At 41.7% G+C, this 122,672-nt stretch overlaps 3 protein-coding genes across 7 annotated transcripts; 1 reads left to right on the top strand and 2 right to left on the bottom strand.

The window, feature by feature from the left end:
• The first annotated feature begins 39,522 nt into the window (after positions 1–39,522).
• runx2b (RUNX family transcription factor 2b) lies at positions 39,523–86,660 on the top strand. 4 transcript variants are annotated; one of them, XM_037751443.1, is made up of 8 exons: positions 39,523–40,150; positions 40,371–40,494; positions 58,886–59,148; positions 60,834–60,990; positions 62,958–63,062; positions 76,880–77,047; positions 80,037–80,198; positions 83,450–86,660. In XM_037751443.1, exons 2-8 carry the CDS (start codon positions 40,437–40,439, stop codon positions 83,926–83,928), a joined length of 1,392 nt encoding a protein of 463 aa, XP_037607371.1. In that variant the 5' UTR covers positions 39,523–40,150; positions 40,371–40,436; the 3' UTR covers positions 83,929–86,660. The 4 variants fall into 4 exon arrangements, with proteins under 4 accessions (XP_037607371.1, XP_037607373.1, XP_037607374.1 ...); XM_037751445.1 differs by lacking the exon at positions 80,037–80,198; XM_037751446.1 differs by lacking the exon at positions 76,880–77,047.
• A 7,099-nt stretch (positions 86,661–93,759) lies between these two features.
• Positions 93,760–109,576, bottom strand: clic5b (chloride intracellular channel 5b). Of its 2 annotated transcripts, none has more exons than XM_037750196.1 (6): positions 108,409–109,576; positions 98,274–98,383; positions 98,056–98,181; positions 97,316–97,422; positions 96,907–97,088; positions 93,760–95,337 (listed from the first exon to the last, which is right to left on the bottom strand). In XM_037750196.1, exons 1-6 carry the CDS (start codon positions 109,129–109,131, stop codon positions 95,173–95,175), a joined length of 1,413 nt encoding a protein of 470 aa, XP_037606124.1. In that variant the 5' UTR covers positions 109,132–109,576; the 3' UTR covers positions 93,760–95,172. The 2 variants fall into 2 exon arrangements, with proteins under 2 accessions (XP_037606124.1, XP_037606125.1); XM_037750197.1 differs by lacking the exon at positions 108,409–109,576 and adding an exon at positions 102,233–102,675.
• Positions 109,577–111,065: 1,489 nt separating this feature from the next.
• enpp5 (ectonucleotide pyrophosphatase/phosphodiesterase 5) lies at positions 111,066–119,900 on the bottom strand. The gene is made up of 4 exons (XM_037750195.1): positions 119,652–119,900; positions 116,506–117,411; positions 115,610–115,789; positions 111,066–113,716 (listed from the first exon to the last, which is right to left on the bottom strand). Exons 2-4 carry the CDS (start codon positions 117,386–117,388, stop codon positions 113,313–113,315), a joined length of 1,467 nt encoding a protein of 488 aa, XP_037606123.1. The 5' UTR covers positions 117,389–117,411; positions 119,652–119,900; the 3' UTR covers positions 111,066–113,312.
• Between the last annotated feature and the right edge of the window lie 2,772 nt (positions 119,901–122,672).

Raw genomic sequence — 122,672 nt, forward strand, 5'->3', positions numbered from 1 at the left:
ATCATTAGTGAGCGCGCCTCCTTTGATGGGTCAAATAAATTGAAATAGCTGCTACACAAACCATCTTTTCCCCTCAACATGGTGATTAAAGATCCTTGAGCAACGCAGCTCTGGAAAGACACACAGCGAACAGCAAGGGAGGCAAGAGGAGAAAAGCACAAATCTGTACCACCCTGGCTCATGAGGCCGCTTTTACGAGCTGGCTTCTTGTAATTAAAAAAAACGTACGGTGTAGCTGATATTTCACTTGACCTTCTGTGTGAGCAGTCGTCGGGCAGGGATCCGCCAGGGAGCTCCCCACATCTCCTGCAGTCTAATTTATAACGGCAACCCACCAAGCAGCAGCAACAGGAGAACAAACTAGACCCAGGGGTTTGATAAAGAAGCTTGGCGATGAAAAGGCCTCCGCTACCAGCAGCCACCCTCCTGCCTGCACAAGCCAGAGAGCAGAGCCAAGCTCTGCACCTGGCCTCTGCAGAGTCCGCCAAGTCTCTTTCCTGTTCCTGTTTCCTGTTATGACGTGTTTTTTTCAATTATTCTTTTTTTTTTTTCTCTCTGGCCGTGTAGTTTGGAGCAGGTAAAAGGGGCATTCAAGCATTGCAGCCACCTGGGATAGCAGGTTGAGCAAAGCACCAGGGAGTTATGCTCTGGAACATGTCTGCAGGCAAATTACTCTGCCTTTACTGATTAGTCCGGCCAGCCTCTCACCTGGCAAACACAATATCACCATGTGACAGTGGAACAGAGGTAACACTGTCAGTTAACATATGTGGAACATGGCCATGTTGTTCTTTGACATTTTTGGTATTATTATTATTAGTAGTAGTTGTAGTAGTACAAGTAATAGTAGTTTATAGCGATGGATGTTTGGGTTTTCAACATGTGTCAAATATAAAATCTATATCTGGAAAACAAATCTTAATTGTACCCTTCCATAAACTGTGTATTTTATTTCCTACATTAACAAACTCCATCATTAACAACAAGAATTAAAAAGCTATGACGCATTCTTACCAAAAGGCCTAATCTTTATTTTTAACAATATAAGTTACAATATTAGACTATTCACTAGGGCTGTCAATTGATTAAAATCTTCAATCGTGATTAATCGCATGATTTACTATAGTTTGTTGTGATTAACCGCAAATTAAACGCACATTTTATATCTATTCAAAATGTACATTAACGGGAGAAGTATTTAATACTCTTATCAACATGGGAGTGGGCAAATATGTTTGCTTTATGCAAATGTATGTATATATTTATTATTGGAAATCAATTAACAACACAAAACAATGATAAATATTGCCCAGAAACCCTCACAGGTACTGCATTTAGCATAAACAAATATATGCTAAATTCCTAACATGGCAAACTGCAGCCCAACAGGCAACAACAGCTGTCAGTGTGTCAGTGTGCTGACTTGACTTACCCCAAACTGCATGTGATTTCTGAATGACATGACTTATGAAGTGTGCATGTCTGTAAAGGGGAGTCTCGTGGGTACCCATAAAACCCATTTTCATTCACATATCTTGAGGTCAGAGGTCAAGGGACCCCTGAAAATAGCCATGCCAGTTTTTCCTCACCAAAATTTAGCATAAGTTTGGGGCATTATTTAACCTCCTGCTCGATAAGCTAATATGACATGGTTGGTGCCAATGGGTTCCTTCACTCTTTCTTCAAAACAGAGCCCTCTACAACCTCCGAAAGATCAGCGGCCCATTGTTTTTTAAGCTGTTAATTAAAAATTGTAATTTTGGTGGTAGGGTGGTTTTGGTACATTTCGATCATAAATGTTACCTCGTTGTACTCAGATGTTTAATATTATTTTATTGTCATAGTATTTGTTAATACTAATTCAAGGACCTCTGTTGCATATCATTCCCTTTTCTATTCCAGGGTCTTCTGAACCTTGAATAAATGCTACAAGCATTGATCATTTTACTATCATACAACTCATTTTCTATTATTACCAGTTGTAGAAAGTAAGTACATTTACTGAAGTACTGTGCTTTACCACAATTTTGCAGTACCTGTGTTTTATTTGAGTTTGTCCTGCTACTTTTTACTTCATACTTCACTACATATCAGAGGGATATGCTGTATTTTTACTCCACTGCAGTTAACAGATATAGTTATGAGTTGCTTTTTGAATTAAGACTCTACATACAAAGTATATGATCAGTTTATAAAATAAGCATAGATTCAACTACCGAGCAGCATATAAAAACAGTTCAGATTACACTCCTACCTCGACCAACGACATATTAAAATGCTGCTCTACATGTGATGCATCAATAATAATGATCCCAGTAATACAATAAATACATTACTTACAGGGACCATTCTCCATCATTAATATGTTTATTTTTACTGATAGTACTTGATGATGCGCAGGAGTTTTACTTGTACGGGAGAATATTTATAGTGGGGTATGGTGTTACTTTACTTAAAGTAAATGATCTGAATACTTCTTCCACCACTGATTAATACTATAATTCATATTTATCATTGCTTACTCATCTGTCCATCTTCTTTTTTCTGCTGTAATAAACCCCCGTGGTTGAACACTGGGTGGCAGTGTGCAGTCTCATGCTGAGATCTTGACAACAGCACACCACCAACAACACTTGAGGATGGAGAGAAAATGTAGCAGCCAATCTAACATGGTGGTCCACTCTATCACATCCTCCTGCATCAGCACAACGCCGGCCGAGAGCTGGGCAATATTTAGCCGTAAGAAAAATATGGAAACCCCGTTTCTATGACGGATAGGCTGAAATACACAAAAATCTGGAATGAAAACACTTTGGAAGAATACCCCCCCAGAAAAAACGGACTCACATTTCAGCAGCAGTGTACATAATAATTAGTCTGACCACTCTTTTCCTCGCCTTTTCTTCCTCTTGTCCCTCCTCCTCCTCCTCCTCTCCTGCCTCCTCCGTGAAATAGAAATAGATTCCCATGCAGGGTGGCTCTGTCTTTTATTCAGGATGTACATTTCACAGCTTTTTCTCCAAGTGTTACATTTATAATGCTAATCAAAAATTTATAGAAAAAATCCACATCATTTAAATGTGAGCTGTGCATCTTTTTTGTGTGTTTCGAGCAAGTAGGACATGGCGTATGTGACTACTGCCTGTGTGTGTGTAATAGTGTTGGGTATTAGAAAGGCTGCTTATTATTGAATGGACTCTGTGTGAGGTTTCCGAGGCAGGAGGACATCTATTAGGAGGTTAGCAAAACACTATCAGCTAATACGACCTGTAATTACACCAGCAGTGAGGAAACGCAGCAAGCTAACACCAGTATGGAAACAATCTGACAATGCAAACACTGCAACTAAGCCACCGCGCGTGTGTATGTACATTTGTAAGCCCGTGTATGGGTGAGTGAGTGCACGCATGTGTGTGTGTGCGGACGGAGGCCTCCTCGCGCAGATTGTGGGTGTGCGAACTGTCAAATTGGAGTGGGTGGGTGGGTGGGGAGTGGAGGGAGCACATCTGGAGGGAATTTATTGTATAATTCAGTCTATTTATTGCTGCGGTCTGCGCTAAGGAGCACGCACACAATTACCGTCCACTCTGCAAGGCTACAAGTGGCCTCTGGCCTAAACTAATAAACTGTGGAGGAGGGTGGAGAGAGGAGAATTCATTTGAGGTTATCATCATCACACTCCTCTCTGCTACCTCTCACACTGACACTTCCCAGAGTTTATAATAAATCAATGAGGAACACCTACCGATCGGGCCCAGATTATGGTCAAATTAGATTTGAATCTGGTTTTCAAGGTTTGAATTAGACACACATTGCTGGAACAGCACATGCCTTGGGAGATTTGTGGAACGCATGTCCAAGTGTGTTGTTTTGAAGTGCTGAAAGTGTACATTTGAATATTAGCTGAACATTTGTTATATGTTTTTCTGTTCGTCTTCAATGTAAACAATTCAAACATTTGTATGTAAAATAAGCAGTGGTGGAAGAAGTATTCAGATCCTTTACTGGGCAAAAATACTCCAGTACAAGTCCAGCATTCAAAATCCTGCCCATGTGAAAGTACAGAAGTATTATCAGCAAATTGTACTTAAAGTATTAAAAGTAAAAGTACTCACTTTGTGAAAAAAAGGCACTTCATGAGCGATCTATTATGATACAGTATATTTGATGATTAGATTGTTAATACTGATGAATCAATCCACAAGTCACGGGTCGTGGTGGAGCTCATAATGTTAGGTAGTTTGAACTACATTAATGCATTGTATTTTATAAGCTCATTATATGATTTTAATGTAAAATCTTAATCTGAAAAGTAACTTGTAACTTCATTCAATTCAATTTATTTTTATATAGCGTCAAATCATAACAAAAGTTATCTGGAGACGCTTTTTATATAGAGCAGGTCTAGACCGTACTTTATAGTAATAAAGAACTATAACTATATATATACATATATCTATAACTAATAAAGTATTTGTGTATTAGAAACAAAACGTACCATAAAATAGAAATGCTCAAGTAAAGTATCAGTACCTCAAAATTGTACTTATTTGAATGAATGGGCTTTCCAATACTGACAATATGATTATTTCAATGAATGTAATATAGTACTGTATATATTAGGGCTGCGATTAATGTGTATTTTCACTATTGATTAATCTGACGGTTGTTTACTTGGTTATTGCTTGTTTCAGTCCAAATCCCAAAGATATTCAAGTTTGTTATCATATCATATTCGTTAACATATCACAAAAAAGCACAAAATCCATTTCACACTTCAGAAGCTGCAACAAGAGAATGTTTGATTTCTTTTGCTTGAAATATGACAAACTATCATAGTTTTTCTCCATCGCTTTGCTTCATTTTTGGAAACATTCTCTAAACTGTAACTGCAATTGTCACAACTGTTTGATAGGACATCACAACTCTATTGCATGTCTGCAAAAGAGAGTAACTCACCCACAACGCTTCATTCAGACAGCAAATTGGCCAGTGACACTAAAATGAAAAGTTGTTTTGTCCTTGTGTGAGCCGTACTGATCTTCATATTAAGATGTTTTTTTTTTACCCTGGCAGTCCACCCTGGAAATGTTTCTTATATACTAATCTGTTTAGTTCTACTTTCTTGTTAACTTGCACTGACTGCTTACTGTACGATACCAGAATGTCAGTTTTGTCTAGCTGGATGCTGTTGTGTACCGCACTGAACTTTTTAGATTCCCATTTCCACAGGAGGTAAAATTACTGGGAAAAGTCGATACTGTACAATACTATAGTACACAGAAAAAAGGATATGCACATTTGTATGCATACAGTAAATGTATTTGTGTAACAATGTGTCACATATACTGTAAACAGATTCAAAATGAACCTTCAGTTTTTCATATAAAGTCATATATAGTGAAGTGAACAGAAAATTTGCCACAAAATGAAATCCATGCTAATACTGTAAAACAAATTAAAAACCCTGCAACAATGAAAAAAAATGTTCAGTAAAAAACAACAAATTGTACCTCCTCGTCATAGATAATTATGGAATATGCATGTATGTCTGACAGATTTTGATAATTGAATGGATCATTTTGACTCAAACAATGAAGGGATGTGTAGAAGTTGTGAAGAGTACGACAATTTCACTGAGAATCAACTCAAATCAATTTTGATCTGCAAGCTATGTGAGGATGGTTATTGCGCAAATTATAGACAATTGTACTTACTCTTTTGCACACGTGCCAAAATACATGCAGTTTGCTTGAATAAATGATCGATTAAAATGTGTTGTGAACAACAAACTAATTGTTCAGAGATTTGAACTTATTGCTTTGGAAAGAAATTATTCTCATTCATGAATTGAGCCAAAACGAATCAGAAAAAAATTAATCAATAATCAAATGGTAAAATAGCCTATAGCAATAGTATAGTATCAATAATATAGATGTTTTTGTTGTTGATCGTTTAATCAGTTTTTCTTCTAATAATTTCAGCTCTTTTAATATAATCACACAAACTGGCGTTCTGCCTTCACCATTACAGCTCATATAATTATCTGAATGCATTTTGCAGCTCTCATGTTTCATGTGGAGCACCCTGCATGGTGCATTAAGTAGGTGCATGAGCGAGGGAACTCTATTGGTTTATGAGGTGATGTCTTTTCATATACATTAGTCCGTATCATAAAATGGTCCCAAATAAAACCCACCTCGCCTTTTCCATTTCAGCTGCCTCTAGGAATAGACTGGTTGAGGCGTCTAGGATAAAGACTTTACCAGGGGAAAAATGTGCTCAGGCCAGGCAGTATCTGGCTCAGGCAGCCCCGAATGACCCGCAGTGTGTGTGCGTGTCCGTGTGCGTGTGTGTGATTTAGGAGCTCCTAACAGCGCTGGCAAGGAGCTCGTAACCCAGAACAATAAAGCGCTTCCCCTCCAAGCCTCCCGGCGGTGACCTCCGCTAAAAGTTGAAGGTTCAACTAGCTACACGTGTCAGGGTTGTGACCTTTCACCCCTTCAGCGTCTCGGTCCTCTCACTTTTTTTGGTGCCTCTTCTCTCCTGCGTTTTCACTCACTATCTCTTGCCTCCCCCCTGCTTTCTCTCCCACTATGAGCCCCTCCACATACACCCCACCTATTTCCTCCCCATACCACTTAATGATGCTCTCTCTTGCTGTCTACCAAAATTTGGACATTAACTTATTCATTCATTAACTTTACATCTAAAATGTTTTTGTTTTTTCTTTCAGAGTAATCTAAAATGTATTCAGCTCCTATTTTGGTCAGGCAGACGTCCAACGCTGCATTCTACAGGCTGACAAAATTGCTGCTTGTGTTGCTTCAGAAGACTTGCAAATACACAACGCTTAGACACTCACGTCATGGGTTATGCATGTTTTGTTTTTCTCAGTGCAAGTTCATAACAACTACCTGACCCACCCTGTTTCCTATTATTTTATCTGTCTACTGTCTGTTCTGCGAGTCATCAATGTCCTAGTCCATAATGGATTTTAGCAATAGTTTGACATCATGGGAAATACGCTTATAGGCCTATGCTTTCTTGCTGAGATTTAGAAGAGAAGATTGATACCACTTTCATGTCTGTACGTGAAATACGAAACTATGGCTAGCAGCTGGTTAGCTCAGCTTCGCATAAAGTCATGAAATACCGTTATATGCTTTTTTGCCGAGAGTTAGATGACAAAATAGATACCATTCTCATGTCTAGCTTAGCATAAGTCTGGAAACACGAGGAACAGCTAGCTGATTTTCTTTTACTGATACATTGTTTAAAGCATATTTGTATGCTGCATTGCAGTTTGTGTAAGTCAGTACATTAGATAGATAGATAGATAGATAGATAGATAATTGTGACGATATTTTGTTATTGGCTCCTGTTTCACAATGCAACTGCAGTATTATGTCTCGACCCTGAGATGTTATGTCTGCCGGGTGCAGCGCAGTCCCCAGCCTGTGGATACACTACAGTATTTACCAATATTGAAATAGCTTGGGATGAAGTGAGTATTGAATCAGGAATGTGCTTGTGGCAGATCTCCACCCTGATAATATAGGGTGTTTTTTTCCCCAAGTGGTTTTGCCCACTTGTTTTTCTCTCTGTGTTTTTTTCTCCCGTCGCAATGCTCTGTCACTCTTCCAGTAACTGTGTATGTGTGTGTGCGTGTGTGTACGTGTGTGTGTGTGTGTGAGTGCTTTAAGGAGGCTTGTTTTTATTCCGGTTTGCTGTCTGTGTTTGTCGTTATACTATCTTTACAAGCCTTGGGTAGCGTGTTGGAATGTAAAGTCACACATTTCCAAAGAACACAATAAGGTCTGATGGTGACACTTCCTATGCGCAACCACTGGGCTATGCATTATCCATTTATTCGGCTTATTCACATCTTATTCACGGTACTGTAAAATAATGGTTAGTTTCTGTGGCCTGTTGCGGTAAATGAGTGTGTTGCTTCTGCTGAATTCGGCCATTAGTGTGTTTTTTTGGCTTGTTTTACGATGAAGCCGATTTTATAAGATGAGAGTACATCATGTTTTGGGTGCTGTTTATTACGATGATAATAAAAGAGTAAATAAGATTTAAATATTGTTCTTTAACTGCTGAAAAAAGGTTGAGTGTGGAATGAATGATTTTGTAGGTTAAGAGAGGTAACTCTCAGAGATTAATATAAAGAGTAGCAAAGAAAAAAACGTTTTGATTGGCTGTCCTGACGTTAAAAGACACTCTCTAGAATATCAAAGCACTGGAGACACTTCAGAGGGAGATCAAACCTGCGAACTGAACAGGCAGCGTGTGTGTCCGGCTTACTACTTCATTCATTTAATACTGTACCACAGCGTACAGTAGTCAAAATGATACCCTACTCTTTTGTCTGTCCCAATGTGCAATTTACACAGCTTGGTGATTTGGTCAGAGGGAGACCACACGATGAAGGGTGATAGACCACAGACCAAGTGGCAAAAGGACAGGAAATATGCGATGAAATGTGCAATGAAGTGGATGAGGTCACCCACACGCAGCAAACCGAAAATCAAGAGACTCGCAGCCTCAGAATTAAAGATAATAATTTCGGTGACCTACAACATTTATGCCGCCACCACTAAAAAACTTATACAAGTCTAGTTTTTTTTCTCTCCTCAAAGAAAGCCTGAGTGTACATTCATTTAAGTTGAGTGTAGAGAGACCACATAAGAGGAGGACACAAACAGAAGCCAATTAGAGAACGATGGGAAAAAACGACAAGAAAATAAATGTCACGAAACAGCTGCGGTCACTACTTGTGCGATAGTTAACAGGCTTTCATAAAAGGGGGAAGAGAAGAAACGCTTTACATATCTTGACAAGTACAAGGGGATGTGGAGCGGGCCACCACCATGCATTCCCCTTTTAGTTGGCTCACTGTTTTTTATTTTCGCCTTTTTTGTCACTTAAAAGGATCAACGTGTCTTTGTTCTCTGGATAGCGTGGAAAAGCGTTGTTGGTTGTAATTTTTTCTTTTAGAGGATGGGGTGATTCAGAGAGCTGATGCAGAGGATCAGAGAGCACCTGTGCTCACTCAACTCCACTGGCCAGAGTATCGTAAAAAACACTTCTCGGGATCTGCCCCCCTCGTAAACATGAGAATGTGTGTGTGTTTTTATAGCAGCGTGTTTCAATGGATGGTAATATCAGTCAGTCTGTCATTTGGTTGGTTAGTCCAGAACTATCTCAATAACTATTGGACGGATTGCCATGAAATTTGGTGCAGATGTTCATGATCCCCAGAAGATGAATCCTAAAGACTTTGGTGATCCCTGACTTTTCCTCTAGCCCCAACAGCAAGTTGACAGTTTTTGTTTTTAGTGGCATGTCTTTGCAAATATTTGATAGATTGTTATTCCATTTTGTACATACTGTATATTCAAGGTCTTCAGAGGATGAATCCTAATGAATCCTGATTGGTTGCATTGATGTCCTCTAGTGCCACCCTGAATTTGATATGGTTTTGAGTGAAATGCCTCAACAACTATTGGATGGATTGCAGTTAAATTTGATACAGACATTCATGATCCCCAGAAGATGAATCCTAAAGACTTTGGTGATCCCTGACTTTTCCTCTAGCCCCAACAGCATGGTGACAGTTTTTGTTTTTAGTGGCATGTCTTTGCAAATATTGGATAGATTGCCATTCAATTGTGTACATATATTCAAGGTCTTCAGAGGATGAATCCTAATGAATCCTGATTGTTGATCCCCTGACTTCTCCTCTAGTGCCATCAGTGGGCAACCTCTGGTTCTGTAAAGTGAAGCCAATGCGGAAGTGCCTTAAACTTGCATTTCTTTTCTAATGGCCAACATGAGGAGACTCCTATGGTTGCAAAAAGAAGTCTGACTGTATAGAAGTCTATGAGCAAATGACCCTACTTCTCACTTGATTTATTACCTCACTAAACATTGTAAACATGAGTTTATGGTTAAAAACCAAGATGGAACTTGAGGCTTCCAAACGGCAGTCCACAAACCAACGGGGGACGTCACGGTGATCACGTCCACTTCGGCTGACTATGACGAGCTGATCTAACCGAGCTTCTGGTGATTGCACAACAGCCGTGTGCGATTTGAGACTACACTGCCCTGTGGAAATTCACGCACTATGCAAGTCAATACATAGTGTGCACAGTGTACTACATACATGGAGGTGTACTAACAGAAGAATCCAAATTGAGACACAGCTTAAGATGGGTTAGCATTCAGCTTCCACCACTACCGTGCCTAAGTACAGCCTCACAACGCCACAAGCATGGCTGACTCTTATATGCATGTCTATAGAATGTGTTTTCGTGTGTTGGTGTCCCATCTTGTCATTATCAAAGTCAGACAAGCGTGCATGCTCAGTGTTATCCTGTTCACTTACATTTCTAGACTTGTCGAGCAAACGGTCAGCAGAAAGATGGTTACAGTGTGTAAACCCCAGCTGCTGTCAAGTTTCAAAGGCTAATCTGTGTGTGGCAGACATACACTCCAAATTCAATCACTCAGAATCTTACTCTGTCACAACCCATAAACAGTGGCACCACAATTACCAACAATTACAGAGTAAACTTCCATCTACAGTTACCAAATGATTTTTTTTGTGTGTTTTAAGGGGCCTTATAAATGTAAGTAAATGTAAAGAGCTGTTTGTTTTTTCATTGGGTCCACAATCTTCTAATCCTGGAGTACTTCAAAGTATTTACAGGAACAAGCCATAACAGGATCAGCCTCCGAACAAGGCTGGAGATCAAAGCGAGGGGCTGCTGCCGACATAAATATGGAAATAATATGACTCAGTGGGAACATAGAGTGTAACAGAGCCTAGATTGGTGGACAAGAGAGAAAAAGATTGGTAGACACACAACAGCGGAAGAGACTTGGTTTCGAAGACAACGCTGATTTTGTACGTCTTTGCTTTTGTGAAACTCAATTACTCAAGTTCAGGAATTGTTTTTTCATTATTCCCCAGAGCAATTTGTCTTGCAGTTTGCTGATGATTTTTCCTTGACCCAAATTTAGCGTTGTGGGGGGTTCATGCCAGCAGGCTTTCTCTGTTGAGTGAGTTATGGCTTTTCATATAAAAATACTAAAAATAACAGACAACAAAGCCCTGTGCCAGGAACTTGGCTGATTTATTTGTATGCAGGTAGTCGGAAACTTGTTAACTAACCGTGACGCACTGGCAAACAGCACTCTATCTCTCCATCTCAAGAAAAACAGTAGCTCACAGCCTGCAGCATTCTGCTGACGAAACACTGCACATGACCCATGTTCATTTTCATAACCTTTGAAAAGCACAAAGGAAATGTTAACTTCTAAAACCAACACCATTCTGAGTACTTGTTGACATAAACAAGACACTGCTTATAACAGTTTTTTTAAACTTTTAGGTTGTCCAAATGAATTCAGAGTGCACATATACACATACTGTATGAAGATACTGCAAACATTTACTTATCAAAATGTATTTCATGCTTTTATTTTACAGTTTTCATGAATACGTATTTGGTACTGTATAAGCCAACTAGGCTTAGATTTATATTTTGAACCCAATCACCGAGAAATGGGATACAGCATTCAGCACGGTTATACCACTTTTATAAAGGTTGTCAACACCGATCTTGTCTTTGCCATTTTGGTTTGTGGTCTATTTTACTATTCTGTCCCTTTCTACCCTGTCCTTACTGTACTGTGGTTATCTTTTGATGAACACAGTGCAGCTGTTTTTCTTTTGAATATATATCTCTAATAATGGATGATCAATTATCTTGTGAGGGTGGGTAGGTGGTGTCGAGGGGGGGCTATATTAATGTACTCTTAAGGTCTGGTTGATTAGCTCATCAATGCTGAGGGGTGTAAGAGCCTCAGGACATTGGTATATTTTTAAAGAAAATGGTTCACCATTTTGGGCAGCACAGTGAGGGTCTGTAGTGCCTCACAGCAAGAAGGTTCTGGGTTAAAACCTGGAGCTTTTCTGTGTGGAGTTTGCCTGTAAAACAAATTGCCTGTAATGTAGTTGTGAATGTGAGCGTGAATGGTTGTCCGTCTCTATATGTCCCAATTAGGGATGGATCGGTTCAGATAAAAAATCCTAACCGTTCGGTTCGCTAGTCACGGTTCAGGGTGTGTATGTATTGTTCAGTTCATTTGAAATAAGTCATGAGGCCGATTGTGTATCTTTTCTATGTAGAGTTAGGCTCCCGTTTATTGTCACACTAGAAATCAAGCCCTATTGAAGGAGGCTGTGACACGGGTGGACATGGGTCTTTGAGGTATGGGGTTTGACACATGCGCAGTGTAACTGAAGCTGCGGTCGTGCGTTGCTATTGGCTCAATTTCGGCGAGTCCAGACCAGATTTTACTGTGCATGTGTTGTACCCGAAGATATGATGCATTGATGAAGCGTGACCCAGCCTCCTTCTCAGTTGGCCCGGATGAAGAGCAGAGTGCGGCAGTCAGTCAGTTTAGGAAATGGCAAGTGGACACGATAAAGTACAGGATCCACCAGCATCGTTTCTCTCTGCTGTATGGGAGCATTACGGATTTAGTGTTACCTGTGAAAATGACAGAAAAAAAGTGGTGGATAAAACAGCAACTGTGTAAGCACTGTGCAAGACGTGTGGTTTATGCCAGCGGCAATACTTCCAATATGATGAACCATTTATGAAGACATCACCCCGGTGTGGCCGTCGATAGCACAAGGAGGAGAGAGTAGGAAAAGGGTAGGAAGGAGCAACTCCTTTTCCCGGCAGCATTTAAACAGCCTCTACAAGCAGATTCAGACAGGGCAAAAAACATAACTAAAGCTTTTGGGAGGTTTATAGTGAAAGATATGCAGCCCTGCGCTGTCGTGGAGGATGTTGGATTTCAGCATATTATTAACGTTACTTGAGCCGCGCCATACACTTAAGCAACACAGTAATTCCCGAACAGACACGACTAGGAATTGTGAAAGAATTGTCCAACACAGATCATGTAGCTCTCATACAGACGGTTTGACATCCAGGCCTACTGAAAATTACTGAACTGTGACCGGCTGCCACATCCCTTCAGAGTGGGAGATAAAAAGTTATGTTTTTGCAGATGCGCTGCCTTTATGAGAGCAACACAGTGAGCATCTCTCTGAAGCACTGACACAAGCAGTGACAGATGGGAAACTGGAGAGCGGCAACAGCACAATCCCTGTAATGTGTTTTATATTTATTAATTATTTTTAAAAAAACACAGTGGCACAGAAATCCAACCATATTCCTTTCCAGATACTGCACTTTTTGAGTGGAAAAACTAATCTTTCAATTAAGAGCTGATAATCAGGGAATTGAGACATATGTTATACTGTTCTTTTTTTTCTTTAGTATAGTTCTGGTTGAGCTTATGCTTCAATTTATGTTGATGGCCTTAGTCAAAATAACAAAGTTGCATTTTTTGTTTGCACTAATTACTGTAGAACACCTATTCTTTCAATACAGTTTGACAATGAAGAAGTTTTTATGTTCCTTAAGTAAGCCATACTTTTGTTAAGGCAAACATTTGTTAACTTATTTTTGCCAAATAAATGAAAAGCACGTTGAAATCAGAACATGACCTCCTCGCTGTAACATAAATGTACCGAACCGAACGGAAAACCGTGACCCCAAAACCGTGATATGAACCGAACTGTGGATTTTGTGAACCGTTCCACCCATAGTCCCTATGGGTCTATATACACTATGCCCTGTGATTGACCTGTCCAGGGTGTACCCTGCTTAGCAACACTACGTAATGTTTGGTAAAAAGAGAATGTCTGCCTCTTGTCATGAATTTTTAATATGCATACGTTAATAATTATCTGCCGGTAGGGATTCAACTGGAACATGGGCTTGCTGTGCTCACGTAAACAAAAGTCAGCATTTAACCAATTTAACACATTATCACTAAGTCTGAGCTTAAACTGAAACGTTGCAACCGACTCTCGTCAAAACATGTCCTCAATCAACCCTGATATTTACCCTAAACTTGCTGGACTCAAATCAAAGTGACACATCAGATAGACGCCGGGTTGGGTGGCGTGTCTCTCGCTTTAAGGGTTTGTTCAGACAGGCAACACTGTGAGAAAAACACAGTTACCTCATTAATTTAATTTCAGTGCAGAAGGTTTGAGTCCTAAAACCCAGAAATGTGTTAACATCTCTCCACTTCCGGTTCCCTCGGCTGGAAGTCAATGGGTTTTTTTGAATGGGTTTTTGGTAAGAGGCCTGAAATAAGGTCTGTGGTTACACAAGCTGAAGAGATCTTAACGTCTTGTTCTTCGACAATTAATTAATTTATTCAGTTATCATTTATATTTTAATGTAATGTGTAACATGTCTTACTTACCACTAGGAGTAAACTTGAAAATGTGCTTTTTTGTGAGTTGGGTGAACTGAGCATAATTATCTCTTTATTGACTCAATTACTCAACTATTGTTTTCAGCACAAACGTTTTTATTGCAACATAATAAACATACAAATAATTATAGATGTATCCATGAATCAGAACCTTCATTAAAACTTAAAAGTTGTATTTGTGGACGTTACACCCTCTCAGTTCTAAGCCAGTGAGTTGTGTATTTACAGTTGGGGATGTTTGAAATAAGATTGTATATCTAACTCTACAAGCTAGTCACGGCCTTGTAAGAACTGTTTGCTTGTTTTAAATGACAGTTACAAACTTTTGTTCCTCTTCAAGCTTGACATAATAAATAGAATGTTTTTTTTTGTTGTTTTTTTTCACTTCCTTAATCACAGTACATGTTTATATGTGTGCTGAGCCCGATGCGTGTGCACAGATCTGTGCGTGTGTGTGTTTTCTGTTTGTGTGTGTGTGTGTGGGCGAGTATGAGTGTGGGCACAAGGCAAGAATTAAAGAGGCCCTGGGATGAATATGTAGAGCAGATGTAGCAGCCGAGCTCAAAGGCTTATGCCTGGAGCCCATTTGACACTGTAGGAAATGTCGTCTCCGACAGAAGGCAAAGCGTCTGTGGGGTCACCAGGTTGAACTAATAACCCAGATCTTCAAAATGATATAAACATACGTATACAGAAGTATAAATGCTTGACCCTTCCAGAGGAGCGTTTCTGTTTAACAGAATAATGGAGGCTGTTGCCATAAGTCTGGGAGTGCGCTTTTACGACTTCCCCATTTAATTTCTGTTCCTAACATAAAGGCATTTGTAATATAATAAATGCCAGCAACTTCTAGGGGGAAAAATCTATAATTCACTCCAGTTGGGTAATTTATTCCATTTGTTTAGTCACAAAGGGCTTTGGTCCGGATCAGGAAACTACAGAGACAACTGTCTTTCGAAAGCGAGCAGACTGGCCAGTGATCAGTCGGTTCCTCCAGAGCAAAAACGAGGAAAGCGTTTCTCTGTAGTCTCAACAACGCCTCCGAACTCACGGGCCGTTTCTGCACCATAAGGAAACTCCATGTCAGCGTTTCATCTGACTCCCACTCTCTCTCACACAGCTCTCCATCTCTGAATGTCTCTCCCTCCCTCTTGGATTCTTCTCTCTCAACTCCCAAAAACACACACATGCCCATAAACAAGAAAAGAAACATCCATTAAAACTCTGTGAAATGAAGCTTGAGCACCACAACATAATGCTAAGCAGCGAGAAAGAAGTGTTTGATTTAGCAGCTGGTCTGCATTGCAGACAGTGTAGTAGTAGATTGGTCATTTAGCCTAAGGTTAAAGAAGATGATTTGTGACCCAAAAGTTGTTGAAAGGCTGGAAAGGCTGTCAGGCTGCCTTGTACATGTTATTCAGCCTTCTTCCACTCCAGCAGAGCTGCTTTGTGGCCAGCACTTGATGACTTTGGATATTTTTGCAGCTACCAGGTGTGAATGTGTGTAACTTGTGTAAATGTGAAGCAGGGTGTTGCTGAAAAGACCATGTGTGCTCTGTCAACTGTTGTTGGAAAAATTAAGGTTTAAGGACGGTCTTAATTTCATCAACGAAAGCGATGACCAAAAACAAGGTTACTTTTGGACTGAAGACAATATTTGAGATTCAAAATATGAAAACTGCTGTATTTGGTTACTGCAGACCAATACCTGTTACCATGGTAACTTATTAATTAAAGATGGCAACACATGTTGGGAACACAAAATGAGAATGAAGTTTCACTGATGAAAACCAGACTAATATCTTTTTCTTTAGTTTGTGGTGACTAAAACCAGACTATTAATAAAATCAAAAGCCGGTGCCAAAATGAACACTTCTCAAGGAAAAAACAATAGTCCTGATGTTGGTTGACTCCAGACAAACTCTTCACACACACATATATATATATATAGTTGTTAATCCCTTGAAAGTGTATGCTTTATCGCTATAATATTCAAAATTTGTCTCCAACATGTTTAGATTTCCACTGTGGCGTTGCTGCCCAGCCGCTCTGTGCCAGACACTATTTCGAATTCTCGTCCCAGTCTTGAGTGATAGTGTTTATTTTTCTGACAACGGAGGCACCAAGTGTTAGTGCAAGACACTGAACAAAGACAGAATAAGTAGATTTGGGTTGGGACTTGGTATATTTGGACATCCACGCTTGTCTACAGTAGAAGCCCTGGAGCGCATTGTGGTGTGAGTTTGTTTGCACCTATCTGTCTCTGTAGATATAACCATGAAAGATGCAAGCTTCCATATGGGAGAGGGACTAAAATACGTTTCTTTTGAGTGTTTATCTAGGTAGTGAAAATATCACTTTACATTTAAAAAAAACATCTGAATAGTAGAATCTCACTGGAAATACAGCGTTACTATACTAAGATTAAAAGGAATAGTCCGTTGGAGAATGAACTTGTATGGCATCATTCTGTGTCTGTCTTATATCATGTACTTAACACTGACCGATTCCTGTACAGTCCGTTTTACATCCTTCTGCAGTTCCGTGGCATGCAACTTCAGCTATCTATTGAAACCATGTGTCTCGTATTAAACACTTCCCCTCCACTTCAAATAAATCAGCCATAGTTGACGTTCTAACTTTATTGCAGCTGTATTAGGCTGCGTCATCCCTCTCAAACTGCTGCAGATATTCTTTTATTTCTTTATTAGAGCTCCTGTTTGGCTCCCCAGGCGTGCTAAAGGTACAACAGCTAGGTCCTAGTAATGCCATTTTGTTGCAGAAGAAGTGGAAAATTCCATGTTTCCTCTTTTTCATACATTCACCGAACTTTAATCTGGCATCAAATTCAAGATTTGCTTTGCTTAAGTTGATTTGAAAAGAAAAAAGCCTTTGATCCTTTCATGACTGAACGCTCAAATAGTGGAAGGATCTATTTTTAGGAGCGCTGTTTAGAAAGGAGCCGCCACAACCCCAAGTCACCCCACCCCGCCCGAGTCCCATCCCCACAGTGCCTCAGTCTGCCCACTGCTCAACCCTCCCACACACACGATCCTCCTCTGCCGCGCTCCCAAAGCCCTCCTGATACTTCTCTGTGATGAACTAATCTCCGAGGTGAGGGTCAGGCTGCAGGAGAGGATGACACGCCTCTGACTCTCCTCATCCATCCAGGCCTTTCATTACTAACCCCCATGCAACTCCGTCTTCCGTGAAACCCCAACCTTATAGCCTCAGCCTCACTCTCAACCTCAGCCCAGGGCCCTGAGACAGCCAGGCAGCCAGACCCCTTAGAGAGGCACGGTGCCTTTGTGTGGCTGCGCTCCCCAGCTTGTCTGCCTCCCATTATTCCCCCATTCAAGCTCCAAATCAAAGCCAGCTCACATATGAAATGCTTTTGAGGTTTAAAGCTTAACTATACCACTAGTCCAACTACTGCAGCTACTATTACCGACGCTGCGTGATGGATCAATATTCATGCAAGCCTCCAACTGTACAGAATTATAGTCATCCTATGGCAACTAATAACTCCAATATCAACAATATTTTTTGCGTTTCTGAGCTAATTAGGCTCCAGTGATCTAAGTTAAAAATATGGACTAATATATCTTATTTTCAGAGTCTTGTGGCGAGTCATAATTACAGTGTAACTTTTTCATTCTCAGTTTGACAAGTGGTCAGTCAAATGGAGACTCCAGAGTACAGAGGGGGATTTTTTTTTGCAGCTTGCTCTTTATTTAATCTAGCGCGAGTGGAAATGAAATGACAGCTGTACCACGCTCGTACACTCCCCTAACAGCGATGATGGATGCTTTTTGATTCTTTCTTTTTTCTGATGTTCATTTTTTGCCACGGTGCCCTTCCAATAAATATTTTTAAATCTGTCAGTTAATTCTGAAATTCCATCGATGAACTTTGTCCAGAAAAATAAACGGGGCAGCCACAGCAGTTGGCCTGGATGGGGGGAGTTGTTATTTTGTTCGGGCCATTGGCAGGGACTCTCCGCAGAATTATTGCTTATTTTGCTTCGTTTCAGATTCAAGCTTCTGACAGTTTATGTGAAAAACTGCAAACTGTATTGCCTTTTAAACACAACTGCTCGGCTCTGTAATTACAAGCTCCATTCACACAGATGAATGAGACGGACAGCCACAGAACGAGGATTGTTCTTGAGGCATAGACATTTGTAAGATCTATAACAAATTGTGTTTAATTTGCAATCAGAAGGAGGAAAAAAAGATGATTTTCCTCATCATATTTGTATCAATCTCTACTTTGCTTTTTTAAGGATTGAACTAGAAACCTTGGAAATCCCAACAGGGTAATTTGTTGGATAGAATTTGGGAAAACACTGTGGTGAAATTCAATGTCCGCTCTGTCAGTCATATTTCTTTATAAAGGATGTTGCAGCGTAGAACTGTTGACACAATCACCTCAAAAATGTCCTGCGTCAAGAAGGCAGGTTCGTCGGGTGGTTTAGGCCCAATCATCGGGCTTTGTTGTAAAAGTCATGAGTGGGCCAGTGGCCGTAGTGGCCCACAACCCACTGAGTGGGCTCGCTCAGAAATAGAATGGTACATTCCAAACCAATATAACAGCGGCAGTGCACCATCACAAGACCGCAGTAAATGGCAAAATTATTGTGCATACTTTCTGAGGCACGCCTAAAAAAAAAAAAAAAACCCCGCTGTGTCCACATGCACTCCCGCTAACATCAGGTAGCACTTAAGTGTCCTTCGCCCTAATGTATGACTAAACATGCTGCCCCTTCACCGAGCTGCCCCTGATATGCAGAGAGGGACACTGCCATGTGCTGCTGCCTCAACCAGGCAATAAAGACACCCGGGCCTTCAATAACAGGATATGGTCTGCATTTCTCATTTTGAAAATGTGCACAAACAGCTCTTTAAAATAAAACGCAGCTTCTGTTTGATAAAAAAAGAAAAGACAAAGAGTCCCAAAGCAGCCGCCCATTTGCTGGGAAACTTGTCGCTGTAGCGTTCTCAAATGTTTTTCCTCTCTAACTGTGCCGTCTGCTGTTTTCCCACTCTTTATGTTGTAAAAATCAGGAATGTCCCCGCTATAATGAAGCGCCTCTCTGAAAAAGACAGGATGAGAGAAAATTGAATTAATGTTAATATGGCCATTAGGTTACCACCCAGCAGGAGAAATAAGGCGAACCTCAGCCATTCATGCTGTACCGCTGTTAATCACTTTGTTACACTCCAAACTTTCATCTGCATAGTTTTGGCCAGGAGCAGGGGGGGGAGAGAACGCAAACCCAGAGCTAAACCAGAGATCTGTCTGCAGCGTAGTCTGTCTTCCAACCACGCACTGAAAGCTCCTGGTGAACACACAAACTCCGCTGTGAGGTATCCTTGAGGAAAATATCCATTTACCTCACGGCAACACACAAAGGTGTGCCTCAAAGCGGGCTGAAATAGAAAAGCTGACACAACGCCGACACACTGGCTGCGTCAAATATCCCTCATGTTTCAACTTCTCAGGGGTGAGCGTATCTGCCAGTACTTGTTGGCCTTTCGGGAGGCCATTGGATGAAAAGGAGTAGTGACTTGGACCGAAGCTGTCAAAACCTTTAATTTAATCATGATGGAAAACTTCACCTCATACAAAAACTGAGCAATACAGAGCGTCTGTTGGGCTTTTATTTGTTGCAGAATTTATGGTCTAAATATTGACTTAAAATTGTGCCTTTAATTAGCTGTGCCAGTCTGAAATAAACAGTAACAGAGGCGATGAAATTGAGCATGCAGATGCAGTCACCGTATAGCACAGATGCAACCCTACGCTCATTCACAGTTCACAGATCTGAATCTGCCTGTAGCCTGTCAGAGTATTTGTATATATCCTGCGAATCATCTGTTGTATATCAAATAGATCCACAGTTTCATCTGACAATGGGAGTAACATCAACATCAATGTGTTCCAGATCTGGCAACGTGATAGCCTGCCTTTCTTCTCCCCGTGAACAGATCATCCATTCAAAGCCTCTACATTTTACTTAAGACCAGCCCAGGCTCAGTGTCCGCTGACTGGTTCCACGTGTGTGCAGGCGGCACTGAGACATGTGTGTATGTGGCTGTGTGTGTGTGCATGCACAGGCTCAACTAAGGGGGTCATGAGTCACTGGAACAGGGACGTGACTGATGCCCTCTCTAAGTCTTACTCTAATTACCGCTGAGGTGTCGGTGATTGCCCTGGTGACAATCCTGAGCTCTGCCGGTGTGCTGTTACAGTCCCGCCATGATGACACTGTCACAAAACCCAAGTCCGTAAGGTGTAATTGTGCATTTTCAAAAGTACTGCATTAGTCAATCACTACACACCTTGGTGTTTGGATGTGCGTAGGTCGTGGCGAGCGGCGACCCTGTCAACTGCTGTAGTAATTGCTGCTGAGTAATGTTCTTGCTTTGGCTCGGAAAGTGAAAAAACGCACCAATAAATCTGGAGGCCATTTTAGGACGTCGCCCAACAGGCTATGAGTTCGCATGGGAAAAAAACCCTCGACTATTATAAGCCAAAGAAATGGCAAAGTTGAAACCATACAACCTTAACAACATCAAATTAAAGCTCTCATCAAAAGTTGGCCGCCGTGGAAAGAGGGCGAGAAGGCACAAAGTTGGCCAACAAAGCAGCACAGTTAAAGGAAATACCCGCACCGCTGACTGCACAGAAGCACAGCCTCTAGTCATTTCCAATGCTTGCAAAGACAATGGGGATACGCTGAGGCTTAAGTAATAAGCCCAAAATGACTTCCAGAGCGGCAGGGCCTCCTCATTTCAGCGTGGCAGCGATGCGGGGAAATCAGAGCCACGCGAGCTGAGGGTTTCATGGAGGATCAAAGATCGTGATTAGCCTACACTGTCCATCCACCATTATGGGGAGATCTGCCGCCGATGGCAACCATATGCCGGCCGGATTAACCTCTCCATCACAATCACTATCCGAGGGAAGAGGAGACGAAGACGAGAGAAGAGAAGAGGAGAGAAAAAAAAGGGGAAGCACAAAGCAGGAGAGGAGAGCAGAACAGAGAGGTGAGAGGAGCCCGAAGAGGCGGGGGGAGGGATGAGAGGAGTGGAAGTGGAGAGGTAGAAAACATCAAATGTCAGTCAGCGATGTGTGGCATAACACGTGTGCCCAATATGCAGGAAGCCGTTTGGCAGGTTTCCCTGACCTATATAGTCCGGAAGTTGGAGAAACTGCAGGCTGAAACAAGTCTTTCAACTTTTAAATGAGCCACAGTAGATGCTCTGTTCTGCACATTTGGGATTTTAATAAAGTTGATACAAGCAGTGAAGTTGTGTAATTTCACAAACAGTGTTAAAGGGAGGGTCATCTAATTCAGTAAAAAGTGTGAAAATGTTTTTTGTCATGTTGTGCCTTAATTTGATAGCGATAGTAGACAGAGGAAGACAAGAAGAAATAAATTAAGGCTTTGCGTCCCCAACAGGACACAAACCAGGGACATAACTCTCTCCCGCCGGGGTGCCCCATACTGCAGCTATATTGCTTTTATCCCATTTGTCAAAAGAGGATAAAACGGTTTATGGACATATTTATGGAAACAGCATCTTAGCTACAAGTCTCTGGCATTTCATATGTCGGCAGCTGACTGACATATGAAAGCTGGTGTTCCAAGGAGACAACTTCTATATTGTGCTACTGACTGCAGCACATCATAGCCCTGTATAGCCTACGGACATTGATACATGGCTTTATCCCACTTTTCATAAAAGCCCACATAGCATTGGCTATAAACAACATTGACCCTTAACTCAGCAGCACCCATCCTGCTGTTGAATTTGTATTCCACTCACAAAGTGGAAGCTAGTTGGTTGATTTTCTCATAGACTTCTATACAACCTGACTTTTTTGCAACCAGAGGAGTCGCCCCCTGCTGGCTATTAGAAAGAATCCAAGTTTAAGGCACTTCCGCATTGGCTTTACTTTTCAGACCCGGAGGTTGCCGCCTGGTTTGCACTGACTCCCATTTTACGTAACTTTTTGTTCCTTTCATTTATTTATTCACCTGTATAGTGAAATTTTCAATGCAAACTCACGGGCAAATTCACAAAGATTGGATTGCGGCCGCTGATAGCACCATGAATTGTACATCGCTTGCTACCGCTATCTGCCCCGTCTCAAGGTATGATTCACAAAATATATTGTGCTAATGATATTGTAGCGCAAACATAGCCATAAAGTTTTGCAGCTGAGTGCAATTTGCAAAAACCCACATTAGCTTTCTCCATTAGTCCCCTTATCTAGCTTACAAACATGAACACGCGTCGCAAATGTCACTTCGGTCCAGTTAGATGCTGATGTGGTCCTTATTTTAAAAAAAACATATTGACATTATTTTTGACTACAAAATCGGAACTAAATGTGATTTCAGTTGGACTTTTAACACGAGTTAGAAGAAATTGAACAAACTACATAGTCAGGGACTGTGAATCTTTGAACTGAGCTGAAAGAATCTATTCCAATCAGCAAAGTGATTTGTAAATTCTACCTCTAAGTGACATCTAACAATGTTAGCTCCCCACTTTGTTAACTGCCTGTGCTGCCATTGGAATTGATATTGATAGGAGGCGCTATTACCGCAGTTACAATTTTTATTTCCTCTTTTTGGAAATTTTGGTAATCATGACCAAATATGTCAAATCAAACACCAAGAATAATTTCTTTTGGAAAATTTTAATTTCAGTTCAGCTTTAAAAGTTGAACCTAAACCCTATAAATGTCAGTTGTTTGTCTCTCTATCATTTCTCTGCTCCCCCAGCTCTGTGCCTGTTCCAGATTACTCAGATGAGCCGATGAGTCGTAAGGTTTAATGGGCCTCTGCTCTCTTTCATCAGCAGAGAGCCCAGTCATCACTGCTGAGTGGAAAGCCTATGAAGGCTTGGCTGCTCGGGGAATAGGAGCGGGATTAAGTGATATCATATTGTTTAGCAGGGGATCTCCCTCCCTTGGCAACGGCCCTGAGAGTCAGTCATGCCTTCAATAGGTGGGTAGTCATCGTCTCTTATGATTCGCCTCTGTGAGCGGCGATATCTGCATTGGTGATATTTTATCTCACAGCTGTCATGACAATAAATTGAAGTTAAAATGAAGGCATTTATAAGAAAAGGGATGAGTCACTTGTATATCACACAGGCACATTCATACAGTTATATTACACATACAGAGCATCTGCGACAGTCTGTCTTTCTGCTCTCTCCAGCTGAGAAAGTGAGTGGGTGGGACAACTCAGCCAATTCCCTTAAGGCCTGTTTGTGCATGGAGAGTGAGCTATCTGATGAATATGTGTTTTGTGAAGCTGTAATTATGGTTTATATATTTTCTGTGTAACCATTTAACCTTATATGGCAGAAGAACACTTGGCTCTGTGAAGTTTCTTAAAAGCATTTTGCAGTGAGATCATGTTGACACATTAAGGTTCTGGTAAAACTTCGATGAACTTACTGTAGCGCAAAGATGCTTAAGGGAAACCTGGCCCTGGTTATAAGAGAAGGTCAGGGCAGATAACTGCTGCTGCTGCTTAGAGACTTTGTAGAAGCAGTTCACACTGGGCCTCAGATGGCTCCCCCGTGGCTTTTTAGCTCTCAAAACAAAAGTTAATGTCAGTTTTTAGAGCCTTGATACTGTGAAACCTGAACTTCCCAAAGTCTTGCAGTATTTTTTGCAGAATTAAGGCGCCAGAGAGAAATTCATGTCCTGTTCAATTTGAATAATGCAACGTGTATAACGTCATTTATTTTGAGGTTTGCCGAAATTAATGAAATGAGGAAATACTGTACCTGAAACAACACAAAAGCATTGCGGTCGCTTTGGAGGAAAGGATATTTGTGAATCTGGTCTGGCGGTTTGTGCCTGTGAATAAGCAGAGCCTTCCATCCACCATTCCCCTCTAATTAGGTGCAACAGATTCAATATAAACGTCACGGCCTTTCATATAATCCTGCCCATTAAAATAAGAACCACCATTAGGGAACACTGATGTAATGACTGTTATGAATGCAAGCAGTTCTAAATGTCAAATGTCATTTATCACGGCCACCCAAGTTTGTCGGTGTTATGAAACCTTTAGGAACGTTCACAGAGGATTATCAAAATGCTACGTCAGTTCTTTTCTTGACCAAATGCACAAGCTCAGACATAGTAAAAGTGGAAGTATTAAAGGGAATAAAACAACACATTTCTGACAAATCTGGTAGTAACAGTGTCTCTTCTGAAGTAGACACTTAAACTAGGCTTAGTAGCGTTTCAAGTTTTGCCCTTCAGAACCAAGCAATCCAAGAATATCAACTGGTCTGAGCTGTCACTCCATTGGCAGGCCATTTCAGCAATACATGGATGATGTTATGATAAAGATGGTTTGTTAAGTAAATAAATGCCACCCTGTGGCTTTTTCTACACATAAAAGCAAGGATTGCGTCTATTTGCTGTTAGAAAAACATTGTTGTTACATAGCCTACATACAAACTCTCTCACACACTTTCCAGCCCCGTACTTTTTAGCTATAGACAGCAGTTACCTCTAGTCGTAATCATTCAGTAACTCATAACATATATCATCACATATATATTTTAATCACTTTAATCAGGATCTTCAGCATGAGAGTTGAGCAGCAGCTTGCCACTTTTGAATGTAATGACTATTAAAGAATAATGAATAAGTATCCCAGTACCATAGCTGTTGTCGCTAAATGTGTACCAAACGATTTGAGTAAATTGGTCTGGTTTTGTTGTTGACCTCATGTAAAATACCGGTACATATATTACACATTTGGTAAAACAAGAAGTGCATTGTATTGATCATCCTACAGTATTTTATTTTATATGATTTTATGATTTCATAAACATTTTGCCATATGCTGAGTATTGTGATACGATATATTGCGATATATATTGCAATTTATTATCCTTTTTCAGTTGCAAATGATGCAGTTTGTCAACATCTGTTTTATCTAATAAGATGCAGTTTTCACTCTGTTCATCTCAGAGTTTTCATTCAGATATCTTGAGGTCAGAGGTCAAGGGACCCCTTTGAAAATGGCCATGCCAGAAACTTTGGAGCATTATTTAGTCTTCTTCCTGACAAGCTAATATGACATGGTTGGTACCAATGGATTCCTTAGGTTTTGTAGTTTTCTAGCATGTTCACTCTAGCTTTAAGAATGAGCCTGCTACAACCTCTGAAAGACAGAATAGCGGCCGGGCAGGGGCCCGGTGGGCCGTCGGATAGTTAAGAGGTAAATATTTTAATATAATAAAAGATCAATATACTTGACATCCGTGTATCAGTACAATATTTCCAAGCAAAATATTGCGATACTATGCTGTATGTTTTTTTTCCACCACCCCTAATACATAACACCTATCTGACGATGTCAAACCTGATGTATTGGATTGCATTGAATTGTATAGTTGTACCTAATTAAGTGGCCACAAGGTGTACGTATTTATTGAATCTCAATTCTCATATGATTTTTAATATAATTTTGCAGCACGTAACTGGTGTATTGTTTTAACAGTATTGCTTATTGTCCCCCTTCATGGAGAAATGACCCTGTAGAAAATAATTTATGACCCATTTAACCTCCTCCCAGACAATCCTAGCTCCAACACTGCAGGGCTGTTCACAACTAATTATGTACACAACATTAATCTTCAAAATATATGCGCATAGCTCATTATACTGTACAGTATGTCCTCCTTGGAACAACACACTACTATATACTTGTTACCTTTCTAAAAAATACAGTACATCAGTGACAACTTATTTTAACAAGAACAAGTGTTCTGTTTACTCATCTGGTGTTGACAAGTAACATAAATGTGTGTTTTCTAAAAAAAGAAGGATCGTGTGTGCATGTGTTTAAATAGTTTTAAGGAGTGCAAACAGTTGTCTGAAAGTGAATTACCACAGATTAACTCTGCATTATTAGTTAATGAATAAGCTGTCATTCATGAAGGAATTTACAAGTACTTTCAATGCTTTTAAACCAGGAACTGTATAGTGATTAAGTGTTACTACATTCTGAAGTGAAAAAGCAGAACTCGGGTGTATTGATTGATTCCCCTCATGCTGTAACTTTAGTAGTGCCTTCTGGAAGTATCTATGCCTGCAGCTGGTTATCCAAAGGACAACACAAAAGACACTTCAGAACATTTCATCAAATTTCATGACACGGAGGAAAATACAACAAGACAAATGTTATTCTTACGTTTATGACAGTTGACATTAACGGTGATATATGAAGTGCGATGTGTAAGTTAGAAACTTCTTCAGTTCTCAAATACAGCGAGGAATTCTTCCAGAGGAAACAGCTTTAAGGATGAAATGTTCCTTCAATCTATTTTGAGTGAAAGTCGGTTCATTAAATATCCTGGAAAATCACATTTTCTATGCCGGTCCGCAGTATAAAAGTCAAAGACAGGATTTGGGATTCCAAATAAAGACCGAGACAGATTTTGTCTTTAATGTCTCGTTTCTGTTATTTCAGTGGGATCAAATGGTTACACTGTACTTTGCTCGAGTCAGTAAACAGTCCAGCAAATATGTAAGTTGGACAGGCTGGAATGCTTCTGCGTTTCAAATGTAAGTTTTGATTAACTTCATACACTCCTCCAGTGAAGACGAGCTTACAGTTTATTGTGCAGTGATGATGTCTGTGCAGACATAAAAAATGTTGCCTCCCCACCCCTGACTCTTTAGGGAAGACACCAAGGGAAAAAACTGTAAATCTCTCATATGCAAGACTCCCAACAATTTAGTCACCCTTTGAAATTTGCCTTGATGAGCAGTAATTGCCACCCGGACCCTTCCATCTTTTGCACACTTTCATGTCCCCTCAGTGGGTCTTGAATCATGGCATCTCGTGGTCTCCTAAACGACCCTTCAGGTGTCTGATCTCCGAGAGAAGACCACCGAAATTGCAAAAACTTTGGCACCCAAGAGGACCCTCTAGTGTGCCCATTAAATCATCTTACCCTATTCCCATCTCAATATAGCCTCGTATTTCTGAACAAGATAAATATTTGACTAATACATACTGTAGGTGCGAGACTGAGCCCGGGCCAAAAAACACCGCTATCAAAACACGAGTGAATGAGGAGCATTCAGCAGTCGCTGATTATTGCAGCGTTTGCACATCTCTGATAAGGCAGGGTCTTGATTTTGTCAGTTTTAAATTTACACATCCTAAATAAAACATTGACCTAAAGCCACAAAGTCAATCTTTGTATTTTGATTATTTAAGGATACAAATTAGGTCCTCTTTACAAATAACGTCTCAGCATCCAAAAACTATGCCGGTTTCGTGCCATCTTGAAATCCGCTGGCCGAAGGACCATTTGATAATGAAATAGAAAAATAATTGCAGGCAAAATGTCGTCGGTTCCAAAAGAAACGTAGTCTACATTCAGAGCAGTTCCTTCAATTACAAGCTGTTTCAGAAATATCAGATATAATGTGGAAAAAATAAACACTGATAATTTGTTGAGAGACAATTTTGAAATGTTTACGGTATCTCAGTTACATAATGCCTTTCGGGTTGTAGTCCAATTCGAGAGACACTGCTGGCTTTCATTAGCAGCAGGCATTTTTCTCCATCATATTGAGCGATGCTGCCAGAAGTCTGTGCTTCTGAAAACATTGCAGGGCCCTGCCAACAAGTCCCCCGCCTTCCCCAACCACCCCTCTCCTCTAAGCGCAGCCAGAGCGGGGCCAGATTGCTGAAAGGCAGCACAGGCAGTGTGGCCCGTCTCCAAGCCTGGCCACTTTGGAAATCGCCACACGCAAGTGCTGGCCTCCCTGTCGGTGGCGTGATGGGGTCACCTCTGGGGCCTGGGGTGGGTAAACACACATGACCCAAGACAAACTTTCACAATTCCGCCAGGTGTGCAAACAGGAGGCCGCAAAAATACCCGGAAAAGTCTGACCATGCAAAAACAATATAACTGCCTCTGATGAACTCCTACGAATGCAGAGGGGGAGGCAGAAAGGCCGCTAACCAGGGCATGTTAGCGTTGCGCATAGAAATTCGTCACGTCTTGGAGAACTGAGAGGGTTTCATTGGTTTGGACGGGGAAACTCACCTGCTCTGATTGGCCTCGAATGTGGATCTCATCCAGCCCAACTAGTCAGCTGAGAAAACTCTAAACTTCATGAAGGAATAAAATGAGAAACAGGAAAAGGAGACATTTTTTTAACAGTGTAGATTAAATCTGAGCATTTTGCTTCGTCTCTACAATTCTAGCTCAATAAAGCTCCCCACGTGGCCAACGGTCTATTTAATCTCTCTCCAGTGTTCGTTTCATGGCCCGCACCATGCGATCCAATCCACCCCGTCTTCATCCATTGTCTCCTGGGCCGGTGAGGCCTGAAGCTGACCTCTGTGGGGAGTCTTCCAGGCACCACATGTTGGTTTTGCATCCATATGAACTCTACTTGCTTGAGCAGTTGGGCCTATGGCACCAAGTCTGAAGGACACAGCAAAACAAGGATTTAACTACAACCAGATGCAGCACTGTCCTCCCAGATCATCCGTTATGCTTTGTGTTAGATGTTCCTCAGATAGTCATGCTGCCAGTGGAAGGGGATGCCTGTTTGTTTGTTCGCGAGGGGGAAAATCAAAGCGTTTGCGATGTACTCACAAATATGTTTTAATTCTGGGCTGCCAGCTAATGCCATGACACAGACTGAACATCTGGCTTTGCGCCTCCGCGTATGTTATTTCCATTTGTGATTTCAGAATTATTCATGGATGATAATTAGTGGATAATCCTACAACCGACGCTAACAACAAACAGATAATTCTTTCTAAACTGCAGTAAATCATAACAATCAGTCATAACAACATGCAATTTGAGACGCCCGATTTCTCGCTTTATAATGATATCATTGTTACAGCTTACCTCTGCTCACCCCTACTGCTAGACATTGAGTAAGCACGTAGCAGCCTGCTGGTTATACTATTAGCAATACAGATGAGAGATGTCTGCATGTCTGTAAAGTCAACCTGTAATTATCATGGCTGTATATCCCCGGGCGAGAGACTAAACTCAGATTTATAGATTTATTCTGTCTTCAAATTAGCATCATGCCTCAGATTCCAGCATTTCATCTCACAGGCTGCTGGAATGTTTTGAGAGTAAAAAAAAAAAAGGAGTCATTGTAATTCACATATACACATCCCAAAACCACCATCTGTAAAATGATGTTGGAGAGGCAACAATATGCCAGTGGACTGTTCAAAGGAGACACATTAAAAGCCTCATTTAAGTGCAGCTGTACTCCTTTCGTTTCTGGAACAGTTGTGTTTGACTGTTTGGATAAAAAGGGCACAAAAGTATCTTAATTCTGTTCATTATTATAAGACTGTGCTCCTACTACAGAGAGGCACAGTGCTGGAAGTCACCATGAACCACATGAAGTCTTTTTGCTTATTTAGGATTCATGAATGATTTTTCCTGCTGCATTAAATGCGCTGCAGCCACAAGGCACAGTTCAGTGTTGGGGTGGGAATCACCAGAGGCCCCAATATACCATATTATCACGATACTTAAGTCACGATACGATCTTATTGCGATTTCGAGAGGTCAAGCAACCCCTTTGAAAATGGCCATGCCAGTTTTTCCTCACCAAAATTTGTGTAAATTTGGAGCATTATTGAGAGTTCTTTCCGACAAGCTAACATGACATGGTCGTTACCAATCGATTCCTTAGATTTACTTTTAATTTCATATGATACCAGTATCTTCACTAGCTTTAAGACTAAGCCCGCTACAACTTTTGGAAGACAGAAAAGCGATATAATAAAAGTGGCTCCATCCTTCCATCTTAAAGATGTGTACCAAATATAATACTGCATGTGATAAATTTCTTAATTCTTATCTTTAGCTATTAGAAATATGCTTGTAAATGTTATATATTTTTAGGAGTTTTGAATTTAAGGACCTCGACAGCCAACAGTGCCACACTAATTCAGTCTGATGAATACTCATTTTATTTCACAATGTTCTGAGTGCAGTGTTTTTAAACCCCAGGACATACTGTAATACATGAAATATACATTGCATTGAATGTAAGTAGAGTACATTAAAAAATATATTCCATTCAGTGACTGATTGCCTTCACAAAGCTGCTGTTGGTTTCATTTAATCTGGAGATGCCTTTTATTTTGTAATGCATAGTTGCTACTGTTTTTTGTGGTGGTACAAGTATTTAAGATTTGGCTGGAAAATAGTAAAAAAAATAAAAATAATAATAACTAGAAGTGCACCCGGAGAGCGCAGACCTCCCAAGATTATAATATCAAATAATATACCACTCACACAGGCCACCTTTCTGCACAGTGAGTAGTTTTACTTTTGATACTTATAGTACATTTTGCTTATATTTCTTCTGTCTTTTAATTTAATTTCAGGGCTTTAAATAGTAATGGAGCATTTTCACATAATAACATTATTACTTGTATTTAAGAAGAAGAATATATAATATTTCCTATGGCAATGAAGAAATCACTCGTGTGAGAAACCACAAAATTTCATGAAATTTATTTCAGGTATGCATTTAAACTCATATTTTCTCCTGTGTCACATTCTATGAAAACACAGAACACCCACCTCTGTTTAACTGGGCCGTGTGTTTCTTGCTTTCTCTTTAAAACGACTCCCAGAAGCACAGTAAGCCTCTAATTTTTTACAAGCATATTTAATCTGCATGCGTGTTTTAACGGCACCTACTGGAATGCAGGTTCTTTTTAAGAAAGTGTTTACAAGTGCTCTTTACCCAGTCATATATATGCATTCCTACGTGTCAGTATGCTGTTAGATTAGTCAAATTCCAGCGCACCTTATAATGTGATTTGTGCTCTCTGTTTGAAGTTTTTTCGTGAGAAGTAAATACATTCCTTGGCTGGCCTGTCCCGGATTGATCTCTGCTGACTCAGAGAAAAGATTGCATACCTACCAAGCATCTAATAGACAATGCCTCGGGGTTTCTTCAGTGCACGTACAGTACATGTGCAGACGCCTTTGTGTGGAGAGCAATTTTTACAGTTCAACCGAATCCTTGGGGTAGCAACACAGACTCTCATTTACACTGTGCAGACTGTAGTATACTGCTGTCAGCAAGACATGAACGTTAATCTTTAAAGAGGTTCAGGTGATAAATAACAGCTTATAAATCCTTACTAAACAGCTTTATTATGCTCCTATTTAATGTTGAAAATAATAGTAAAAATGATATATAAATGTCAGATGTAATATAATTGTACAATGCTACACACTACTTCCTTTTTTATTCAGTATAAATCAACTCTGAGTATTCCCATCTGATTTGAATTTGATATCCAGACAGCAGTAAGATATAAAGCCGTAAACTATGGTACAGTTTTAAATGATTATCCTAAGACAATACAGCCAGTAAACTCTGGGAGCTGGCCTGCCCGCCTGTGCTGCAGGCTGTATTATGACTGGTTCAAGTCGGCGTCCTGCTCGTACATCTTTCTAAAATTATACACCACAATGAAGAAAAGCGGCCACTTCTAAACAATGTCAAAAATTCAGATTTAGATCCCCTCTTATTTTTTTTTATCTTGTTATTGTGTTACACAGGGACTGAAAGACGAGTCACAGCATTATGAAATCATGTGAGGAGGGCAATTATCCATCACAAAAACCCCACAGAAAAAAAAAAAGAAAAAAAGAAATAACCCACCGACCGGAGAAGACAACAGAGCCTTTTGTTTGCCCCATTGTCAGTGACACACTGCCGAACTCCTCCTCATAATGGCTTGTTTCTCCAGTGAGCCGTCTGCCTTCATCAGGCGTACTTTGTTCTCGACAGCAAGACTTTCTGAGACACATAATGGGCAGCTTATGTGTAAGCTCATTCAGGTTGCGATTGGCTGTCGTGACCCCCCAGATTTGAGTCACGGCCAGCGCAGAGTTAACTTATTCCTCCTCACACTTGCCGTGCGCGTGACACACAGTCATTTCTGTTATTGACATTTGCCCAGAGTGACGGCATCTTGCGTCCGGGGGGGCATCATGTGACCTTGTAGTGGAGTTGTATCATCGGCGCGATGTAATTATAACGCTGACTTAGCAGTTCAGACGCTTGAACTCTGTCGACCTCGGCCTAGCAGCTATTGTAAAATCTCTCAGCTGTTGACAACTGACCACACAATGACAGGGTTTCCAGTGGCCGCAACTCTACTGTACCAACCTCAGTAGTAGCAGGAGCATCACGAGGTCCTCAGTCATGGTCAGCTAGTCTTTCGGTCTGAAGAAGCCGCTGTTAAGTCTCAAATCAGGTCTCAGCGGCTGGACCTGTCCTCACCTTTAACACAGCATGGCATATGTAAACCAGACAGCAGGACGTGTGGAGGACCAGTGTTGCTTTTCATACTGAGGAGAACCATAAAGTTTCACAGAGGTGGAGAAATAGCTGGAGAGTGCCAAGTAAGAAAGATATATATAAGTCCACCTCCATCTACTTAGCACACAAATTAAACCGAGTTGTCAGTGAACATTTAGAAATCATCGCTTGGGTCTCAGCGGGCCTCGCTGTTTGAACTGCAGTGTAGGTAGGCACTGTTTACACTGGACCGGGGTCTTGATTAAAATGAGGAATGGAGGAAAAAAAAAAAAAAAAGAGTCTCTCAGTGGTCAGCCACATCGCAGTGATCTGACTTTACCCCTTTTTCTTTTGCAATTTTATGTGATCGCAACTCCAAGAGCTATTTTTAATGTGTGTTTAGGTTGTGCGCGCGCCATTCGATATTAAACATTTCCCCTTATTACTTAAAGGCCGACTTTGTTTTCCCTCATAGCTGCGACTCCAAAAACAGCTGTCCAGACACCACAAGAAAGGGCCTTAAGTCACTGGAAGATGTAGATACCACCGCTGGACTCCAAAAGAAAAATATCTACTTTTCATTAAGTATATACCGTACTGTACCTTACCAAACAATTCACACAGAACATCAACATCCTCTTGGCGACGCGGCGTCGTAGATTAAGTTTCTGCACTTCCATGAGTTTTGGACCGAGTTAAAGTGAACCCCCCTCTGTGACTCTCGCTGTACGTCTACGGGTCCAGGTCGCCGTCCCGCCTCAGCAAGCGCTGTAAGGAGATATTTACGTTCACACCAGCGGCGCAGCGGCCAACAGAAGCTGATTGCAAGTGGTGTTTGTTTCCAATGAAAGCACGTTAATTCGGGCCCGGCCACAGTGTAAACTACCTTGGCGTTTTACAGATGTCGCCTGTTAAAGTGAATCACTGTACCTGCCTGTTTGCCCGGTCGGGCCGTTCTGATGCCTCGCCAGGGAGAGTACACAACACGAGCCAACACGGCTATTAATAAGCCCTTCCTTTTCTAATACTGTAATACCTCCACGTGTGTAACGTCTGCTCCGGGCTAATTATGTCACGTCATTTTTAGCTTTCGCAGAGAGACGAACACAGACGGCCTCAGTCCGAGTTAATTTTAACTCATCTTAGGTATCATTATCCCCCAATATTTTTCCAGAAATACTCTGTTGCAAGACATAATTTTCTATGAAAACAAGTCCACTGCGAAGTTCTTCGGCTGTGACAAAGCGAGGGAAGCAGCAGCTCTTCAGTGCACACACACACTGTGTTAATAGCATGTGTAATTTTAAAGCATGTTCCAACACATGATACCTCTATTATGTTTCTGCGAGAGCTTGTGATAACAAAAGCGAGTCCATTTGAAGGTGTGTGGTCCTGAGTGGTAGGAGAGAGAAAGTGTCTGGCAGGGTGGGCCATCGACCACAGTCCTCAGGGCAGACCTTGGCCAGAGCTCAGAGTATGGCCAGGCTCTTCAGCTCCGCACACACACTCACACACACAAGTATAGCAAGTGTAGTATACGGCCACCAGTGGAGAGCCAGTAATGAATGAAATATTATATTCCACATCATATTCCAGCCTTAAACATTATTACCTTCACATAAAAGCATTTTTTTTTACAGCAAGGAGGACATATATTACAAAAATTGTCTGTACAGCAAAATGAAGGCCTTTCCAAACTGGCGGTACCTCCCTTAACTGAACTGTCTATATATTATATAGAACTTTCTCCACTGCTTCTACACGTACACAGTATAATTAGATATTTTAAATCTGTCAATTGATTAAAATAATTTTTTATTTAACATTTTTTGTCTGTCCAAAATGTACCTTAAAGGGAGATTTGTCAAGTATTTAATACTCTTATCAACCTGGGAGTGGGCAAATATGCTTGCTTTATGCAAATGTATGTATAAATGTATTACTGGAAATCAATTAACAACGCAAAACAATGACAAATATTGTCCAGAAACCCTCACAGGTACTGCATTTAGCATAAAAAATATGCTCAAATCATAACTCAAATTCCAACAAACAACAACAGCTGTCAGTGTGCTGACTTGTCTATGACTTGCCCCACACTGCATGTGATTATCATAAAGTGGGCATGTCTGTAACGGGGAGACTCATGGGTACCCATAGAACCCATTTTCATTCACATATCTTGAGATCAGAGGTCAAGGGGACCCCTTTGAGAATGGCTATGCCAGTTTTTCATCACCAAAATTTAGCACGAGTCCGGAGCATTATTTCGCCTCCTTCCCAACAAGCTAGTATGACATGGTTGGAACCAATAGATTCTTTAGGTTTTCTTTAGTTTCATATGATACCAATATCTTCACTCTAGCTGTAAAACTGAGCCCACTACAACCTAAAAATCACAAGTTAAAAAAATTAGTGGCATTAAAAAAAAATTGCGTTAACGTGTTATTAACATGTTAACTTTGACAGCTCTATTTAAAAATTAAAACACTCACACGAACTTCAGATCATTGGCTCCTCCAACGATGTAATTGCAAAAATCCCTCCAATCAGGCCAGAATAAATTCAAAAAATACCTTTTTTAACCAAACTGTTTATTTGCCAAATGTCCCCTAAAACATTATACTTTTGAAAACAAAATCAAAACCTTTAATTTGCATGTTTTCTGGATTAGATCAGGGGTGATCATCAGTTGAGTTAAATCTCCAGACTTGCTTATAGACACGAGTCGAGGTTGTGGTTCAAAGTTTTCAGCGATGGAAAACGGTTTGTTGTGGTTTTCTTAAGGTGGGTGAACCGCTGACCTGACCGAAAGTTGGGCAAGTAAAACAATGTTTGGCCGACTTTAGCTAAACTTTGTTACTGTATCGGGGTAAAACATCCTCCGTTCTTTGCAGTTTCAATCCCTGCAGTTCTTAAAGAAGTCATGCAGAGATATCCGAGACTTCAACATCATCACAGTTCAGATTTTCACCATCAAGGTTGTTTATCACATGCCATGCCACCCAAGAAGCTGTGCTTCCTGCCATGAGAGTTGAGGTTTTGACATTTATGCTTTATTTTTTCGCTCAGTATTTTAGATTCAATCACGATGTGCAAATTATATTCCCATCATACTGCGTGTAATTTACTGTGGCTCAGAACAGCGGTGCTGCACTCTGTCCTAAAGTTTAATGCTTCTGACAGCAAAGCATCCATTCACAATAACCTTAAAAATGTTTATACATGACCTGGAATATTATTCTTGAAGTATCAAGTGCCAACCTACAGCTTATGTACAGCCTGTCTTTGCCATTGCACTGGAGATCCAAACCATATAGTGCAACGATTATTAAGGAAGACTGTTGTTGAATGGTATATTTAGCATTAAGGTAAACTGCACGGTTGACATGATCGATTAAATCTGTGAGTACTGTGTGTGTATCTGTGTGTACGTTCTGGGATATTCAGAGTGTGTGCAACTCCTGAATAGGCCTTCCCTAAGGATTCTGTAACATGCGCCGCAACTCGAGAGGCATGTTCTTGTTTTAGACAGCAAATATTTACAAAGCACCGAGCCAAGGCAAATGTTTCACTGCACAAAAATAAGGTCGGTGGCAAAGACGTGTGGAAATGCTGTTGTGCCGTTGAATTTGTGGGGATTGTTTGTATTTCATGTTTGACATTTTTATTCGCGACTTTTTTTCTAAAACCTTATTGAGGTCGTTAAGATTTGAAACAAATAAGGGCTCCTTTGCTAAATGATGAAACTTGTTTATTTTCAGTATTTCAACAGATTATTTACCTAATTACTCAGACAGATGCTTTTATTATTCATATTTTTTAGCTCAAATATCTCCATATTTCCTGTGTGTGCAAACATGAGTTACTAATTTGTTTATTGACCTCACTTAGATTTAATGTTATAAACTGTAAATTGATTTTGTGTTATCTCAGGCTTATGATTTTGTTGCTTCTTAGAATTACTGTAACTTTACTGCCTTAACAGATTTGTTAAGACAAATGATCTTAGAGAGTTACTTTTAGAAATGCTTCATTTATGTCTAAAAATACATTATTCTGCCTGTTCTAACATATTTTATCACTTACCTCTTTTGGTATCTATCTAGTCTTGAAAGAATTTTGGTTTTGAGTTGGGCTGTCAGAGTTAATGCGATAATAGCGCGTTAACGCAAAGTGAGTTTTAATGGCACTAATTTTCTTTAACACATTACCGCAACTTGCCAGTTTTAGGTTGTAGCAGGCTCAGTTTTAAAGCTAGAGTGAAGATACTGACATCATATGAAACTTAAGGAATTCATTGGTACCAACCAATATCATACTAGCTTGTCATGAAGGAGGTTAAATATCGCTACAAACTTGTGCTCAATTTTGTCGATGAAAAACTGGCATGGCCTTGACCACTGACTTTAAGATATGTGAATGAAAATGGGTTCTATTGGTACCCACGAGTCTCCCCTTTACAGACATACCCACTTTATGATAATCACATGCAGTTTTTGGCAGGTCATAGTCAAATGCATGCTAAATGCAGTACCTGTGAAGGTTTCTGGACAACATTTGCTTTGTGTTGTTAATTGATTCGCAGTAATAAATACAGTATATACATACATTTGCTTAAAGCAAGCACATTTGCCCACTCCCATGTTGATAAGAGAATTAAATACTTGACAAATCTCCCTTTAAGGTACATTTTGAACAGATAAAAAATGTGTGATTAATCACAATAAACTATGGACAATCATGCAATTAATCGTGATAAAATATTTTAATCGTTTGGCAGCCCTAGTTTTGAGATATATCTTCTGCTGCCACAGCAATGCAAAAGAGGTAAAAGTAAAGTATTTGTTAAAAGAAATACATAAAAAGAAAAATTCAGCAGCAACATGTATAATCCATAAAACACCGTGAACAGTTTTCTTTGGGACTATTTCTTAGGTAGAAAGTAGTTCCAATGAAAACTTCTCACAGTGAGGACTGTCTACGTGCATAGTAGTTGGAACATTGTTTCTAGAAAGACGTTATTTTTTTCAATAATTTTAAAATTCTGTTCACCTCCGTTTAAAAATCAGAGAGTGATACCTCGAATCCCATGAACAACGTGACATATTTTTATTTTCTTTAAATCACAGGCTATAATTAAACAACAGTGACAGATTTATTCAAATGACTGATTGAGTTAGTTCCCACTGGCAATAACAAATCATAAGAAAAGAGCCCGAAGCACTGTTCTTCTCTTCACTGCTTAGTCACACTGTACTTTCCCACTGGCCATTGACACAATGTACTTTCGAACCTTTTTGAATTCTCATTCCACACGTTCCTCTGCTTCTGTACTAACACCCTGTCCTGTGTTTTGATGTGTTGAAACAAACACCTAAGGTCGTTGATCAAAGACGAGCCGCGACGGGTGAGGTTGTGTACTGCATGTGCGTTTGTGGGAATCTGTGCGTGTGTGTGTGTTGAGCGTGACGGTGATTCATCGTTGATTGTCATGAGCTGCCTGCGCTGCACTACATGTTGGCAGGCCATTCTTGCAGGGTATCTGTTTTATAGTGTGTGTGTGTGTGTCTCCCAGTGTTAGCGAGACTGTGAGAAGGCATCTCTTTCACAGAGGAGACAGGTGGTCACGATTTACGGGCTCTTACAGGAATCGCCCCCGTCTATCGCTTCTATGAGAGCCAATTAAAGGGTCAGTACGGGCGTGCATGCATTCATGCACACAAGGGCTGTCAAAGTTGCCACTTATTTATTTAACGCATTAACGAAAGTTGCGATTTATATCGGGCTCAGTTTTAATGCTAGAGTGAAGATACTGGTATCATATAAAACTATAAAATCTAAGCAATCCATTGGTACCAACCATGTCGTACTAACTTGTCGCCAGAGAGGCTAAAAAACCCTCCAAACTTATGCAACATTTTGGCGAGGAAAAACTTTCATGGCCATTTTCAAAGGGGCCCCTTGACCTCTGATCTCGAGATATGTGAATGATAAATGGGTTCTATGGGTACCCACGAGTCTCCCCTTTACAGACATGCCCACTTTATGATAATCCCATGCAGTTTGGGGCAAGTCATAGTCAAGTCAACACACTGACACACTGACAGCTGTTGTTGCCTGTTGGGGTTGAGTTTGTCATTTTATCATTTGAGCATATTTTTTATGCTAAATGCAGTACCTGTGAGGGTTTATGGACAATATTTGTCATGGTTTTGTGTTGTTAATTGATTTCCAATAATAAATATATACATACATTTACATAAAGCAATCAAATTTGCTCACTCCCATGTTGATAAGAGTATTAAATACTTGTCAAATCTCCCTTTAAGGTACATTTTGAACAAATAAAAAATGTGCGATTAATTACGATTAACCATGGACAATCGTGCGATTAATCTCGATTAGATATTTGAATCGATTGACAGCCCTAACGCACACACATTTCAGTAATGACACAATAACATGACTACTGTCTGTGACACGGCGGCATAAAGAGCGTGAAATGAGAGAGAAAAAAGCGTGGAGAAAGGCAAATTCAGGCTGCAGAAGTGACACTGAAGCAGCTTTCACACACTCGTCTGTAAATAAGCAGTTTCACGCCGCCTCCGCTTTCTCTTCGCACACACACTCACCCAGCCTCTCTGTCTCTCTCTTTCCCCATTCTCCCTGCTGCACATGCATACACAGACAAACACACACACCCAGTCTCACACCGCGAGCCAGCCAGTCAGCCAGCCATTCGCTCCTCACTCACACCCTCAAATCTTACCAAGCTCAGCTCTCCCTGCTCAGAGGCAGACAGGAGCAGCACGGCAGCCTGTTAAAGGAGTTGAGGGAAGGAGCAGCCGAGTCAGAGAAAGAGAGAGGGAGGGGGATGAAAGAGTGAAGGGAGCGCAAAGCAGAGAGAGCGCTGTTCCCCATATGCTGAGGAGGCATGGGCGGTTGAACAAGCTGCCCCCACTGAAGCCTCCTGACTCATGGGAGCGTCAGACCCCGATCCCCCAGAGAGCCTGGAAACGCTGCTGAACCACGCGTAAGAGAGAGAAGGAGGGGAGCCAAAGAGGAGAGAAAAAAGTCCAGGGAGAGAGGAGTGGAGAGGGAAGAAAGCCACAACGGTAGGCTGTCCCACTCCCAATTGCCGTGCCGTGATGACGTCAGAGGGCATGTGACCCAGGCTCTCCAGTGACGGCACATGGAGGGCAGGAAAGAGACGAGTTTTAAAGCTGGTGCCTTTTGGGTTGTGTGAGGGCTCTGCTCGCCTCCCAAACAACCACAGAACCACAGACGTGCGGCTCGGGGTTGGTGTTTGAGGGCGACCCGGAGTGTAAATGGTTAATCGTCGCGGGCCAGCACCAGTCACAAGGACGGCGCTAAGCGAGTAAGTACGTTCCAACCACACTCGCCAAGCAAGCAAGTCCGACACCATCTGATCTATCCGCAAAGGCGATATTTGCCTCTGCAATTTTTTTTTTGTGCTCTATAAAACCAGACCTGGTTGTTACTTGTGGTCATCCAAATAGTTGATACGTAAAAGCATGTCTTGTGGATGGCTTTTCCATTTTTTTTTCTTCATGACACGCTGCGTGCTCTTGGTTTAGGACGTGTCAAGGGTCACGGAAACCACAGAGGAACAAAAGTGGGGCTTGCTGCAACCAGAGGCAGCTATGGCATCTAACAGCCTCTTCAGCACAGTGACACCATGTCAACAAAACTTCTTCTGGGGTGAGTACTGCTTCGCCGGTTGCTGTTGTGTCTGGAGTTGGGTTGTAGGGGCTCGGGTCACGGGGAGGACTTGGGGTCAGGTGTTGAGGTTTTGGATAGAGGAATTAAGGGGTTTGGGTAAAGGGGGTAACGATCTTGGATCTGATTGAAGGATTTGGGTCCAGATAAATGGAGGGGGGATCAGCTGAGGTCATTGAGGACCTTGCTATCAAGGTCCAAGCTTTTGTGGTGGAAGAAAGACCCAACTATCATCAAGGCATTTTGTGGTGCGCAAATACAAAAAAAAAACCCTCTCTGCATTTAGAGATTCCAGTATTTACTCTACGTGATGTTTATAAATATTTCTCAAAGAGGAAGATGACATGTTTGTGCAACGTACCCTTAGATTTATAAAGCGATGCCATTGCGGAACCGAAAACAAAAGCACGGGTGATATTTTTGACAAACGTAAACAGACGCCGCACAAGAGAGTTTACAGTCGAGCATTGAAACAAGATGTGGGGATTACTGGATCGTGTGTGTTGGGTGTCTCCGTTTGTGCGTAGGGAAGAAGTATCGATTAGCATGCCAAGAAAGGTCTGTAATCGCTTCCTGAAATTGTTCAGCCGCGCTGCTGTCATTAATTAATCAGCATAGATTTCTGCAGCCTCTGGGGAGCGTTTAATCAACAGACATAAATCCGCTTTGAACAAGAAGTTGCTCCATGTCAACTTCCATGAAATTAATTTGTCATTTGTGCTGGAATAATTCATTCGAACTTCAATCCATCAATTCACTCTGACTTGTTGCTTCTCCGCAAATGACTAAAAAAGATAAAATATAAATTTGTTTGTATAACATAACTCCTGATTTGTATTTTCTCCCTTTAAAAAATATTTGTTTTCAAAGATTTGCTCCAGAAAAACCCTTTTCAATTCAATTTCCAACTATATTTTGTTTGTCCCATCATATATTTAAGATCCTTCTTGGATCCCAAAGTGGATCTAAAGAAAATAAGACCACACAATTTCAAGACCTGTGAACAGTAGCAGTGTCAACTTTATGATTTCCAATTACCTGTGAAGGCCAACCTTCACGCTGCAGTTTGCAGCCTCTGTTTTCGGTTTGCTGTATTCTATTGTGACAGCTTCTTTACACAATCTAATTTAATCAGCAGAATAAATGATGTCTTTAGGTTTACCAGATGAATTTTCAAAATTCAAACAAACATTTTCATTCCCGTGCGACACAAGGAATAGACAGTTTAATATACCCCCCCTTTCGCCTCCCCCCTTTCTCTGCTTCGGTCCATAGCCTCCTCTCCTCTGTCCAAATCAAATGTTTAAAAGATGTTTTTAAGAAGTCGCTCCGTGGTCAGGCACAGCTGTTCTGGGCTCCGGCTCCGCACAGAAGCAGAAGTGGCTCCTAATACGCTCTGAAAGCCGGGAGAGAGTGAGCGTCTTCTACCAATCACCACCACCTATTACCATGTTAACCTCTGACCCCTCGGTGTGTCTCTGGGGTCGGGGCGCGGGAGAGCGAGAGGAGCCGCGCTGCAGGAAATTGAAAGCATGCTGTGAGCAGAGGGAGAGAGAGGAGCAGCTGTGTGCAGATGTTCAGGTGGAGAGGGAGAAAAGATAATCACTAATCTCTTCCCTCGTATAAAGTATTGCTGATTGATATTGTGCTGCGGCTCATTGATGTTGCCCCTGTTTATGAACATCTGGGTAGTAAATCTGTCAGTGCAACCACAAAAAGCCCCCTTGACAGCGCAATGTGATTTTGCAAGACCACCAGCGCTTTCTGTTGTATTTATGATTTAAAAATAAATAAATGTAGTTTACGGTAGTGTCTCAGAACTGGCAAAAATTAGGATTGGCACCGTAAACATTTTGGTTTTGGTTTAGTCTAAAAAAGAGTTTGAATGAAGTTTGATTTTGGGTATTCAGTAAACTGAAATAGGATGAAATTGATATCAAAATTACTACATAAAGTTTAGATTTTAGAACATCTATTTATTTCTGTTAATCTTGATTTTGAGATATAAGTATTGATTGTCTCTTCCTCACAACTTGAATCCATTTGGTGGACAAAAACATGATATTTTAGATTTATTTGTCCCAAGAGGGATATTTGTTTCCACAGCCAGTACACAGAAACATACAGATATATGCATAGCAACACATGGCAACATACAGATATACATACATATAACTGAGCTCAAGTCTTGCCTTCTGTTGATTTTATATATTTTCTTAAGTACAAGTACAAGTTCTCCTTCTCCAATGTTTCTCCTGGATCATTTTGTCCGGCGTCAGCCAGTTTTATGAGAACACAAGTTACAAAATATGTTTTGTTAGTTAGAAAGCCACATTACTCCATCCCGTCCCTACATTTGTATTTAAGGACATTTTTAATTTAAGACTTGAGTGTATATTCCCAGCGATAAATTGAGCCGACTTGAGGGGAGCGGGGCAAATATACCAAATTGAGAAAAAAAGGGGGCTCATTAAAATTTGTCTTGGCATTTACATCAAGCTTTTTTTTTCTCATTTAATTGCCTCAAATACATTTTTTATAACTCCTCAGACTGGCAGATCAGATGAGGAGGGCAGAATAATCTTCAACATGTGTGGCACCCACTCAACCACCATGGCTCTCTGGGGAACATTTAAGTGCCTATTTTCTCTATTACAAACTTAATTACATATAGACAATTAAGTCATGGGAGCAATTATCGTTCAGTAAAGTTGTGCAGTCGCATTAGAGAGAAGAAAAAAAAAAAAAAAAGTGCTTACACAGACGGACCCAAATCAACACGATCAAAAGAAAAAAGCGGGTAAATATCTGAAGACTCCGGGCGGAAAACTTTCCCCCAGAAGAAAATCTCTGATAATTTGCAGGGAAACCGTATATGTATTTGAGAAAGGCAGCTTCTGTTGCATAAGTGTTGCCTTAGATCTAACCACAGGCCTGCTTCTTGGAGACATCTTAAAAGTGAACCAGACATCCTCCCCTCCTCCTCCTCCTCTCTCCCCCCACCCTAGCCAGGGAGAGACGTGAAGCCCACTCATCAATAGGTAATTTGAAAAAGCCAGGGGGAAAAATCCGAGCGCTTCACTGGCTGCTACTGTGCAGAGAAGACTCTTCCCTTAACTCCAGGCTCAAAGGAACTCTATTTAGCAATGCTTAATTGTACCTCTGAGGCAAACATGTTATTTAATCCCAGTAGGGTCATATTGATGGAGTAAAACGGTGCTGTGTGTGTATTTGCACCAGCTATTAGGACTTATTAGTGCTGGAGGTTCACATTAGTCTCCATGATTCCTGAGGGTAATCAGAGTGTTAATGTGATCAGTGTTTAATCAAAGATAGATTAATTAGTCTGTATTTTCACTCATAATGTAGCAACAGTGAATGGTGGGTTGATTATGGCCCTAAAGAGGCTGTAGGCACTTATTAAGGTCTAAATGAGAGTGTCAGGGGAGCTAGTGTTCCTGTAACCTGTGATTTGAACGGCCTGAAATACGTCCTCCCCCCACTGTTGATGTGAAAGTTCAGGAGAAAGTTTTTCTTTTAATTTGTAAAGTTGTTCGCAAAGGCCATAGAGTATATTTTAGCCATGAAAAGGTGATACAAATTCAACCAATAAATCAATTTTCTGTAGCGTCGACTGCCACGCTTTGTCGTCTCGTCCTCTGAACTGCAGAGATGTGCACAATATTTTGCTTCTCCTCCTTCCAAATGAAGCAGTGAGGAGTTATTGAAACATGGGAGTCTCACTGCAGAGTGAGATCACATTCACTCCTGTATTACGGAGACTGCAACAACAAACAGTGAGTTCAGTGTAAATACTCCCAAGGCACTGTGTATTATCCCTTCTTTTATGCCCATATTCAGTAGCTGGGGGGCTAATTACACTGTTATGATAAGGCAACCTGCCAATTGACTGCGCTTACTGTGTTGATAATAGACTCAAAAAAACAATTTCCCCCGATGGAGTGATAAAGCCTATTTGTTAAACGCCGTGAGTGCTAACATCTCTCTCTTTTTTTCTCAATAAATCAAATATCTTTGCTGTGTTTACTCTAGCCAAATTGGTGTGTGTGTTTTTTGGATAGCCCTGCATGCTACTGTACGCGAAAGCTATGATTTTTTTGAACGCACCATAATTACCAGGTAGTTTAATGCCATCGCGTTAGCCAGTGAGGCTTTTAATGCGGCGCTTGTGCTATTTTCACACTTAACAAGATCCTGCAGCCCTTCATCCATTTCAATTGCATCATGCTGGGCGAATTACCGTTATCCTATATAAGCCCTCAGAGAGGAAGTAACTACCTAACACTTTGAAAATTGGTCTATCTTGGAACCGGTTCACCCTAATGAAACGGAACACCAGTATTATAACCCAGATTCATATACCTCTTTCACTCCGCTCATGTCCTCTCTTTTCTCTCTTCTTTGAGTTATTTAAGGCAGAAGATAGCTGATACAGCAAACCACAGGAAACCTGAACAGCATTGTTTAGCGTCCCCCCTACCCCCCTCTTTGCTTCCCCGCGAAACGGCCGAGGCGGCTTCGCTTCCACGCTCCTGTGTTTCTATAAGGGGGAAATATGGAGTGTCGAGCCTCCTGGATGTTTGGGTTCAGCCCGTAACGACGTGAGTGAGAGCGCGGCCGCAGCACCTACACAAGGCCTTACCTGTTCTGCCCCACGCCGGAGAAAAAGGGCAGGTTTTTCCCCCCTTGTTAGTTTAATCTTAAAGGAATGCGGCATCCCCTCTGACTCAGGCCAAAACTCCCAAATATATAAACCTACTTACCAGCAGGTCATGAAAAGAGCAGCGCGTGTTGGACGTGTTAGGCATATTTTTTAAGCAATTCTGATTATTTACATCAGGTAACACGCACTGTGAATTGTGAGTGTAAACACAGGGTAGGATTCTGCTGGATTTTTTTTTTCCGAGGAGAAGGTGAAACAAGATGAGTAACGGAGCATCAAAGAGCTCTGGCGAACTCTGACTGTGATCAATAGCTTGGCAGCAGATCAGTAGGGCTGTCTGAGGGGATAAGTACACCTTGTTACAACGTGTCTTCAGACGTTGGTATCAACACTCACTTTCTCACAAGTCGTTTGTCACTCAGCGCACATTTAAAAAAGACTTCAGTGAGAAACTTAGTGTTTTTAAATGGGAGTTTAGTATGTGGCAATGTCGCGGAATAACGACAGTGGGGTTTGTAGTAACTACTGTGCAGGCATAGCACTGTAAAGAGTGCATACAGTGTTGCTGGAGGTGTCTGTGACAGGAAGATCTGTCTGCTTGATTAATGCTCTCACTCAAACTGGCACCTGGAACCAATCCCCTCCCTCCAGCCGCCCCCGTCCCATGTGCACCGTGTGTGTGTGTGTGTGTGTGTGTGTGTGTGTGTGTGTGTGCATTCCATACACCGGACTGTTGGGTGTCGAGCAGGAGGCACAGATGGGACCAGGGGGGACTCTGAGCGGAAGAAAAGAAAGGTGCGTGTAGAGGAGGGAACAATAGGTGGACGTGCAGTGGAGGGTGCTGGGTGTCGTTAATAACACACATGCCCCCATCTCCTAATTTGCTCAAATTACCTGCCCACACAGTGGGCCCCCCGCCAGTGCCGAGGTGTGAACACAGCAGATCAAATACACCTGAAAATCAGACTGCCCACCCACTCGGCAACGCCCACGCAAGCCTTTTAATGGTGGTCTGATAACTCTGAAGTCCTGCGAGTGTGTAGAAGAGAGGGTTTCGATGATATTCTTTCATGTGAGAGCGAGGGATAAAAAGTGAGAAAATTAGAGAGCGAGAGAGAAACATTAAAAGAGTAAGTGAGACAGAGATATGATACAAAGGGAAGGATCGGTTTGCACTCATAGAGTAAGAGCAACACAAGACAGGACTCTTTCAAACCACCTCCCATATGGCACCGCGGGGGTGGCCATTTACCATCATCTACCCTCCTCTTCTTCCCTTTCCTTCCTCCTTCTTCTCCTTCCCCTTATGTCCACCCTCCATCCTTCCCCTCCCACCCACGCTTTCAGGAAAGGGGCGATGACAAATGTGACGGGGCGGCGATGCTTCTGGTCACCGCAATAATCAGAGCAGAGTCACCAGCACCGTACCACCTGTGGCGCACACACACACACGCACACGCACATGGAGGCATAATCAAATGTGTGCACAGACACTGAAATTAAATATGCCCCAGAGACACAAAAGGGGCCGGGAGAGTGTGCGTAGGTGTGTGTAGTGGGATGCTAGGCTTTGAACTTTGAATAGTGTGTGTAGCTGATATTGACAAGTCTCAGGGGAGAAGTGGAAAGCTAGAAAAGGTAGCGCTCATCTGTAAAGTGGCCTCCAGAGAGAGAGAGAGAGAGAGAGAAAGAGAGAGAGAAATAAAGAAAAGGGGGGAAACAAGCATGCAAATAATTGAGATTAAAAGCTAAAACATTACAAGGTTACGTGATAACACTTTTAACCCCCCTACTTAGCCTTTCTAAGCAGCATATAAAATCTTAAATAGATAAATAGTTTAAAACACACTATAGTGTAGTCGTAAGCACATATTAGGACATTTGAAGTGTTTATTGAAGTATTTGTGAACATTTATAATCCATAAACTGCCCGTTCACTCGCCAGATATCTCCTGGGGCTTTCGCCCGCATCACATGGCCTTCGTCAGCAGAGTTTGCTCAGTTGTCATGGCGAGTAAACGAGGGGTATTTGTAAATAAATACATACGTCATTATTAAATATAATTAGAACGAGACTTGCATGCAAGTATCACAGGGTTCAAACACCCCGCGCAATTCAGAGCTGAACGCTCACTAAACCAGAGTGAATGGGTTAAATAATTACTTCATAAATATAGATAATAAACAAACACTTTAAAATAATTCATAAAAAATATGTATTTTAGATAGGGCTGTTAATCGATTAAAATATTTAATATTTTTATCGGTTCAAAATGTACCTTAAATGTAGATTTGTCAATTATTTAATACTCTTATCAACATGGAGTGGGCAAATATGCTTGCTTTATGCAAATGTATATATATATTTATTATTGGAAATCAATTAACAACACAAAAAAATGACAAATATTGTCCAGAAACCCTCACAGGTACTGTATTTAGCATAAAGAAATATGCTCAAATCATAACATAACACACCAACAACAGCTGTCAGTGTGTCAGTGTGCTGACTTGACTTTGACTTGCCCCAAACTGCATGTGATTATCATAAAGTGGGCATGTCTGTAAAGGGGAGACTCAAGGGTACCCAAAGAACCCATTTTCATTTACATATCTTGAGGTCAGAGGTAAAGGGACCCCTTTGAAAATGGCAATGACAGTTTTTCCTTGACAGAATTTAAGTTTGGAGCGTTATTTAGCTTCTTTCGCGACAAGCTTGTATGACATGGTTGGTACCAATGGATTCCTTAGGTTTTGTAGTTTCATGTGATGCCAGTATCTTCACTCTAGCTTAAATACTGAGCCCGCTACAACCAAAAAATCCCAAGTTGTGTTAATGCGTTAAATAAGTTAGTGGCGTTAGATTGCAAAACGTTATTGCGTTTACTTAATTTTAGATGATTTAGTGTTATATTGTATTGTCAAACTGAATGCTTCAAAGTTGGAGTAATAGCTGTTGACAAATACATTAAGAGACACTTAAAAATGTCCTTATATCTGTTTAAACTGCATTACAGTGTGTTATAAATTGTTCATTAAGTGTTAACGTACTGCTTATAAAGGCTAAAAAGAGGGTTAAAAGAAAGTGTTGCCGGTTTAGTTTTCCGGTTTACAACTTTGCTGCAAATTGTCAGAAGTCTGTATGACTTTTGCTGTGAAAAAAAAAAAAAAAGAAAAGTTTCGAACAATATCTGCTTGTACAGCAATGTTGCAAAACTGCAAAATCCCCTCCGTTACACACAAAGCTCTCTCCTGTGACTGAGGCTGACATCTTTTGAGGACTTGTAGCTGGTGTGTGTTTTATGTTGATCCCCGAGCTGTTCCAGTTTACACATATTCAATCCAATCATCACTGCGCCGACAAGCAGCTCCGTGTGATCAAAGCCTACATACGTACACGTTGTCTGATCCGCGCTGGAGCAGGCTCTCAGTCTGGAGCTGAATCCTGTCACTCACCCAGACAGCTGCCCTCTTACAGTCGTCTGTAGTTCATTTTTGTTGTCGCAGTTAAAAGTTTTCCGTCAACTGTTGCGCCGCTCATTCTATTTTCTGTCTTTCCCCAAAGGAAATAGGTCTCTCTCTCTTCTCCCTCTTTCTCCTTTTTGGACGGAGACCAATAACAGGCGTTTTCCACTTCTTCACTTCTCCTGATGCTGAATGAGCAAAGGAGGATCCCAGAGGAGCAGGAATATTTTATTAGAGGGATATTTTGAAAGTTCCTCTCCTCCTCTGTCTTTCTTCCTCTCTCGTGATGGAATTTTTAGGATGCTGCAACAATTCTGTGCGTGAAAAAGAAAACAGCTCACGCAGAGCAAAGACAATTCAAAGTTACAGCTAAATGACAGGCTGGGAGCTCCGGTCTTTTGAATTGCATTGTTTTCTTTTTATTCCTGCTTTGGGAGGAGGATGGGGTGGAAAAGAAAAAGCCCAATTGGGACAGAAAGCGCGCAGTTTAGTCTCGGGAGAATTACTCTCGGCACAAACAAAAATAGCAGCCATTTTTTGCTGACAAACACTTTTTAATGTGAGGGTGTTTTTGTGTGAAGTTGAGCTCTTTTTGTTTTCTTATTTATGACAAAGCTACCATTTCAGGAAAGAAAGGGCGGTGTATTGTAGCCTTGATTTACTGTAGCTTAAAGGTGGAGGAGGAAGAAGAAGTATGGGGGATGTCAGAGTTAATTGGAAGCGCTGGTTCCTTAAATAAAGAAGTCAATTAGAAAACGTCTTACTTCAAGGAAATGTGTAGTCCAAATGGTCTTTACAATGCCCACAGACAGATGTATCTTTACATATCCTACAAAATATCACTTTCACACGAATACTGCACACCTAGACACACACAGCCAGACAGATGCACACGCCCTTTTCCTGCAGGACCCTGCAGATGCAGCAGAAACAGTCTCTCTGGTAAACAAACAGTGAGAGGCTGCTGGGAGTCTTCACTGGGCCTCCAAATTATAGTCCGGTTAACCAAAGTCTCAGAGCCAGCCCCTTTACTGCTCCACACATACTGCGCACACACACACACACACAACACATGCATATGAGCACACAAGCACATTAAAGGCACCATAGAGGCACACTTTAAAAGCGCATATACAATCAGGTTCTAATGGGACCTTGTCTGCGCTGCAGTTGAGCCAGGAGTAAAAGATTTTATAGACATGAGAGAGACTGAGAGGGAAGCAGGCCCTAGGGGCCCATCATAAATATCACCCAATCATCAGGCTCACAGTGTGAGGCAATTACTAATGAAAAAGAATCCCTTGCAATGTAAACACGGGTTTAATGTTTACAGCTTTTAACCCTGTATACCTGTATTATAGTTTATTTTACTGGTAGAGGCTGCTTTGCTTGGACTGGAAGATGTTCAGAGAGCTATGTGATAACACTTTGAGGTTTGTAAAGTGTCAAATATTTGCCCCTTTTGCAGGAAAGTTGCTAAAACAGCACTAGTTTGGTGGGAGACTGTTTTCAACACTGAGATGATGTTGGCTTGTTTAGAGCTTCTTTAATTGTCTGTAAATGAGTTCTGCAACTACTGGGGACAGTTTTCAGTCTCCCGAGGACATATCAGAGTGATCTATGACGCCATAAAATCCACTTAAAACATTTAAGATGATCAGCTCTCGCGAAATTATTCGCCATAAATCCCGTGCTTCCAGAGCGACGCCGTGTTCCAAACGGACAATTTAATTGTCAGCCTTAGACCACATCCCAGCAACCCTGTTGCCAAAGAGGGATTTTTTTTTTTTTATGTGTGTGACGCTCAAATTCTCAGCTATAATGCAACACCACAGAATAGATTGTGTTTGAAGGACAGCATTTCGCAACGTAATTGATGTTCCCCGTGGGACCCGGCAGTCGATGAGACTCCCTGCTCACGACCTCGAATTTAGGCGCTATAAAGCTGGCGTCATCTCAGTGAGGGGCAGAGCAGACACGCCATGAAAAGGCTCTGTCCCGGAATAACCGTCAACTTGTGGAAAATACAGGGTCATAGGTCAAATAATCACACAATAGTCATGTATCTGCTCTGAAAATCATGTTTTCCCCCAAACGTTCATGACGTCTTCTTTCACTGAACCCGCTTTTCCAAAGATGACTGGATTGGATTTCATCTGAGGACATCTCAGGCTAGAAGCTATGAAAGTGAACTCCATCCACCCTTCCTCTTCTCCCCCTCTTCACCCCCACCTTGTTGTGAGTCATTTCTGACCAGTAGCTTAATAGGCTCAGCGTAATTACAGGCTAAGGTTTTCAGCAAAGGCCCATCTCTTGAGTGTGCTGCATCAGCGGTGACACTCTCAACTTAATTTGTTAACTCGTTCGGCTCACGGAGCATCAGATGCTACATGCGAGGCCTTTTCCCAACCCTAGCCTTCCCGGGGCCATTTTGACGTCTGAATGGTTTGGAATCCGATCCAGTATGTATGGCTCCGGGTCGCAGAGTTCATGCTCAGTGTTTTTGGAGCGGCTCCGAGCTGGACTGCGATCAGGAAGAGATCGGAGGGGGAGAAAAAAAAAGAAAAGGAGAGCGAGATCCAAACCCTCGGAAGTTGAGCGCTAGTTGCTCGATGCACGCCCAGTGCTGCGGCTGCATGTGGTGCCTGCCCAGTGCTGTTTTTTCATTTCCTGTTTATCTGATTGGCTGTTGTCTCCGTTTTGGACATACGGACTGACAGCTTTGACATTGATTACCCCCCAGAAATGAAGTAGCAAAGCAATGCCAGGATATGGGCTCAGTGACTGTCAGCAATATTCATGATACCCAGTCTGTGGTGATGGCCAAGCAAAACAGATAGTATATTTAACACATTTAAACGCTCCAAGACCAAAAAATGCATATGGTACATTTCAAGGCGTGGGTTTGCACCGTCTATGTTTATGTCTGCGTGCAATTGAGCATCCATGACAGACTTTTTTTTCTCTCCATCTGGCCCTCCTCTACAGCTCCTTATATCGATTTGGACCCAGTGCACCTGGACCTCCATTCATAAACATACATACATCCTTACCTCCTGTCTCCTTCCTCTCCCTCCCTCGTCTCCAGCCGCCGTCCCTCCTGTCTTTTGCCTCCCTCCAGTCTCGAAACAGGAGCAGTGGAAACGGCCGAGTGATAGCTGATAGCCCCCCTGCGAGTGCTAGTCTGGGCCGCGGCGTGTTTGCCTCTCGCCGTGTAGTCACTCTATCTATCTCGCCTGTGCCTCCTCGCCTCGCATAAATCATCCTCAATCGCACCAGCCGGACAGGGGAGAACAGAGAGTAAATCTCCCCCTATAAATCTGGTATTAGTTTTACCTCGCGTAATGAACACACGGCTAAACGGTCCTGGATACATGAGAACAGCATGTCTTGCAGATGTACTATAAATATTTTGATACTAGCCGGCTAGTTTGCAGAGGGGAAGTAGACCAGTGAAATACACAGAGGAAGGGAAAAGTGTAAAGTGGAATGTTGGCCTAGCCCGAGTGTCTGTATTGTCTTTAGCACCTACAGAGGGTCTCGGTCCAAGAAAAACGCTCTTTACGGGGTTCCTGTTCCTCAGCCGCGGTCCGGTACCACTCATGGATACGCTGCGTTTCCTTCGAGCCAATCCTTCAAACTGGTCTCCGAGGAGGCGGGGGGTGGGGGGGCTCATTGTTTGATTAATAGCACGATCAGACCTGATTGAGTGATAGATGCTTTGAAGGGGGAAACCAGCACGCCTTAGGGACACTCTGGGACTGAGTCTGGGAAAGGCCGCTCGAGGGAGGGTGTGATTGGTGGAACGGCTGAATTAAAGCGAAGGGCTAATAATAGCACGGCTAATGACACAATGGCTGCATAGAGTGGGGCCAAATATGCCTGATCACTCTACAGATATTTAGTTGCAGCTATGTAAAGAAACTGAAACACACACACTCATACAAAAGTGGAAAAACTGAACTCCCACTTTTTTGGCATATGTCTGGCCTCAGCCCCGGGCGCTGTCACTCTACCCCATCAAAGAGCCACCCACACACACACACACACACACACACACACACACACACACACACACACACTCTTACACATGCACAGTTGCAGCGCTGTGACAGCAGGTGGTGTGTGACACGTCAACATCTGAGGGTTCCCTGGCAGACCGAGAAAGAGCTCTCAGCTCCGTGTGCGCCCCAGTCGCTCAGATCTATCATTGGGACTCTTTAATGGCAGCCTTCGTCACGTATTACTGCTTTATTTTCTCCTCTCCATCTCCCAGCCCACAGAAGTTCCTTTTTTGTTCCTATTTTTAAGTACAAGTGATCTCAATTAGGGACCTCCATGAAGGCGGTAGGCGGCAGACAGTCAGAGCAATAAGAGCAGAGAGGAAATTGTCTTTATACCCCCCCCCCCTCCTTCCCTCCATCCCTCCCTCCTCTACCCTCCTGCCACAAGCAGTGAGCAGCCGCCCCCTCCATGTCTCCATCTCTTTCCATGCTGCTCTCTGCCATTTCCAGAACAGAGTGAAATATCAGACAAAACTTCTTTCTGTATTCTCACTGAGAAATAAATACATTAAACTCTGTCTCTCACTCCAGCCACCTCAAAGTCTGATACAAAACTTGGATTGCACTCCGCGAAAATGGTCGTTCGAGAACTTGCACACACACACCGCAGAACGTGCCGTCCTCGTCCTAACAGTTCACGGTGATGTCACGGGCTCGGTGACAAACAGTCATTAAGGGCTTAGCTGTGATCTAGGATCAGTGCGTGAATGCGAGTCGGTTGAGGTTGTGTCGATGAGCTCACGAGGAGTACAGTTTCTGCCCATCGTCATGCTCTTCTGATGGCTGGCCGGTTCGCTAATTGACTGCCTGGTTGGCCGGCTACCAGCCCCGAGTCTAACTAAGTGACCGGCAGTTTTGGTTTGGTTGATTGGCTAGTAGACTGGATCTTTTGGCCGCTCTGCTGCCTAGCCTGGTGGGCTCGCTGATTGGTTAGCTGGCAGGCCGGTCGGGCTGGTGGCCTGCCAAACATGGAAACATCCCGTTAGAGCTGAAAAAGCCTGGGCCTCGTCACAGCCCTCCTCTAGAAAGCTATAATTAAGTGTCTTGAAAAATGCACCACTGTGAAATGGAGCCTTTATCCTGAGTCTTAAGTGGCTGTACTTTTCCTCTTGGATGATGAGAGTATGTGCTTGTGAAAAGGAGAAGGATAGAGGAAGAGTGTTGTGTTTTTATTATATAGTCAAAGTTATTGTCAAATATAAAAGTGCGTGCATGTGCACGAACCCAAAGAGACGGATGTGTCCCGCTCTAGCTGTTGCCCCAGACTATTGATGCACTTTTGAGCATCAACACCGCGCTCTGTTTGTCCTGTCATCTTTCCCAATGAGGTGTTAATAGTGAGGATAGATGGACCTCTAAGTGTGTGTTTGTGTCTCTGTGTGTGTCAAACAGCAAGAGAGACGTAAAGACGTTGACAGACGCTGTAAAAAAAAAAACATGTAAGAGAGAGATTCTGCTTGGTTAGTTAACTGACAACATTAAAGACAGCATGCATGCGTGTTGTAGCGGTTCACACAGCCTTTGTCATTCCAAGTGGGAACGAGAACAGAAACTTTTTATTGCGCGCTTGATATCTCGACAGGAAAATTAGCCAGGGAGCGTCAGCTGAGTTTGATTTTTATTGGAAACAAATAATTGTAACTGAGCGGCAGAAATACAATATTACCATAAATCATAAAACGCACATCCTGCCCGATGTGGTATACTGTGGTTCTTCACTGTTAGTGACTTCTCCTACTGTGCAATGACTCCAAGCCAGTGTAACACAGTAGATGAATAATACCAGAGCTGAGAGAGACGATCCAGCTGTGCGCCAGGCGAGCAGCAGCCGCACTGAATGAACAGCTTTATGCTTGATTCATTACTACATGATATTAAGTTTGTTAATACTGAGAGAGATAGGTCAGATATACTCCAATACTTGCGTTCACATTTAATCAGGAGTTGATTTTCGGCTGGGTTAAATCCAGGACACAGAAGGCGGTTGATTTTTTTGATTGAACAGCGTATTCTGGCACATTAACGCCTCCTCTGGTGTCTCCCTCACATCTCCGGGACTTCAAACGACAGATTTCAAACTCAAGAGGTCGGCCTATACCTCTGAATGACAGCGAGTCAGACAGCAGGCCTTTACTGTATGAATGCAGGCCGTATCCTGTAGGGAGCTGGAAGACAGATGCTGGACGTACAGCGGAGAGGCAAAGCGGAGTCAGATGGGACAAACACTCTTTGATGAGCCGAGCTTGTCAGGGTTTAAGTCACGACTACACCGGGAAGGGGGTGTTGGGGGGGAAGGGGTTTGGGGGCCTGGGTTCAGGCTGGGAAAATCAAGAGTCTCTTCCTGCCGCTGCCTCTGATGGGACAATAACAGGGTGCAGAAAATCCAAAATTTAAGACTGATTAGTTGGCCTGAAAGTGAGTGTAAGTTGATGGCCTTGATAAAAGTGGGATGTGAAATCTTTAAGGAATAAACCATACAAAAAAAAGAGTTCCAAAATGAAATTCCAGCTCAAATTTCATTCAAAATAACGTAAAAACACAAATGCATTATAAATAATTAGACTGATTAAATTGATGGCATGAAATTGACTCAGATGACATTTCCTAAATTAAATTCCACTACAACATTAAGGATGTTTTCCACATTACCCCAAATGTATTCAGTGGTGAAAAAATGATATTATCGGAGCTGAAACTTAACTCTGTCGGAATGAACCGCCTCCACGGTTCCTGCAAGGCCATGTTTATCACTATTACAGATTTAATTACTACTATTCACATTTATCCATCCATGAATTGTTAGTTGATCTTTGAGAATGTTGGACAATGTGAACCATATTTCTGGTGTTTGGGGCACACGGAGGGGAAGTGTAACTCAATCACTCGTTTTTTTTTTCCTCCCTTTCCCCCCGTCCACATGACGAGGTGCCAGATGCATGTCAATGCTTTCAGACTTTATATATATCCCTCCCACATCCTCACACACACACATACACACACACACACACTAACAGACATGTATGCGTGTGCACACCCACGTACTTACGTACTTATGAAACACAAGAAGTCAAGTTATTTCAAGTTACTTACAGTCCTCAGGCTTTAGGCTCTTTTTTTTCTCAACACAGAAACCTTATTATAAAATGTATAAGACCGTATCCAACTTTAGAGCTTAAAAAACAAGCTGACAAGACCCAAATAACCTGACAGCTGTGCCTCCTATAGTCCCTTTTATTTTGAAAACAGGCCCGGAGTATCAAAGGCCTTTGTCTTAAAGACTCTCTGCAATAAAAGCCTGTGTGGTAGCAACGGAAAAGGAACACAGAGTGGCAAATACGCATGCCGCTGTGTGATGTGGCACTCAAAAAAGCCTCGCTGGGAGACTGATGGGTGATCAGGGCAGAGGGTGGGGTGGGTGATGAGAGCCGGCTGAGATATGGAGTCTCACAGAGGGTAGATGATGCCCTCTACAGTAGACACAGGAGGCCTTCGCAGTGACTGCATTCAGAGCAGCATCCACACTAAAATATAACACAATTCAGCACTAAAATAAAAGCATTAAATTATTTTTATTTGAACAATTTTTTGTTTATTTTTTTTGTTTAGTGGGAAGTTGTAATTATGTAAGGATGTAAATATGCTATTAATGCTGTTTTTATTTATTTTCTTGTTACATTATTGTATTTAAAAAATGGCATCAAAATGTGTGATTTAGGGTTGTATTTGTCTTGGTTTGAAAAATGTGTGATTTGCAAGTTGAATATTTTTGCATCGTTCATTTTGCTGTGGTGGAATAAGATCCTTTATTTAAGTATAAGTACCAATGCCACACTGTGAAAGTCCTAAGTTGTAAATATTACATGATAAAAAAAATATATAAGTAGCCTATTCATAAAGCAGAAAAATGGCTCCGGTGAGTGTTATACTATTATATATATTATGTTATTGGAGTATTATTACTCATGCATTGATGTGCAAGTATCATTTTACTGTTGAGGAACAGCTCATTTTAACTACATTATATACTGTTGGGTAGGTTAATCTAAAACAAAACATCATATTTTATGAGCTCATCATGTGTTTTGTACCTCAAATCTGCAAGTAACTAAAGCTGTCAAATAAATAGTGGTGTAAAAAAATATTTAAAAATATTTCCCTCTGAAATGTAGTGGAGTATAAATATAAAGTAGCATTAAAATGGAAATACTCAAGTAAAGTACCTCAAATGTGTACCTATAAGTGCAGTCCCTGAGTACTTAATTACTGTCCTTTTGAGATATACATATGAACAGTCAGAGTTTGTGCGTAATTACGCATTGTCCAAATGAGGCTCATCTTTTTGGCCCTGTTATGTTTAGTTTACGTGCAATTGTAAATTACACTATGATACAACTTTATTGTCAGTTTGCACTGAAATTCATTTTGCATCCATAGGTAGCTCAGTTTGAGAAAAAGTACACATACAATAGACATACTGTTACCATAGACAGACAGACAAGTAAGACCCATCAGACAAAAAACAAAAAAAACACATCACCGTTATTCATACATAACCCATTACAAAAGAATGACCATCTGTCCTCTGGATTTACATGTCTTTTTAAATTGTAGCTATATAATAATTTTACAAGTTTTATGAGGCACAACAAGAGTGTGATTTTACACAGCTGACTTTCTCACAAAGAGCCTTCGCTTTTACAAGAAGCGGCCACACTTGTGGATGAACATAAAGTAAAGCCCGTGTATATATACTATAGCAGAATACCTGTACGTACACCTGCACAACAGCTCTCCCGTGCGACCGAGTGAAACTCTACTCCCCTAGTCCTGCCGCCTCTACCTGACTCACTGCTCTCCGGTGACTCACTCACTCCTTCCTATCTTATGGAGTGTAACTCACTTCTCTCTCGGCTCTCTCTTGAACGCTCTTGTGAGCTGCACATTGTTTGGATCATAGTGGTAACACAACACTGGACTGATGGCGTGTTAATGACTTGGTTGATGACCATCCTCAGAGTTAGGAGCGCGCGGATGGTCCAGGGTGAGCGCTAACATGTCGGTATGTAGGCTGGTGTGTGTTAAACTCTTTATCTAGAGATGATGGGTGTGAAATGTGTTTGATGGAAGTATAAGATATTACTGAGACCTGTCCGGTCGTCTCTCTATAGATAGGCGTGATAGATTATGGCAGAGGGAATGGATCTGACTCCAGACACCACGTGTTGGAGTCGCATCAGCGCAATAATTGCTGGGCGCCCGAGCTATATAAACCACAAAAAAAGCCTGAGCAACGGGAAACCCCGGCCTCCAAACACTAAAAACCACATTTACGGCTACAAAATACGGGATTCTATTTTCCGCCTCCTTCATCTCACCGGCGATGTTTTTTTTTTTCGACTTCATCCACCTTTTTTAACCCTATATATCCAAAACTTGAGAGACTTCACGGGAAATACGCACACTTTGCTTTGGCGTCGCGGGGGTTATAAATAAGCTCTATTAAGTATTGTTAAAGCGTAATCCTTTGACTTTGAACACTTTTTTTTTTCTGTGTGTGTGTGTGTACATCGCCCGAGGGCTTTTTTAGAGAGCCTTTTCAGTTTGGCACAAAGACTTCAATGACGCACCTGGAGCAGCAGCGCTTTGACTTCTCACTAAAGGAAGACAGACAAAAACGTTCTAAACATCTGGCTCGACGACGAGTTCCATTCTAGAAACTGCTGCTGTTGTTGTTTTGTAATTGTATAGCCCCATTACGTGCTCGGACATTTATTTGATGTTATTTATATCCACACACGAGCAGCTACGCCTGCGTTATGGCGCATGGACGCTTCACAGGAGAAGTTTGACCAAAAAAAAAGAGCTCGCCATTTAAAACATCATCAAGTTTTTCAAGGGTTTGTTTTTCTTGCCGGGAGATTCTGTGTCGTTTTTTGAAGGCGACCACTAAAGTTTGTAGTGGAGAGAGTTTTTGTGCGCTCACGGAGTCCCATTTTCCATTGGCAGACGCGCTGAGGTTCAGCGAGCAGCGGTGGATAGTTTCTCCCTGAGCGCGTGTGAGAGAGAGAAAAGAAAAAAGAAAGAAAGAAAAGAGAGGAGCTTGGAGAGCCTCCGGTGCCTTTTTTGATAATCAACGCTGTTGTGATGCGAATTCCCGTAGATCCCAGCGCCAGTCGGAGGTTCAGTCCGCCGTCCAACAGCCTCCAGCCGGTCCCAGGGAAGATGAACGATGTGAACTCTCCAGTCGGACAGCCGGACGCGGCGGCGGCGGTGCCAAGACTGCGTCCACACGAGAACCGCAGCATGGCCGAGATCATCGCCGACCACCCGGCCGAGCTGGTCCGCACCGACAGCCCCAACTTTCTGTGCTCGGTCCTGCCCTCCCACTGGCGGTGCAACAAGACGCTGCCTGTCGCCTTCAAGGTAAGTCCTGTCTCTCTCTGTGATGTGCTGCGGAATTAAAAGCAGGCTAAACCACAATGTGACTTCACTGTAAGACAAACAAACACTAGATTAAGCATTAAAACATGTTTTTTTAGAAAAGAGTGAATGCATTATTTTTTATCAACTTAATTTAATAATGTTGGATGCCGAGTTTTTTGTTGAGTTGTTTATCCTCGTGCCTCATGTGTTATTTACTTGTTTATTTTAATAGTTTCTGAAAAATATATTCTTATATGCTCTTATTACAAATGCCAAAAAATGTAGTCTGTTAAGCATGAATGCTGCAATGTTATCTTATCTGGCTGATTTTGATGTCTTTGTGTTGTTTATCATCTTCCCTCATGTGTTATTTACTTGTTTATTTTACCAGTTTCTGAAAAATATATTCTTATATGTTCTTATTACAAATGGCAAAATTTGAGTCTGTTAAGCATGAATGCTGCAATGTTATCTGGCAGTTTTTGATGTCTTTTCACAAACAAAATATGTTCAGAAAATTAATTTACAAAATGAGAAAGCATTAAGGAAACGTGGTGTTTAAAGGGCCAGAAAAAAAATGTTAAAGGTTTGGTCAAATATATCTAGATATAAAAAGAAGGAAATTAACCACATGTTCATATTGTTTTCTTTTAATATTTTGTAAACAAACAAAAACTAAAATTTATTTGTTGCCAATAATCAGCTAAACAGCCAGTGTATAATCCCACAATCAATGCTTTGTTTCCATGGTGATTAATTACAGTTTTCTATCTATATTAGGAAATTATTTTGATATGTTAAAACAAAATATGATAATTATATTACAACATGTTACATGAATGTTACATTAACCACATTATGGCCTATTATAACCAGTATTTTAATGAATATATGAAATTATTGTAATTAGTCTTCCCATGTTGATTTTACTGAAATGTCAATGAGCAGAAAAGCAAAGACAGAAAAAGATATATTTCCACATGCAGCAAAGACTAATTGTTTATACATTCAAAGACCTCTTCAGGAGTTTTTGAAGCCTTTTGCTCCCATGATATTTCACAGGAAAGGCCCTATTAATTACTTGACAGATATTATTTAAAGGATGGATCAAAGACGAGCCAAAGTGGAAATTTGTAGCTGTAGCCCTGGCTCCAAATCAAATGTGACACATTTTAAAATATATGCCTGATTTAGCCGTTCTTATTACTACGCCTCTGTAATTATTGCTGCTCTGTGGGCCTTTACTCGTGCTCTTTTATCTGCATCCAGGAATCTAAATGATAACACGAGGCCTCGCCGCTTTTGTTTTTTAAGACTGCATTTGAGAAGTGAAATTAAATCCATTTATCAACGTGATTCAAAGGAAGATGGTATAGTGTAAAACAAGTCTGTCACATTAGCTAGATGAATTCTTTTACCAGTGAAACTGAGAACGAGGTTTGATTTCACTCTTGTTTTTGGCTTTTACACTGAAGCGAACCCTTTATTAAATTTTTTTCCTGGAATCATTTTCTAATTTTCTTTAACCATGAACAGAGGGAGAGAATATGTTGTAACGCACTGTGGATGGAGATTAACATTTAACCAATTTTGAGTAACAGCACGAAGGAGTAAAATGTGTGTATTCCCGTAAAAACTTTTCCCAAAGTAGTTCCTGAATTTCTGCCCTTTGACCTTCACGACAGGTGGTTGCCCTGGGAGACATCACTGATGGGACAGTTGTCACAGTAATGGCTGGCAACGATGAGAACTACTCCGCCGAGCTGCGGAACGCCTCAGGTGTGATGAAGAACCAAGTAGCACGCTTCAACGACCTCCGTTTCGTGGGCCGCAGTGGCAGAGGTGAGACCCTGAAACACTCTTATGCTCCATTCAATGTGCACTACTACAACTCAGTAGGAGCTATTAGGTTCAGTGGTGTGGATTAGTGGTCACATTCCCTTCGTGGCGACCACATAATGATCTCTAGCTCGGAGCTCAAATCCCACCGCCCGTCTTCCTAAAGTCTGAGGTGAATCGTGTTGCTTTATGAGGATGAGGATCCTTGATTTATTTTTTATCTTTTAACCCAGGTGAGACAAAAAAGCTTTATAAAACCCACTGCTTCCATCTCCTTTAGTTTAAGAAACAAAGCTTTGGATGTGTGTTTGTTCAACATCAGCTGCATAAGACAGTGTTAATCTGATAACAAGAGAAACAAGTCTTTCTTTTATAATCCTTTCCTTAATGTTCACCTGACATGACCCAGTTCAGTTCAGGCTTATAAATATGTTGGGTGGCGCCGCAGCCCCACAGCTGATCACTCTGCACATATCCTCAGGCTGTCAGACATCGGGGAGGAAGCACACTCCTCTTGGGTCAAATAGCATTCCCTGAATATTTGGCATCGCCAAGGCGACTCTTTGCATCATTTACCGTCTCACTTAATCGTTTAATTTACGATTTGAGATTTGGCACCGCCGATGTGCTCTCACCCTCGCCAAACTCACTGGAAATATTTTCTTAGAGACTTTTCTGCGAGTCTCACAGAAAGCGGTCGCCTACGATAAGTTGCTGGTGATAAGCGCTGTCAGCAGCTCCACCAGTGACTTTTCTTCTCAGTTTCCTTCTCTGTTGTAGCTGTCAAAAAAGGGAGGAGGCAGAAGGCAGTCAGGAGAGGTGAGGGGTGACAAAGTATAGCGAGCAGAGGAGGCATGGCGGCTGGACCCGTTGCCACGGAGACCTTTTGCGTGCGTCCCTTAGATGTGACACAGAATCTAGTCACAGGAAGTGACATGGGAGCCAGGGGAGATCAGACTACGAGGTGTCTGAAATGAATACCCAAGATAAGTGCAAGCAGAGCGAACTGATAGGATGTTAGATAGCTAAAAGTCATGCACACAGAGGCGGAGAGGGCCAACAGAGATGGACAAGGATTGATAGTCGCAAGGCTGAAATGGTGCCACAGTACGATGACAGCAAGGATAGATAGGGCAGGTGATTCAGAGAGTAATCAGACACTTTTGATAACATCATTAGAGTTAATAGTGTGGTGCAGGATTGCCTCGACAGTAAGCCCGAATTAGATCACAGGTAACCGCGATGTTGGCAGGGGAGCCCTAGGCGTCCCACTTTATCACAGATCACCCACATGCACCTCAGATCAGGTATGTGGAACACCTGTTGCATCTGTGCTCTGCTTATCTCCCCGGATCATCTCCTCACTTCTCTTTGAAAGGCATGTTTACAGTGAGTGTAGAGCAGGAGAGGGGAGGACACGCACGGGGTAGGTGGCGTCTGCGACTGAATGGACAGCTGCTTCAATAAGTCGCTGCAGCAACCTGCCCCCCACTTCCTGTTTCCTGCACGTAGCCATGGCTACGTGACGCGTCTGCATACCTCAGACGTTAGTGCTGCTGCTGACTTGGCTGTTGCGCTCTGATTCATAGCGTGCTTCGCGCATGCACAGAGGAGCATACACACACGCACTCAACCCCAAGGCAGCAACTGCTGGGGATTATCGAGAAAGGAAGTGACTATTAAAATGCCTCTCGCCCACTCACACTGCGTTAGACAGGGAGAGAGTCTGGATAACAAGATACTGGCTCCTCCAGTCATTTAGGCTCTGCCAAAAAAGCTAAATAGACCCTCTCAAACAGCCAGCGTTGTCTGTCGTTAAACCTCTTAAAGTCAATTTTTTTTTTCCCCAGTTTGCATTGGCTATTATGTGATCACAACCACACTTGTGACTTGGGGATGGTTTAGCGATGAATGCGGGTCATTGTCTCTGCGGATGGTATGTCATTTGATGTTGTTTGATGTCACCACAGGCAAGAGCTTCACGCTGACAATCACAGTATTCACCAACCCACCACAAGTGGCCACTTACCACCGAGCCATAAAGGTCACCGTGGACGGACCGCGTGAGCCCAGGAGTGAGTACAAAGGCACGCACACACAGTACAGTATGGGAATATGCTGACGCACACACACTCAGCCAACAGCGTACTGTACTACTTCCGTTAATTTGTCTTTAAACGGGTACACCAGCGATTTAGCATTGTGCTTAAAAAATATGGGGGATTCACAAGAAGCGCTGGATCCTACATTTCCCATAATGCAACTCAGTAGCATCTTTCAATTTCTTTAGTTTACAAAGCTCCCTCCAGAGCCACAGAAGACATTATACCAAAGAACGTATATTGCTAAGAAGTGAAAGTCAATTGTTCGTTCCATTGCAAAGTCAGCGCCCAGCAGCAGAGCTACGCTTCCGCGACTACCGGATACCGGTAAAATGACGGCTTACAAAGTGCCATACAAGAGTAAAACAAAATGAATTCTATTCTATTGTCATCATTTTAATGTCAGATGTGAAATGGCCTGTGTTGAACATTAAAAATATTATAAATATGCATACTATTATAACTATTTACTTACTTACTTATTTATTTATTTAACTTTTTTGCTTCCCAGAGGAGCATAAAGTGAGCAATGGACATAAATAGAAGTTAGAAAAATCCAGCACACAGATTTTGAGAGCAATCTCAAACTTTTTCGTGTCAAGGACCTCCAAAATCGATGTACAACAGACCACAGACTATAGATATATAAGAAGTTGTGCCCTGTTTTTTTGCCCAGCATGTTAGTAAATAGCCTACAACTACTTTAAATTCTGTTGATGTCATACTACTAGCACGACTAGCTATTAACCGATAGCCGGTTGTTTGGGAACAGAGACGTTAATACATTCACCAAAGTACAAGCTGACAGCATACAGCCCATGGGTGTATTATAAGATAATAAAAGTGATGAATTACAGCCAATACAGTATATCCATTATTACAGCCGCATACAGCTAGCAGGAAGCTGGCAGAACCAGATCATATGAGCGTGCAGGGCGGTGCAGTCCTGTGAGTCTGATGCACATTCATTATGCAAAATAAATAACTCTGGATTTTAGTGAATTTTACAACTTTTAGGACATTAGTTTACATGAGGGCTATTTAAGTGTTCGTACTGGGAAGTTGATTTACCTTGAAAAAAATGATCCTCTGATTTACAGACATCTCTTTCATGGCTATGGGACTCGATTGCGTTTTCAGTCCAAAATGGCGCCAGGGCTACTGCAGCGCCATATAGCGGCTATTGTCAAAAAAGCACCAGTTTCATCTCTTTGCTTCTGTACTCTTTGATTATACTATGAACTGTTTTCACAGGCTCAATAGTAAACCTCATGATGAGTAAACCAAACTTCAAAATCGGTGGAGTGCCCCTTTAACTCAGTTGTGGGCGTGGCTGACTGTGCTCTCAGCCAATGGCAGCAAATGCCCAGCTAAAATGGTGACGGGCTAATAAAACAAGTTAATTAACAAAAAAACAAGTTTTACGGGAAAAGGTTCTGATTGTGTTAATTAGCAATCAACAGACTTTTAATGAAGTTGACCTCTCAGAAAGCAGCTCAGCCTCCCGTGTGACGATCTGAGAGGAAGACGAGAAATAAAAAGCGAGGCAGAATATTCCTGAGAGGGTACACTGGGTAGCAGAACGCTAGCATCAGCTCATTTTAATGGGCCATATAAAAACAACTGAGGAGGGAAAAAAAAACTTTACTATAGCCATCAGTGCCAACTGGTCTGGCATGCAGCTGTTTCCCCAACCCTCCTCCCTATTCATAAAAAAAACATATTCTCATCTCATGGCGTCTCAATGAACAATATCACATCACAAACAAACCCACCCGCCCCGACTACCCCGTCACATATGGCACCAGAGCGCGCTGAGACACAGAGGAGCCGGGAGACAGAAGGATTAGTACCACCATCAGTCTCCGTTTGTAGGAAACCTGCCCGTGGTGCCAGAAAATGCCTCTACGTTCAGCGTTCATCAACACGCACCCCGAAACAAAGGCACATGCTTATCGTCAAACCCACATGTACTTGCAATCACACCCACTTTTTCCCCTCCATCTCTCCTTCGCTCTCGAGCCATCTTGTTTGATCAAAAGCATTTCCTGTGCATCTGCTGTCCCCCGTCAGATGGCTTTCAAACAAGTCCTGTTATTTGGTGGCGAGCAGATGGGAGTCGGAGCAGAATTTGTTTAGAAAAGCCTCAGTTTGGTCTCAACAAAGTTGCGGTCTTAGTGTCTAGAAGGCCTTCCTGTAAGCCTGGACATACATGTATGTGAAGTGAGTCACCAAACTAGACAAAGGCAGTAGTACCTGATATCAGGTGAGGGGATTCTGGCATTGTGAAGAGACTTTACACTTTCATCCATTGTTCTATTTGCTCAATTTGTGGTCTGAGACGAAGCTTTAAAGTCAAAGTCTGCATGTTCTGACTTCAGTCTCGGGACAGTAATTTAAGCAATAAAGAGTATGTCATCATACGTAACCCCTGACCTTCTTTACTTTGCTGTTAAGTGGTCCGAATTGCAGCGGCGGTGTAATTTACCCAGAAACTACAGCCAGAACACGTCTCCCTCTCAGGGGTCATTAAGCCGAGGTCGGAGGGTGGCAAAACACACATGTGCCCTCTCAACCGCACCTCCCCTCCTCCAGGGTTTCAGCACGGAGGGACTCGGAGCTGAGAGCACCGGCTGTCTCCAAAACTGTGATTCTATCTGTGAACGCTTCATTGGCACATGGGGGGGCTTTGTCGGCCATTACAGCTCTATTTTGTGTTAAACGAGTGGGTAATTAGGAGGCCTGTGGTACGTCGGGCCCCTGCAGGGAGGGGTCCGCACAGAGACACACAGAGAAAGAACAGTGGGCTGTCTTAAGGCTGACATACACTGGCACTCTGTGGTCCTTCTCTGTAAAAAACACTGTGTTGTTTCTGGAAAATAAGCTGACAATAACACTAGATTTCAACGTGGGTTGGTAACTGGTCTGAAAAGCTAAAATTAGCATCCATTCTCTGTGCTTTTTTTACACTTTTTCTGATGTTATTGGCAATTTTTGCTTCCTGTTAATGACTCGGTCGTGGGTGTCCCATACAGGAAGGACATTTTGTGTCGGCGTGTTTGATGAGCCTTATGGTAGCCATATGAGCCCTCCTGAGGGATGTCATTTCCCCAGCGGTTCCTCATCTAATATCAGTGTGGGTGGATAAAGCTGGACCACCCGCAAAATGAACGGGGCTCGTATCTCTGAACTGTGGCGCTGAGCTTTAGCTAATTAATTGCGTGGTCAGAGTGACGAATATCAGCGAGGCCCAGTTTAAAGATCTGCGGTATGATTTTCCTCAGAGGTTGCAGCGTATGTGTGCGTGTATGTGTGGTAAGTGGTTAGTCAGGTCCCTCTGGCCACTGTGTTATTAGCGGGAGGCTAACTCGGTTTCTGTGGCTCGCATTGTGCTTAATCGCTTGACAGCTCTTGGTTACCCTGTGGTTTGCCGCTGCACCAACAACTCAGCGAGTGTGTGTATATGTATGTGTCTGTGTGTGTTCAGGCGTACTGTATAGGCATGTATAGGCGTCTGTTTGCCCTTGTAGATATGACTCCAAATGCATGTATATCTGTCCCCTAGTGCCTGCATGTGTGGACACACATGACATGTTTTGCAGAGAGAGAGAGTGTTATTGGTGCCATTAGTCTAGTGTAGCCACAGTGCTGATTTGGAGCAGAGCTAATAGGCCTCATTAAATGTCATTTTGAGCTAATAGACAGGGAGTGGCTGTTTAAACCAATGTGCTTTTATAGGTGGTTCTGTCTCCTTTCAGCTGCTCCTGACGGTGGCTGCGGCCAGCTGAGACAAACTTCCTGAGTGATAATAGCCGAGCCGTAATAACAAAATATACTAGGTTTTCTGTCCAAACCCACTGTTCTCATTATAGTTAATTGATCACAGACAAACATAGGAGGTGACAAAAACCATTGTGGCGTCACACGTACTGTGTCTTGCTGTGGCATATTGCAGTGGTTACTGTGCATAACTGAGAGCAAGTGGTGTGTGTGTGTTGTCAACTTGTGTGTCAGCGGTGGAGGTTAGCGGTCAGGCCCGTCTCTGGTGTTTGAAGCAGCTGGGTCTGGGGGATTCTGGGCTTGGGGACAGGGTCGTGTTTTGGTTCGATTTTGGTCAGGGTGTTAACAAGTCTGGTGAAGAGGCCCTGGTTGCTTAAAGGCCTGCAGACAATATTAGCGGTTCAGGAGACCTGTCTGCCAAGCCAAACTCTTCCTGTGACACACACATGCTCATACTCACACACATATATACGCACAATACTTGCAGATATGCTTCTGTATACATTACATGTATAATAGCTTTAATAATAATGGCATTTGTATGGCATTTTTCAAAACAAGTTGGGCTTCACAGAGCAAAAATTAAGACAAGATAAAGCATAAATGTAACAAATATATAATATTAATAATATATAGACAAAAGGGAAAAATAAAGTAAAATGTAAATCACATTAGATGATACCGTGGCTAATAGCAGGCTGGAAATTGTGAGCATGAAAACACATGCAAAGGAAACCTAAATTTTCTCCGACAATAATTCCCAAGCCGAGGAGCCCTCCCAGCGAAGGCTCTGTCACCTCTAGTTACTAACCTGGGAACAGCCAGGAGACCCTTGCCAGAGGACCTCAGGCTGTGTTCCAGCTCGCAAGGGTTCAGGAGTTGACAGATGTATTTTGGAGCTAGACCTAATGATGTGATCACACCTCCTTGAATCTGTTAAGTAAAAGTAAGTAAGTAAGTAAAACTTTATATATATAGCACTTTTAAACACAGATTGCAAGCATTTTACAATAACACCAGTACAAAAAACACAATGCCAAGCGCAGAGCACATACAAGAAAAGATTTGTAGTCAAGAATACATAAAAACGCAATTCACGGAAACACACAGAAAGCATACAGCAACCAGTTACCACACATCAATCCTTGGACTTATAAAACGTTATTGAAAGCCATTTTAAAGAAATGGGTTTTTAGAAACAGTCAACTTTGTTCCAAACAGGGCTCTCAACTAACTTTTTCCACCATCCTCCCAGAACCGTTCTGAAATACAATTTAACGAATGTGGACCTTCCCAAATTTAAAATCGATGTTTTTTTTACATTATCGTTAGTTAAAATCATTCAAAGTAACCTTTAACATAAACAAAACATCAAAAGTGAGAGGCGTAGCATGTTGCCAAGGACAAAATGCGAAGGAGAGATCTCATGGCAGCCCTATTACCCATAGGAGGACAACGGGACGTCCTTAAACTTGAGCCCTGGTTCCAAAGTCTGGTTGCCAGGACAGAAAAAGAGCAGTTGCCTATGGTTTTACGTTCCTTGCTGCACTACTTTGGACCAACTCTCGTCAAACAATTGAATAAAGTGAGTTACAGTAGTCCAGATACGATAAAATAAAAACAATGGATACCTTTCTCGAGGTCAGCAGAAGATAGAAAAGATCTCATTCTGCATATGATTTTTAATTGAAGAAAGCAGGACTGTGCAACCTTCCTGACTTCCAAATCTCTAGACGGACTGCCAAGGTTATTAAGGATGAGCAGAATGAAGTTGAACTTAGATTTATTGCCATTTAATCTCAAGAAATTGTGAGACATCCAGCTTGTCAGGGGAGTTAATGAGTGACAAGATTGCTATTATGGCCAGGTGTTATTGATACATACGGGTGGATGTCATCCGCATAAAAAGGTACCTTAACCACTCGTACGAACAGATCTGTTCTTAAGTGGCTTGTACGAGTGTTTTAGGAGAACTTGCCTTTTCTCTTAGGTATGATCACAATTTACAATTGTGGTCCAAACCTGTCGTAGGAGTTTAAGTTTTTCACTAATGGATTGTATATTTCATTACTTGAAGCAATTTTGAGTTTGAAAATTCTATATGAATTACACATTAGATATTATCCTGTTTAACTCTGCAAATTCGAATTATAGCCTAATATAATTCTAAATGTATTCAAATAGTCTAACGATAATCGTTAATTTGAATTGGCTATTGATGCTATGGTATAACACTACGGTATCAATATGAACATCTCAAACTGGAAAACGACCTACGCACGCGTCGTCCTCTTGTTGTTCTGTTGCATTGTCTTTTGTCTTGCAATAAATAAAAACAAAAAACAAAACAACAACTGTAAAACGACATAAATTATGCAGTAATTAAAGGTTACTTTGTCTCTGTATATAATAAGGTCAACGGGTGTAACCAGGCACGTCATGGCCGACTTCCTTTTGGATGCCTTAGCGCATCAGGCCCTTGGAAGTGAGCGTGTCTTTAAGCAGCTGGTTGATATATTGGCGGAGACAGATGAATGGGGCAGGACACATAGCCTTATATGGCATGATTGGGGTGTTAATTATGCTTATTTACAATTCTCATGAACGTAGGCTCATTTACGCACACGTGGCATTCATCATGTTTACGCAGGTCTTTTACACAGTTATCTAAAGTAAAAAACGTTTGCTGAATCTGACATGGCACACTCGTACAGGCCCACGGCATGAAAAAAAGTAAGAGAAAGTTACGACAACACAAGAGGGTCATTGTCCCCTACAGGACGCATGCAAAACAGAAAACAGTAGTGGTCCGAAATCGGAGCTTTGTGGCACACCACAAGTGAGATGGGCAGTAGAGGATGATGAATGGTTCACCGTAATAAATGCCACGCTAACACCCATGCTCACTCAAATGCACTCAGGCAAACACCCACACACCTAAAAAAAAAAACTTATAGGAGTGGTTGCTAGGCTATGCCTCGTTAAAACTCTTAAAAAAAACTGCCACCTTCAGTGCTGCTATGCTGGAAAACAGTATGAGTAAGTGAGACGCCTTCATTAACATGTCTGTCATGATGACACCATAAGGCCTCCGAACAGTGTCATCACTCACACATGCCATTACATGCGCTCGTAGGATACTATTACCTGCTGTAAGGCCTGGGCTTTGTTTCCGACAACAGCCGTTTACGCTCAGTGCTAAATGCTAAGATACACACAGATGCTAATTACATAGTACCACAATATTTAGATTATGTCAGCCATTATGTACAGGAACAGAACAGTTTTGGATTATCATGCCTTGTCAGTGACTGCCTTAAGCAACGTGTCTTTTCTACTGCGTTCAGGTACTTTCAGGAGGATTTTAGAAGACATAATACTCTTTTCTCCCTCACAGACAGTTACACACCCACAGTATCTGCTGCTGCCTTACTCGAAACAGCTTTTAACAATGGGAGCCGGACAAATAAAACTCACCCAAAACATCAGGAGGAAAAAGGAATGAAAAGAGGGAGGGAGGAGGGGAAAAAAGAGAGAAAAAAAAGAAAGACTGCAGGCTTTTCCAGAGGCAGTCAGTCAGTTGAATGTCTTATGAAGTTCCTTGAAGAGGTGCCAAGGCCTTTACAACGCAAAACACAAAATCATTCAGTGGGAGGGACAGACAGAGAGGAAGAATGAAGAGTGAGAAAGGGAGACAGAAAGTGAATCATAAAAATAGATAAAGACTATGAAAGAGGGTCTGGAGTTGGTTGGCCCCGAGCTGCAGTAAAAAAAAAAAAATATCTCGGAGGGATTTGAATCAAATCGCTTTAATGTGAGCAGAGAGGTGCAGAGGGAGCACACGCCAGCCAAACTGTGTCTGTATGTGTGCGAGCGGTCTTTAAACTTCGTACAATATCATACGAGTGTGTATATAATGTGTTTTTGTGTTCAATAAATGTTTCGCCTTTGGGAATTGTTGTGTATGTCTGTGTGTGTACGTAAGTGTGTGTGAGTGTGTGTGTGTGCCCTTCCCTTGCCTGGCTTGCTTCCTCCAGGCTGGAACGCATGGACCACACAGACGGCTGGCAGCGCTCCACGACAGCCTGGCTCCCCCTTTCCCTCCGTCTCCTTCTCTCCTTCGCTCGCTGCCTCATCTCCCGCACCTCCTCTCTTTTTCACTTCTTCCACTTTTCTTCTCTTTTTTTTCCAATTCTGTTTTTATTGTCTACCCTCATCTCTTTCCCTCCTCCCTCTCTCTCCCTCCTCTCCCTTTATACCAGACCCCCATGGTAGACGGGCGTCTGGCTGTCACCCACACAGCGCTCTGCCAGTTTCAGATCGCCACCTGAAATAATTCATTGTTTCTGACCGCTCACAAAAACAACATGGCCACTGTGAGGGCTCCAAATAAAAAAGTGAAATATGGAACCAGTGTATTCATTCATCGAATTTACTGGCCGTTCCACTGCGAGATGACTGACACACACATACACACACACAAACACAGACAGGCTGATTCAACCCAGGCTCCATGAGCATGGGGGTTTTTCTGAATCAGCCCCAAAGATACATTCATCCGAGCTCACCCAGTGATCATAAACCAGCCTGAAGGGCTTACAGGGCATGACGCGACACCAAATTTATAAATTATCCCATTTATTCAGGATTTGCTGGCGCTCTGCTTTTTCCTCACATGTTACTTAGTCAGGCAGCAGGCAGGAGAATTTCCTAATGATGTGTCTGTAGTGATAGCTGAAACTTGATGTGGGGGAGGAGGTTCTTTAAAGGCATAAATCAACATTTTGGAAGCATTTTCTCACCGAGACCCGAGAATCATGTAACAAATGAATGTATCAAAATCTATCTACCAGCACTTCTAAAGCGGGAAGGGAAGGGGGGTAATATTCTGAGAAAACCCCAGAATTTCCGAGATTTAAATCGTAAATTTGCAAGAAAAAAATCACAAATTTGCAAGATTATAAAGTCATAAATTTAGGAGAACAAAATCTCGGAAAAATAATGGAGTGCAAAACCGTGATAACGCCAGCCACTGTCTGAATTTCATTGCTTCTAAATTATTATGGTAAGGATGGCCTCTGAGCTAGAGAAAGATGTCGGGAATTCCCTGCTTAACCGGCTACCCCGGATAAGCGGATGAGACAGCCCTTTCTCCTAAAAGGTACTTTCCCATACAACTTAATTGCATTCTCAATTACGTTTGGAAGGAAACGTATTTTGTTGTGGATTACGTTTGTCTTTTACGTATCACAAATACATTTGTAAGTCCGCAGATCACCGCAGCGAGTGACGTAGTACAATGAGCGACGCGCAGAGCAGGTGATGTGGTATATCAAGCAGCTATGTATGAAAGTTACGTTGAATAGTAACGTTATTGTATAATAACGGGTATAACAAGGGAGAAAGTCCACTACTGGTGGGCGGGAGCAGAGGTGGATGGGTCCAACAAACAATGGACTTCCCCCCAGGAAACTGCTGTTCGTGTCCCGTGTGAAACATAGTCATTTGTTAAGTTTTCATTTTGTTTTGTTTCAATGTTGTTGTGATTTTAAGCCAAGTCAAGTCAATTTTATTTGTATAGCCCAATCACAAATCCCCAAATTTGCCTCAAAACGTATTTGCATATTTGTATGGTAATACAGTTTAGTTGTATGGGAACGTCATTTTGTGGGAGACAGTGTTGGGATGACAATGGATGAATGGAGGAAGCGTCCGCTACTATATAATATATTTTGCATTCGGCGGCTCACGTTACCGCAGTGTTTAACAGTGGCATATGTGGTGTGATGAGGTTGATCCAACTTTGCAAAGTGAAGTGATGTGGTTACATAACCCAAAAAAAAACAATATTTTTCATCGACATGGTTTTGCTACACAATTAAAAAACAAAAATACAAACTTTTTCCCGTGAATGTACGACTTAATAATCTTGCAAAGTTGTGAATCTTTCTTCGTAAATTTGCCACTTTAATCTCAGAGAATATCCGTGTTTTTTCTTGTAAATTTACGACTTTATAGTTTTTTTTCAGAATATTACCCCCTACCCCGGTTCCTTAATTAAAAAAAAAAAGATTTACCTACAACGGCCCTAAAATGCCGTCGTACTTATTATCTTGTTTGTAACAAATTGTATTACCTTTAGACAGAGCCAGGCTAACTGTTTCCCCGTTTCCAGTCTTTATGCTAAGCTAAGCTAGCCTGCTGCTGGCTGTAGCTTCATACTTACCGCAACGACATGAAAGTATCAATCTTTTCATCTAACTCTCAGTGAGAAAGTGGATATTTCCCAAAAACTACCCCTTTAAACTTTTTATCCCTTGGAACTAAGTTCTGAAAAGCACATTGGTAGCCTTGTCATGAAAAATCCCAGTAAGCCAGCTAAAAAAAACGTTGGTATTTGAGGAATATTTTCAGCCAGGACATATGAGGGAACAGCTAACTATACGTCAAAGATCTCTGTGCTCAGCCTCAGATCCAATCTAATGCTGCCATTAATTACAGAGGACTTATATTCTGTTTGCCTACTTGCTCTTACTAACTGTTATCAGATCAGCAGGGGCGAGTTGAATCCAGACTCATGTCTCTGGGACGGCTGAAATAATACTATTCTAGGATCAGTGTGCAACTGTGTGATTAGAGATACTATCTATAGAGGTGTTATCTCATCATTATTAATCTTTCTTTGCGTGTGCATGTGTGAGCCCGTACTGTACGTGCATGTGCAGACGTGTGCTTGCATACGTCCATTCTTTGCATGTGTGTGTGTGTTTTCTACGTGTGTTTTTGTGTGCGAGTCGCTCACATCTGGTCTGAATCTGTCCATGTTTCCGGCCGCTGGCTGGGCAGGGAAGTGGCAGGCGCTATCGAAAATCTCCGCTGTTTTCACAGGGATGATGGGAATCTCAGGGACTTTCCCTACGGCAGTGAAATCATCCGCCTTTCCCGCTCCTTTAAATACCCCCGGCTCATTCCTCCGCCCTGCTAGGGTTCCGATAAAACAGCTGAGACGTCTTGTGTTTGGCAACAGTTGTCGTCTAAAAGGTGTAATTAACTCATGAAAAACTGTATTTACTGTCAAGGCAGGCTAAACTAATGGACTTGAGGTCTGGCTGTTTGGAGTGTAAATTGGACCTTAATGTGGTGGTTGACATGCTGCATTCCTATAGGAGGAAAAATACGTTGCTTTCCTTTAAACTGAGTTGCATCCATAGGCAATCTTGACAATATGGGGGTGGAAGCTGAGAGCTACTGAAATTGTGACAACAAGCTTAAGTTACCAGTGACAGAGAGCTTGCTTGTCACGTAGATCAGAATCTTTATCTCCGTAAATATACTTATAAATAATATCTGTTATCTGTATTTTGGGATCTTCCTCACAGATGTCGAAATCCTAAACCCTCTAACTATTTCACCATTCGCTGAGCTCTGTGCTCAGCACTCCTCACTCCTCACAGAGCCCGCGTCTCCTGACTGGTTCAGACCCATCCAGTGCTCTTAATTTACTGGTCATCAGGGTCTCTTCCTCTCCATGTGCCTCCTCCCCCCTCATGTCTGTCCCTCTCTGTCTCCCCTCATCTCCCTCGGTCTCTCCCATTGCTATTTATTCCCATCACTAGGAGACGGGGCTGTGCACAAAGCCCGCACTGTGTCCCGAGGCTTTTTTAGAATAGAAATTCGGTCTGTTGAAAATGGAAACGCTATGATTGACTGGGCACAGCTTGCACAGAGAGATGAGGAATGCCAGCGAGAGGCACAAATTATCCGCGGGAACGATGGAGGAATATTATTAATGAAATATGGCCATGAATTATGTTATGAAGCAAAAAAAAAACTTCAATAAGCTGAGGTTTTTCAAGTAGCCGATATTAGTCGCGTTCCAAAGCAACTATGTAGAGAAGCGGATGATGAGATTGTTTATTTTGAACTGGATGATGCCAGTCTGGTAACGTCACTGTAATAAAAAATCATGGTCTGACTGTCACTGGCTGCCTTTTCAGTCCCGCCATTCTCAAGTCCAGAATGAATTAATTTTTTGTGACGAGGCTTTATAAAGGCATTTCTGTGGTTGAAATTTTTTTTTTGAACTTGCAGTAGTAGAAACCTGATACACAGAGAGGATGAGGCTTTTTTTATATTATTTTCTTGTCATTTAGTGTTTAGTTTAGAGTTGTCAAAGTTAACACGATAACTCGTTAACGCAAATTTGTTTTAACGCCACAAATTTCTTTTACGCATTAATGCAACTTGCGATTTTTAAGTTGTATTGAGCTCAGTTTTAAATCCATTTGGTACCAACCATGTCATACTAGCTTGTCCCGAAGGAGGTCAAATAACACTTCAAAATTTTGGTGAGGGAAAATTGTCATGGCCATTTTCAAAAGGGTCCGTCCCTTGACCTGAAAATGGGTTCTATGGGTTCCCACAAGTCTCCCCTTTACAGACGTGCCCACTTTATGATAATCACATGCAGTTTTGGGGCAAGTCATAGTCAAGTCAGCACACTGACACACTGACAGCTGTTGTTGCCTGTTGGGCTGCAGTTTGCCATGTTATGATTTGGTCATATTTTTATGCTAAATGCAGTACCTGTGAGGGTTTCTGGACAATATTTGTCATTGTTTTGTGTTGTTGATCGATTTCCAATAATAAATATATACATACATTTGCATAAAGCAAGCATTTTTGTCCACTCCCATGTTGATAAGAGCATTAAATACTTGACAAATCTCCCTTTAAGGTACATTTTGAACAGATATAAAATGTGCGATTAACTATGGACAATCATGCAATTAATCGCGCTTAAATATTTTAATCGATTTGACAGCCCTAGTTTATTTGATGGTGAAAGTGACATACAATCCTCAGAGAGAGAGAAAGGTGGGGCTGACATGCGACAAAGCTCCTCAGCCCGGGGGTCATTACTACACATGTTAGATTATTAGTCCACAAGGACCCCCGGTGAGGCTAATTTTCTGTGGTCTTTGATCTTAATGGAGATTTTTCTGAAGATCTCGTCTCCCTCCACAACACCCACCCAGTCCTGTAGGTAGGTGTAGTGCCAGGCCTTTGTTCCCAGCCCAGGCAGCAGGCAGGTTGGGCAGGATTCTGAAGTAGCTCGTTGTTTCTGCCTGAGCCAACTGGAGCTCTGCCAAGCACAGCAGGAGTTTCTACTCTCCTCTGTTTGATATTTACTTTACCGCCTTTGCAGGAGAACTAGTGCGAGACCAGACAGACCCACTGACACAGACCTGTCAGTGATAAAAAAAGGTCTGTGTGTGTGCACAAGACTCTCTATCTACCCCACCTTTACTAAACTAAAGTGTACACCTGGGCACCTGGGCCCCTGGGCAGGTTCTGCTGTGGTTCCCACTACAAGGCCTGCTGGGATAGAGATGGGCTGGAGCGAGTGACACATTGTTTTGTGTTTGTGTTGCATGATTTATGTGTTTGCAATCTGCGCGTACTGTATTGGTATATTGGAGGGGTCTAGAGTTACCAGAGTGATGAGAATAGAATCAGGGATATAAAGGGTGTAAAAGTATTGGCAGAGGAATGCAGGAAAAGATATATATTTGGCATAAGTCGAGACTCCTGTGGGGATAATGGGGCGATGGCGTGAGAGCTAGTGTTTACCTGAGGAAGAAGCCTCAGGTTAAAACCAAACATACATGTGACTTCTCCCTCTCCCCGTCGCTCGTAACTCTCTCTTTTTCTCTCATGCAAGGCGATACGAGATAATTGCCTGAGTCTTCGTTAATTAGCAGGATGTAGCATCCCATTCCCGAGAGCCTCTCTTTACCACCTCTTTATTTAGGAGCGCAAACTGTGTTTACTAAGTTAGGCATGGCACACAGCAGAACTGAGTCATTAAAATGTACATTATGGAGAATAATTGACAAACTGCATGCCAGGAGAACAAACAAACACACTGACATGCAACATTACAGCAGTAATAAACACTATTATCAAATAAATTACCACTAAAACGCGTGTTTTTTGTGTGTCCACAGGACATCGCCAGAAACTTGAGGACCCTCCCAAGACCGGTCTCTTCTCAGACCGCCTTAGTGAGCTCGAGAGAATGAGGGTGAGGGTGGCCATTCCTACTCAAGGCCCCCGGCCACCTCTCAACGCAGGGCCCAACTCCTTCAACCCGCAGGGACAGACGCAAATAGCTGGTGAGCGCCTGATTCTCAACTTTTATCTCCGTGCCAGAAAATATCAGGTTTAATTAAGCACCATTACAGTAAGCGTCCGCCCTCTTGAAGTGTCGTAGAGCAGGATTTTACTGTGCTGTAGATGATCTCGACCTCTGACCCCCCCCTGTGAAAAGATCCTCTGGGATTCTCAGGGGTCGACAAGTCTTGTATTGTTAAAATAAGATTAAAATACAAAATGTTTTTTACTGCCCAGTCTTTGCCGTTTTAGCATCAGGAGTTTATTTCAAAGCGTGTGTCATCTATCAAAGGTGTCATACCATAAAATGATACCAACACCTTATTTCCCTGTACTGGGAACAATGAAACCTGTTTTAACGAGAATGAGAATAATTTTAGGCTTTACCTGTTGGGTTATCATGTTTCTTTTGATGTATGAAATTATGTTTTAATGGCCTGGTTCCAATGAAACAAGACATTTAATTAAGGCTGGGCGATGATTCAACATATCCACTTTCGGCATTTTTGTGTTATGATACGATCAAAAATCAGTTGGCGAAAAAAAAACAAGAAAATTATAATTCAAAAGCAACAACATGAGTCATTACAATTTTAGTTTTACATATGTTAAGAGTTTTATCTGATGTAATACACAACTGTGGAACACACTTTATTGCTTTGAAGAACAATTTGATTTGTTTTTTTTAATCGCGATTAATCGCATATTTTTTATCTGTTCAAAATATACCTTAAAGGGAGATTTGTCAAGTATTTAATACTCTTATCAACATGGGAGTGTGCAAATATACTTATTTTATGCAAATGTGTGTATATATTTATTATTGGAAATCAATTAACAACACAAAACAATGACAAATATTGTCCAGAAACCCTCACAGGTTCTGCATTTAGCATAAAAAATATGCTTGAATCATAACATGGCAAACTCATTCACATTTCCATTCACATATCTTGAGGTCAGAGGTCAAGGGACCCCTTTGAAAATGGCCATGGCAGTTTTTCCTCGCCCAAATTTAGCGTAAGCAAGTTGCATTAATGCGTCAAAGAGACTAGTGGCATTAAAACAAATTTGCGTTATTATCGCATTAACTTTGACAGCCCTAATTATTTAATATGTAATTATGCATTTGCCATATTGAGTTTTTTATTAATATCAGAAAGTTTTCTTAATAATATTGATTTCAGTCAGATTGTCCAGCCTTATATGTTTGTATTCAAGGATATGATGTGTGGATTTATGTGTTTTATACATAGTATTTTACACCCAAGAAAATCCAAATATAGCATTCATTGAAGAAGTAGGAATATTAACAATATGCACCACACATTTTCTGAACAATGTCACTAAATAAGCAGAGTCCCAAACTAAGCAGCATTTACTGTATGTAAGGTGAAATATCAAACCCCAACTGGAGCCATGGTCAATTCCTGATTGGACCACAGAACGCCCAGTGCAGTATGTTCTATTGCCTCCGAGATCGTCTGTCTTTCTCTTCTCCGTCACTCTTATCAATCTACTTCCTAGAAGGTAACACCATCTCTCACGGTTGGGGGATGGCTGCTACCTGATCGCCCACACCTCTCGAGGCTCGTCACAGGTCGTCATTTAGCTCTTAGTTACTGTCTGGCAAGGCTTTGTAGTGTTACTTAGTGGATCATTTTTAGGGATGGTTAAACAGCGTAGCAGTGTGGCGGTGAGTGGAGGGTATTATACACTGGATTGGACATTAATTGATGTGAGCAAACTGCTTCTCAAGTGTAAATATTCTGAGGTGAAGCTTGAATTTGATATCCGAGTACAGCTTTGATTAGCAGTGGATCCCAACCTTTGCTGTCTGACGTACTCCTCCGGCCCTGTCGCATGAACCCAAATACCCCTTCTATCGATTTTAAACTGGATGTTATTTAACAGTATTCATTATATTAAAGTAGATATTAATGTTTTCGTACAACCATTAATGAGGTCGGTTTGGTCACGTTTGCATTAATACGTATCACTTGGAGTGGCTGCTGGACGTTCAACCATTATACATTACTTTTATCTAACTTTTTAAACCATTTCTCCGTTACTTTTATCTAACTTTTTAAAAATTTCTCCATTACTTTTAACTAACAATTTCAGCTGTTTATCCATTAGCACTTTTAGCTAAATAATTCAAATGTTTCTCCATTAATTTATTTATCTAGTTCAACCATTTCTCCATTACCTTTAGCTGACTTTTTCAACTGTTTATTTTATTATTTTTAGCAATCTATTTCAACCTTTTATCCTGTTTTGATCTCTCTGCTTGCTTGCTCACTACTTTTCATGCACCCTCGATCGCAACAGATAGCGTTCAGGAATTATAAACTAATTCAATACGTTTACATTTTTTCAGTTCAGCAAATCTACAATCTCACAATCTCTACAATGTCCCTGGTTGGGAATCGCTGATTAGAGATTGTAAATCACCACACATTTGTTGACAAATATCACCAAAACACATAACAATAGTTCGCTTGCAATGCAGTATCAACCAACTTTCAGGCTCTACAATCGTGTTGCAACACAGACGCACACAATGGAGTGTGTGTGGCGGTTATTTTCTTGGTTGTCTGCTGGTGTGTTTACACCCTGGTTGTGTGCCAGCAAGGCTCTTTCTGTGCCTCAGCTGCAAGCACAATGTTTTATAAGGCAAACAGGAAGATCTTCTCTTCGAAGGTAAACATTAGATGTGTCATTATGGAGGATGTTATATAACGCGTCCAACTGATACTTACCTCTAAGCCTAAGCACAGAGAAACAGAGACGCTAATAATGTCTGCAGTTGTTGTGAATGTTATTGTCAATTTGGTACCCAAACAAAAAAATAGAACATTTGAAACCAGCCGATGGGCCACTGCTAATTATCCTTTCTTTCTTTTCTGTCTGTTTTTGCTCTTTGTATGTCTTTCTGGGCTGTTTTTCTCCGTCCTCCTCTCCTTCCCTCGCTTTCCTTCTCCCCATCAGACCCTCGTCAGTCCCAGTCCTCTCCTCCCTGGTCGTATGAACAGACGTACCCGTCCTACCTGAGTCCCATGGCGTCCCCCTCAGTCCACTCCACCACCCCCCTCTCCTCCAGCCGAGGCACGGGCCTGCCTGCCATCAGTGACGTGCCTAGACGATTGCCAGGTAGAACCACTACTCTCCTTGTCCCGTCAGGATGGCCTAAACTGCCACAAATAATCCAGATAATAGATTTTCTTATGCGATAGACGGAAGGGAAAGGGGAGAGAAAAAAGACGAGACGCGCATACACACAAGCTCACGCTCAAAAGCAGAAACATAAACAAGAGACGACAAAAAACATTTATGTGCCACTATTTACCAGAGACTTATACAGCGCAGCGAGCTGCTATTGGCTCGTTCTCGAATGAGAGGAACGAGGCATGTAGTCAGAGTCCGACTGTCTCTCCAGAGAGCGGTTTGGATGGCGTGGATGACAGTGGAGGGAAAAAAACGATTGTTTCCGTTTTTCCTCCTCGCTCCAAGCCTTTGATCCCAGAGGAGTATGGGTAATAACAGGCCCGGGGATAATAACAGGCTCGTGACTGACAAATAAAGTGTCTTTATAGCAATACGCTACTCTCACAAGGCATTCTGGGTAATTGCCTAAGCTAGTCTGTTTGCTGTAACGGCGGCATCTGTGTTCCAATTTGTCTCTGTTTTTCCCCCATTGTGAAAGCTCCTTTAAACTCCCAACATGCCGCCAGACAAGTTTCTCCCCCGTACACCTGTTTGACTCACTGCCATGTGAGCTTTTTTCCCTACTTTTTTCCCTCTCTGTTTTCCTGTACTACACCCTCCTGTGTGTGCGTGTGTGTGTGTGTGCCCCGAGCGAGGGTGAGTGATTACGCGACGCAGCCGTGTGACTCTGCATTAGAAAGGGTTTAAAATCCAGCCAGCTGCCTTGTCAGCTTTGATTAGTTCGGTCTTTCCTTTCAGCTTTCATCTCAACGACGGTCAGGCTTTGTTCTCAAAGTGACACACACGGTGCACACGCGCGAGCACGCGCACAAAAAAACACAGGCACTCACCTCGCCTTGCCTCCCGCCTTCGCCTGCTTGCACACCTCGAGCACTTAATGCTTTCTAAGTGATGTGACTAAGGCCTCTCAGATCTCTGGAGATCATGTTGACACCTCGCCAGGCTGCTCCGTAACAGTATCCAGCCACAGAACATACCGACAAGTACGAGCAGAAGCTGATATGGATGCTCCAGTGCAAAAAACTCTGCACCGCCCCTCTCCGCGCACACACACACCTTCACGCAATCCAGCTCATGTGTTGAAATGTTGTGGTTTGCTAAGAAGCAAAGTTCATCAGTCAAGTAAAAACACCTAATTCGGAAGTGATGCTCTATAGTTTGCGAAAAACCCTTCCAAATATTTAGACATTGTTCCACTCTGGTTTCATTTAAACTAATAAAGTTCGATCTGGCTCCTCATCACAGGGCTCCTTTGAGAAACTAAAATAGGTCCAAATGTTAATAGCAGGAGTCAGGAGTTTATTGAACAGCGCCGGTCACGTCTGAGATCACACTGCTCCTCTACAGCGGAGACAATCACCTACTATTTTCTATTAGAATCAAACGGATCTTGTGGAAAGAGGAAGTTTAAAGGCCTTAATTGGCAGCATATGCTATCTGACGCTAGCGACAAACCCGGCTTCGCAATTCCTCCCTGCACATAAACACTGCGTTCCCCCCCACCCTCCTCTTTCCCGCCACCCCCCTGTCCTCTCGCAGCAGACATGGTGACACGGAAGACGCCTGGTGATTTATGATAAGAGCGCCATGGCTGGACTAAACCACTGAGAGTGAGACGGGGAGGGAGCGCGAGAGGGGGAGGACCTCCTATTCTCCTTAAACTCTGCGCCCAGCGCGAAGCTCGCCGCAGCCAGTTAGTGGTTTTTGGGTATTTTTTAAGGGATGAAGCGAAGAGAGGAACGAAGGGTGAGATGGAGCGGCTCCTTCTCGGCTCGCTCTCTCTCCCGCTCGTGCGCGCGTGCACACGGACACACACGTACACACACACGCTGGAGCCGATGGGAGGCGAGGAGAGGAGCCACATCAGAGCTCAGCCCTGCCTCATTATGGATCTCATGGAAACTGTTTCTGCTCAAAGTGTTTCCACATGTGCAGCTCCTGATTCATCCCAACTGCTTTTTTATGTGCATACAGTATTCACACACACACACACACACCCCTCTCACACACACCCACCCACCGTTTGCACACACACATTTGCATGCATAAACAGTTTTACAGATAGAAATGCGCCAACACACACACAGAAACATAAATATGCAGAGGCGTAAACATGTTAAGGCATATGCATGCGTGGGACTTCTCTGATGTGTTTGTTAACTTTATCAACGCTCAAAGAGTTGAAAAAACATCAGCGGAGTGGATGAATATAACAATATTTATAGATGAATGAACTGTACCCGCAAAATCCATTAGCCAAAGTCTTTTCTGAATTAGTTAATACACATATCTGGCTCGAAATATTTGATCGCATACAATTCCGTTTACTACTGTCTCATTTCTCAAGGGACTGATTTGTTAAATTCAATTACTCTACAAGACAAAGTACTGAATAGTTTAAGAGTCCAAAGCCACATTTCAAACTGACAAATTGGTAAGAAGAAGTGTACTTATTAGGGCTGTCAATCAATTAAAATACCGCATGATTGTCCATAGTTAATCATAATTAATCACAAATTAATCACACATTTTTTATCTGTTCAAAATGTACCTTAAATGTAGATTTGTCAAGTATTTAATACTCTTATCAACATGGGAGTGGACAAATATGCTTGCTTTATGCAAATGTTTATATTTATTATTTGAAATCAATTAACAACACAAAACCCTCACAGGTACTGCATTTAGCATAAAACAAAAATATGCTCAAATCATAACATTGCAAACTGCAGCCCAACAGGCAACAACAGCTGTCAGTGTGTCAGTGTGCTGACTTGACTATGACTTGCCCCAAACTGCATGTGATTATCATAAAGTGGGCCTGTCTGTAAAGGGGAGACTCGTGGGTATGCCAATTTTTCCTCGCCAAAATTCTGCGTTTTGGAGCATTATTTTACCTCCTTTTTGAAAAGCTAGCACGACATGGTGGGTACCAATGGATTCCTTAGTTTTTTCTAGTTTAATATGATACCAGTATCTTCACTCTAGCTTTAAAACTGAGCCCAGTACAATCTAAAGATCGCAAGTTGTGTTAAAGAAATTGGCGTTAAAACGAATTAGCGTTAACGCATTATTATCCTGTTAACTCTGACAGTCCTAGTAATTATTTCTGCTTGCATGATGATATCTGCTTCTCTGAGAATCCTAAAGAAATGATTGTTTTTCTGTGTCAATAGGTTCCTCTGACCTGAGCCCATTCCCTGGTCAGTTCGAGCGCCAGTTCCCGGGCCTCTCCTCCCTCACAGAGAGCCGTTTCTCCAGCCCTCGGATGCACTACCCGGCCACCTTCACCTACACCCCGCCCGTCACCTCGGCCATGTCGCTGGGCAGCGCCCACTACCACTCCTACCTTCCCCCTCCGTACCCGGGCTCCACCCAGAGCCAGAGCGGACCCTTCCAGACCAGCAGCACGCCCTATCTCTACTACGGCGCCTCGTCTGGCTCGTACCAGTTCTCCATGCTCCCCGGCGGGGATCGCTCGCCCTCCCGGATGATCCCGCCTTGCACTAGCGCCTCCACGGGCACCTCCCTGGTGAACCCCAACCTGCCCAGCCAGACGGAGGGAGGGGTGGACGGCGACGGGAGCCACAGTAACTCCCCGACTGTCCTCAACCCCGGAGGCCGCATGGATGAAGCAGTCTGGAGGCCATATTGAAGAAAACCAACGGGGGGCGGAGATTAGAAGTCAACTGATGTCATGGTTTGAAAGCACAAAACCTTTTTTTTTTATTGAAAAGGGGATTTTTGAGCTCTCATCAGCTATCTCTACCTTTTCCTTGGAAATTAAGGTTGAGATAAAAAAAAAAAAAGACCAGACTTGTATGGACTTGTCTTCCTGGAATGTGTTTTGACCAAGGCACTACAAAGGGAGTCATTCTCACAGCAATAATGAGAGAGACAATTTTGGTTTACTCGGCCCAAGTGGATGAGACATTATTTCAGTTTTATTATAATCCACAAGCTAAGGGATGCTTCAATATTTGTAAAAGACTGCCTCTTTTGTATAGTGTTTGTATTTCAATAAGGCTTTTTGCAGAGCATGTTTTTGTACTACGACAATATCAAGATGCAAGTTAGGCACTGAGTAGCAAGTGATGAGCGTAACGCGTATGTTACCTTAAGTGGTATGGACAGTAAATTTGCTTTAAACCAATTAATTTAACTTGTATATTGTGGGTGAAACGTTGATGTAGATTGAGGCGTTTTTCTTAGTTTTAACTTATAAAGCCATAAATTATGTATTGTATTTGAAACTTGAGTCAAAGAAGTGTAATCTGAATATTTTTGATGCATCTATATGACTAAGTTAAAATGTTTTTTTGGATAGGTAATTTAAAAGAGTGAGAGGTTTAATTTTTTTTTTTTTTTTTTTTTCTCGTAGTACCCAAAGATTTAAATCGTTTCGAATATGAAATGTAATTTCCAAAGAGTATTGCAACATGTTTCTTCTGGTGTAACTTTCAGTTTAACTGCTCCACACATTAAGAGGCCGACATCCTCGCTAGGCGTTGACACACATTTGGCTCGGAATGAAACCTTTGGTATTTATTGAGCAAGAACTGGTATTGTGCCTCTTGGCAAAATACCACGAAAGAGAGCTTCAATGGGGGAAAAATAATTATCCATTGGGGAAAAGTCTGCTTGATTTTCTTCAGTTTGTCTCATGTGACATGCACACAGATACATATGTATTTTACTGTCCAAATATGAAAATGGTACATTTACACACAAACTGACATGTAGCCCAAAGATTATTCTGGCGTTGCCACGCCTAGTGGCGCTCTCCAAAGCAGCAGGTCAGAGTTTAAGGTTCGGTTATTTTACGATACGTATGAACTCCTCAGGACTGGAATAATCCCTGCAAGTCCAACAGATACGGTACATCTCTTTTCATATCCAGTCTGGCTGAATCCTCTGTCAAGATTATAGGGAAAACATGCCAATATCATGTGCAAAAGATAGCTTTGAAAAAGTTTGTCTTAGTGTGTGACACACACGGGTACTTTTTTGTTTGCTTTTTTCTCTCTTTCAGTCTCTGAGACTGAAATGAAATATCACAGTTCAAGACAAAAGAGGCTGTGACATTCCTTCATTTATTTATTTCCCTTTTTTTTCTGCTTTTGTTAACACGGTTTACCTAATAGATTTCCTCACTTACCAGTGTCCCAATCTAAAATCATTCAGTGGCACCAGTATGAAGGGAGGTCTGATATTTTCCAATTTGAAATTACTATGTGAGATTTTTGATTTTTTTTTCAAGTGTTGGAGTTAAAGGAAAAAAGTGCAAAAAGCGAGGTGATTGGATGCAGCTGCTGGCAGCAAACTGATAACCAAAAAATATGGGAGACTTGTGTATGTTTGTTTCATAAAGCACTTATTTCTTGTTTTATTTTTGGCGGCACTTGCGGCAGGCTGCCAGCAGGGCTCGTGGTTTTGGTCCTCAGTGCATATATAACGCCACTGGAGTCACACACACACACACACACACACATATACACACTCCGAATGGATAACACTTGGCCAAACAAGCCATTGGAGTTGAATCTGATCTCACAAGGCATTTGGTATTTGTTTGAAAAAAAATCATTTTTTTCTTGCTTTCATACAATATGATATTCAGCGCATGTAGGTAATATAATAACTCAATTTGAAAAAGCTGAGAAAAACATGGCCCTGTCCAAGGATCAGACTTCAAGCCTTTCATTGAAGGTTTGCACGCAGTGCCTCTTTTCCAGTCTCTGCAGAGGATGTTCTGAACTCACTTAATGGAATTGAACATGTCACACTACATTTCCCCGACTGCTTCAGCCCAAACGAAAAGTCTTTTTGCTGTTCCAGTGTAACATAAGAAAGCAAATAAAAACCTTTTAGATTGTTGTGATTTTATAGCTTTTTTCCCCCCAATACAAATTTATTCAATGTCTCCATAGTAACTATGCACATCTGTTGGAATTTATTTAATCTGCTTCTTCTTTCTTTCCAAACTTTGAACAGGAAATGGTCTTTTGAAAACTGTTTACACATCAACGCAGCACTGACATCCCATTTTGTCCTCATCTGCTTTTGTTTGTGTTGTGTTTTTTTTTCTTCCTCTTCTTAAAAAAACAAGGTTTTTTTTTTTCCTTTGGTTAAATGTTGCGTACAAACTGTCATCAGAAACCTTGTATTATTTAATGATCAACATGTATGATATCCAGGAACCATACCGTACCCTGCTCTTATGTAAAGTTTACTTGTTATGTCTATTGTTATGCTTCTTCTCTCATGAACACTTGTCAGGAAACTGAGACTAATGGACACTCTGTTAGATTTTTGCTGGTACGTTTCATAAAGATCATCAAGTGATTTTTTTTTTTTTTTTTTTTTTTAAGGGACAAACAGACCTGACAACAGTGAGTGAAATTGGCATTGTGATTGTACATTTGTTTATTTTAAGAATAAAATAGGAATTTTGTAACTTAATTTTCCCTCTTAATCTCTTCTTTCCTCTGAAATAACAGGTCACATAGTATTTACATTTTCATTTAAAGTGTAATGTGTTTTGCATTTTGTTACTTAATGAATGATGTATGTGCAGAGTTTGACACTAGAAGGCTGTTTTCACGTTCATCTATTTGAAGGGGGAAAGTTTCTTTGTTTCTTTGCTTACTTTGCTTACTTTAAAACAATTTAAGACGTGTCCGTAGAGCAGGATTTTGTGACATCACAACTTATCCAATCATGGTTCAGTATGTAACTTACACCAGTGTGATGCTGAAACTTGAAGCCTCCAGTGCACTAACACTGACAAACGACTTTTCAATGAAGTAGGAGACACCTTTTGTCCAGGTTCTGAAATTAACAATATTTACATATTTATATATTTAATTTTTTTTAATGAAGGAGAAGTGTGCTTTTAAGATTTGTAACAAGCTAATTAAACCTTTTTTTTTTTTTTTAGAAGATCTTTAATTTTAAAAGGTATGTGTCTAAAGCTCATCCACAATATTTTCTGGATGAGATTTTGCTGTCTGCTGATTCCCATTTAAAGGAACAGTGTGTAACATTTCAGGGGATCTATTGGTAGAAATAGAAGATGATATTCATAACTATGTTTTCATTGGTGTCTAATCACCTGAAACTAAGAATCGTTGTGTTTTCGTTAGCTTAGAATGAGCTCGTCATATCTACATAGGGAGCAGGTCCTCTTCACAGAGTCCGCCATGTTTCTACAGTAGCCCAGAACGGACAAACCAAACACTGGCTCTAGAGAGAGCCTTTCACGTTTTTACGTTAGCTGAAGGCCACCGTAGTTCTCTGACATGCTTGTGAAATTGTGGTAACGTGAGCCGCAGAGTGCAAAACCGTGGTACTGCCAGCCGTCGTCTGACTTCTGTTGGTCCGAAAGTAGTGTTATTATGGTAGGGATGATCTCTGAGCGAGGTGAACGCCGTTACCACAGTTTTGCACTCAGCGGCTCACGTTACCGCAGTCTTTGAAAGGGAGGAGTGAGCGAATGGGTACCAAATTGGTTGCAATCTGCAACCAAACCACTGGATGTCTCCAAATCCTGTACCTTTAAATATAAAGGACCTCCACTGAGCATACTTTTAATTCACCAAGAACATTTAGCACTTGTTTAAAGGAAAAACTCACTTTTCCAGTGCTTGTGCACATGCATTGGATATCTGGAGTGCCTACCAACCCACAAACTGTGAAATAGGACAACCAGTCAGTTTTTTTTGTGAGCTGCCTAGATCAGATTCAACAAGCCATTCACATTTGACTCCCCTTTATGTGTCACATGTAGGCTCAATAGAATATAACGCCCACAGCTTGAGAACTACCTTTGCAAAGATGTTCCAAATTTTTCTCGCAAGCCAATCAGAGCAGACCGGACTTTTTTGGGAGGGGGTCTTAAAGAGACAGGCGCTAAAACGGAGCGTTTCAGACAGAGGGTGAATACAGGTATATTCGGACAGACAGTATGAGAAAAATAAAGTGTTTTTTTGCACATTAAAGCATGCAAACCTGTTCTAGTAGAAACCTAAAATACAAGTATGAACCTGAAAACGAGCATGACATGTCCCCTTTAATCTTTTCTGAAACGGTTAACAAGCAGATCTCCGAGTCTGTGTTGCAGCGTAGGAAGCACATTTAGCGGTGTCATCTCTGGTCTGCCGTTCCGTCTGCACCAACATTGTCTTTGGACGGGAACTAAGGCGGGCTGGGGCCCCCGGCTCGCTCAGCCAGACTAGCTACTACTGCCACTGCCACTGCCATGGCTTCATTTCAAAGGTACACTGGGAAACCAGAGAGATGGAGACAGGAACAGAGACAGGGAGACCCAGGGAAGCTGTTTTACATTATTCCAAGACATAATAGAGCCAATCTAAGTGTGCGCACACACACGTACACATGCTGAAATAGAGAGAGAGAAGAAGAGAAGGGAGAGCTACACCATCCCACGTGTTTTTTTAAGGTTTCAGATTGGGAACATTCTCGGGATTTCCCTGAATATAGATTGCATGGAAAAAAAGCTTCTGCTTGGTTTCAGGTTCACATTCGCAGCGTTCTCAGCCATGTCTAGCAATTATAATAATGAACTCCGGAGGAGCAACGGGACCCAGACACCCAGAGAAATTAGCATAATGTCCTGCATGCACGGGAGAGACAGCAGGGCCGAGGCAGACTCGTTTAAGAGAAGGCTGGGTATGGACTTTTTTGAGTTGGAGAGTGATGCCAGCGATGATGTGCGCTTGATTTTTATACCAGGTCATAAGTAGTCTTGCAGCAGCAGCAGCACGAAGTAGACTGCACTCTCTTCCTTATGTTATGCAATCAACAGATAGGAGTTTATGAGGCAAACTCACTCCAGTTCAGATGACTGTGCACACACACACACAAACACACAGCTGACAGCCCATACAAACTGTTTACTTGACCCCTACAAAGGTTTCAGAGGAGCAGCTCAGGCGGGAAGTGATCCTCAAGGGTCCCATACCACTCACAGAGCTGTATATCTCTGCCTATGTTTCCGTCCGCACTAACAGGGCTGTGTATGTGTGTATGTGTGTGTGTGTGTGTGTGTGTGTGTGTGTGTGTGTTTTCTGCAGGAATCCATGCATCTTGATTTCTCATTTAGTCCTGAGATAAACCCAGGTCAGTGAGCTCTCCAGTGTGAGGAGAGCTGACCTCCCTGAACCTTTCTAATCTGTTGTCATCTGATCGTAACCAATGGCGACGGGCCACCTTAATATCTCAGAGGAAGACCATCTTTGAGCTGAGGCCATGCCCACCATAACACACACAAAATTGATCTTAATTTGATCTGATTGTAATTGAGCAACCCCCCCTCCTCCAGCTCCAGGAGAATTTCAAACTGAGTCAACAATAACTGTGTACTTTGGCGCACTCTAGTGGCTTTTTTTATTTAACCTTAGGGACCGGGGCGAGGGGCCCACCCATATGGTGTTCCATACAGCCAAAAGGCAGGCTGGATGTGGCCAAACTAGCGCTTATTATGTTAGCGGTGGTGCTCCTGCTAGAGTTCCAACACCCTACGTTTTGTCTCTGTGGACTTCAGAGGCTTTTTGCTCCATAAATGAGTGTCAGATCTGAAAAGTTCTTCACCCTCACAGAGAGGGTGGGATGTAAACGACGACTTGTCTTTTGACCTGTAATAAAAGAAATGATCAATTGGCAGGCGAGCTGCATCCGGGCAGCCGCCCAGAACCTCGCAGACATGGTAGGGTTGCGAGGCGTCCTGACATCCAGCACCAGGATCCATTCATCACTAGATTAAAGCGTGCATGTCTTTAGCCTGCCTTGGAAACATTTGATTCCATGAAACCATTTGCTGCCGCTAAGTGAAACGCAACTCGGAGAAAAGTGCACTTATGAAACATAAAAAGCCTACATTTAATGGGTTCTGCCAGTTCATATTATGCAATCTGATACAGGGCCACACTGCCTGAAAAAAAGAAAGGAATTACTGTGAAAATGCGAGTGTCAGGACCATGGACAGCGACCAAACACACAAACAAAAGGCCTCTTTGTCCGAGGGCCTCCGCTTCATGTCAGTGTTTCAAATTATACACCATCTCAACTGTCAAAAAATGGCAAACTGTTGCAGCACGACTGAGTGTACAGAACATAAGACAGGATAAACGTCCGCCCGGTGCCAAATATTCATGCAAAACAGCCCTTTTCCATAGGTTTCAGCCAGGCAATAAAATTTCAAAAATTTGGGCAGGGGCCCCATCTTCGCCTGAAAGTCAAGCATGAAGGAGCCCTGTGTGTTCTTCCTGTCAGATGAAGGGCTGTTAAAATTTTATCAGGCGAGTGTTAATTGAGAACTAATGGACTGGTAATTCAGAGCAGTGCGATCCAGTTCACTGCTGAATGACATACAACCCTGGTGACATTTAGATCATGTTGGGGCTTTTTTTGGAAAATCTACCACACGGCCGTATAGCTATGTGGGGATGCCAGGCGAAAAGGGGGATGGATGAAGGATGCCCGCCATCGTGTCTGGTTCTGCTTTAGACATTCATCCTCCCGGTCTCCAAGGATCATAACTCGTGTTAGAGGCAGGTTTTATGGTTTATGACTGGAAAATAAAATGCTGCGTGTTTCCTGCAGGCGAAGCGATGATTTACAACTATGAATGATAAAGTGAGCGCCCGGCTGACAGTGCGGATGTGTGAGGGCTGCCGAGGATCCAGACATGTCCGACATGTGGATGTGAGTGTGGTCGTATAGCGAGTGTGGTCGCCACAGTGCGGTTATATACATTGGAACGCGGCATGGAGGGGGAAAAGTTCTGGCTCACTAATAGGTATCAATACCTGACATCATCATCTCACATAATTAGCACGGTGTCCACATCCTTCTCCAGTGACCATGGATTATTTCATGTGGTCCGCAACTGGAACTGAAACCTTAACCAGTAAATCTAACCGAGAGCGTAAATACCCCCGGGCTCTGCTGTCTGCAGACATGGTTACTCATTTCAACTACTCCTCTCCAAAAAGCCAATGTTTATTGTTATCTTCTGCCTAAATTTGGTTCCTGATTATTTAAATACACAGAAAAATGTCTTGATCACCTGGCTCCGAGCTCAAACGGTCCACACTTCAGGCCACGACAGGCCTGTCCTCCCAGCCTCCACTCGGCTCTACCGCTGATCTAAGACAGGGGCCGGCGTGCGCCAAGAACTCTCTCTGGTGAGGTCGTCAGTCTTACGCCGAAACCGCAGGCGCGCGCCAGGCAGATCAATAATCCCCATCATGCTTCACCACAAGTCACTCAAACCTCCAAGGGCAGGCAAGCGGAGGAGGGTTGGGGGACCTGCTGGAGAATTTGATACTCTCTTAGATGCTCTCTGTCTCCGAGTGGAAGAGATGAGGACTCGTCTTCCGCAGCCCTGTCTGTCTGCCCTTTTAAACATGATCTCCTGTTATGACATGGTTCCTGTCGTTGCCGGCCGACCTCTGATTAGACACTTCCCCTCTCAGGCCTGCGGGACCTCAGCCGCCACCTTCTCAGTAGGTTGATGCTGATGTCACATGTCAGTCATTACCTGACGCCGGGAGTTAGTGATTGGAGGGCGTATTCCAGTGGACAATCTGCCTCTCATTTATTAACATTACGTTCAGGTAGCCGGAATTGTAAGACACAAGAAAAATATTTAATTTGTATAAGAAAATATAAAATAATAGAAAGTAAGGTCAATATAGAGAATTATAGCTAATGAAAAAATAATTTAATTTTGGTTCACATCGTAGAAATTGAGCAATGATATGTCATTTCCTGCAACCATCTTTGGTCATGTCTAGAGAGTAGCCCGCAAATTGCGAAAATGTGCAAAAACTCATGAGACTCGCTGCCTGACGACCTATCCTAACATTAACTATTCAAAGTCAATGCCTAACCTTAACCATTGGAGGTCAATGTTTAACCTTAACCATTGGAGGTCAACGTCTAACCTCAGCCATTCAAGGTCAATGCATAACCTTAACCATTTAAGGTCAATGCATCACCTTAACCATCACTTGAGAGTTTCCCAAATTGTGGGTTACCTTCTAGACATTGGATTACGAAAAACCTGCATAACTTGGGAAAAAAGTTAAAAAAAAAAAAAAATTGTGCAATGCACATTATATTTTTTCATCCCGATGATTAAAAGAGTCTTTGAGGATTCTGGAAATACTTTCAGTACAGCATTACGTGTTGTTAAACAATTTATTTATGCAGAAAAACAGATGGTTAGCGAATGTAATGATAATACATGAGAGGCACAAGCCGGGGTTATGTCTGGTGGTCTGATGTGTGATCATACGGAAAGTGCAGAACAGGATATTATATGACATTACACAACAAATGAAGCTGCTCTTGCAGTTAAAGGACATGGATAATACAGGGTTTCTGCTAAAATAGCGGGACAGTATGAGGTAAAACCAGACTTCACCTCCGGCTGAAACATATGTGTCTGTCTCCTGGGTACAATATCTATGGTAAGCAGCAGCTAAAGGAGCGCTGAGGTCCATAGGCTATGTATGCAGTATTTCTTAAACTATGGGTCTGGCCTTTAATTGGATCACGGGTCTGTTTCTGGTGGGTCCTCACACGTCAAACACACCAGTTTGTTTTAATCAGCTCAGGTCTCAAAGCAAGGCTCAATTTAGACAATTTATGCCTGCAGAGCTGCAAAGGTTTACTAAACCTGGCTGTAAAAGTGCACCGTGTGTGAGTCCCTGTCAGCCTATATGGACTCCCCGCGCTATGGTGGCCAAGCCAAGGCCAGCGACTGGTAGATCCACTGGGAGTGTAAAAACAGATTAATGTGGCGTGCCAGGCCCCGTGACCAGACGTGTTTGACGTTAATGCTCCACTGTATATTATCCAGCTTGCAGAAAATGTTGGATGTGAGCGATGGGATCCAAGGACAGGGATGTTTAGGTACTAATTACCAAACAGCAAGGCACAAGTCTCGCTCCATATTTCCTTACTCCTGTGGAAACACTAGGCAGGCTCCATTTATTTTCTTTGACTGTTGTTTCTGGCAACGCCGCGTCTCAGTAAACACCACTCGCCCACCATTGTAAATCCGACAGGCGCAGATCTTTCAAGTTAGACTCCTTTGAGGAAAAATGGAGACAGATCGGATGGCGGCGCTCGGGTTTTCCGTCTTAATGAGAGAGTGGAGAAGAGGGATGGCGTTTGATCCCTGGCATGGAAGCCTCTATTTAAGCCTGTCAACGGTCATCACTCTCTCTCTCTCTCTCTCTCTCTCTCTCTCTCTCTGTTATGGATGGAGAAACAGACCTGCACCACTGGATTTGATCAACTCAGTCAGGCACACTTAACCCTTTTCAGGACAAGGATCCAGCCTCTGCCGGCACCTTTCGCTATCACCGAGTCACGCCGTTCACCCCTCCCTTCACCAAAGTATCAGTGTTGATTGATCACCTAGCTGCAAACGAAAAGAAAAGGCAGAAGCAGATCTGTGAAAATATTATTTTATTTGTAGAGCTTCGCAATGAGCAAGGCTCTCAGTCATCATGCTCCAATTTCATATCATGTGTTTGTCCAAACCACACAAGAGCCTCATGGTTCTGCAAGGAAGTCTCGCTATAGTTGCAGCCTGACACCGAGCCAAAGACGATAAGCCCCGAGACAAATTTCCATCCGTCCTCCGCGTGGACAATGGAACTTTTGAACTTGAACTTTAGCCTGTGGATGTTGCTAGGAGGAAATGTCTCTGTGATGAAGGGCTGGAGGGCTGGAGGGCAGCGCTCCTCCTGACCATCGTGGACCTGGCCTGGAAGACGCTTTTCATCGCAGCACTAATGGCTCCACCTAATCAGGCCTGATTGGGGGGCTGCTAAATAAATACTCTCTCCATTCATAATATCATGTGTAACTTAAGACAAAATCAATACCTAGACCGAACACCAATAGCTAGAGGCAGAACAAATGTCTCCGCTCTGGCTGCAATACATATTTTTCAGAATCAGTGACATTGGCATGGATTTTTGATACTTCCAAATAAAGGCACATAGTTAAGGATTTTGAGCTCTTAAATATTACAATTTAAAACAGATTCATGCATGCAAACAAATCAGCTCTGTTCTAATGCTCTCGTCAGCTAAATCTAACGTCATCGAGCATATAAACGTATCATTAAAAATCAGTCTTTCTTCAAATCAATCTTTCAGAAGCAGGAGTGAATCTCAAGATGAGCTCAAGGACACAAAACAACTACAGCAGCAACACCTAAAGTGATGACAATCAAAATGAATCTGCAGCTCGCCAACAGTCATATTCAGCAAAAAAAAACAATTAGCGCCAATCCTAGATGAATCTAGGTGTCTCCCCCCTGAGCCAAAGCTTGATAATAAACACTGGAGTCAGACTAGACTCCTGCGGGCTTAGGAATAAATAAAGTGAACGACCCTGACATCAGCAGCTAGTAAAATGTTTGGCCGTGCGGACCGGTGGAGAATGCATGAAAGAGAGCTTTGTGTCATGAGAAATAAATACAGACGGGACACAATCGTGTTGGAGCGAAAGTGTTATGTCAGAAGTTTCACAGCAGCAAAATTCGAATGTGGTCTGAAACCTGTGAATTAAGTTAAATGCACTTGATTTATCGTCTGCTCCACTTCTCTTCTGCCACGTCTGTTTCTGTAATTGCAACGCCACATTACAGTTGTAAAGCAGCAGGCCTGTAAGCCACCCTGTAACACAGACATCTGCAACATCATCTGACCTGTTTACTACGACAGACGAAAAATATATGTCTGGTTCCTAAAAATGCCACTGAAGAAGACTCAAAAGGACAGTCACATGTATGTTGAAAAGTGTTGTGTTGTGGTACTAGTTTATCTCGTTTGAGCTCGGGTCGGTTGGCGAGTTACTTGGCCAGTCTCCTCGCCACGTCTTTGTAGGCGGTCTCGATCTCGGAGTCGGCAGCGCAAGTGTTGGTGAATTCGTCCCGTGTGTAGGCGTTCTTCAGGTACCGCCACACGCCCGACATGTCTGAGGGGATGTCGTAGTTGCGGTACTTCTTAGCAACAACCTGGAAGATAAGGCAAAGCTGTAACTTCATGAAGTGAACACAAACAAACTTGATTTACTTTTGTCAGACATTTAAAATCCACCCCTGGGCAGTCTTATAACGGTACCATCATTTTATGTGCAGTGCATTCCACGAGCTATTTTCACATGAGGTGTTGCAATTGACATTTTTGTGCCCTGCCTCATTTTCAGTTAATACATGTGAGAGTAAAAGACTTTCAGCAACGTCACGCACCTCTAGGCTGGTATGCTAACCGCCAATAAACACCGAAGAAGAAGAAGAAGAAGGAGGAGAAGGAGAAGGAGAAGAAGAAGAAGAAGAAGACTTTCAACAACCCTCTGGGTGTTCTCTGTGCTGCCTAAGTTCAAGTAAGTGAGCACTAGCAATATAGTGTGGTGACTTTTTTTTCCAGAAAAAGAGTGAGGGAATGTGAGAGGAGAAGGAGAGAGACTGTGTGAGTTGCTCTGCCTGATTCAAATGAACTCAAATGACCTAAAAAGCCACTAAAAGTCTAATGCCACAAGCTGCTCTATGAGGCTACTAATGCTACCATTAGCACACTAACATGCTCACAGTCACAATGAATGCTAACATGCTGATGTGTAGAAGGTATAATGTTTACTATGTTTACCATCGTATTTTAGGGTGTTAGCATGGTAACATGCTCGCAGTGACAATATTGACATGCTGATGTGTAGAAGGTCTAATGTTTACCATGTTTAACATCTAATTTTAAGGTGTTCATTTGCTAATTAGCACTGAACACAAAGTACAGGTGAGGCTGATGGGAATGTCATTAGCTTAGCAGTTATCTAGTTCTAGACCTGCAGGTGGTGCAAAAGGGAAGGTCAGGGGATCACCAAAGTCAGTCTACTCTGTACCAAATCTCATGGCAATACATCCAATTTCAAAATCCAGTTTGGACTAAAATCTTGGACCAAAAGATCCACACTTATATATTGTCAGTAGACTCAATTATATGTTTTCCCCTGTATGGCTGAAGAAAGAAACAATTTCTCTAATATTTGCAGGGACTGACCCAAAACTTGTTTTTCACTTGTTATATATATACTGAAAATATTTGTGACACCATGTTACATTATTTATATATATATATATATATATATATAATTGAATAACTATTAGTATTAGGAATGCCATGTATGAGTTTGGATTTGACCTTAAAATAGCTTTAAACCCCCCAACAATTCATTATTATTTATTTATTTATTTGTTTATTTTCTTTCTTTTCACTATGATTATTTTATTTGTGTATTTCTGTGTATTTATATTTTTTTGTACACTTATTTTCTTTGCGTGGTTTTAGTTGTGTGCCCTCTGGATGTTGTCATGGGTGGAATATCTATCAGTCCAAACATGTTTGTGCAGTGGATTGTCAGCGTTGTATTAACAAAATTCGGAAAAGAAATATTGTTAAAATAGCTTCAAACATGAGTACTTGACATCCAAGATAATATAAATCAAATACTCCACTTTTTTTTTGTGTCTGTTTTAAATGAATCAATTAACAATGAATATTCCCCCCCAGGTACGCCTCCCTCACTTTACCTTGACTATGTGAAGCTTCGGCAGCAGGTTGCAGTCTGCGAGAGTGAGCTCGCTTCCATCGAGGAAGCTGCGGTTGGAGCCCTTCTCCTCCTCCATGCTGTCTGCATCTATCTCATCTGGCAAGATGCTGTTCAGGTAGTCATCCAGCTTCTTCAGGGCCTTGGCCAAACCTTTCTCTAGAACTAAACACACACACATAAGAAACACACATGAGCATGGGTACAGTAGGTAAAGTGTGTGGTGATAACCTCACTAGGTGGCAGCACAGCAATACATGAGTCCAAGCAGGCCTCAAACACTGGACTCTGCTACTACCTAGTGGAGGAATATAATACTGGCTGTCATATGTTCTTTCTGTGCGGCGTGTGAGTATGTGTGTAGTGTAAATGGCACAAAATGAGCAGCCCACCGGCGTTGGCCTCTGGTTTGGTGTTCTTGATGTAGGCTGAGAACTTGGCGAAGATGTCGTTTCCAGCTGTGTTCGACTCTCTCTGCTTGGCGGCCAGTTTGGGATACCTGAGCAGACGGGGAGGAGGGGTGGGGGGGGGCAGAGGCAGGAGACGCAGTCAGAGACGCAGGCGCACCAAACCATCTGGATAGCATTAACACCTGGACTGGAGCTCAGCTCAGACTGAGAGCATGTTACACACTCGCACCGAGTTGGCCGCCCGCCCCTTAAGCTCTCTCACACTCAGGTCCATTTATAATGCAAAAAACTTTACAGGCAATAAAAGAAAGATTTAGTTGATCTGACGTTTTTCTCTGCAACTGCTCGCACACTGGCTTTGTTCTTTTTTTCCTCTTCTTCTTGGGAATGACAATACCCCAAAAAAAACAATAAACCTGTCTTGATTTTTCTAAGATTACACAAAAGCAGTGGCTCATTAAAGCACATGTAGTTATTGTTTGTGTGCCTGAGACACATTATATTAATTTACAAATGATTTACAGCAGCCATAAACAACAAACAGCTATATCAGTTAACATCAGTCCCCATCAAATACAGCACATATTCACTTTTTATTGGACTAAAATGTTTCCTGCCCTTTCAACAGTATCACTGAAGTGAAATAAATCCAGCCAAAAGCAGCGTGTGTGTAGTCAGCGATACTGTAAACTACGTGTCGTAAAACCTTCCAGTTGAATTACTTTGGAGGGCAGAGCGTTTCCTCCAGGAACTCCTCGATCTTGTTGATATCGGTCTTGACCTCTCCGTTGAAGGTCAGGAAAGGAGGGTGTGTCCCCGGAGCCAGGTTATGCAGATCTGCTGGCTTTCTGCAGAGGACATAGAGATAGCAAATATGTCATGAGGAAGTGCATGAGTGTGTATGTGCACTGGAAACTTGCGCTCTACTATGCATCCTAACCTTTTGAGGTCGACGGTAGTGACGTTGAACACGACCCCTTTGAGCCAGAGGATCATGAATAGGCGCTGAGAGAAGGGACAGTTGCCGATGCTTTCTCCGTCGTTGCCCGCCTGCACACGACAGGAAGCAAGTCAGAGTGATGACATATGACACGTGGTGGAAATACAGCCATATAGTTAAGTCAACACATTTCTGACGTTAGAGAGAATGATTGACGAATAATGGATTAGTTGATCAACAGAAAAATGCCAATCATTTGATGGTTCAGGCTCTCAAATGTTAGGATTTGCTGCTTTTCCTTGTAGTAAATAGTTTCTCTTTGGATTTTGGACTGTTATTTGGACAAAACAAGACATCTGATAACATCACTCTGGGCTCAAGGAAATTGTGATTGACATTATTCACTCAAAAGCTACTACTGTGTGCATGTTTAAGTGTCCTAGAACAAGACACTGAACCCCAAGTTGCTCCCAGGGTGCTTCACAGCAGCCCCACTGCTCCTAATGCTTAGGATGTCAAATTTCTGTTTTGAGTTTAAGTTTTTTTAAAGGGACTATATGTAACTTTTAGAAAGTCCTTGTTATTAATGACACCGGTGGCCGTTAAGTGAACTGCAGTCAGCATCCTGTTGCTCGTGCACGCAGTCCGTAGGCGCGAGCCATCATCCTGGGCATCGGCCAAAACAGTGACTTGACATTACATTACAATCATATATCACCATTACTATCTGTAATGTCCAATCTCCATGATACTAACTAGCTTGCCCTTTGCAAATTACTTCATCAGCTAACATTACGAAGCAAAAGGTCTCAGTTTTTAAGTTATATTACAATCTGTTCACACAATGGCAATACAAAGCGATTAATACATGTAAATTGTTACAAATAGTACCTTTAAGTTTAAGGGTTTTTTTTAAGTTTATTGAGCTAACAATTAATCTAGACAATAATCGTCAAATTACTCGATAATGAAAGTAATTCCCCCTACTTGGGTCACAAGATTGTCTTTCCTGAGAATCTGGCAACCTTGCTGCTAACATTAAATACATATTGGATTTAACAGACTGTTATCTTTGACTTTTATTTGACCAGAAAGGTTGTTCAGAGAAGCGTCATGGGTTGTATAAATTTAAACACTGCGCAAACACATAAATACGTCACCCTTAAATCCCTGATCAAATTTATGATAAGGACAGAGTCAAACCAAAAGTTCACTCTGGATATCAGTAGTATTCTATGTGTACTAAATGGTGTCTATATATCGGCCATATAGCAAAAGCATCATACTCTTGATGTCAAAACATTTTACCCAATACCAAGAGTAAAAACAAAATTGTGGAATTTGTCCAAATGGTTTTGAAATGAGTTTATCAATGAATCCAAACGTTTAATCCTATAAATAGCCTAAAATAACCAAATAGGAGTTGCAAGTTTTTCTATAGTCACGTCCCCTCCATCATATACATCGTGCACATGTGTGTCGGCATGTGTGGATACACAGCAGAGCGTCAGCAGTGACACCTGACCCACTGGCCCAGCTGAATTATACATAGTGATTCCATCAGCTGGTTCACTGTCCGACGGGGCACTCACAGAGAGGTCCACAACACACAGCAAAATACACTGACCTCTAGGTCAACACAGATTTGCCACTGGAGACAGTTTTTTTCATTTATTACATTAGTGACTTGGAAAATAAAAGTTTTAAGAGATCAGTAGATTCATTTAACTATGTGCAATTTCGTCGTATCCTTGAGATGGCAAATAAATGCTTCACTTGAATGCAGCATCAGCAGTCACTTCACAAATACAAGATACGGAAAACATTTTGCCATTCAGTTCATGTGCTTGACAGTACACTGCTCCCAGCAAACACCAGAAAACTGAGCTGTCAGTCTAAAAGTAGCTGAGCCAACTGTATGTACGCCAGCCATTGATGCCCGGTGCTGTCATGCAGCCTGAGTGCATGCGATGCTTCTGTCCATTCATTGTTATGGCTAGGCTCAGCGGCACGGCGGTAACACAATACACAGCCACTGATAATAGCCAATCAACATCTAGAACACGGAGGACAAAAGCTGTCACACACAACTGGGCCTGTGGGCACGAGGAACGTGAGCGCACGGAGCCGCTGAGAGATCTGATGATGAGTGGGGGTCCACTGGAGGCAATGTTACTTCATATGATCCATCCAGCCCATATACAGTACATATACATGCATACTTTATTATAGGGTTACTGGGCTAGGGTGTTCTCAGTTTGTCTTACCACACATTTTAATGAGAATGAATGACAAAGCAGCATTTGCAGGGCAGTGCAAACAAAACAATTACTCATGTTTTTATATTTACATTTGTCTGTGATTACTTAATACTGCAATATTTCAACTCACCCGTTCAAACGCACTTTTTTTCAACAGAATGATCAGCTGCCCAGGCTCAGAGTAATAATTTGAGTAAATCATATGTTGCTTTTTCATTTCCAGTATGCCGTTTTATTTTCTAAAGTACTTTATGAAAGCTTTAAAAACACTTTTTATATTAAATTGAACTTAATTGTACAATTTCCCCAATAAGTACCATGCTTTAAAAATAGCTGCCACTACAGATCTGAATTTACACAATTACATTTTTCAGCTACTTTGATGAATAATGTAGGCAAAATTTGCTAGTGTTATACGGGGCAATCCCTGTATACACGAGCACTGAAAAGTTACACTTTAAAATAATTTATCATTATACTTCCATAAGGTTGGAGGACCAAAAACAGAGAGATAGTAGAATAAGAAATGTCAAAATTATTGCAGCATAGGACGAGATATCCTGACATTTATTCCCAACTATTGGTCAAATTGGACTCAAAAATGCTGGATTCCATGATGCAAACAATTACATTTTTTTGTCACTGGATAGCCCAGATATATTGTGTCATATGTTGAATAGATTGTTCGGTGAAAGTCTAAATTGTGTGCAGGGTTTATGGGGTCATTAAAGGAGGTGCAGCCATGTAGGATGACTCTGTGTCCATCTAGGTCACACCTCAGATGGAAGCATCTGGGCTGCAGCTACTATGGAAACCATAGTGCACTTAACACACTGCACATAGAGTGTGAAAAAGTGAGTTTGGTTTCATTAAGAACAACATTTACTGAAAGAGTGACAGCTTAGGATTGCTAACTAAATGCAAGGCAAAAGACAAATTATCTAGCTACGGCATTTTGCTTTCTAGAATTAAGAGTTTCATGTACTGAAACAACAGAGTAAGCCGAGTGTCAGTGAAGTTTCAGTTACCTAAAGCTGACTGGTTTCCTAGGAGGTGGATTGGCTGAAAGCAGCCTCCACACCAGCTAATTGGGTCAGTGCATCCAGGCAGCAAACACATCATCAGCAATGAGTTTTCCCACCTGCCTCCACCTCACCTGCCTCAGGTATATCCATCTACCTCTAACATTTCCCACAGGGCCTCAAGTGCATCTAGTTGTGGAGAACAAAAACAACACTGCACTTCCTTCCAAACTGGCACTTTTGTCGTGTTTGCTTTATTTCGGAAGATAATCTGGGACTTCTATTGATCAGTGAATACCAGCACAAAAATAATGTCTTTTATACTTGAATATAAAAGAGCAGAGTGGCTGATTTAATGGATTTGAGAGTGAAGAGAATTAGCCCGCCACGCACACCGCTAATGCAGTCCTTTAAAAAAAGTCTTTTAATGTGGAGTAATGTGGAGTAATGGTAGCACAGCAGAGCTTCCCACCATCGACAAGCAGCTTCAGTATCACTGTCACAACAATCCCGGGTCAACATGGAGAGCAGTGTGCCAGTGTAACTCTACCTCTGCTATTGAGTTACACAAGCTTTCCACGACACACAGTAGTGCACTGAAATCCTGCTCATATACTGTCTATCTATCTTCCATCAAAACTTAACTTAGAAAACCACAGTTCTGTCTCTGTCTTACCTTGACAAAAAGCTCGATATCAGGGTCTCTGTCTTGACTGTTAGTGGACATGATGCCTGCTTCTGGCTGTCACCTTGATTCTTTTTTTTTTTTTTTAACTACAGTCCTTTGCTTATCCTTGGAGGTCTACATCCTCCAAAAAAAAAAAAGATCTTCTCTGAGATTATCCTCTCTTCGCTGACAGTGATCCCTCACACCTTAAGAAGAAGAAGCTGTCTTTGGTTTCTAGTCCCTGTTCAAGATCTCCACCATCCACCACCTTTATGGTCCTGCAAAAGGCTGTCTTCTCCCTTGTTTGTGTCCTGTCCAGGTGGCAGGTAGAGAGCCCCTGTGCTCTGATTTAGACACAGATGGAGAGCAGAGCGAGCTCTCACTGACACAAAGTGGAAAACAGGTGTCTGTCTATAGCCAGGGGGTGGAGCCCCATCACTCTCTTCCCAACGCAGCAACCAAACTCTCCTCTAACACACACCATGCACTACCATCACCTCCTCTCTATTCTGTCTCATCTCACTTCACTTTCTTATTTTTCTCTTTGCTTCTTGGGGTCAGAGCAGGTTGACCTTTCCAGCTACTTCACAAACAAAAATATCAAAAATATCACCCCTTTTGAGTAATCCCAAATATTAAATATATAACATGCAAAAGAAGTGGGATGATAATTGTGTCACTTTTTGTCCCTTTTTGAGCGCAGCAGCATTTATATTTAATGCATGTTCACATGTTTGACTCTGGCAGAATGAGGCAGGTTATATTTGATCACCAGCAGGAGACCTGGAGAGTTTCCCTCTGTGAATTATTGATGCTTGGCTTTGGTTTTAAGGCAAGAATTGGCGTTCATTTACGGAACTGGCTACTAAGTAGGGCAACAAAGATAAAAACAGGTCTTCATCACACTGAAGAAATTGAGTGGTGCTCACTATTTGGCTCATTGGAACAGGCACACACAGTGTTCTGTGAGACATATACCCTCTCATCATCTGTGAATTTGGGAGAAGCTAGAGCTAATATTTAGAACTGTTCCTATTTATAGAGCAGCCCCCTCTCCTGGCTGACAACATGCAGCACAAACCAATTACTGGGCCACTATGGAAGAAGGAGTTCATTATCAGTGTTTATGGGGGAACAGCTTGAGTACTTTCTAAATGTGTTATTTTTAGGTTTTATTTGTATAGGCCTTAATCAAAGCTACAGTCTCAATAGGCCTCGCAGCACCTACATGATGAAAACAATACATGATAATGAGCTGAGCTCTAAGTCTTTTCAGATTTACATCTCATTCGAAAGTCTTTCGACTACCAAATTTGGCATTAATAAATAGAAAGCTTTATTCCAAATGGGTGCAACTGCATTTTAAAGAAGCTCTTTTCATATATTTTAGCATATTTTACAGGCACAGACCAGAAAATACACTGAATTTTTGCTGATTTTATAAAGCAATACTTGACAAGACTAAAAATATGACAAGATTGATACCACTCTCATACTGTATACAGTGCATTCAGAAAGTATTCAGACTCAGCTAAGGTGCCTCCCATCGCTCTCTCTTGGTTGGAGTCCACCTGTGGTAAATTCAATTGATTGGACTTGATTTGGAAAGGAACACACCTGTCTATACAAGGTGTGCAGAGCTCAGCAGAGACAGGAGTGTGTTGAGGCACAGATCTGGGGAAGGCTACAAAAACATTCTTCTGCGTTGAAGGTTCTCAAGTCATTCATTCACAAGTCAAGGTTCTTAATCATTTTTAAATGGAACAAGTTTGGAACAACCAGGACTCTTCCCAGAGCTGGCCGCCCGGCCAAACTGAGCAAGGGCCTTTATGGTAAGAGAGGTGACCAGGAAAACGGTGGTCACTTTGGCTGAGCTCCAGAGATCCTGTGTGGAGATGGGAGAAACTTCCAGAAGGACAACCATCACTGCAACACTCCACCAATTATGGCAGAGTTGCCAGACAGCCACATGACACACCTGAAGGACTCGACCAGATTCTCTGATCTGATGAAACCAAGTTTTAACTGTTTGGCATCAAGCTGAAGGTTCACCTTCCAACAGGACAATGACCCTAAGCACAGAGCCACGACAAAGCAGGAGTGACTTTCTGTGAGTGTCATTGAGTGGCCCAGTCAGAGCCTAGACTTGAACCCAAAAGAACATCTCTGGAGGGACCTGGAACTAGCCGTCCACTGACTGTCCCCATCCAACCTGAGAGAGCTGAGAGGATCTGCAGAGGAGGAGGAGAAAATCTCCAAATCCTGTTTTTGCTTTGTCATTATGGGGTATGGACTTTAGCATAAGGCTGAAACGTACAATGTGGAAAAAAAGGAAGGGGACAAATGACCCTATTTGTCTGTGTAATGAGGAATGGACTGAGAGGGTTATTGTCATGCTTTTAACAAGTTAGGTACATTTAAACTTAAAATATGAAAAAGTCAGATTAATTTACAACCAAAATAAAAGAAGGCTGCAAAGACAATTGGGACAATATTTTGAGTTGGGAACATAAAAATTAGTTCACTAGACACCTTGAGGATAAGTTATAAAAATATATCAATGGGGTGCATAGACTACGAAGCTATAGCTGGCTGTTGGCTGTACCTGAATATTCACTGCCAGCGGTATCCATCTTATCTATTTCTCTGTAGAACAGCAAATAAGCCTGTATCATAAAATGTCTGACTATTCCTTTACTAAATCCTTGATGATCATAAAACCATTAAAGGTTTAGAAGAATGGCCTTGGGGTATTGCGTACCCTCTTGAGACAAAAGGAAGCTCAAATCACTGACTTGTTGGGCTAATCATTCACCCGGACATCAAACAGTAACAGACATTTTGTATCTTTCCAGAGCCAAAGTAAAAGGGGGAGTGTTTGAACTCTCCACTTTTGTCGACACACGCTTGTCAAATGTGACAACCAACAGTCTTGTCGATATAAGCATTGTCTTAATGAACCATCAGTGACAGCCAAGCTTTCATTAATATGGGCATATGGCCATTCAGGCTTGGCCAGTAATCGTTTACAGTTGGTGTTATCATAATCAGTTTATCAGGCTGTATAAAAATATAAAAAAAGATTAAAAAACACTTATTAGTGATAGTATTGATAGCCTATTGGCAGTGGTGTGCTATATCACAAACGGCAGGGGAGGAGCCACGTAGGTTTTCAGCATAGACAGACAATCTCCCCTCCCTACTTTTATAGTGCAGCTTGGTTTCGTTTATGGCGATCATTGAAGATTAAAAACTGTTGGGAAATCCACCCACTGGTTGGACAGGATAGAGGGTGGGGTGGTATGCAGAAAAGGGGCCAAGTATGTTGTCACTTCCATGGTGAACTATGGTCCACCTTTATCATAATTGTGATATAATGACACAAAGATAGCATATCGCTAATCCCCAAAACCCACCAATGTATCAAGAAAATGGGTGAAAATCAGCTGCAAGGACAGATGTATAGAAGATTTCTTTATGCCGTGATAAAAGAACAATGGACATTCAGTATGTTATGATATTCATGACCCGAGATGTTGGATTTGGCAAGGCTAAAGGCTAATACTGTTTCTGGAGTTAGCCCCAGTCCCTGTCACAACTATAGGAGGAGGTTTGGATCACTTCTAGGAATCATCATCCAGATCAGATTGTAGCAATTACTTTGTTTGTTTGCATCTGCGTTGATTGCATACACTCATTTCTAGTCGACCATGGCCTATGCCAATACAATATAAAGACAATTGTAAGATTCAGCACTAACCACTACTGTCGTTCCCTATTACGAGGCCTTTTAGTGAGCTAAGACAGAGCTCTCCTTGAGTCCAGCCCCACTGACTCTCAATCTCGGTTGCCCAATCAGCAAAGTGACCCCTGCATGTACTGATAGTACAGCTCACCTCTCACAGAGCAGCTCTATATCAGAAAAGCAGCAAAACACACAGGGTGATTTACTCAGGCATGGAGTTCACTCCTGGTTTCTATTGCCGTACAGTAAACCAGTTAATTATTACATCAGGCTGCCTGCAGATTAAAGTCACTGACAACGCTGCTGATACAAAGAGATCACTGCTCCTACGACGTTTCTCACTGAAATATACTAATATACTAAAGTTATAGTACATTTGCTTCAAAAAGTTTAATTTATTCAACTTAAAAAAAAACCTCTACAGTTAGTTATGCTTCAACAGTAAACCATGCGTATACTCTGGCTATAAATAAGTTAAGATTTCTATTTTTAGTTTTTCACATAGTAGTTGTATAGTGCTTGAGTATTATCTCTTCTTACAACATCATTATAGTTCTTATCTTTTTCAATTTTTTTTGTATGTTTTCTTGCGCTTAATTTGACCTGCAAATGGAATCCACACATTCAAATTTCTTGACTGTAAATGTACGTAGCAAATTCGAATTATTCTGATATGGACCTTGATTGTGAAACTGAAAGCATTATCAGTTGTTGCTTCCGAATATTTTATATGATTATTATCACATAATGAATATTGACCTAAAATAAGATTAGATTAGTTATTTGTATGGCTCAGTCTCAGCCAACGAATGGTTGATGTTTCACTTTTGGATGGTGTCTCTCAATATATGCACTAATCTTTGATATAAAATATATAACGTATATACAGTATGTGGCAGATATTGAAATACAATAACCAATGTTCTGTCCCCTGAACGCAGAACGTGTCAGTTGGTTGATAACTTCTATTCAAGGGGAATTAAAGTCTCTAGCCTATTTTAATTATGTTGGTTTTCCATCATCAGTAACCAGTGGTGGAAAGTAACAAAGTACAGTTGCTCAAGTACTGTATTTAAGTACAGTTTTGAGATACCTGTTTGAGTGTTTCCATTTTCTAGGTACTTTATACTTCTAACTCCACCACAATTCAGAGCTCTATATTGTACATTTTACTCCTACATTTATCTGAAAACAATAATATCAAATATAATCAACAAATACATTATGATGCATTATTATGGGTTAAGATGAGACTTTATTGGTCTCCAGGGTGTAAATTCACAAGCTACCAGGTGGCATATAAAGGAATTAAAATGAGTTCCACCTTTACCAGCTGCAACATTAACGTGATCTTCACATTAATGTATCAATAATATAATATATATATTATTCTGAAAAGGGCCATTCTGCATAATGAATACTTTTACTTTTGGTTCTTTGAGAATATTTTGATGCAGATACTTTTGTACTTTTACTTAAGTCAATTGTTGAATACAGGACTTTTACATGTGTCAGAGTATTTCTACACTGTGGTATTGATCTGAGTATACTTCCACCACTGAGTAAGCAATCCTGACAGGACTTTTGACCTTTTGTAACTCCAGGCCCATTTCCGATTGTTCAAACATTTCCGAGGACCACCTTCCCAAATAAATGACAAACTGGGCTATAAAATATGTGTTATGCCACAGTCAGGTGTAATGACCCACATAGATATTCAGCTTACCCTCACCCATCACTGCCTGCCATTATGAATCCAAAGTATTCAGGGTCATATTTCCTCACCACACACTTTTGCTGGTTTAAAAAATTGCTTGATTTTGTGTCACTGCATCTGTGCCATATATGTCTGTAAAGGGGAGACTCGTGGGTACCTGTAGAATCTATTTTCATTCACATATCTTGAGGTCAGAGGTCAAGGGACCCCTTTAAAAATGGCCATGGCAGTTTTTCCTCACCAAAATTTAGCGTAAGTTTGGAGCGTTATTTAACCTCCAGCATGACACGGTTGGTACCGATGGATTCCTTACGTTTTTCTAGTTTCATATGATGCCAGTATCTTTACTCTAGCTTTAAAAGTGAGCCCGCTATAACCTCTGAAATACAGAATAGTGGTTAATCTAACCATTTGGCAGACCCACAAGGTGTCTCTCTGAGGCCCACCAGTGGGCCCCGGACCAGTGGTTGAGAATAGCTGTGCTAGAGGATCCAAAACAGTGAAGGATACACAGACAAGATGATGGCTTCAAGGAGCATTTTGGCAAATCGGAAAAAAATGCTGCTGAGTTCATCACTACTGAAAGTGAAACTCTAACTTTAATGTAGCTGCTTATGTTTGATGCCTCATATGCTGAACAGTGAGGCTGAAGCAGTCTGATGGCAGAACCTGGGTCAAACCCTGCAAACACTGTCTGCTGGTCCTCTCTATATTGTTTCTTACCTTGACGAACAGAGAGATGTCCGGCTGGCTGCTCTCATCCAGAGTCACATTCTCCAGAGTCTCCAAAGTCTCCACAGTCTTCAGGCTGTAGTCGACGGACTCCTCCGGCGTGCTGTCAGTGCTGGGGAGGGTGTACGACATCAGCATCTCATCTTCCTCCTCCTGGACCCTCAGCTGGATCGGTGGGTCATCGCACGGGTCTCCGGGCGGAACGGAGGATGCTGAGGAGGCCGAGGATGATGATGAGCGCCTGGATCCGTCGTGCGCCTCGCCGTTCACCTCCTCCACCTTCGCCTCCTCCACCGCTGGCTCCACCTTCACCTCTGTCACCTCATCTGCTTTAACCTCTTTCTCTGCTTTGGCCTCCTCTTCATCATCATCGCTGGATGAAGAGGACGAGCTGCTGTGTTTGTCCTCGTCTCTGGTGTCCATGTAGTCCGGAGAGCTGCGCTGCTCTCCTTCCGCGGAGGAGACGTGGACCGTCACCTCGCTGAGCAGCTGCTGCTCCTTCGACTCACCTGAGCTCACCTGTTTGGGCTCTCGGTCGTCGGGGCTGTCGGCTCCATCACGGCGCTCCTCATGCGCACTTCCCTCATCTACTGTGTCATAGACGTTGTCCATGTTTGCTGGGTTAGTTTTTTTTTTACCTGGAGAGTTAAAACGTGGTTCACAGTGGTGGTACACGGTCCGCCTGCCTCTGACTGACTGACTGATTGAGCGCATGAGCGAGAACTCATAGGAGACCTTTGATCCTGCGAGTTAACAAGTGATTTATGCAAAAGCTGCTGTGCCTTCAAGGACATACTGGCAGTGAGGAAACATCAGCTTTAGTGCAACGTCACCTTCAGTGAACACTTAAGACACTTACTTATTTTTGTCTTTTTTATTTAGGCCTATCCAACTTTTATTCACTCCAGATAACGTACTCCAAATTGGATTCATTTATTGTAATTTTACAACTTTTGAATTTCCAATTATGTAAACTTAGCCTAACAGAAGTTACTTTGTAATGAATCGCAACTAAAGATTTATCAGGGCTACTTCCCCTTAGCTTGGTTTGTTGGTATAATTTCAATTTGTACTTTAAATGATAATATTTCTAAGGCACTGTATGAAAATTTTTATTTTTTTTGAAGGGAGGATAGTCTGAAATCTGGGGTTGAGGATAGGGTCTTATTTTTTTTCACAGATTTATATTTGATTTTTTTTTTATTATTATTATGTTATTATTTTTTTTATTAAAGGACAAGTGTGTAACAGTTAGGGGGATCTATTGGCAAAAATGGAATATAATATTAATATGTATGTTTTCATTAGTGTATAATCACCTGAAAATAAGAATAGTTGTGTTTTCGTTTAGCTTAGAATGAGCCCTTCATATCTACACGGGGAGCGGGTCCTCTCCACATAGTCCACCATTTAGCACCGCCATGTTTCACCGCCATGTTTCTACAGTAGCCCAGAACGGCTTAGGCCGGAGTCGATAATGTTACTCACTCCCGCTGCTGCCGCTCTCTCTCTTGCTTCACCACTCACTTCCCTCATACACACACACTCTAAGCACTGGCTCTGCTCCAAATGCTCCAAAATTACAAGAACTGGCTCTAGAGAGGGCCATTCACGTTTTTGCGTCAGCCACCATAGCTCTTCTACACACTTGGCACACGGGAGAGGCTTCAGTTGGTTGCAATCTCAACCTCACCGCTAGATACCGCCAGATCCTACACACCGAACCTTTAATTCAGTGACATTAAAGCTGCATTTGGGAACTTTGAGCAAATATGATAAGTTAATTTTATAAAAATGTCACTGTATCCTGACAGTAGTGCAAGAGACAGATAATCTGTGAAAAAAATCATGTCACTTTGTACTAGTGCTCTTAAAGGCATTTGCAAGTTTCCACCATGCCAAAACAAAACAACCAATCAGAGCTGAGCAGTCTCTGGATAGCTGTCAGTCACTGCTCGCAAAACGTGCTAACTCCGATCAAACGGTCAAACTAGGCAGCGCTGATCAAATATGAATCAATATTCTGTTACTGTAATGCCTATTTCTTGCCTCAAATGTTTTCAGAAACATCTTTTAGTGTACTGTTTAGCTAAACAGAAGAACATGATTTTTCTCATATTATCTGTCTCATGCAATACTATCAGGATATACTGACTGTTTTTATAAAAATAACTTTTTTTGTTATATTTGCTCAAAGTTACCAACTTCAGCTTAAATAAATGTTTAATTAAAAGCTCTTTATTTAACAATTAACTGCCAGTTTGTCAAAGAATTAGGCAATGCTTAATCCCACCTCTAATTTCTGCTTGTCATGTTTTAATTATTGATTGTGAAATTGATTGTACCTATTCAGTTATATCTTTTTGAGATATTGGGGGGAGGGTAGTGAAAGATTTTTTTTTCCAAACTCCAAAGAAAATATCTATAATGCTGAGTGCCTTGCTTTTACAAAACCTGAAACCTTAGGTTCAGCCCCACTCGCCACCCAAATAATTTTCGTACAGTCCCCAAGTGCTAACAACTTGTAATCCTTATTTATGCCAAATAATTAGTTGCTATTTTTACATGGATTTTATCAGCCTTCAGAATCAGACCTCAGCATCATACACAAACACGTACACACACACAGAAAATAAAACACAAATAGCTCAGTTTGACATAAGTCCTTTTAATTTCAGAAGACTCTTTAATTGCATCAACATGGCAAAGGTAGTTAATTTGTAAATCATATTAAATATCCATATTTCAAATCCAAGTTAATATTCAACTGAGATAAACCTGATCTACATTTGTTATTTTCTAAAATTTTAAAATTAATATTATTTAAATATATTATGGATATATTTAATTTCTCTTTCAACAAGTCAGGGGAAAATTTTCAGACAACACTTCTCTTTCATAAAACAAGACTGTTATCAGAAAATTAACAATTTCCATATAAATATTTTCAAATTTTAAATTTGTAAAAACTATATATCACAGTGATATCTGTCATATTGTTGGGCACAAGTGTTAGTCAATGCATCTAAAAGCATAAGGAGAAAAACCAATTGTTTCTTAAAAGATGCTGAAAAAATATTAGAAGAATAATTTATTTGCAGATTTGGATTCTACTTGACTTTCTATTTATTGTGCTAATTAAAAAGCTTTTTGGCAAGAGGCACCTAACTTTTTTTTTTATCATTTCAAATAGCAACTACGAACAAGAAGTGCAAATTATACATGACCTAAAAAGCATCCAACTACTGCCCCTTCGTTCTGTTTCATTTATATCCAGTAGTGCAAATCATGGGAACAGTTCTTGCAAGTCATGCCGAAATAGTCTTCTCAACCAAGCAACAACAAAAACCCTTGAAATCCCTTTGACGAAATACTGACCAATAGCAATTGCACTTCACATTTCACCAACAAATGGCCGTGGTTATGACGTATGAACGGGAGGGTGGTACATGGTCATCTATACAGAAAAATGCCCTCCGAACACAAACTCTACAAAAAAAAAACAGACACACAAACGACTGCACACCTTGGAGAGATGTTCTCCGGTAAGTTAAAAGGCAAATGGTAACTGACTACTAAAGAGCAAGGTCGTGATGTGATCGGCTCATGGGATGACCTACACGTACGAGCAGTAGCCTGGCACGCTGAGCGAGTCTTTAATGGAACATCTGCTTCCTAGTAACATTTGGAAAATAACACTGACCCAAGCCAATCTCCTGTTGAGTTTGAAATACTTTTCTGATTAATCACAGCATTTATATTTCATGTAACTTCTAATTCAGTGCCACAAGTAGAAAAATTGGTGGCAAAAACCTGACATGGCCTCGTTCCTTCTATACCTTATGACATACAAATCTGTTTAGGATAGATTTGAAAATGCCAAATATACCAAATCTACTGGCATCCATACCACTGTTACTGTCAGGGAGTAAAAGGTGTCAGTATGCTTCAAACAAAGAGCTTTTTGGATCATTGAATAGCATCCATAGACTGTATATATAGATGGACGAAAAGTCTCCACTTCCTCCATTGTACAAAATTGAAGCCAAAATATCCCGGATACCGCAGCTGCTATCTTGAGATTTTGACATCATTTGGAGTCAGAGTCTGTTGTCGAGATGTTTTGGCTTCACTTTTTGGGAGCTGTCATGTCATCCATCTTTATATACAGTCTATGATAGCATCTGAAACCCCCCTCCCTCCACACCTTACCTGGCTGTGTCTGACAATTATGGAAAGTCAAACTTTGAACTTCTCTCTCAAGCTATCTTTTATCATTCGCACTTTGTTACTTCTGTTTTCCTATGTGCAAATGAGTGCAACACTATGAATGCCATCAAGGAAAGATTGTCTTAAAGTATGTGCAGTTATGCTTCTTGACCCTGTCTTTGCTGGCTGGCTTTTCACCCCGCCTTCCGCTGTGGCTGTTCAGCTATAAATACTTTTACCTACAGACAAACAAGTTCATTTCGAGCATACTGACACCTTCATGTCATCCAAGTCACGGTTTTGGCCAACAAAGGTTCATACTTGCCAGAATCACAGGCTAAAATTCCACTCTTCGCTTTGAATTTTTACGTATTAAGCAACAATGAAAATGACGATGATATTGGGTAAAATTCACAATCAAAGCAAAGCCACTATAAAGCCCATGTAAAGGTTTATTATCTAGCCTGCACCAGAAGCAAACCCCGGACATTTCCCTTACACTCAAGCAAGCGAGACGTACCTCTATACATGATTAGATTCCCTTGATCTACAACTATTAAAAAGAGCAGCACAGTGGCATTTAGGCGTATAAGGGAGGCGTTAGGGGATGCTTCTGGACAGAGCGGACTACCTTGGGGAGAAATACCTCCTCTTCTTTTTACGTCCGCCATCCTTTGTTTCTTCAGCTACAGGTGCAAGTCCTCTTGCAGTAAAGGCTGCGACATCTCCCTGCTTCTGTGTTTTAATGAGGGCAGCTGTTTGAGCGTCACTTGTTTGATGTAGACCACCAGAAAGCCCAGCACCATCACCACGCCGAGGAAAGAACCCACGACGGGGGCGTAGGAGTACCCGTTGACCCTGGGAGGGACGGTGGATATGGGTGTAATCGGCTCATGGGACAGCAGGTCCTGAACGTTTAAGAGGGAGCCGTTGTTTGGCAGGGGGCGGATGGACAGGATGTGGCACATTAGAGGGTAAAGGTCAACGGAGCGCATGGAGGTCTTGATGTAATTCTGCCGAAAAGCCGGCCCCTGGGCCACGAACACAGGCTGCATGCTGCGTAAGGTGTTGTTATAGCCATGGTTTCCAACTGGAGAGAAAAGACGAGAAATGTATTAGCATAACTGGTTACAATGCGTTGATGTTAATTATTCTTGCATTGTTAATCTATAGATTTCCACATCCCATGGCAGAGAGAGATTTATGGAATCTGGCACTGCTGCTCTCTCGAATGATTTACTACCGTCACTGCTCGCCCCAGCTGACTGGTTACTGCTAAATCAATCACAGCAACGCACAAGCAAAACTGAAAATTAAATCAAAACACACAAGCACATAGACCTTTGATGGAGGCTTAGGCTGGTTAATACTGCTCCTAAAATGTATCAGTGCAATTACACTCCTGGAGAACTGACAGGATTCACTTAGTGTGCTGTGAGTGAAATCAATACAGTTTATCAATGCTGCCTGCAATGGCAGCATCTTTGGGTTCAAGTACCATCCAATCAGGCACAGTATCACAGACTTATCCTGCCTTACAGGGCGGGTCCCTCTGTGTTCTGTTCTGTTTTTTTTCATATGGAAATGCCCACTCAGCAGTTGTAAGCTAATCAAGGTTATGATTGAACGCTAGCACTAGCTGAGATAAAGGTAGCTGTGCTATGTTTGGAAATATCTGAAAGTGTTAATTTTTATTTTTTGACAGAGCATTTTGGCAAACTTTTCTTGGGCACTACCCACATAATCAACTGTGCTGCTCATCCCACAAATGCATGATCCTTACAAGTTGGACATCATTGTGAAGGTAAATACACAGGCTTTCTTACGATGTAAAATACAATGCCAATTAGCAATGTAACAACAGAGAAATAATCCACCAAACACAAGTTTCCGAACTTTTTTTTCCCAGTGTGTGTGTATATATATATATATATATATATATATATAGCAGCGTCATCGTGCAGAAACCTAAGTCATGTCACGAAGGAAAAAGTTTTTAGAAGGGCTTGGGAAAATAGCATTTTGACTCTAAAACATACGTACTTTGAACAAAATTTGAATGTTCAGATTCAAATACATGAAGCACACCTCTGGGAAGCTACAGAATGACATAAAAACCTAAAAAACAAGCTTGATTTCATCTATTGTACCGTGTTCAATTGAAGTAAACAGGGGAGAAGGTGTATATTCACAGGGCAGAACTGTAACATGACCGTACCTTTTTAATCTTCAGCCACCAGGAAATGCAGGTCCAGTCCACACACCGATAATAATCATTAATAAATGAGCATTGCTGCACACTGGGTGTACTCTAATATATCTAAGTGCCTTCCCTGTAATGCACTGAGGAGCAGAAGTTGCTAGACAGTAACAGCTATGGTTTTATCATCCTGGCCTATTGATCTCTCATTAATCAAACAGCTGTACAGTAGAAACAACTTCTGATATGCAGCATAGTATCATACTATACATATTTGGCTAAGCGGTCTCACACCACGTTGTAAGTGAAGACTGAGAGTCAGCAGATTTTCTCTCCAGCCAGAGACTCCAGGAGGTCATTTTACTGATTAACAAGCCTTCAACAGGAGAGGAGGAAAATTAGCTGGTGTAGTCTGCTACCGCAAGGAAAATCTCAGATACTCAGTTTGAGATTTCTAATATGAAGAGGGGGTGTTTGAAAAAATACGTGCTTGTGATTTGAATTGAAGAAAAATAACTGCACTTGGAGGCGGCGCAGGACACACTTCCAAACCCACACACACATTCCCGCTGTTTCTAAGGGAAAACAAATCTGGCTTTCTTTGTTAATTACAGCTAGTATTACATGAGCTAGCTTTGGTTCAATGGCTTAAAAAAAAACTCCTGTGAAGCTATTAATAGAGCAAGTACTGTTTGAAACATCTGCAAAAACCCTGTTTAATGTGTACAGCCACAAACCAGAACAATTTCCCAACAGAGCTTTATATGAGGCTTGAATACATACGCATGAAGGGCCCGGAGGTCCTGTTCTGCATGATGGTCCAGCCCTCCTTGGACTCTATGATAATGGGCATGATCCTGATGTTGTGTCGATAGTGGAAGTGCTCGGGAATCTCTTCCTTCTTGTACACCACCATGTTCGGGTTTGCCTTCGCCAGTTTACTGTGCACCTCGTCGAGCTTCCCTGCAAGACAGATGAGAATAAATTATATGATGTGTTAATTAGTGAGCTTTAGAGTCTATGGTAGGCAGATTTTGTTAGCTTTGGACAGACCCAGGCTAGTTTCTCCCTGTTTCAAGTCTTTATGCTACGCTAACTGTCGCCTAGCACTAGCTTCATAGTTATCGTACAGACATGAGTGGTATCGATCTTCCCTTCTAAAAAAATGTCAAACTATTCCTTTAATCAAGTTCCTTGACAGCATTGAATGTGACAGATGTTTCAACAGCTGAATAGACTGTTATCAGGCCATTAAATAGGCGTTATTGGTCGCTATAAGCATCATAGATGTGGGTCAACAGGGGCCTACTACACCCACTAGTAGGTTTTATCATCTATTCACATGGTAGATCACCAAAGGAAGGTATAAAAGAACACGACAGCGACCTCTAGCGACCGTAGTAATTATGACAGGAGCAGAAGCAGAAGTCAGGTGCCGTAGTATAGATGGTGTTAAACTCCATATGGGGTGGAGGTTGGGGGCAATGAATGGGACACAAAACACAGGGTTTTCCCCCCAGAAGACTCATTCAGTTATGTGTTAAAAGGTGTCGCTTTCACTTTAACAAAGCAATAGGTGTAGTAGGCCCCTACTGACCCACATATATGGTGCTTATAGTGTTTGATAACGCCTATTTAATGGCCTGATAACAATGAAATCGGGTCAGTTAAAGTGATACCTTCTTTAGGCAGTATTGCCACCACTGGACTCTTGTCCACCCAGGTGTACAGGTCTCTGCTCACATACTCGTCCAGCTCTATGATCTTATCAGGGAAAAGCTGCGTCATCCCGTGGTCACTGGTCACTATCAGGTTCACTTTCTCGTACAGCCCCGCCTTCTTTAGCTCATTCATGAGTAAGCCGAGCATCTCATCGATCGTGGCGATGACCTTGTCCATTTCTGGGTTCTCAGGTCCCAGAGCGTGCCCGCTCTCATCCGGCTCCTCCCAGTACAGAACTCCAAAATCCACCGCTGCTTCTTTGGGCAGAGTGAACCATTCAATAATCGACTTCACTCTGGTTTCAAAGGAGACTGAGGCATTATACGGGAGGTACTGATTGGGGAACATGCCGTGGATCTTTACGTCAGACCCCGGCCACATTGCAGCCCCGCTCCGCCCTCCAGCTTTCTGGATGGTCACCCAGAGAGGCACCGCCTCCTCCCACCATCGGGACTCGTAAATACTGTTCGTCTCCATAGAGAAAGAGCGGTTCAGAACGGGGTCGTACATTTCGTTGGCCACGATGCCGTGCGTCTCGGCGTACAGCCCCGTCACCAAGCTGTAGTGGTTGGGGAAGGTTTTGGTGATGTAAGCGTTCTCCACGTGCTCCACCATCACACCGTTATCGATGAGTTCGCGGAAGTTGGGCGTCGGGACCCGGTCGATGTAATCCCATCGGAAGCCGTCGAAGGACAAGAGCAGCAGCTTGGGCCGCTCCCTCACGCCGTGGCTCCGGCGCCCGTGTTGGTTCAAGCGATGGAGGGAGACCAGAGGTAGCAACAGCAGGGCCCACAGGCAGACCAGAGGACTGCAGCCTCCTCGCAACAAGCAGCCCAGCATAGTGTGGTGTGTGATGGGACAACCTACAAACACACACAAAAAGGAAGAATTCAGTCAGGCTGAGCAATTAAACTCTCTCATCTGAGAAAAAGTATCCGTATCTCAGCTCAGTATCTGTAGAAGTACTTTTCATTTCTGTATAATCACCTGAAATTAAGAATCGTTGTGTTTTCGTTAACTTAGAATGAGCCTTTGATATTGTATCTACATAGGGACCGGGTCTTCTTCACAGAGTCCGCCATGTTGCTCCGCCATGTTTCTACAGTAGCCCAGAATGGACAAACCAAACACTGGCTCTAGAGAGAGCCTTTTACAGTTTTTCTTTACCTGAAGGCCACTGTAGTTCTCCAACATGCTTGTGAAATGGAGGGGTGAGGGGAGGGGTATTCATTTGGTTGCAATCTGCAACCACTAGATGCCACTACACCCTACACACTGCTCCTTTAAGTGATAATTACTGTTGATTAGGGCTAAGGCAAATGATCGATTAGTTGCACAATAGAAAATTCGTCCACAACTTAATTGTAGGGCTGACCCCAATGCTTCAAAGCTTCGACCATTGCCATGGTATTAAACATCCAAATCACTATTCCAATACTTCGTTTTTTTATTTTAATTATTTTTATATATATAAGTATGTTATAATAATAGCAAAATACCCAAAATAGCCCATGAAATAAGGAATAATCCCACAACATTATTAATTATTATTTATTCTCAGACCAATATCACTGTCTGTTGTGTGTAGAGATGTGTGTGTGTACAGTAGTCCAGTACAGTAGCACTGTCCCGGGCACTGAAACGGGGGAGATGGAGACAGACAGAAGAACATGTCAACCTACTGCTGGTCCGCGAAGCTTGAAATACTTTCGAATATTTCTCACCGAAGCTTCGAAGCCCATAAAATGGTATTCAGGACAGCCCTACTTAATTGATAATCGATTAACTCATTTCAGCCATTTATTTAAGCAAAAATGCCAGGAAATGGCTGGTTCACGCTTCTCAAATATAAAAATTAGCAGATTTTCTCAGTTTTATTACGTTGCATATTTAATACCTTTTAGGTTTTGAACTGTTGGTTGAACAAAAACAAGTTAAAGATGTCCTCTTGGGCACTGGGAACATGTCATGGTTAATAGATTAAATTATTGTTATAATAAAACTAATAGATTAATGAGCTCAGCTCTATAGCGTAAGAAGTTACTTCAGAAAATTCAGAGTCATTAGTACACCTTTAAGAAACTTTCAAAAAAAGTTTTTAAAAATAGCTCTGTGCATCACCAGGAAGTGTATAGCAATTACATGGAAGTCCGATTCCCATCTCTTCATATCTAGATGGCTTCTGGAAATGAACAGCTGCATTCCACTTGAAAAGATCACATATACCCTGAGAAATGAATACAACACCTTTCTGAAGATTTGGCAACCCTATTTAACCTATATGGACTCCTTACCAACACCTATATCGGATTTGATATAACAAAATTGTCAGACTTGATACATCATTAGTCATCTGAATAAGTCAGAACACTGCATCTCCTTATTTATGATTTCTTTATTTGTGTATTTAATTTGTTTTTATCTATATCCTTTTTAATTCAATTGATAGTTTATGAGCCTATACTCCTTTTGAGTATGGTTCTTTTTCAGTTTATATGTGGGTGGGATAGGGAGGGAATTTGGAGCCATGTTTTCGTGAGTTTGTGTTTTGCATGTTTTGTATGTTTTGTATGTTTTGTATATTTATTCTTAAAATTTTTAAAATAAAACATTCTAAAAAAAAAAAGAAGAAAATTCAGAGTAATACCAGTGTAATATAGCTTTAAAGCTCTGTCATGATATTCCCGAGCAAAAACAAGTCTTATCACGATATTGCTGTTGATATGTTGATACATTATCCAGCTGTACATAACATGGAGTTAAGACACAAAACATAACATTAGCATTAAAGACATTACAGGTCAGGAGAGCAATGATGTCATTGGATATTTTGATATAACGGCTGCAATGCATCTATAAGAGCGACTTTACAACAGATGTATAATGACAGCCTTCCTGCTGTCAATAATAATAGCAAAGACGCAACAATAATAAGACGACATCCGTGTTGTAGCCTTTGTGCTGCAGAGCTAAACAGCTACAACACGCAGCACTGCATGCAACAACATAAGACATCCACACACACAGCTGCAACACTTGACATAGCTGATCGAGGTAGAGAAACGCACAATAATTCATAATATTATGTTGTCAACAAGCTTACCTCGTTATCTGATCCTGCACTGGCTCGCTTTGCTGCTGAAGGCTGCTGCGCACACTGAGATAAACAGCCGGAAGGAAGTCCCGCCTATTAAACCTGCTGCTGTGTGTTTTTTTAATGTGTTTTATTATTTGCAGATATTAAACCGAACCAGATCATTTGAAGACAAAAGGCTGTCCGGTGTTTTTCTGCAAGTGCATGCTTCCTCTGCATCCCCCAAAATCCACTGCAAATGCACCGGTCCCGATGACGTAATGTAGGCTGAGGAAGGGAGGTGACAGAGAGGAGGAGGTGGGGGGGGGGGTGATCCGGTATTATAAATAGACATCTTGGTGTCAGTCAGGTTACAAGAATGTTACTTTAAGATTTAAGAAAAATAAAATAAAAATGATGAAATATGTCAATGTGAAGGGTGTTGCATTGATTAGATGTGAAGGTGGAAGAAATGTGCACTCAAATTAATGCGCACCTACTAAAAATAGTCCCCTTCAAAGACATTGTTGCTCTAATTCCGTCAGATAATAATAATAATATTGAAAGTGCGATGCAATATCCGCCCTGCAACAATAATGACAAACTTTGTCCACAAGGTGTCAGTCAAGTCCTGTCTAAAAGTTCACATTCTGTTAAAAGAAAGATCTCAATCATGATGTGAGGCTATTTCTGACCTACTGAGAAGCACCTCCATACAGAGAAACATCTGATGCTCAGTACTCTAATGCACCATATACATTCTCTACTTCATTTGCTATTAATGCAATGTCCATTTTTATGATTTTGGATGATCGAAAGCTCCAGAACAGCTGATAAATGGACCTCAAGATGAGATTGCTTCTGTCAGTTTTTGTTTTCTAAGGTCAAAGGTCAGAGGTTCAAAGTCTTTTTATTGGTATTCTGTACAAAATCCAATAAATCACAGAAATAATTGTATAAGCAAATCCCCCATCCCTAAAACAATATTACTGCACCAATAAATAAGCTGATTTAATTTCATAAACAATTACATTTATACATATAAATGAATTAAATCTGATAGAAACATAACAACCTAAGTATAAGTTGTGAATTATATGTAATATGGGGTCAGCAGTTTAAAACTTCAATGTCAGTGGTATCCATTTTTTCTATATAGATTAAAAAAGGTTTCCATGTAGCATAAAATTTCTGAGCACACCCTATTGTAGTATAGCGAATCTTCTCCAGTACCAAATTATGTATGAGATCTTTAAACCATATCCTAAAGGTTGGAGGATACTTCTCCTTCCATTTAAGAAGTATAAGTCGTCTATCTAAGAGAGATGCAAAAGCTATCATATTCTTTGCCTGGCGACTAAGATGTATGTCTTGTGGTGCTACTCCAAATACTGCGGTAATAGCAGAAGGTTCTACGGGTCAGACGTTGAAGTGTTAAATATACTTATACAGGATCAACGGTCTGTTATGACATTAGGTTTATGATTATTTATAAAGCATGTATCATACAGACGGGTGAATAATTAAAGAAAAAAATCAACTTGGATGAGCATAAAAGCAAAATGATGTGAATCATATCCTGTGGCCTTCAGTCACCAGAGCTCAACTCATATCTGCTGCCGTGGAGCAAGGTCGAGCTGTGAACACAATGATGACAATCTCAAAATCTATTCTAACCCTCGCAATGCGGCCTCTGGAGACATTTCAAGACTGGAGGATCATATTATCTAATTTGAGTTATAACACTGGCTTGGTAGGAAAATTCTGTTCCCCTTCAGTATGAACTGACTTTGGTGATCCCTGCTCTTGTCCTGTAGCGCCATCACCAGGTCAATTTTATATATGTCCAATGCTTTGGTTTAGGACCAAATACCTTCAAACATAATGAAATTCCCATCAGCCTCAGCTGTACTCTGTGTTTAATGTTAATTAACAAATGTTAACGTGCTAAACTAAGATGGTGAACATGTTAAAGCTGCAGTGGGTAGAATTGGAGCAAATATGATTTTAAAAAGTTATTTTTATAAAACGGTCACTATATCCTGACAGTAGTGCATGAGACAGGTAATCTGAAAAAAATCATGTGCCTCTGTGTCCTCTGGTGCTCCTAATGGCCTCTGCAAGATTTCACAGACCGGAGGAAAACAACCAATCAGAGCCGAGCTGGAGCCTTGCCGTCTCTGAGCAGCTGTCAATCACTCGCGAAATCCGATCAAACGGTCAAACTAGGCAGAGCTGATCAAAAATGAATCAATATTCGTTTACTGTAATGCCTATTTCTCCCGTTTAATGTTTTCAGAAACATCTTGTAGTGTACTGTTTAGCTGTAAAATTAGAAAGTTTGTGACCGGCAGCCATGTTGACATCTGTTGAGGAAATACCAAACACCGCCCACCAGCCAGAGTAAACTTTCTAATTTTCACACTATAAGATGTTTCTGAAAACACTTGAGACAAGAAATAGGCATTACAGTAACAGGATATTGATTCATATTTGATCAGCTTTCCCTAGTATGACCGCTTGATGGGAGTTTGCGAGTGTTTTACAGCTGCCTCCATTGAATGAACAGCCAATAGGAACGCTCTCTCTGTGAAATGTGTAGATATTTTAAAGCCTGAAAACAGAGCCATGAGGAGGTGCAGATGACAAATTTTCTCTCAGAACACTTGAATTACAATATGCTGAAAGGCTATTATTTTTGCCCAATGATGTCAAAAACCTTCTGCCTACTGCAGATTTTAACATTATACATGTGAAATATCAGCATGTAGCATTGTCATTGTGAGCATGTTAGCATGCTGATGTTAGCATTTAGCTCAAATCATTGCTGTGCTTAAGTACATCCTCACAGAGCTGCTGGCATTTGAGTATATTCACCGAATATTCATTGTCATAAGCCCATCAGTAGCTAAATATGATTTGGTGCACATTTTCAAAAGTGTCCACATTCATTAATTCAATTCTTTTATTTTGAAAAATGAAACCTTTATGTATTGTGTAAAGTCAATCAAACCAGGTACCACAATTTCCAAGCTTTCATTCATCCTTTGT

Source organism: Sebastes umbrosus, chromosome 18 (genome assembly GCF_015220745.1).
Source record: "Sebastes umbrosus isolate fSebUmb1 chromosome 18, fSebUmb1.pri, whole genome shotgun sequence".
Lineage (NCBI taxonomy): Eukaryota > Metazoa > Chordata > Actinopteri > Perciformes > Sebastidae > Sebastes > Sebastes umbrosus.

What these genes read in the sequence shown, in the direction of transcription:
- runx2b (XM_037751443.1), top strand. Translation starts at nt 40,437, where the DNA reads ATGGCATCTAACAGCCTCTTCAGCACAGTGACACCATGTCAACAAAAC. An exon ending in CGCTGCCTGTCGCCTTCAAG is followed by an intron (nt 59,149 to 60,833) that starts GTAAGTCCTGTC and finishes CCTTCACGACAG; the next exon opens with GTGGTTGCCCTGGGAGACAT. An exon ending in GGGACAGACGCAAATAGCTG is followed by an intron (nt 77,048 to 80,036) that starts GTGAGCGCCTGA and finishes TCTCCCCATCAG; the next exon opens with ACCCTCGTCAGTCCCAGTCC.
- clic5b (XM_037750196.1), bottom strand. Translation starts at nt 109,131, where the DNA reads ATGCGCTCAATCAGTCAGTCAGTCAGAGGCAGGCGGACCGTGTACCAC. An exon ending in ACTACCGTCGACCTCAAAAG is followed by an intron (nt 98,182 to 98,273) that starts GTTAGGATGCAT and finishes TGTCCTCTGCAG; the next exon opens with AAAGCCAGCAGATCTGCATA. An exon ending in GAAACGCTCTGCCCTCCAAA is followed by an intron (nt 97,423 to 98,055) that starts GTAATTCAACTG and finishes CCGTCTGCTCAG; the next exon opens with GTATCCCAAACTGGCCGCCA.
- enpp5 (XM_037750195.1), bottom strand. Translation starts at nt 117,388, where the DNA reads ATGCTGGGCTGCTTGTTGCGAGGAGGCTGCAGTCCTCTGGTCTGCCTG. An exon ending in GGCAATACTGCCTAAAGAAG is followed by an intron (nt 115,790 to 116,505) that starts GTATCACTTTAA and finishes TCTGTCTTGCAG; the next exon opens with GGAAGCTCGACGAGGTGCAC. An exon ending in GACCTCCGGGCCCTTCATGC is followed by an intron (nt 113,717 to 115,609) that starts GTATGTATTCAA and finishes TTTTCTCTCCAG; the next exon opens with TTGGAAACCATGGCTATAAC.